We start from the raw sequence: 112,459 nt of genomic DNA, 5'->3' as shown, positions 1-112,459 counted from the left end.
ATACTCCTAAACCCATCCTCATTTACACACAACTACACATCTATTCTTCATATCATCTAAATTTTCTCTCAAATTTTCGCTGAAATTTTCATAACCCAACTCAAGATGTCCGGCGATCCAACCAAGCTGCTCTAGTGGCTTGGGAGTTGATATCAGGGAGCTTTCACTTCCTAGGAGGTCGCAGGTTCGAATCCTAGGAAGTGCAGATTTGGGGATTAATTTCTCCTTGGGCCTGTGGGCCCAGAATGACAACGAAGCGCACCTACGGGGTAAGACGCTTCACCTCCAACTGTTAGGTCGGGGGTCCGAGTCACATCGGAGGGTAGATGGGGAACCATCGTCGATCCTCCTAAAAAAAAAGAAAAAAAAGAAAAAAAAAACTCAAGATGTCCGGCGACGGCGAGGGCAACTATGGCGGCTCCGGCTCCGGCGGGTGGGATCTCAACTCATTCGGCGATTGGGAGAACATGATCAACACATTGGGCGGTGGAGGTTCGTCAACACCGGGGACCCAGGGTTCGGCGACGCCGGGGGGGTACCAACCACCCAATTTTGACCTTGATGCATATGTTCGTCCCAACGTCCCGCGGTTTTCGCAGGGATTATCCCAGATCCGGGAGGATTTTCCAGTTGATCCCACGGCCGCAAGGGACGAAGGCGGCGAAAGCGGCTAGAGCAAGGAAGGGCCGAGGCGAATCAAGCCAGCCGGCCTCAGGATCGGGCTCGCGAGGAGGCTCTGACACAGTTATGGTGGCGTACATGACCGCCACAATGGCGGACACTTCCCGCTTCTCGCACTCCCAATACGCGGCCTGGTGGAACGGAATTGTGCATATGGCAGCACAACTTGGCCTTCCGACTCCCCCTCAACCTCGACCGCCTCCGGAGGATGATTAGCCCTTCCGATTAATTTTTTTTTTATTTTGTGTGTTTTTTTATTTTGTGTGTTTTTTTTATTTTGTGTGTTTTTTTTATTTTGTGTGTTTTTTTATTTTGTTTTAATTTTAATAAAGTGTGTTTGTTTAAATTGAATTGGGTTTTAAAAAAAATTATAAATTAAATTGAATGAATAGTAATTAAGATACGGTATAGAGACGGTTAAGAGACGGAGCGTTGCAGGTTCCGTCTCTTAGTTAAGAGATGGAGGCAAAAAGGACAGTGGGGCCCTCAAATAGTGCTCAAATAGTAGTTAAGAGACGGTTTAAGAGACGGTATAGAGACAGCGTTGTGGATGGCCTTACGTGTGTAACTACAAGGATGTTTTTCATAATCTACTTATGAATCATACTGTGGAAAATATGTCTTGCATATTAGGTAAGGATTCATAATGAGCCAACATGCTATAGGTTCGTAAACTTGGGTACATTACGGTACTTGTATTTTTTTACCAAAAAAAATATCGTACTTCTGTTTTTATAGGCTCCATTCCAAATTTATTTCAAGTTTTATGGTATCTCCATAGAATTTATTAATAATGCTTTTTTAAAAAAAATACGTAAATAAAATTAAGCAAAATCCACACAAAAGTGTGGGCAACATTAGCGTTGATGGAATCATAGAAATATATCATTATATATTCACGTTATGAAACAAAGAAAAAGAAAAAGAAATCCATATTTATGTTTATAATTACTACTCCATGAGATATAGTATGAGAGAAGAACTGAAGAATATCAAATCCATATTTATGTTTATAATTAAATTAATGTCAATAAAAATTTAAATATACATTTAAAGGAAGAAAAGATAAAAAAAAAAGTAAAAAAGAAAATGTAATTTTTTTTTATCATTGTTAGAAAATAGAATGCGGAAAATAAAAGACTAATGCAGAAATTAAAAGATGGAATAATTATAAAGACTACATTGTATTGGTTTGAATGATTTCTCACAATGGTTACACAACCATTTATAGGCTCTAGTTCTACCTATATATGGAAAATATATTATAATTCCACAAGTATTTTCTTAATTTGATTTTTCATAATTTTTAATTGATTTCCCTCAATTATTTTTGCCATAACTTCATCTTTTGATTTCTTGTGTTTCCAATTAATTGATTTCTCCATTCCAACAATCATATTTATGAATTGTTATCATTAAAAATACACTACTTTCTTGTGTGGTTAAAATCAGAATATCTATTTTGCATATATTTATATTGATTTTCTTGTTCTAACTGTTACCGAATTCCTTTGTCTTTACCAAATTATTAAATAATTTGGCTTAGTAGATCCCATATTGAATTAGGTAAATGAAGTATTTTTTTGTGTGTGTTTATTTATGCTAATCTGCAGTCCCCACACGTATAAAACCCTTTTCCCCAAATTCAAAACCCTCAATTCGCGTGTCCATATTGAGAATCTGAGATCTAGGAGAACATATAACGAAATCGAATATGGATGCGCTTGATTCAGTCTTCGATCCACTGAGAGATTTCGCCAAGGACAGCGTTCGTCTCGTTAAGCGATGCCACAAGCCTGATCGCAAAGGTAATTGACATACCTTTTTTTTAATTATGGTTTGGTGCGACGATTTAAAAATTGTTTTGGTGTATGAAAAAACGAGAATTGTTATCCGATCTTTTGAAATTTTATTATCGTGTAGAGTTCACGAAGGTAGCCACACGGACAGCCATCGGGTTCGTCGTGATGGGATTCGTTGGTTTCTTCGTCAAGTTGATTTTTATCCCGATCAACAATATTATTGTGGGCGCTGCTTGATTTATTTCGTAGGTACATTCCCTGTCTTCAATTGCGGGTTTTTTTACTTTGGTTTATGTTTTGAATTTGATATGTTTGCTGTTTCTGTTGCTGCTGATTGTGTTAAACCGTGAACTAACTAGGAGCTAAGTGTGATTATTCGGAATACATTGTTCTCCAAATTTGTATGCTGAATGAGTTACTATATAAAATGGATCAATCAATCCCCATCTTTTTGATATATGTGCTGAAGTTTGTCTAGTTCTAGACTTCTAGTGCTTGCTGTGGAACACAAAAAAATCATGCGAGCTACAGAGCTTGAAGATTTACAATGCCCGGGATTTAGGAACTGTCAACTTAGATCAAAATAATGAAGTGCGAAATATTACTACAATTTATTGGTTAAAAGAAATTCCATTTGTGGTTTAGCATTGGTATATGGTGTATACACAGTATTCATATATCCACGGCGAACCTGTTTTGACAATTTGATTTGGGGAGATATCGCATTGTTTGCATACTGGAATGTCCCTTTTGGGCCTTTTGGATGTATATTCATAATCAATGATTAAAAGGAAAATGGAATTGCAGTGTTTATGAGGGAATTCAAAGATCATAGCTTTCTGTTTATTATTTATTACAATTACTATTAATTCCTACATTATGTACATGAGATTATGATATCAATGACAAATTGAAGAGTGAATTTCTATTCTTTATTATAACAATAATTTTCTTGAAGAGAAGGGTTACCCCACACACACCTTTATATTGATATAGACTACTTCGAGTGGGGTGAAGTATCTTGCTTGATATGAATGGCGTGAGATGAGGTTTGGTTAGTATATTGACAATATCAATAAGCCAGAGAGTAAACTTCAAATATCGAGTTAGCAAAATTAAATTAGTCCGTAGCAAATTTCTCATGTTTTTTTGGTTTGCTCTAAAGCTGCACTTGAATTAAAGAAACAGCTAGAAGATTGTATCTTCCAGTGAGGAAAATTGTAACGTATGTTAGCTAGAACGTTGATTATTTTCGCATTCATCTTTTCTTCAGCCCATAATACATAGAACTCATATCATTGATGATTATGCTGTAACAGCACTTTAATGAGATAAAATCATAAAATGTGTGTCTCAGGAATTATATGGACTTTTTGGTTCCTTACTTATCACACACCAAATATGCTCACTTGAAACAGTACTTTAATGAGATAAAATCATAATTTGCGCGTCTCCGAAATTATATGGTGTTTTTTGCTTCCTTGCCTCACTTGAAACAGTTAGAGTGGTGTTAGCACATCCTACTTCGAAAATTCAACTTAAGTTAGCATTGCAGTTGTGATACTATTAGGCTGTGTATAAGATTAGTTTCACTAATGAAAACTATTATTTGAAGTGCAGGTTTCCAGCTATAGAATGAGAACCCCGGTGAAGCAGATTGGTTGCTCGGATTTTATTTGTCTGATTTCATTATATTGTAGAACTTCTTCTAATCTTATGCACGATGTCTTTTTCTCCATTGTAAACACTTCCAATACATGATCTTACTGTTTTTATGTTTATGTTTCGCTTCTACATTCTGTTCACTGTTCGATAAGTTAAGTTGAGTTAACTTTGAACTAAGTATATGAGTTTTTGCTATTTGGTGTTCAATTCCTAAAAAGTACTATGAAATTTTGCTTCATTAGTTTGGTGAGCGAGTTCGTGACTTATACGGTCGGGTACTTTGTTGTTTGGATGATTAATTAAATTGAAATATGAAAAACAAATTTTTATTACTTTATTCAATTTAAGCATTATTTGTGAATTATATATTCACTATCAAAATTTAATATTTAGTAGGAGTATGTTTTAAAAATCAAGGTTTCTGTAGATACAATCGCTGATTCCGTGCGACAATTATTGATATTGTGTGCGTTTCTTACGAAATTCTGTAGTATATAACTTTTCAAGACTATATAGTCTTTTCTCTATAAATAGTGCATTTTTCAGATGTCTTTGTCTGAGTAGGATATTCTTCATAATCTACTTATGAATCATATTGTGAAAAATATGCCCTGCATATTAAATAAGAATTCATCAAGAAGATCCACAGCTTTTCAGGCAGTACCGCACCTGAGATCCGGCTCGGGCCTACAAGCGTTGCGTGGGGGTAGGGGTGTCAAATCGTGCGTGTTGTGTCGTTATCGTGTCGACACGATAACGACAATTAAGAACACGATAACAACAAACACGAACACGACCCGTTAAGAAAACTCCAAATACGAACACGACACGAACCACTTCAGGTCAACACGACACGATAACAACACATATATGACACGACACTATAATAATAATATTATAACATATTAATATGATTTCTAATATTAAATTTTAAAATAAATAAAAAAATATTAATATTATAATATATTAATATTATTTCTTAACGTGTAACACGAACACGACATGAAGTTTTCGTGTCGTTATCGTGTCGACACGATAAGGACACGAACCCATTAAGCTTTGACACATACCCATTAATTTCGTGCGGGTTCGTTCGTGCCAAAAATTGTCAGCTCTACGTGAGGGTGAGACCGGGTTTGGCCGTGACTGGGGCCAGTCCAACTGCGGTCCAGCCTAGCGTTGTGAGATCACAGGCTGCACCCAATTGCGGTCCGGCCCGGCGTTGTGAGCGCTCGGGCCGAACCCGAACCCCATTTTTTTATAATAATTTTTTTTACCTATTTAAACTCCACAACATTTTCATTCTTTCTACATTATTCCTATGATTTTTTCAAAATATAATTGCTCAACGTTTTTAATTTTTAGAAATTGTAATTTTTTATTTTTTCAAAATATAATTGTTCAACATTTTCAATTTTGAGAGTAAAATAGTTTGAAATTGTGAATATTGCAATTTAATAATTGTAGCATGAAAGGGGCCAGGGTTGTGTGTGGCGGTGCTTAAACGGTTCTCCGGTTTTCGGTAAATCGGAACCAGCCGGTTAATTGAGGAACCGATTCGGTTCCTATACCGATTCCATTTTTTAAAACACAACTTGTTCCGATTACCAGTTCCTAAACGGGAACTGGAGTACTATTCAATTTTATTTTTTTACGTATAATTTAATATACTAATAAATCTTACTTGATTGGATTAATATTAAATTGAAATAAAATAATTTGAAATATTAAGTGATTTTTAGATTTAAACCGTGTTAATTATGCAAACTCTATTTTGTGAAATATTTAAAATGTTTTAACCGTGATGCTTTGAATCTACTATTATTTCCCCAATCCACTTTTGATGAACTAAGTATAATGAGTAGGACATCATAATTTTGTTTTTCATCTCCAAAAGAGCTTATACAAATACAATAATATTTCATATGATAGAAATTTAACTTTATGACAAATTTTATGTAACAATTGATTTAACATACTATTTAACCTGTCTGTGGAGAATTTATTAATCGTTTCATTTTAAACGAAAAAGTTACAATAAGATCAATTCGCATGGAGTATTTGAAATTCAATTGAATATTTGTTTCGCCAAAAAAAAATTGAAATTCAATTTTAAAACTCCTTTTTAAAATAAAAAATGCTAAATTTTATTTTTTAAAAAAGAAGTGTCAACATAAACTAGTCTGACCTATTATTTGTTAATTCGTTTGATGATTCTTTACAAAATAGTAGTACAACACTTGGCATTACTCTTACCCATCAATTAACGATATGAAATATTATTGTATTGTTGATTTGTATTTTATGTATGTTTATTTGAATTTTTAGATACTCCCTACATCCTACTGAAAATGATCCGCTTTCCTTTTTAGTTTGTCACACTCAAGATGACCCATTATTAATAATGGAAACCTCTTTATCTCTACTTTATTCCATCTTTCTTACTTTACTCTCTCCACCTAACACATAAAATAAAACTGCATAAAATCTCGTGTCGCCCAAGGAAGGGGTCATCTTCTTTGGGACGGAGGGAGTATTATTTGTTGTCTTTCTAGATGTTGGATTATTATTTTTTTAGTATTGAATTATTTAAAATTATAAATAAATTAAGTCAAAATTAGACATCGGTTCTGGTTCTGAACCGAAACCAACCTGATCTTAACCAGTAGGTTCCGGTTTTGAGATTTATGAAAAAAATTGAAACCGGTTAACCGGTGAACTGGTGCGGTTATAACCGGAACTGGCCGAATAAACAGGCCTGATTGTGGAAGTTGTGGCTTGGCGCAAAAAATGATTAAAATGATGACGTAGAGGGGACTTGGGAATTGAATCCGGGGCGGGGTTGTGGATGCCCTAATGGGCCAATATGACATATAGGTTCGTAAATTGTGTATATTCCAACTAATTAATACAATACTTGTTTTTTTTTGTGTATCTATGTTATACTCCCTCCGTCCACTATTTAAAGAATCCTTTTTCAATTTTGGTTTATCCACGATTTATAGAACCATTTACTTTATTCCACTTTTAGTATGCGAACCCCATATCCCACCAACTTTTTACACTCACAATCTAATACTCCATTCGTCCCATAAAAATATGAGCAATAGATATGACACAAGAATTAAGATAAAAATGGTAAAGTAAGAGAGATGGGAAAATGGTAGTTAAAGTAGTGTTAATGGATAGTGGGACCTACATTATTAAATTAATATAACTTTCCAAAAATGAAATACACATATTTTTGTGGGACGGACGAAAATGGAAAGTATACATATTTTTGTGGGACAGAAGGAGTATAAAACTAATACTTTAAATGGGTCCCACATTCCACTAACTTTTTCCCTTTACTCTTCTTAATAAAGTCAGATAATTTCTTAAAACCCATGCCGAGTCAAAATGGCTCTTTAAATGGTGGACGGATAGAGTACTAGTATTTATGAATATATGTGTTTAGAGGGTTATACTAAAATGACAGCCCAAATTAAAATGACAGCCTACCACTAATGAGGACCCTTAGATTTAGGAGCAGATTCAACCTTAGTCTGTCACGTGGCAGGCTTGTTTGCCTGTGTATCACAGATAGCTTGATTATCTGTGATTTCATATAGCAGATTGTTTGGAATCATATGAGTTGTTTTCCTATGTATTGCAGATTGATTGCCTATGTTTCGCATATTACTTGCTTCCATTGTCATTTTAACTATGATGTCACCATAGTGCTCTGATTTCGTATTATTGTTGCTTGGAACTCTATGCTGAGTTGCTTGTTTATGTATCGCATACTACATTGTTGTCACGTTGTCACTCAAAGAGTGTGTCATCAACGCATATCGTAAGCATCATCAACGCATATCGTAAGCATCACGTTGTCATTGTTGTCACGTTGTCACTGGCAGCCAGTGGGTTAAGGCCTCCCCCTTAACGGGCTACTGCGTATCCTGATTAAACCTCTTCACATGATGTGAGGCCGGAGTGTGGGGGCCGCAAAGACGACGGAATTGCCTTTTTGCTGCAATGAAAAATTAGTTACTATAAAAACAAAAAAAGAGCGATATTAACAGGCGGTAAAAGTTAACGAGCAGCTCGTGCATTACCATTTTTCACCATTTCCTTCAACTCCCAAAACCCTCTCTATCTATCTATATATCTATCTATCTCTATCTATCTATAGATGAATACATACAATCACGCACGCTTCTCGGAACTGATTGTTCACATTCGTCTCTCTCCGAAAAACTCCAAAATCAAAGGTAAAATGGCAGACACCAGAGCTGCTGAATCGCAATTTTCTGCTTCTCCATCTCTGTCTCACTCTATTTCGTGCTTCCGTTCTGTCGCAATCCTCATATATATGCACAGTGTATGTGTGTTTTTTATTTCACGCATTTGGTAGGAATTGGGGATTTTTGTTGCTTTATCATCGCTTTTATGAAAGATATTTTACTTTCTCAGCCCCTATTTTGTTTTTAATCGGGAATCGGAGCCTCAAAAATTCGGCTGTGGGGCTCTTTTCCCGGGATTATCATAAAAGCTGTGTCGCGAAACTTTCCTTTATTGAGCTTCAATTTTTGAGAAATTTCAATCGATTTCGTTCAGATTTCCCGTTCTTCTTCATGCTACGTGATGTTTCAAAGTCAAAACTCTAGCTAGACTATGCTTTTCCAGTAAGTACACTGATTATTAATTGAAGCTTTGAGCGCACAAAAAATCTCATTCATCTTTTCGTTTTGGATTTATTCGTGTGCATGAGAGATTTCTGGCTTGTGAAATCGTTTTATTAGTTGTGAAATCAAGTCATATCACACCTTTCTTCTGCTTTTTTTTTTCCGGTCAAAGATTAATCTAAGCATATCTGTAAAGCTGAAGTCGGTTTCCGTCCGTGCATATTTTGCAGTTTCTCTTTGGCGGTGATTTGCTAGCTCCCTGCTCCTGTTAAGCTATAGCCTATTTAGGTTCTAGCTAGCTCCGAGTCGACTCGCCCTAACTCGGCCGACTCATTGCGATCATAGAAAAAATGAATCGCGAATCGTTATCGAAATTGTTTGCCGTCACATCGTTGCTTCTAATCATTTGTATTTTCACCACAGGTACGTGTCTGTGTGCGTGATTTACTGATTTGCCATTTTATTTCAAGATAAGCGTGTTGATATTTGGATTTGTATCAGAGAAGAAGAATAGCTCAAACTCAACCATAATGAATGGCGAAAACACGATTATATCTCCGATCACTCATCGCAAGCTGCTGAATACTGGTAAAATTTCAGATTAATCTCACTAAAATGGAAGCATTGAAAGTGTAAATTGTTGATTCTCATTTGTATATTTCTTTGCAGGAGAGGAGAGAGAAAATGGCGTGGAGCCAAACAGGATATGGAGCGACAAATGCTCGAAATCGGACATAATGATAATCCAAGGCGCGACGCCGCCGCTGCCGAACGGGATTCCGACGTACACGGTGGAGATCAGCAACACCTGCGTCTCCGGTTGCGACATCTCCGCCATCCACGTCAGCTGCGGCTGGTTCAGCTCCGCCCGCCTCGTCAACCCGCACATCTTCAAACGGCTCCGTTTCGACGACTGCTTACTTAACGACGGGAAGCCGCTCCGTAACGGCAGAACCCTCTCTTTTCAGTACGCCAACACCTTCCGTTACGCCCTCTCCGTCTCCTCCGTTAGCTGCTGATATATATTGAGAAACTGGGTTTTTTTTGGTGAGAATTGTAAATGGGATTTTGTTTAGTTCAAGAAGGATTAGTTTTTTTTTGAGATATTGAGGATTTTTAGCTGATTTTGTGAGAGGTGACAGTTGGGGACTAATTTCCTGTTTTTTGGATGTAAATGGAATATCTAAAGAATACTGCACAAAAGTTGTACCTCCTCTTTGTTTTTATTTATTGAGAGATCATACTTTCAATTATTGAGATTATTGTTAAATTAGTGAACATGTTGATGACTGAAAAGAAGCATGCAGTTTAAAGATTAAATTACAATGCATTTTATGTACTATTAATGAAAGAATGAAGAATCATAGTCATTTGGGTGTTATTGAATGTGAAAATATGTCTAGCTAAAATGCTAAATAGGGCCATTGGTTGATTGCAGACAATTAATTGCATGCCAAACTATTGTTTAATTTAGGTAAAGTAGCCATTTTAATTACCAAATTTGGTCATATGTAACATGTTCAGTCCCATGAGGGGTTCTGTCTATCCCTTATATGAGTAATGGAGAAAAAAAATAAAACTTTGTGATTTAATATTTTATTTTCAATCTTAATAGAAATATACTAAGTTTAAGCAAATTTGACGATTTAAATACTTACTAGTGCATTTCTTTAATTTATACTTCTATAGGAATTATATTCATAGCCCCATTTAACAATTTCACTTACTATAGTCTCTTATTAAAACATTAATGAAAAAAAAATAATGAATTCATTCTTGAACTCTACCACCCATGGCCCCAATTGAAATGTATACAATATAATAAATGAGTTAGTTTATATATAATCCATTTTTTTCTCACTTTAGTGTTTTTTAAAATTATTATGCGTCTTCTAAGTTTGGCATCTATCCAGTTCTATTGTTAGTTAAACATCATTATTGTACTCTCAATTAATTTGTTGGCCTGTGCTTCAACATTAATTAGATTATTATTATTATAATGAATTCGAATTGGAATTCGGAAATTTTTAGTATTTGAGAAAATTGGCATCGCTGTTTAGTTTAAATTTTCTTTTCTGAAATTGTGTTTTGTCAATTTATAATAAATGCCTTTAATTATTGGATAGCTTTGTTGGTTCTTCTTGCTCAATGTTTTTTCAGACATATAAATTTGGATTGTTTTACATGTGTATAAAACAAATTTTGCAAAGATGATATATGTAGTGTTTGTTGCATGAAAAAACATTTACACAATTAGAAAAGGATTAGAGCATAAGAATAAAAGTCTTAAATATGAACTAGCCGTTAAAATATATGAATTCGAAAATTAAAATTTGTTACCAATTTATTAAACGAGGTGACGAATTTATTGCAAATAAATTCCAAATTTATTTAAGATTGTGTTTTTATTAGAGCATCTCCAATGGCGGCGAGCGGGCCGGCTAGCCGATTTCCGGCGCTCGCTGGTCCACTCGCCGAACCATTGGAACCGGCGAGCGCCATTTCGGTGAAAAAATCGGCTAGCGCTGGCCGATTCGCGAGCGCTCGCCGATATGCTCGCCGGTCCGCTCGCCGCCATTGTAGGCTCAGGACCGGCGAGCGTTCGGCGAGCAAATTTTATTTTTTTTTTAATTTTCGAAACACTATATATACGCGACGGAGACGAGGAGTGAGGCGGATGTCGTGTTTTTTTAAATAATGTAATTTTTTTTAATTAATGTAATTTTTTTTAAAATTAATATATTTTTTTATTATATTTTTTTAATTTAAATAATATTATTGAATTTTCTCGTATCTGTGTTGTACATTTAATTCCGTATTTTGGGTGATTATCAATTATTTGTTTTATATAATTAGGGGTGATGTGGCTAGGCTATTGCTGGACTATTTGCTTGTCATGATGATGTGACAGGAAGATTTTTAATGCTTATGATGTGACTGGAGGAGTTTGTGACTGAGCTATTGCTGGGCGATTGGTGGGCTTTGGCACTGGAGATGGCCTTATATAGATTACAACACAATTAATATGGAATTTATGCCTGAGAACAACTCCGTGGCCTCTTGCTATATCAAAATTTAACTAAATGACGCCTCTGACCCTATTAGCTTTCCAAAACCACAACCTAGCAATAATTTTTCATTAACAAAATAGTAAACTCACATAAAATAAAATAAAATAATAATTATAAAAATAATATACTTCCACACGCTTTTTTTTCATCTTCTTTACAGACTCTCTCTGTCTCTCTCACATACACACAACCACACATGTATGGTGATTATATAACTATACAGTCACGCACGATTCTCGGAACTGATTGTTGAAACTCGTCGCTCTCTCTTTCTATATATCTCTCCTCCAAAAACTCCAAATTCAAAGGTGAAATGGCAAAAATATCAGAGTTTCATACAGAGTGACCTTCTGATTCACAATTTCTGCTTCCACTCGCGAGCTGCCGATTCACAATTGCTGCTTCGTCTTTTCCGTCTCAGATCTGCAATCACTATTTTGTGCTTCCGTTCTGCTCTCGATTCTCTGTCGCCATGCTTATATATCTGAGTGTGTTTTTGTCTCATACATTTGGTACGAATTGGGGATTTTTGCTACTTTATCATTTGTTCGTGAAAAAAATGATTTACTTTCTAAACCATTAGTGTTTCTCTTTGGTAATCGTAGAAAAATGAATCGCGAATCATCATCGCCATTATTGTGGCGCCGGAGGCTTTCTTCATTTGCGGCGGTGTTTGCCGTTACATCCGTGTTGCTACTCACTGGAATCTACACTACAGGTCTGTTTACTGTGTATTTCCGCGTTTCCGATTCGAGTTTAATATTTGAAATATCAATAATTTGAGTTGGTGGAATTTGTGATTTGTTAATTTCGCCGATAACGCTCTCTCAAACTTCATTGATTATCTCGGTGTCGTATTTTAATTTATCAGCGATCGATTTCGGTCGATTTTCTTGTAACTGTAACACTATTCAAACCAAAGAAATTCTGAGCGAGCAAGGACATGTCTGAGTGTTTTGTTTTTGCTAAATGTAGTAGTATAGCCATATATGGTCCCCAAACGTGTAATCTTCTACTGTTTTGAGCTTATTTTTGTTTTTGTCTGCATTTGCATTTGCATTTGCATTTAAAATTCGAAATTAATAGTTCCAGATTACTTTGTTCAGATAAAAAATTCATGAAGTTAGGGCCAGTTTTATCGGAGACGAACATCAAGAGCTCAACCTCAATCACCGGGAATAACCACCAGATTATCTCTCTCTCTTATCGCAAGCTGCTAAATAATGGTAATTCGAATTATTCTTCCCTAATTGTATTTACGAGAAAGTCGTACTGTAGTGGGAGCTCCTGCAATAAATAGAACTTGGATTATGCATGAAGAGGGAGAAAGGGGGAAAGTAAAAAAAGTTGGAAAGGGGTTGAGGATCTGGTATAATCAGTGGGTATATTGGCTGGTGCTGCTCTGCGCTTTGTGAATATTATTGTGATATGATAACACACACAATATGCTCGGCATATGTGCATGTATGCATACTCTGCCATGGTTTCTGCTTTTATGCATTACTAGCCTTGAATATTTATGTTTACATGCAAAAACACACACTGAGAGTTCTGCCCCCACTGTGCGACAGCCTTAGCCACCTCTTTCTCTCTCAGTGGTCGCGTACGGTTTTGTCCCCTTTTCCCCTACGTGTCGTTTTTCCCAACCCAATTCCCCTTTAATCAGCCTACCACCCTAGTTGTAGGGTACAGCTACTAGCTGGTTTCTACTTAACATAATTCTTGTGCAATAATACCATCTTGTAATTATGTTAGTCAATTAATTATTTAGGGTTGGTGTGATTATGAATGTGTGATAGAGAATTTACTTGCTCTTGCACGTGTGCACCTGTGCTTGAATTTAATGGGGGAGTGTAAAGTTTGGGTCTTGAAATAGCATAGAGATTCATTTACATAGAATTAAGGAGAGAGACCTTTTCTCTATGCACATCTTTATTGATTGAAAAGTCCCTTTCTCATTCCCACTGGCATGTCTTCCCAAGAAATCATTTTGGCCTTTTTCTCCACCATCAACAGCGACATTTCAGTGAAGACTCACAACACAATCTCTCTTCGCGTAGACACCAAGTTAGAAGATTTGGTAGGTTGGGAAAAGGGTGTGTTCTGTGGTTTGAGTTTTGTCATATTCATATTCATATTCATATAGAAACTAAAAAAGAAACATTTAATGAGTCAAAATGTGGCTTTACAGTGATTCTTGTTTGTGTTTGTTTGCACAGGAAAGGGACATGAGAGAGAAAAGGGTGTGGTGGAGCCAAACAGGATATGGAGCGACAAGTGCTCGAAATCGGACATAATGATCATCCAAGGCGCGACGGAGGCGCTGCCAAACGGGATTCCGGTGTACACGGTGGAGATCAGCAACACCTGCGTCTCCGGCTGCGACATCTCGGCCATCCACGTCAGCTGCGGCTGGTTCAGCTCCGCCCGCGTCGTGAACCCTCATGTCTTCAAGCGGCTACGCTTCGACGACTGCTTGCTTAACGACGGGAAGGCGCTCCGTAACGGCAGGACACTCTCTTTCCAGTATGCTAACACGTTCCGTTACGCCCTTTCCGTCTCCTCCGTTAGGTGCTCGTGAACACACTACGGATATAGTATGAGATATGTATATACTATATACAGAGTAGAGGCAGATCAAATAGTACTAGTTCAGTTATGATTTTGGTTTAACAAAAAACTCTTTTTTCCGTGAAACAAAATGTAAATGGGATTTTGATTGATTCGAGATGGATTAGTGTTTTTGGAAGATGGAATAGTTTTGAAAATTTGGATGGGAGTGACAGTTGTTGATTAATCTCCAATAATGATAATATTGTAAATTTGTAACATGATCACAATAATGATAATGTTATAATTTTGCATTTATGTAAAAAATGAGAGACTTTAAAATAGGTATATTATTTGTAGTATATGAATATGTAACTGTGATTTCTAAATTAATTTAGTAAATCAGTAAGAAATAATTCAAAATCAAATAATGCAAGCGATAAGACGTGGTAATGTGGTATGGATAGAGCTCTGGATTCATTGATCTTTGTATTATTTGCAAGTAATAATTTTTCCATCAAATAACAAATTTATACTAGCCCATATTGAAATTATCTATAACAAATTTATGTGCTTACAATTAATGGTGCTTTATTTTCTTCCATTTATAAAAAATAATACTATAATATGAATTTTAATGTATAGTTGATAAAATAAAATCTAAAAGGTGAAAAAATGGTTATAAGGTTTTCATCAATAGAAATGTACAGTACGTTATTAAAAATAAGATTATACGTATTTTTCGTTGAAGAATTGAGTATAAAAATACTCCATAAAAATGTGTCAGTCACATGAAATGTATGGAAGACTGATGATTAATTTCAGGTTAGTGAATAGTGGAGAAGACATGGAAGAATTTGAGGTTTTCACTTTAAATCGAAATTTGCAGCCGAAATTTCGGTGATTCAAGGGAACAGTTTGTACAGTTTTGAGGATTTTATAAGAGAGAACTAATTTGACTGATGTGACCACAAAATATACCGAATGATATATAATTTGAATACTCAATTTATTTAATTCTCGGTGGGAAATGAGTTAACTTAAAAAACAGTCCATAAACTATGCGTTTAACTCGCTCTTAGTCCTTGAACTTTCAAAATATCCTCAGACAACCCTGGACTAAGCGTTTATCTCGCTCTTAGTCCTTGGACTTTTAAAATATCCTCAGACAACCTTGGACTAAACGTTTATCTTGAAAATGGTACTTTTGCCCTTTTTTTAGTCGAAAATACTCTTTTGAGGATTTAAGCAATTTGGTCATTTCCAAAATTTTACCTTTCAGATTGTGCAGCTCAATAAAGATTTGTGTCATGGTTGTGTGACTTTTTATATTTCTTTCTATCACCTTCTCTCCTCTATTAAATACACCTTCTCTCCTCTATCTCTCTTTCCATCTTCTTCCTCTCCTCTATCTCTCTTCCGTTCTTCTTCCTCTTTATCAAAAAGCTGGAGGGAATGCGTATGTTTGTTGCAGGTGAGAGGGAAAATGAGGAGTTGATGTGAGGTGAGAGGGAAGATGAAGGGTTGAAAATGGTAGGAAGATGGAAGGGTTTTCTCAAATTCCACTCAAATTTTACTCTCTATCTCAACAGGTCATCACAACATTGACTCCCTTGGAAAATATTGTACATGCAAATCCGGCTTAGGCTGGCACGTTGAAAAAGTTAAAATTTTGAAAAGACAAATTGCCCAATTTGCTGCATGTACTAAATCTGATATTAGTTCTAGTACCCGATTTAATATAATTTTCTATATGACATCTGATATTATTATTAGCACCGAACATGATATTATTTTCAGGATTACATTTGAAATCACTATCAATAGCCAATGTGATATTATTTTGTGTAGCACAATTTTGCCGTATACTACGTTCAATCGGGGGAGTCTTACTCCCCCTAATCTAGGTGTTAAATCTCACTCCTCATCATCCTCATCTCCATCACCACCGGAGGCCTTCTTTGCTGCTGAACCCTCCATAGCTCTCTCTTACACCTAAGACCGTATTCTCCAACAAGTTTCAACTCAGCATCCAAACGCTCCTTTTCATAGGGACGACGGGGCTTCTTAAAAGTCTTTCCATAGTTGCGGTAAAAGGAAACGTGCACCATCATTTCCCGCTGCGGACGCCCTCTCTGCGATCTGCTGATCGAAATTTCAATTGTAAGTCTGGAGCCACCTACAACCATTCACACCTCCATCACCCGAGTTTTTAACGGACAATGAAGACATGAGCACAAATAGAGGAGAAGTAGAGGAAGAAGAAGAAGAAGAAGAATGTGAAGAACGAACCTACGGTTGTGATGATCGAAATGCAAATTAATGAAATGACAACATGCAAGGAAGAACACAAGCGAATTACGTGGTTCGGCGTAAGCCTACATCCACGGGCAGAATCTGGTGTGTTTCTTTATTGATCACTCGAGAAATTACAAACATAAGAGCACTCAAAACTCTCAAGAATTTACAAGATGGAAAACCCTCAACTCGCCCGAAAACTTCTTGCTTCGAGAGCTAAAAACGCACAGCTGAAAGATAACACTTCCTCTCTTGAATTCTCTCTCTATCACTTTTGATTTCTGTTGTTGTTGGTTCTGGAATGAATCGCAACTCCCTTAAGAAGTATCGATCAAGAAAACCGCCGAACAGCTTCCTTTGCCGAACAGTTTCCAATTGCCGAATAGCTTCCAATTGCTGAACAGCTTCCTTTTGCCGAACAGCTTCCAATTGCCGAACAGCTTCCAATTGCTGAACAGCTTCCTTTTGCCGAACACGGTTATAACCGTTTCCAACGGCTAGTTCCTGTTTTGGTTCCCAACGGCTATTTCCTGACTTGATTCTTCCACCAGCTCAATCCGATCTTGATGAGCTCAAACACTAACAAATCCTCCACCTTTGAGCAATCTAAGATCCATCACCACCAGTTCCACCTTCCTTCCCATACTTACAAATTTTGGACCACCCCAACCAAATCCAAGCAATGTCGGAACTTGGATCTTGGTAGGGCTTTAGTAAGTGCATCAGCCGCATTGTGCTCGGTGCTGACCTTCTCAATCTTCACCGCACCCTTCTCAACCTCATCTCGAATGAAATGCAGCCTCACGTCTATATGTTTGCTGCGTTCATGATATGTCTGATGTTTCGAGAGACAAATCGCGCTATTGCTGTCGCACTTGATCACAACATTCTCTTGCTTCACCCCAAAATCACCAACTATACCCCTAAGCCAGAAGCTTTCCTTTACTGCCTCAGCAAGAGCTATATACTCTGCCTCCGTCGTCGATAGAGCCACCACGGATTGGAGATTAGACTTCCAGCTCACCGCGGAGCCGAACAAGGTAAATATGTACCCAGATTGTGAGCGCCTATTATCAAGGTTAGCTGCATAATCTGAATCGCAAAACCCAATAATGCTATCCTTATCTCCTTCATTCTCTGATTTGAACATTATTCCCAGATCACTACTTCCTTTGAGATACTTGAGAATCCCTTTCAAAGCCAACCAGTGCTCTCTTCCCGGACAGGACATGTATCTGCTCACCACGCTTACCGCATGAGAAATATCAGGCCTTGTGCATATCATCATATACATCACACTCCCAACTATGTTGGAATAAGGTATCTGGCTCATCTCTCTTTCTTCTTGCTGATTTCTGGGACATTGTGATTTGGACAGCTTAGTCTGTTGTGATAGTGGCACTGAGGTTGTTCTACTCTTGTCAATCTGATATTTGCGCAGTACTTTCTGAATGTAGCCTTCTTGGGACAACCACAACACCCTCTTATCTGCATTTCTGAATATATCCATTCCCAAAATCTTGCTAGCACTCCCCAGATCCTTGATTTCAAATCCCTTTTTCAATAAGGCTTTCACCCTATCTAGCTCCTGTCTATCTGGTCCAGCAAGCAAGATGTCGTCTACATATAATAGCAAATACACAGCAGGTCCCTCAGCCTTTGATTTGAAGTAGACACAACTATCATATCTGGAATTTGTAAATCCCATACTCTGCATATGTTCATCAAACTTGATATGCCATTGTCTACTTGCTTGCTTCAAACCGTATAGACTTTTCTTTAGTAGACAAACCTTATCTTCACTCCCATGTATCACAAATCCCTCTGGCTGATTCATGTATATAGTTTCCTCAAGTTCTCCATGAAGAAAGGCTGTCTTCACATCAAGTTGGTCCAAAAACCAACTTCTTTGAGCAACTATAGCTAGCAAAATTCTTATTGAGGCATGCTTTACCACTGGAGAAAATACTTCATTATAGTCTATTCCCTCCTCTTGTGTGAACCCCCGAGCTACAAGCCTAGCCTTGAACCTAATCTTGTTCCCAACCTCCAACTTTTTCTTGTATATCCACTTACAACTCACTGGTTTTTGTGTGGAAGGTCTCTTCACAAGCACCCATGTCTTGTTCTTGATCAGGGACTGTATTTCATCTATCATAGCCTCCATCCACTGCTTGCTCTCCTTAGAACTCATAGCTTCCTTGAAGCTTGAAGGCTCTGCATACTCTATGTTTTCTGCAACACATAGTGCATATAGCAAGTATTCTTCTTCACTGTATCTTGTAGATGGTTTAGGGATTCTTCTGACCCTATCTCTGGCTAGAACATAGTCACCCAAATCCTGCTGCTCTTCTTCAGGGTTCAAGACATCAGCATCTGCTTCTTCTTGTTCACTATGATTTCCCATCTGCTGTTCAGGCTCAGCAATTCTATCTGCTCCAGAAACCTCCACCTGAACTGATTCCTCAGCCTCCTCAGGTTCTGGAACACCCATCTCCACCATCCTCTCAGGCTCTGGTTCTTTCTCAGAATGAGATGGCCTCTGGCTCTCTTGAGCCTTTTCTAGAAATGGCATCCTACTTTCTTCAAATTGCACATCTCTAGAGATAATAACTTTCTGATTTCCTGGCTCTATGCACCACAGTCTGTAGCCCTTCACTCCCTTTTGGTATCCAATCATCACACATCTCAAGGCCCTTGGCTCCAACTTACTTTGCTTGATGTGTGCATAAGCCATACAACCAAAAATCTTCATATTCGAATAATCCATGGCCTTTCCATACCATCTCTGATCAGGAGTGTCAAAAGCTATAGCTGAAGAAGGACTTCTATTGATGAGAACTGCTGCCATACTCACAGCCTCACCCCAGAATCTCTTAGCCATTCCAGAGCCAAAGAGCATACATCTAACTCGCTCTAGGATGGTTCTATTCATGCGCTCAGCAACTCCATTCTGTTGGGGATTAGATGGAGATGTCCTATGCCTCTTCATACCTTTCTGCTTGCAGAAAGAATCAAACTCCCCACTCAGAAATTCCAGCCCATTATCAGTTCTTAAACACTTCAAAGAACACCCTTTCTCCACCTCCACTTCCCTACACCACTCCTTGAATTTCATGAATGTCTCTGATTTTTCCTTCAAGATAAACACCCATAATTTTCTAGAAAAATCATCAATAATGGATAGAAAGTATCTACCTCCACCCAATGAAGCTGGTGTAGCTGGGCCCCACAAGTCACTGTGGGCATAGTCTAGTGGTGACTTTGAGCTGTGAATTCCTCTTCCATAGGGCAGTTTCTTACTCTTTCCGAGCACACATTGCTCACACAAACCCAACTGCTCATTGGGATTTTCCAGCTTAATCAGCTCCTTCTTGGCCAATTCTTTAATTCCAGTTTCTCCCAAGTGTCCGAGTCTGAGATGCCACATTCTTAAGTCTAATACCTGCACCAGATTCACAGATCCAGTAACCACACTTGCCTTTAGATAGTATAGGCTTCTCTTTCTCTCAGCCATCATAACAACATCACCATTCTTGACGATGTTCATAATCCCATCAGATAATATGCAATTATATCCTGCTGCATCCAACACTCCAATAGAGATCAAATTCCTCTTAATCTCTGGAATAAACCTCACACCAGTGAGTAACCTGATGGAGCCATTATGAAGTCTAAGCCTGATGGACCCAATTCCTCTGATTCTGCATATCTGGTCATTTCCTAACAAAACTGATCCAGCTGCATTCTTGATTTCCTCAAAATGACTTCTAGTTGGACACATGTGGAAGCTACATCCAGAATCCATGATCCATGGAAGTTCTTCCATGTCCTCAGTCACACACAGAGCCTCCGGGACCACCAACTCTTCTGCAATATCAGCATTGTTCTTGCCATTCTCTTCCTCGGCCTGCTTCTTCTTCCAAATCCAACAATTCTTCTTTATGTGGCCTGGTTTCTTGCAGTGATGGCATGATCTGGTCTCTTTCCAGTCAGCTGTCTTGTTTTTCCAAGGCTTCTTCTGTGACTTTCTTTTCACATTCTTCTTGTGATCAGCAACATTCAGACTCTCAGACACCATTTCAGTGGACTTTGGATTAGATTTCTGGATTTCCTTGAGCTTTAGAGCAGAGTACACCTCTTCATATCCAATCTTGGACTCTCTACCAAGAAGTATAGCATCCTTGAAATGCTCATAACTTGGTGGCAAGGAATTCAACAACATCAGAGCCTTGTCCTCATCTTTAATCTCTTCATCAATGTTCTCAAGATCATCGATGCATTTCCCAAATTCTTCGAGCTGTTCCAACACACCTTTTCCATCAGCAATCTTGAAAGTGAGAAGTTTCTGCTTCAGGTGCAGCCGATTTGCCAAGGATTTGGCCATGTATAATGACTCCAACTTGGACCAAACTCCAGCCGCTGTCTCCTCCTTTGAAACTTCTCTGAGGACTCTGTCATTGAGGTTGAGTATCAAGGTACTATATGCCTTGTACTCTCTGTCTTGAGCCTTTGCCTTCTCCTTTTCATCAGGCTCGGGCTTCTCCTCCTCATTACTGCCTCCACCATTTAGGGTTTCCCATAAACCCTGTTGCATCAAGATTGCTTTCATCTTCAGCCTCCATAGGCCAAAATCATTTCGGCCTGTGAACTTTTCAACATCAAACCTTGCTGCAGCCATTATTCAAACAGGTTGAGCGCCTTCTTGAGGAAACAAAGAAAGAACTCCCAAAACTTTATGCCTTCTCGATCAATTCAGTGGACGAATTTCCCACAGACGGCGCCACGTTGTGAAGAACGAACCTACGGTTGTGATGATCGAAATGCAAATTAATGAAATGACAACATGCAAGGAAGAACACAAGCGAATTACGTGGTTCGGCGTAAGCCTACATCCACGGGCAGAATCTGGTGTGTTTCTTTATTGATCACTCGAGAAATTACAAACATAAGAGCACTCAAAACTCTCAAGAATTTACAAGATGGAAAACCCTCAACTCGCCCGAAAACTTCTTGCTTCGAGAGCTAAAAACGCACAGCTAAAAGATAACACTTCCTCTCTTGAATTCTCTCTCTATCACTTTTGATTTCTGTTGTTGTTGGTTCTGGAATGAATCGCAACTCCCTTAAGAAGTATCGATCAAGAAAACCGCCGAACAGCTTCCTTTGCCGAACAGTTTCCAATTGCCGAATAGCTTCCAATTGCTGAACAGCTTCCTTTTGCCGAACAGCTTCCAATTGCCGAACAGCTTCCAATTGCTGAACAGCTTCCTTTTGCCGAACACGGTTATAACCGTTTCCAACGGCTAGTTCCTGTTTTGGTTCCCAACGGCTATTTCCTGACTTGATTCTTCCACCAGCTCAATCCGATCTTGATGAGCTCAAACACTAACAAAGAAGAAGAAGAAGAGAAGAGAGATGGAGGAGAGAAGGTGTATTTAATAGATGAGAGAAGGTCAGAGAGAGAAATTTAAAAAGTGAGACAACCATGACTAAGGGCGAGATAAACGCATAGTCCAATGACTGTTTTTGAAGTTCACTCATATGAAATAATGGCGGAAAACTTTTTTTTTGAAAATGTTTATAAAAAAACATTTGCAATTTAGTGGAATTACTTATTACTCGATATACATGCATGTTAATGAAGTAATTTGAAATTGTTTTTTAAGTACATTGCATTTTTATCACTTTTCTAATATTAAAATTAAAATATAAATTGAATTGTGGTTAAAAATGAGAATGACCTTATTGTGAGCAGTGTGGCTAAATAAAGTTTGCTAATGTGACAAGAAAAAATGAGGTTGCGATGAGACAGAAAATAGCGTCATTTTGTGGATGCTGTAGATATAATACTGAATGAGTGCAATGATTCAATAGCACCCTGAACTTTGGAACCATAATTTTATTTCGATCTAAAATATTTTAATGGAATCAAGAGTGGAAACTAGTAAAGAGTGTGTTTGAACGAGGGGGGGAAGACATAACTACATAGTAGTAGTATTTTTTTCCTTCATAAAAAACATTCATTTTTTTTATTAATATTTCATTCCACCTTTTCTATGTGCAACTAATAAGGACTTTGTGACAATTAATATCATACAATTATTATTATTATTATTAAACTAATAATAAATACAATATAAGTAGTTGGTACTGCTATAATTAATCAGATGAGCATATAATTGGGCTTATACTATATTGTAAACTGGGTTTCGAGTCCAATAAATTTATTTTTTTGGCATTATTTTGAGCGCTGCTTATGGATTTTGGGACCAAGTGCCTAGTTGGATTTTGATCGACTCCATTTCACTATTGGGCTGTTCACAACTTGATTTACATAGTAAATTAAACCTATTTATGTGGATTAATTTGGTTCACAATTTGTAAAATAAGTTTCGGTTTATATTTTTTTTAAAAATATGGTTTATTATTCTTAGTGAATTCCGATTTTTTACTTTTATTTTTAATTTAATTCTACTTTTTATACTGCTTTTTTGAAGATCTACTATATTTGATTTTTTTTTAAAATTTGGTTTTGTTTTAATACTAATACAACTAATTAGTTTACTCAGGTTTCAAAAAATAATGATGAAAAACTGATTTAATTCGATGATTCCAATGAGGTAAATGAAGCCAAATGTTGATCTGTAAAAGTTGCCTCTTCTCAAAGGAAATATTCAACTGAAAAAAGAAGAGCTGCAGCTGCCTCAAACATATAGATATGGTGGGCCCATGATCAAGTTGAATTATTTCTACTTTCTTGTCATTCAACACTAAACAGAATCTTCATCTTCATCTTCAGATTCAGATTCTGATGGAGTATGCTGTTTTATCTGACCTTGCATTCAAATTTGCTCACTCAAGACAAGAATTGGGGCAAGTGGATAACCTACATGTATAACTAGTAAGTGATACAGCCACTATATTTTTCATTTCATTTTTATGTTGCTTACTTATCTTGCCCTTTTTAGCAATAAATCCTATAGCTAAAATAGTACATTTTATTAAATCAATTAAGACATAGCTACACAAGGACATAACTCCTAGACAATAAGCATGAAGAAAGATGATGTCTAAACAACAAGGATCTATGCAACCAACATTTATATCGTTATTTTTGTGGGTTACAAATGAGATCTTCCGTACTCTTGACATCATTGTGGAACAAATCCGAGGTTACAAAGATTTTATATGAGACCACTGACTATGAGAAAGACACATTAACAACTCCTACGTACGAATTCAAACAAGAACCTCAATTCCACGTGTCAAAGTTTGATAAGTGCTCCTCTAACGTTAACTATTTCAGTGTGATAACTATAAACAGAAGAACTTTTCAACCTTCGAATATTAACTACGAAAACTTAAATAACGCTCAAGAACTTAAATTAGAAGTTGTAGAGACAAAGTGACCAAAAATAGAAATCAGTGTCAAGTGTCCATCAAGCTCTTACTCGAGTTCACACATATTTTCTCTTTCAACCAAGCTTTCATTGTAAACATTCTAAGCTTAGATCGAACAAGATTGGAACTTAAACACCATGCATTGCCCGTGGATAGTACTCTCGAATTTTCACTCTTATAGCAAGACTCAAGAACACACATTAAATATTCATATATACTTACTAAAATAAGGTGCATAATAGATGTTGAAACTATTAATAACACACATATATGATATGTTACACTTGAAGTCAATTAAAAATGATACAACCCAAACTGACCATGAAGGTAGTTAGTTCTAGGGGCAACAGAAAATTAAACTAATTTAGGAAGAAGATGTAACATAGTTGAATACTACTATAAGTTAATTAATTCCAAGAAAGGATTTGATGAAAATGTATGTAATTTTCAGGTAGAAGTGGCGATGTTGATCTCATTTTGAAGGTCGAAATTGTCCCGGCGAACGAGTTGTGGAAGAGCCGGAACAATTTCTGGGCAAACTAGTGCACTCAAAGTCACAGCATCGATGATTTGCTCTCTAATTTCGGAATTCTTCTGCGCATCCACTTGAATTTCCGGAAGCCTCTCTTCCATGGCCTTCTTCGCGCCTTTGTATATCACATACAACACCATCTGAATCACTCCAAAGGTGAATCCTACCACATTTGGAATCTGTACAACATAAATAGTTGAAAATCATCTTCACGAGAACTAATACCAAAAGACTATTCTATTATCATAGACAAAGGCAATTGTGGGGTCCATGACCCCAAATTGTAATAAAAATAAGATTTTTCGAAGTTTGTGTTTTGATGTGAGAGCAACATTATCAAGGAAATTGTAAATTTGTCATCTTGGGTTCGGTGTAAAGTTTCTGCCTCCGCCACTAAGTAGAGATAGCATTTTTTATAGATAAACTCGATATATTAATGTTTATTTAATACTGAAAAACATAATCCTCTGTCTCTATATATACTTACAGCAATATTGTAGTCCTTGCGTAGTAAGCCGTAGAAGAACCACATGACTGCGCTTATGGTGAGGAAAAGCGAGAGGAGAAACGGCATGTATTCCACGCTCTTCGTTCGGATCACTTGTCTCTGAGGGTCGACCATGAAAAATAAATTAAATGTAACTACAATTGATTAAAAAATTCATGATATTTCCTATTGATTTCGAAATAAATACTTACCAGGATAAATAAAGGCGCAACAAAGACGCACAAGGAGAAAATGAGGCAGATCCATCCTACAATGTTGCCACGTGTGGAGCCGTCCGCGAGAAAGTAAGTCAGCACAACGATTAGACTCATCCCAATGATGTTCAGTAGAAGGATTAGCATCCCAGTTTGCAACTGCACCAACAGTGAATTAGTGGAATGTGAGACTTATTTACTAAATATAGTAAATCAAGAATATTAAGTTGGGAGAGGAAGGGTGGGGAGTATTGCATATTTACCCTAGCGGATTTGGGGGCGTAGCAAAGATAGAAAGAGATGTAAGCCGTGTGAACGAAACAGCCAACGGAGTTGATGGTGATGAGGAGAGTGGTGTCTGTTTTGAGCAGAGCATAATATATCCACAACATTGCACTGAACAACCCAACTACATATGGCACTGATTGGAATCCTTCTGTTGATTTTTTCTTGTATATTTGAATAAATGTTGGTCTACATCAAAATATTTACTATATCATTTGATCTTGAAAATTTATTTTACTAGTCACAAATAATACTATTATCTATAGCTAGTCAAGACTTACACTGGTGCGAGGAACACCATTAAGGAGACGAAGTTGCCTGCAAAAAATAAATTAATTTTTTATTGTAATGAATAATGAAGTATAAAAATAAATTGTGAATGCTTAAATGGGTATTTTACATTGAAAATTTGTTATGTAACAAGTAACAACTTCCTTTTTTTGCTACGTCTATAATCTTTTGTGTCATACTTGAGATATCAATATAGCATGATATGGAAGACATGCATTTGACATGAAAACATTGCATGAATTTAATAATAATAATAATAATAATAATAATAATAATAATAATAATAATAATAATAATAATAATAATAATAATAATAACAAAAAAATGAGATGTGGTACCAAGAAGGCCGAAAATGAGATCCAAGTAACTCATCATGAATCTGAAAGAATTAATATACACAAATTAATCTCTTGCTCTTAACTTAAAAGAAAAGACTAATGAAGTTGAGAATATGTATGTTTTACTAACATCGAGTTGTTTATATAGAGATTAGCAAGTGGGAAATGCATACTCTATTTCATTAATTAGAAATGCAAATTAAAATGAGCGGTGAAAACCAACTCAATTGTAGTACTCCTATTATTCTTTACAGTTGTTCAAGACTCAAATTAAAGAGTGGTGATAACTTATTTGAACACAACACATAATATTGCTTCTTCCTTTTTTCTTACCACATTTAACCTAATTTGGGTTTTTCCCACGATCAAATTTGGTTGTGTTTTTTTGGTAGATCACCCTAAGTCGATGGGACCCACGCATGCTCAATCCGATGTGTCACCCACCAATCCATTTGGGTTTAAGGCTTTACACTCATGCTTAACAGTTGTCGTGACTCAAACTCTTGATCAATTTATAGATGAAAGAACAATCTCTTATCCACTAGCTAGGTTGTGATTCATCATTAATACGCAAGGTCAAATTTGGCTCGGTGCATTATGTGTTGTCCTTTTTCGACGAACAAGTGATCCTAAAAGTACAAAAATCAAATTCAATGGATAAGACAATTTCCCTTCTATCGAGATTCATCGTCAAATTAACTTATATTTCTCTCGATTCGTTAATTTTCAGCGCACAAATTTATTTTCACCAACTGATTAATTAAGATGTGATGAATTAACTAGCAAAAGTATTTATCGATCATCATGTGATCTCTTTGAGTTTTAAATTTTTAATGTCTAAACCAATACTACATAGTAAAAATCATTAATGAGGTTTTTCTTTATTCATTTCTTTGTAACTTCAATATTTCATTAAGTGACTAGAATCAAATCAATTGAAAGCAAATAAAAATAGTCTTTTTCATCCTTGAATATGTAATACTAATATAAAAGATGATTTTATCTCATCTAATGAAGAGTAAAATTAATTAATGTGTAGGTAAATTGGGGTTTTCTCCACGTCAAGAATTATGCCAGCATAAGACCAAACCTGCTTGCCCGACGCACTATATATTGTGTTAAATAATAGCCTCTAATTTGTTCTTTTACATCTACTAACTAAATAGTACCACTCATAAATAATTAAATTAGTCAAAAATTACATTTACACTTTATAACAAATTTTACATCCATACGTATGACTATCTAGCTGGAATTTGTCACCAACAAATCAATTTACATTTTTACTTTCTAACATACTACTCATTCCGTCCCAAGGATGACGATCCCTTCCTTGGTCGGCATGGGATTTTATGCAGCTTTATTTTGTGTGTTGAGTGGAGAGAATAAAGTAGAGATAAAGATGTGGAATTATGGACTAACCATTTGGGCCAGAGATTATTTCGGCTGGACCGTGTTAACTGATAGCCCATTCTCCGATGTAATGAGTCCATCTTGACTTGGCCCATTACTTAATGAAGAGTTACCCCGATGGCTGCCACGTGTCACCCTCACTCGGATCTTGGCGCTGAGCCGTTGGATTTGAGGTGTGTTTCTCTTGAGTCTATTTGTGACTCTTTGACTCTTCACTCTCTGATTCGAATCACTACTCTCTCTCTCTCTTCGAGCTCTTGCTCCAGCTTCTCTCTAGAAATCTCTCTCTTTCTCTGAAACTCTGGCCGATTTTCATCTCCGATGACTCCTTTCTTGGTCTTATAGTGAGGATCGAGTGATATCTCTCAACTGCTGAGTTGATCTGGAGATTTGTGTGAGTTGAATGGTTGAGTTCTTCTCCTTGTTGTTTCTGGGAAGATTATCGGTTGGTCTCTCAGATCCGTGAGTTCTGAGGGTTCTTGAGGCCGTGCGATTGTGTTTCTGAGTGTTCTTGAGGCCGTGCGATTGTGTTTCTGAGTGGTTGGTCGTGTGGGGTGGCTTTTGTGTGGTAGCAGTCGGGTAACCCTAGCTCGGGGTTAGGTTCTGTCCACGGTGTCCCCTTGTGACTTGTTGGATAAGACGGAGGAGGTCTTTGGCCCTTGTGAAGTCGTTGTTGCGACCTGAGCCATCCTCTGTTCTTGGTGTTCCAAGTTTCATTGTTTACAGTGTATTCTTGCTTAGATCCGTTTAGGATCCGTTTCTTTTGTTACTAACAAGTTTAGTGAGTGTGCAGGTGTATTACTGGGTGGAATCCGGTGCTATTGCAAGCGGTCAAGACATTGCAATTGATTAGGGTTTCTGTAATACTTGTATCTAGTCACTAGTCAATTCTTGTGTGTAATACTTGGTACTGTAATTGGCGTGTACCTTCTGAGATTAGCCACCTCAGACATTGCCTTATAAAAAAGAGGTCCCGGTAATTAGTGAACCTAAGTGATCTGATCCCTACAAAAGAGGTTTTCATTGTGGGTATCTTTAGTAGGACGGAAGGGGGAAGGAGTACTTAATTAGGAGTATCTTAATTAATTACACCACATTCCAAAAAACTTATCTAGCTTTAAATTTTATTTGCGAGTTTCAAATTATTTCCAGTTCTGGATGTTTTCTCCAGCAAAGAAAATGCAGAAATCATACTTGTGCTTACCCATATTAGCATTTCGCAAGAAAATGGTAATAAATAAGAACTTTTCTTTCATCCCTTTAAAATAAAGACCTCGGAGATGGTACAAGTTTTAAGGTGAAAGTATATAAGTATAAGGAGAAAAAAGATGAAAATGAGATTAAAATAATATTAATGGATAGTGAGATCCACATTATTGTAGTAATGCGTAATGAACAAGTTTTCAAAAATAAAAGTATACTAACTTTGATGGACAAACAAAAATAGCGAAAGAATAATAGTACTTCCTCCGTTCCAAAAAAGTATATGAACATTTGGTTTGACACGAATTTTAATATATAATTGGTAACCTAAGAGAAAAGAAGATACTTAGTGTAAATAGTGTTAGTAGAGAGTGGGCTCCACATCATTAGTAGTGTAGAGTTATAGTATAATTTGTAAATAAAGTGATGTATATGAGTAATGTATTGTTTAACTATTCCCTAATTAAAAATTTCATACTTTGCCGGAACATACTAATAAGGAAATAATTTAGACTTTTCGGGAGGAAGGAAGTAAAATTTTTGAGACAATGAATATGAAAAGATATGTGGTCATGAGAATATGGAGAAAAAAGGAGTGGCATGAAAGAGAAGAGGCGGTGATGTAAGAGCACCCGCAACGCGTCCCGCGGGTGTCTCTTATCTCGTCCCTCCGAGACGGCTAGCGTGCCAGCTCGCCACGGGCCCGCGCGACGTGGCTCGCCCTGGTGCCACACGTGACGCCCACTCGCCGGCCTGCGAGTGGGCTTCGTCACGCTGATGCAATAAATCATTTTTTTAAAAAAATTCGAATTTAATAAAAAAAAATAAAATTAAAAATGTCACGACCACATCTTCCTAGTCAAAGAAAGCACAGCTATTTCGCGACTAACAATACTAAACTGTCTCAACACATCATCATAATTACTGAAATTAAGGAAATACTGTCTAAAAGTCATCAAGATAGCAAGTTATTACATCAGAGTGAAATGTGGGACATTGTCTTTACTGAGACAAAGCTAGGTCTATGCAGCGGAAGAGTTCCAAGACAAGTATAACATGTATGGAGACATACTACACTAGCTACCCTTCTTTTATTTTATCTTCAGTCCCAACACCTCCTCTGCCTCGATCGATCAACCTGCACATTAAGGAAAACAATATGCAGGGCTGAGTACTTGATATACTCAGTGGCTTGTGCCGAAAACTGTTTTTCTTTTAATTGTCTGCCAAGCTGAGTGAACGCGGGTTTTTTTTCTGAAAACAAGTCCCGGTCACTAAAATCTGTTATTTCTTTCTGAAATAGACTGCAGTCTTTTAACTTTCTGATGATATACCATGTCAAGCTGTGTGAATCGGGAATGTGGCCACATTCCACGATCACTGGGTCGGCCAACCTGGCGCTAGCTCACGACCCCTAGACCGGCCAACCTTGCGCTAGCTCACGGTCCGTAAGTGTACACTAGTCCGAGTAGGATTTACTGACCTACTGGGACCCGAATTCGTTTTAACCATGAATGGCAATCACAAAATAAAACATGGCATGACAACTCATTCAAAAGTTCACACTTATTCTCATAGAGTTCTGTAAATAAAAAGGAAAGAAGCCCACACCTCAATTGCTTAACTCTTGCAAAATAGGTGCTTCCCTGTTCTGAGATTATGCGTCGAGCGACGACGTTCCTTTACAAAAATTCGTATATTTGAATTAGGCTTAAAAAATTACTGATTTTGCATGAATGCATGCCTAAGCGTGCTCCTTTATTATTTTATTTCCTTTCTTCTAAAATTAGGAAATCTTAATTCTTAATTAAATCTGCGATTTAATTTATTCGGAAACTGGTCGAAAACTATTTCCCGCATTAATTTAAATATCTTAAAATACTTTCCGGGCTAAGAGTTCGCTTAATTATTTATTGGCTTTTATTTTATCACGACGAACATTCTTTTCATTTTCTTCCGTAGCTTAGGAATTTAATACCATAAATTCTTGGAATTAACTAAAGATTTCAACAAAAGAATCCGGGTCCAAGTAATTAAATTCTCGGGCTCGGTTGGAACTAATTATTCTGGCCCAGCCTTAACTTTCGGCCCGCTCATTTAATCTCGGCCCAAAATGCATTTTCCTTATCTTCTTTTCTATTAAACAATCAAGCCCAAACTAAAACTAAAGAGGAGGCCCATTTCCAATTAATTAATTAGAAGCCCAATAAGAGGAAAAGTGGAAATGGCCCAAGGAGAGGTACTCCTTTCCATCCGTCGGCCACCACCCCCTTCCCCTTTCTCATTTCATTCTCAATTCTAATCCCCAATCTCCTTCTTCTTCTTCCCCCAAAATTCTCCAAAAGAAATCCTTAATTCACAAACAAGGAAGAAGAAGCTGGAAACGGGAACCCTAGTTCTCTCCGCCATCGACGAATTCATGGAGCCGCCGCTCTCATCGCGTCTCCCGGAGGTGTCCGCCGTCGCCTACTCCAGGCTGCTGTCTCCGTCGCGAAGTAGCCACAACACGAACCGGAGCTCGCGCTTGCTCCCTCCACCGAACGCCCTCCGGCGAGTGTTTCCCCCTTTCGGCGAAGTCGGCGGTGGAGAGGAGGCGTCGCCTCCTTCTCTTTCTCAGCCGCGGCCCGTAGCTGCCTCGCGCCGCCTCGGTTACTGCCGAAATCGGGCAAGCTCCGAGACACGCCACTGCTACCTCGTGCCTCTGCTCCCGCGTCGTCGTCGGCTCCCCACGGTCAAGCTAAGTCTCACTCCCCTTCCCCTTTTATTTATTCAGATTTGTGATGTTCTACTTGAAGGCAGTAGCTATGTGGTATTGGGATTTTTGGTGATTGAGCTCGATTACAGCAGTGTGTATGCTAAGGCTTCGTGGAAAAATCTAGTTTCCTATGTCCTTGAGCTTCTGTCCCTAAATTCCTCAACTTGGCTATCTACTGTGTTCGCCTAAACGTGATGCATAAAGGGTGTTGTGGAGTTTACCTCTACTGCAGTGTTTCGGTTCTTGTCTCTGCTTCGGCTCTCCCTCCCTTTAGCTTGCTCCTCTGCTATTGAGTAGTGGTGTTGTGGTGTGGTATTGCTTGTGGTGTTGAGGGAGAGTGAAGCTGGGATTATTTATGCCCATTTGTCTAACTGAAAGCCTGTTAAGGCTGATGTGTTGTGCAGCGAGGGAGTCCTTGCTTGGTTGTGTTTTGGCTGTTTTCTCTGCAATCATGCAGGGGTGTACTCGTGGGATTAAATGTGGTTGTTATACCATTTTGTTTCCTTCTTGCAGAACTCCCTTTTTCCCTTGAAGCTGCATCCCTTAACCTGAACTTTGTGTGGTGAAAAGCAGGTGCAACAACAAGGATTGTAGGGTTGTTACGTGACAACCGCAGAGCTGCTGCTCTACACGGAGCAGGCTTTGCACGGTCGAAAGGTCCATGGTTGGGGCTGCTGTGAGCCGTGGAGTGCAGGAGACATTGCAGCCTCTTGCTTTTCCTTCTTTTTTTTGGTAAGTTTTGGTCTCCAATGCTTAAAGTAGGCTTGTTCCTTATCCTTACTTATTTTGCCAACTAGCCACTTTAGTGTCTTATGCATCTTCTTGTTTATCTTGTTGTTTCTGGCAGGGACAAGAGGCTGACTCCTTCTCGGCTTTTGTCTCGTCGACTCGGCCCAACAGGCCGTCGTGATGGGGCCGCGGTCCGTGCCGGAGAGGCCCAACGCTAGTTTTCCTATTTTCATATTGTAATAACGTAGTTCGACTTTTATCTTTGTCGTCAAGAGTTGTAAATTAGTTCGGGATTTCTGTAATTAGCAATTTCATTAGCTTTGTATTAACTTGAAATTTGTACTTAAAAATTCTTATTCAAGAAATAAAATCACTCCTTCATCAATTGTACAAAGAAAATTCCAATATTTACTATTTTTCGAAAAATCTCGAGATAATTACGTCTCGGCTATTACATTCTACCCTCCTTAACAAAAATTTCGTCCCGAAATTTTGTCTCGGCTAGGCAAAAAGCTGTGGGTGCTTCTCCTTCATCTGATCCTCGAGTTCCCACGTCGCTTCCTCGCGGCCGTGGTGCTTCCACAGGACTTTCACTGTTACAATATTTTTATTTCTCAATTCTTTAACTTTTCTGTCCAGAATTGCTTCTGGCTTTTCTTCATAGCTCAAATCTGGTTCTATCACCATCTCTTCTTGGTGTACTATGTGTTTGGGGGTCAAACACGTACTTTCTCAACTGTGATACATGAAATACATTGTGAACATTCCCGAAGCTTGGCAGGAGCGCTAATCAATACGCCACATGGCCGACTGTTTCTAGGATCTCGTAAGGTCCGATAATACGCGGTTTTAGCTTGCCCTTGACGCTAAGTCTGGTTATCCCTTTCGATGGGGATACTTTCAGAAAGACTATGTCTCCTACTTTGAACTGTAAATCCGTTCTGCGAGCATCTGCATAGGATTTCTGTCTATCTTGAGCTTCTTTGATTCTCCCTCGGATCTGTCGGACAATTCCTATCATTTCCTCCACCGAGTCTGGTCCGAGTATCCTTCTCTCACCAACTTCATCCCAGTAAAGTGGTGATCTACACTTTTTCCCATAGCGTGCCTCATATGGGGCCATATCAAAAATTTCCTGGTAACTGTCGTTGTAGGCGAACTCTATAAGTGGAAGTACTGGCTCCCAGCTTACTCCACGGTCGAGCACTACAGCTCTTAACATATCTTCCAATGTCTGGATCGTCCTTTCGGACTGTCCGTCCGTCTGTGGATGGAACGCTGTGCTGAAATTTAGCTGAGTGCCTAACTCTCGCTGTAGGCTTATCCAAAATCTAGAAGTAAATTTTGAATCTCGATCTGAGGTGATCGTTACTGGGACACCATGTAAGCGTACGATCTCTCGCACGTAAATCTGTGCTAACTTGTCCGAACCGTGTGTGATACGAATTGGTATGAAGTGAGCACTTTTGGTGAGGCGATCGATAACTACCCAGATGGCTGTGTTTCCTCGCTGTGATTTTGGCAATCCTGTCACAAAATCCATTGCTATGTGCTCCCATTTCCATTCTGGAATCTCGAGAGGTTGTAGCTTTCCATAGGGTCGTTGATGCAAAGCCTTCACTTGCTGGCAAGCCAGGCATCTTTCTACAAACGACGCTATGCCTCTTTTCATGCCGTCCCACCAAAATTGCTTCTTCAAATCCTGATACATCTTCGTACCTCCAGGATGGGCAGTATATGGTGTCTCATGAGCTTCACTCATGATCTCATTTCTGAGTGCCTCCTCGTCGGGTACGCATAATCTCCCTTTGAAAGTGAGAGCATTATCCGCCTCTTCGCGGTAGTATTCCCCTTTTCCCGTCCTTACTCTGAGACGGATCTTTTCTAGAGCGTCATCGTCTCTCTGGGCTTCAACGATTCTGGCTCTTAAATCTGGTTCTATGACCAAGGTGGAAATTCTGCTGTCCACTGTCTCCGGGGCTCTTACTATTTCCAGTCGCATCTTGGCGAATTCCCGGATAAGCTCTTCCTCTTGTGTGAGGAAAGCAGCCACTTGAGGCGCAGTCTTTCTGCTCAAGGCATCTGCTACCACATTGGCTTTTCCTGGGTGGTAGTTTATACCACAGTCGTAGTCTTTGACTAGTTCCAGCCATCTGCGCTGTCTCATATTCAGATCCTTCTGCTCGAAAAGGTATTTGAGACTCTTATGATCTGTGAAGATCTCACATCGAACTCCATAGAGGTGATGTCTCCAAATCTTCAACGCGTGGACCACTGCTGCTAATTCCAGGTCGTGCGTCGGATAGTTCAACTCGTGCGGCCTCAATTGGCGTGAAGCGTACGCTATCACCTTACCCTTCTGCATCAGCACGCACCCGAGTCCGACCTTCGATGCATCTGTATACACCACATAGTCGACTCCCGCTTCTGGCACAACTAAAACTGGCGCTGTGGTCAACTTTTTCTTTAGCAACTGGAAACTTGCTTCACATTCTGGGGTCCAATTGACCTTAACTCCTTTCTTGAGCTGTTGAGTCATCGGCCTCGCTATTTTAGAAAACCCCTCAATGAATCTTCGATAGTATCCTGCCAGACCTAGGAAACTTCGAATTTCATTGGGCGTCGCTGGTGACTGCCAACGTTGCACGGCCTCAACCTTAGCGGGGTCTACTCGGATCCCTTCTGCTGTCACTATGTGTCCAAGAAAGTTCACTTCATTAAGCCAGAACTCACACTTGCTGAACTTAGCATGGAGTTTCTCGCCTCTTAACGTTTCTAAAGTGGCCCTCAAATGCATCCTCGGGCTCCTTCTCGTTCCTCGAGTAAATGGACACGTCATCTACAAAACTAGGACAACTTGTCCATCTGTGGGTGGGACACACAGTTCATTAGGTTCATGAACACGGCTGGGGCATTTGTAAGCCCAAAAGGCATTACTGTAAACTCGTACTGGTCATATCTGGTGCGAAATGCAGTCTTAGGTATACCGTTCTGTCGAACTCCCAGCTGGTGATAAATCAATCTCAAGTCCATCTTCGAGAACACACCACCTCCTCGCAGCTGGTCGAAGAGGTCGTCGATCCTCGGTAAAGGTACTTGTTCTTGAGGGTTAACTTGTTCAGCTCTCGATAGTCGATATACATTCGCAAAGTTTCATCCTTCATCTTCACGAAGAGTACTGGTGCGCCCAACAGCGATACACTGGGTCGGATGAAACCTAGGTCTACTTATTCTTGTAACTGGATCTTAAGTTTATCTTATTTCTTAAGCGCCGTTCTATATGGTGACTGAGATCTTATGACTGATTCGAGTCATCCATTAGACGTTTCATCTCGTCTGGCTGTTGAAACCATTCCTCGTTTTAGATTTCATCGTCAGTTGAGCTGCATATTAACCTCGTAACCTCTTGCTTAGCTGAGGTAGTCTACTCTCACTTCTTCCAAGATACTTTTGTGCCTACCGCGACTCTTTCGTCTTGATCTAGCGCACACTCTGTTCTACTCGTGTTAATTCTTGAACACTGGGCCGGTGCATGTGGATGTGTTGGCTTCTTTCTCCCAACGCTATTGTCTCCATGCCCTTTTGGTTCGACTAAGCGATTCTTGGTGAGATAATCTAGCATGACTTTCCAACATGGTCTAGATCTCGTGTCTATAAAACTCTATCGACAGCTCCTTTCTGAGCCGCTTAACTAAGGTGTGGCAAATCGTAGAATACTTCTTCCCGTTTTACTGCTAACGTTTGCCCTTGCTCTGTATTATAGGGCTCCCAATCGGTTCTTCTCCGATAACTCTTTAAAGGAGAATTTTGGTTCTTCCTTTCACAGTAGGGATTGTGAGGGTAGCGATGCTATCAAGCTTTCCTCTTTCCCGAATGTCTCTCCAGTTTTAGCTTTTCCTGGCCACCTCTTAGACGAATCCCTTTTGCTGATGGGATTTGTTCCGTCAAACATAAACTACGAATACACTCGTACTTTCTCCATGGCTTTCGTTACATGCCCATAATTGAGTCTTTGTTCTTGTGGCTTACTTATCTTACTCGGAGTAAGCATTTTGATCGTTCAAACTACCATATAGGTCTTTTACGTCTTCGGACATCATTTAATCCACAAATATTCCTTGATATTTCTCTACCCAAGGCTAGTTGCTTCTCTATACAACAAAATATTCGATCTTCCACCTGCTTGTCACAAGCGGTACGTAGATTCGAAGTATTTAACGCTTTGCTGTCGGTTATGCGACGCTTCTGGTTGGTGCATCATTTCCTGCACGTGTCTCCATGGGGACGTATTTATTATGCGTATCTGAAAGAAATTGAGACCATGCCTTTTTCTGCTAGCCTCGTATCAATAACTCGATGATTAATCTAATAGTCTTAACTTGGATTATTATTCACACAAGAGAGTATGACTGAAAATTTGAAGGGCTACTGAATACCCAACTGGACTAGAATAACATCTCTTGTTCAACTTATATGAATTTTCGTCGATAATCGACCTTGAAGGTAAGTATTGAGTTCATTCAAAGAACTACGTAGCTCAACTGGTTCCAGGCAAACTCATAGAAGCTGAGGCTCACCCCTGGTGGGAGATAGAAATAATCATGAGATAGGTCATGAAAACTGGATGGAAATGAATTAACTGTAAATTCCCATAGTAAGCTGCAAAATAGGACAATATAGTTGTCCAATTAAACTGAAAGGATCTTAACATCAAGGATAGTGGTTCAACATGTCACCGTCTAAGATGATCAATCGCGAAAATTTATAAACGTAGGCGATTGCCATGAAGGAAACATTGATCATGCTTCAAAGGCATCTTGATATGGAATAACAAAATCACATCAATGATTTCATAGGTTCATTAAGGCAACGCACTGAAATGAACTATTCAGAAAAATCAGCTAGGGCAAGCTCATTAGGGAAAGGTGCAATATGCTTGCCTTAACTTCGAGCTGCAGAAAAATTCCGAGACTAGGAATAATACATGTACTGGAATCGAGGTCGAAAAATTTCACCTTTGTAGGATTTCAAAATAGGGAGGTAAAAAGTTCCAGCACCACATGAAATTCCCTGAGGAAAATGTTTAACTGTCTTGATCACTCTGGGGATCACAACGTAAGCATCGTAAGAATGAAATTTCATTGCATAAGTCCAAGAAATCGAGATATAAATCTCCAATATTGTGGCTCAAAGGAGGCAACAACAAATAACGATGCTTGGAACATAAGAGTATCCCAAATTTGGGAACTGAAGCTGAGTCACCGCTTTCCTGAAGAGAATGAAAGTGGCGTACTACTTGCAGAACGTGAGTCAATCAAAGGTCTTAATAGCCGACAGGACATCGTTGTCCCGGAGGTTCAAAGAATGTCTGAGGAATACGCTCATTCCGAAGATCATAGATATGAACAACTGTAGAATTTAGGGTTTACGACTGGAGCTTAAACAGTCAAAACTTTACTCTTTATGTACGATGAGTCAAAAGGACTGCAGTCCATAAGCTGGAAATGAGTCAAACCTCGCACAGAAAAAGGAACACTGACATGGTACTTGCGAGTCAAAACTAGAGTCTGAATAGACGAGGGTATCGTCCTTGGAAGGACTCTTAGAAGGGATTTCATTGGGAATCCAAGTAAGTACTATTGATTATAATCATCGGTTCTAGTTATGTGACACTCCCTTGTTTTTCTTGTGGAGCTCGCACATGATAAACGCGTTCTGGGAAACCATTCATTCCAAGATGGGGTTCCTCGTGCTGTTAAACTGATAACCGCAGCTGGAGGTCTTACTTTCATATCGTTCTCGATAACTTAGAACGCTGATTCTGGTAAAACATTACCTTCTCCATCGTGCTTCGTAGCACGCTATAAGTATCGCTTCTGGATCACGTAGCCACTTGGGCTTGTTACGCCACATTAGATCACTTTACTAGGTCGCGGGTACGATCTCTTTCCGTGTAGGGATGTATCTCCCGAACAGGCTTGAAAGTAAACTATTTTTGTTAAAACTTGGTCTTTGTAAAGACATTGGGAACTTCTTGGTTCATCGTCTAGTATACATATGTATACTATCTGTGTGCTTAAAAGAATGGACTTCCTTTAATTGCTGTCTATAAGTAGTACAATAGTACTTTTTGGCTCGTCTTTTCTTTCTCATAATTCCTTGGAATTTGAAGCTTGCCCAAACTGATGGGTTTTAGTTGGTCTCGTCGCCCTGGAAGGCGGTAACAAATTCTCGTTCTGCTAGTACTTGGTCCTATATGTCCCACCTAAGGTACTTCTCTAAAGCACTCTAGGTTCGCATATATAGTCCACATGACACTTATACATTCATGTCAAGCTCATAAGTCATAGATACTTTAAGCATATCTCATGCGAAGTATCAACTATCACGTTGCATCTTGCAAGCATTTCAAATAAACATTTCCGTTCCCATAAGGGCTGTGAAAATTATTTTCTTTTTCTGAAAAAAAAACTTAGAAAATTTCATTTTCTTTCTCAAAATGGAAAAATATTTTCTTTCTTTAAAATTCTCTTTTCTGGACGAGCGGGCGTCGACCCCTGTTTCTGGTGCAGTTGATCGTGTCGAGCTGAGGTGTTGGGATCTTGTACTGATCATTCTGTTCACTTTCTAGCCTAGTGCTACTGTTCTGGACTGAGGCTTAGAAAGAAGGTTCTTGGGTCAGAGCGAAAGAAAGGTGCTCTGATACCACTCTGTCACGACCACATCTTCCTAGTCAAAGAAAGCACAGCTATTTCGCGACTAACAATACTAAACTGTCTCAACACATCATCATAATTACTGAAATTAAGGAAATACTGTCTAAAAGTCATCAAGATAGCAAGTTATTACATCAGAGTGAAATGTGGGACATTGTCTTTACTGAGACAAAGCTAGGTCTATGCAGCGGAAGAGTTCCAAGACAAGTATAACATGTATGGAGACATACTACACTAGCTACCCTTCTTTTATTTTATCTTCAGTCCCAACACCTCCTCTGCCTCGATCGATCAACCTGCACATTAAGGAAAACAATATGCAGGGCTGAGTACTTGATATACTCAGTGGATTGTGCCGAAAACTGTTTTTCTTTTAATTGTCTGCCAAGCTGAGTGAACGCGGGGTTTTTTTCTGAAAACAAGTCCCGGTCACTAAAATCTGTTATTTCTTTCTGAAATAGACTGCAGTCTTTTAACTTTCTGATGATATACCATGTCAAGCTGTGTGAATCGGGAATGTGGCCACATTCCACGATCACTGGGTCGGCCAACCTGGCGCTAGCTCACGACCCCTAGACCGGCCAACCTTGCGCTAGCTCACGGTCCGTAAGTGTACACTAGTCCGAGTAGGATTTACTGACCTACTGGGACCCGAATTCGTTTTAACCATGAATGGCAATCACAAAATAAAACATGGCATGACAACTCATTCAAAAGTTCACACTTATTCTCATAGAGTTCTGTAAATAAAAAGGAAAGAAGCCCACACCTCAATTGCTTAACTCTTGCAAAATAGGTGCTTCCCTGTTCTGAGATTATGCGTCGAGCGACGACGTTCCTTTACAAAAATTCGTATATTTGAATTAGGCTTAAAAAAATTACTGATTTTGCATGAATGCATGCCTAAGCGTGCTCCTTTATTATTTTATTTCCTTTCTTCTAAAATTAGGAAATCTTAATTCTTAATTAAATCTGCGATTTAATTTATTCGGAAACTGGTCGAAAACTATTTCCCGCATTAATTTAAATATCTTAAAATACTTTCCGGGCTAAGAGTTCGCTTAATTATTTATTGGCTTTTATTTTATCACGGCGAACATTCTTTTCATTTTCTTCCGTAGCTTAGGAATTTAATACCATAAATTCTTGGAATTAACTAAAGATTTCAACAAAAGAATCCGGGTCCAAGTAATTAAATTCTCGGGCTCGGTTGGAACTAATTATTCTGGCCCAGCCTTAACTTTCGGCCCGCTCATTTAATCTCGGCCCAAAATGCATTTTCCTTATCTTCTTTTCTATTAAACAATCAAGCCCAAACTAAAACTAAAGAGGAGGCCCATTTCCAATTAATTAATTAGAAGCCCAATAAGAGGAAAAGTGGAAATGGCCCAAGGAGAGGTACTCCTTTCCATCCGTCGGCCCCCACCCCCTTCCCCTTTCTCATTTCATTCTCAATTCTAATCCCCAATCTCCTTCTTCTTCTTCCCCCAAAATTCTCCAAAAGAAATCCTTAATTCACAAACAAGGAAGAAGAAGCTGGAAACGGGAACCCTAGTTCTCTCCGCCATCGACGAATTCATGGAGCCGCCGCTCTCATCGCGTCTCCCGGAGGTGTCCGCCGTCGCCTACTCCAGGCTGCTGTCTCCGTCGCGAAGTAGCCACAACACGAACCGGAGCTCGCGCTTGCTCCCTCCACCGAACGCCCTCCGGCGAGTGTTTCCCCCTTTCGGCGAAGTCGGCGGTGGAGAGGAGGCGTCGCCTCCTTCTCTTTCTCAGCCGCGGCCCGTAGCTGCCTCGCGCCGCCTCGGTTACTGCCGAAATCGGGCAAGCTCCGAGACACGCCACTGCTACCTCGTGCCTCTGCTCCCGCGTCGTCGTCGGCTCCCCACGGTCAAGCTAAGTCTCACTCCCCTTCCCCTTTTATTTATTCAGATTTGTGATGTTCTACTTGAAGGCAGTAGCTATGTGGTATTGGGATTTTTGGTGATTGAGCTCGATTACAGCAGTGTGTATGCTAAGGCTTCATGGAAAAATCTAGTTTCCTATGTCCTTGAGCTTCTGTCCCTAAATTCCTCAACTTGGCTATCTACTGTGTTCGCCTAAACGTGATGCATAAAGGGTGTTGTGGAGTTTACCTCTACTGCAGTGTTTCGGTTCTTGTCTCTGCTTCGGCTCTCCCTCCCTTTAGCTTGCTCCTCTGCTATTGAGTAGTGGTGTTGTGGTGTGGTATTGCTTGTGGTGTTGAGGGAGAGTGAAGCTGGGATTATTTATGCCCATTTGTCTAACTGAAAGCCTGTTAAGGCTGATGTGTTGTGCAGCGAGGGAGTCCTTGCTTGGTTGTGTTTTGGCTGTTTTCTCTGCAATCATGCAGGGGTGTACTCGTGGGATTAAATGTGGTTGTTATACCATTTTGTTTCCTTCTTGCAGAACTCCCTTTTTCCCTTGAAGCTGCATCCCTTAACCTGAACTTTGTGTGGTGAAAAGCAGGTGCAACAACAAGGATTGTAGGGTTGTTACGTGACAACCGCAGAGCTGCTGCTCTACACGGAGCAGGCTTTGCACGGTCGAAAGGTCCATGGTTGGGGCTGCTGTGAGCCGTGGAGTGCAGGAGACATTGCAGCCTCTTGCTTTTCCTTCTTTTTTTTGGTAAGTTTTGGTCTCCAATGCTTAAAGTAGGCTTGTTCCTTATCCTTACTTATTTTGCCAACTAGCCACTTTAGTGTCTTATGCATCTTCTTGTTTATCTTGTTGTTTCTGGCAGGGACAAGAGGCTGACTCCTTCTCGGCTTTTGTCTCGTCGACTCGGCCCAACAGGCCGTCGTGATGGGGCCGCGGTCCGTGCCGGAGAGGCCCAACGCTAGTTTTCCTATTTTCATATTGTAATAACGTAGTTCGACTTTTATCTTTGTCGTCAAGAGTTGTAAATTAGTTCGGGATTTCTGTAATTAGCAATTTCATTAGCTTTGTATTAACTTGAAATTTGTACTTAAAAATTCTTATTCAAGAAATAAAATCACTCCTTCATCAATTGTACAAAGAAAATTCCAATATTTACTATTTTTCGAAAAATCTCGAGATAATTACGTCTCGGCTATTACAAAAAAACGGTAATATTACCGTTCAACGGTCATTTTTAAAAAAATTCTTTTTTTATTTTATAAATACTCATCTTTCACACACACAAACACACGTCTATTCTTCTCAAATCATCTCTCTTTCCTCTCCAATTTTCATCTCAAATCATCTCTTTTATTTTTCTCCCAAATTTAATCCATTCATGGATCCATTTGAGCAAATGCGTCGAATAATGGAAGAATCACTTGAGGAAGATCGACGTAGGGAGGCGGAGGAAGCCGCGCCGCCCCAACGACGATCCCGGACTTACATCCATTGTAACCGGGAGGAAGCCGCCGCAAGGTTAGTACGCGACTACTTCTGTGATAACCCGGTATGGGGAGAGACCTACTTCCGTCGCCGTTTCCGCATGCGGAAACTGCTATTTCTGCACATCGCAAATATATTGGCAGCCCGGGAAGAGTTCTTCCAAGAAGGGTTCGACGCCGTTGGCCGTCCCAGCCACACGACGCTGCAGAAATGTACCGCAGCAATCCGTCAGCTTGCTACTGGACAAACGACGGATCTGTTCGACGAATACCTCCACATTGGAGAAAGCATTGGGAGAATGTGCTTGATTAACTTCTACAAAGTCGTCCGGGCAGCCTTCACGGTCGAATTTCTCCGGAAGCCAAGCACGACAGATTGTCAGCTTCTGCTCCACCTTCATGAAGAAGTGTACCGATTCCTCGGGATGCTTGGCAGCGTCGATTGCATGCATTGGCAATGGAAGAATTGCCATGTGGCGTGGATGGGGTCATACACGAGAGGCCACAAAGGCACCCACCCCACCGTTATACTCGAGGTCATTGCCGACTACCGGCTATGGATTTGGCATGCGTACTTCGGGGTCCCCGGATCGAACAACGACGTCAATGTGCTCAACCAATCCGACCTCTTCTCCGAAGTTTTGGATGGTAAAGCGCCGACAATCAACTTCATCGCTAACAACCGGCGGTATAAAATGGGGTACTATCTTGCCGGCGGCATCTACCCGAAGTGGTCAACCTTCGTTAAGACGTTCAACAGGCCGGTGAACGAAAAACATGCTCTTTTTGCGCAGAAGCAAGAGGCTGCTCGCAAGGATGTGGAGATTGCGTTGGGGGTTCTCCAAGCGCGCTTCAACATTATCAAAGTCGCGGCTCGTACGTGGTTTATAGAGAATATGGTCGACATCATGTATACGTGCATAATCTTGCACAACATGATTGTCGCCGACGAAGGACCTGAGGCGGGAAATTGGTTCGACCCTGAAACCCCGAGAATCTCTACCACAAGTAGTCCGCCTCGCAGTGGAGTGTATCCGTCTATGCAAGATCGGTTGTCTATTCGGGCAAGGACACGTGATTCTACCACCCACGCCCAACTCTAAGATGATCTAATGGAGCACATTCGGGCAAACTTTGGCAACCAGTAGAGTGCGCGGAAGAAATTAAATTATGTATTTTTAATATTTTTTTAGTATTTTAATTATGTGTTTTTTAAATTTTTTTAGAATTTGAAGTTGTAATTTTATTTTATTTTATTTAATGAAATGCGTTTTTATTAATTGAATTTGTTGGAAATAAAAATAAAAAATGAAATTGAATGAATAGTTAAGGGATAAGATGATTAAGAGACGGATAACAGATTGAGGGCTACAGGTATTGTCTCTTAGTTAAGAGATGGAGTGAAAAGTACAGTGAGACCCATAAATAGTTAAGAGATGAGACGGTTAAGAGACAGCGTTGCGGATGGCCTAACAAGAAGATAAGCCCGAAAATATAAGGTTCTAGGCAAATCATTCTTGGCTACTAAACCATCGAAACCCTCTCTCTCTTCATGCGACCCCTCTCCTCTCTTCTCTACCTCGATCTTCATATGTACATTTCTATGTCCAATTTTCACCTCTTTTTATACACCAAAATTTGCTCGAATTTATTCTCTATTGCATCAGGATGGATTGTCAACCTTCAATTTAATTTCATAATTACAACTTTTTCCACCATTTGTTGAGCTGGAACAAATAGGATCCAGTCCAGTAGGGAGGGAGAATACCACATTCCTTTTTAGTTTTTTCTTTTCGAGATTTTATATCGTTATATTAATGTGCATCATTCGATTTATAAACATAGAAAATATGTATTAGTATTAAAATACTTTAGTTTATAAATTGAAAAATTGTTTAAAGGTAGCCATTTGTTTATCCCTTTAAATTTCTGTAGGTTGATGGATTGAACCCATTTAAGATTTTAAGAAAATTTACTTATATTGGACTATAATTGTAGAAAAAACTCTAGATTAATATTGTCATTATTTAAAGAAAATTAAAAATATAGATTGATATTATTTAGGTTGGTTCCCTTTATTCATAAGTTTTTATAGTCAATGGCAATAACTTTTTGCATCCTCTTCTTTTTTTGTCAACTAATTTATACTAATCTAAAGTGACAGTTTATTGAAAAGTCAAAAATGCCTTTTTGGCGGGAAACTGTGAAGCCTAATTTTTTACCTTTTAGTCATTTTGTATGCATGTTATTAATTGCAGAATTTGTGTTCACACTATATATGTATATGAGTTGTGTATGTGGTAGCGTGTATCTATAATAAAAGGTAGCATCTATTGGACAAAAAAAATGGTGAAATGAATTGCTTTAATTTAATGTGTTGAAATTATTTATAAATATATATTCAAGGTGGGAGAGTAGATGTGGGGGCGTGGATTTAGTCTATTAGGGTTTAGTTTGGGCTTTTTTGTGTATTTAATAGTATGGGCTTTTAATAATATAGTAGAATTTTAAATTGAACACATTTTTAAAATTACATTTGGATTGTTATTGTATATAATAGTATATATTTTTAAAATTATTTAAATATATTAATTTAATTTAATGTGTTGAAATTACTTTATAAATATATATTTACATTCAAGATATATATATATATATATATATATATATATATATATATATATATATATATATATATGGATGTATTTATTTCCTTTTTGTATGTTTTGTTCTTTGTTCTTTTTAATCTCAGCCCCACGATTTTGTCATCCAACGGTTAGATTGGTGCCACGTGTCATTTAATAATGCAGATTTTCAGTTGAATAATGCACACCGACTAATAATGCAGCATTATAGTGTAATAATGCAGATCATCTGGACCGTTGATGCATGAGATCTAACGACCCATATTAAGAAGAATAAATGATCTAAGGGATGAATAGGAGAACAACGCTCCCCTATATATATATATATATATACATATATTTATATTTAAATTACTATAAGTAGTATACATAGTTATAATTGAGTTGATTTTGATTTATTCCACTAGCTAAGATATTGTTATTTATGACTGAGTTCTATTTCTTTTTTTATGATTCTCAAAATATTATGTTTATGAATATTATCATACATTATTGAAATTAGTATTGATAAAAGTGAATTTATTATTTGTGAAAAATATGATTTTTGTATTTGTTTGCTCATGTCTTCTTAATTCTAAAAAACATGTTTTAAATCATGAACTATGTAATCAGGTTTGATGGTACTAATAATATGGAAAAGAAAATATTTAAAAAGTTTGAACTTCATATCTTTAATTTATTTATTATTTCTAATTAGCTCTAAAATTATTTTTGGTAGTAAACCGCTCACCAAACATGACTTATAATATCACTTCACCGTTGAACTTTAATACGTTAATTAATGCCAACTTTGGAGCAGTTAGATGGATACTCACAATTTATTTTTCTTTTTAAGTATTAAAAATTAAATCATTAAATAAAATTAAAATTAATAATGGTTTAGTATTTTTATTAATAATACATTTCTTTAGTTTGAATTGTTAATAGTATATATAAGTTAAATGTACATATTCCAACAATATCTAAATTGATATCAAGAAATAATGCATTTAAATGACAACATAAGCGTAATATTAAGTTTATAATTTAAAAATAAATATTTTGATGCGGAAAAATTATAATATGATGTCATGTGAGACTAATGATTAAAAAAATAATATTATTAATGAGATATTTATAAATAATTTTGGTATGAATTTGATTATAAAAATAAAAAAAAATAAATTAACCTATGGGATGGGATGGGATGAGAACCTTCCACACCAAGTATCTCTATGGGACGGGACACCCGCAATGGGGTCTCGCCGGATTGTCCCGACGGGATGGGTCCGAGCTCCCATGCTGCCATTGGGTGCGCTCTAATAAGATACATTGCAAATATACAAATTTATAATTGTATATTATTCTAAAAAAATTTATTAATAAAAAAAATAAAAAATAAATTAACCTATGGGATGGGATGGGATGAGAACCTTCCGCACCAAGTATCTCTATGGGACGGGACACCCGCAATGGGGTCTCGACGGATTGTCCCGACGGGATGGTCCGATCTCCCATGCTACCATTGGGGGTGCTCTAATAAGACACATTGCAAATATACAAATTTATAATTGTATATTATTCTAAAAAATTCTATTAATTCTATATATCTTCCTAAACCATGAATTCTATTAATTTGTTGTACTTTAAAATGTTGATTTTTTTTGTAGTATATTTAATTTAACTTGAAAGGTGGTAATAGTCTATAAATCATGCATATACCTGTTAGATTTTAATATAGATGTTAGATTTCAATTTTTGAGAGATTTCAAATTGGGTTCTCCAACAGAGAAGAAATAGAAAAAAAGATATTATACTGATAATAATTCAACATACTATGGTGGAACAATGGAAATTGTGATGATTTTTTTCCTTTTAATAAATTGGGGTGTTAAATTAATCGAGAGGAGATAACACATGACATTTTAATAGCCTTCTCATTTACTTCTATTTTTTTCCTTTTTTTCTTTTTTCTTTTGGACCACTTTTTTTAATTAGTACTCCCTTTGTCCCATTAGAAATGAAACGTTTTCCTTTTTGGGTTGTCCCATTAAAAATGAAAAGTTTCTAAAAATGGAAACAACACTCTCTCTACTTTTTATTCTCTCTTACTTTACTCTCTCTTTATTAACTCACAAAACAACACTACATAAAATCTCGTGCCGGAAACCAAATGTTTCATATTTAATGGGACAGAGGGAGTATTTGGGTTAGCTTGGATAAAATGATGTGCGCTCGAATTAACTCACATAATTTTGTGGACGTGAGCAGCTGGCCGGCGTCGCCCGCGACGCCTCGGGCGGCCACAGAGAATGGAAAGAAGGATAGAAGAGGCAATTAAAAAAAATCAAGGGAGAGAAACATGGATTAACTTAATTGTTTTTATTTAAATAACTAGGTATAATATATTTTTCTGATTAAAACTATTGAGCTATTTATTTTTTCAAATTATATAATTTCTTCCTCTTTAATTCGTAGTCGCTAGGGGTGGCAACTCGTGCGTGTCGGGTCGTTATCGTGTCGACACGATAACGACACGAACACGATAACAGCAAACACGAACACGACCCGTTAAGAAAACCTCAAACACGAACACGAACACGACATGAAATCCTCAGACACGAACACGACACGAACACGACACGAACCCATTAACGACACGAACCAATTCGGGTCAACACGACACGATAACAACACGTACACGAGATGACACGATAACGACTCGATAACAACACGACCTGATAACGGTTAAACCTATTAAAAATGAAAATAATAAGAATTAATAATATTAAAATATTATTTGTTAACGGATAACACGAACACGACACGAACACGACACGAACACGTATTGTTAACGGATAACACGAACACGACACGAACACGACACGAAATTTTCGTGTCCTTAACGGGTCGACCCGATAAGGACACGAACCCAATAAGCTCTGACCCAAACCCATTATTTTCGTGCCGGTTCGTGTCGTGTCAAAAATTGACAGCCCTAGTAGTCGCACATTTTCCTTTACTTGCATATCTTATTCTAACTAACACGTACTATTTTATCTTTAGTCGCACATCTTCTATTTATCGTTTATTTTATTTTATTTTATTTTGCTCCACTCATATCAAATTAAAATTGTGTAGCATCATTTGTCGAATATGAAATATTTCATTTAGAAGGGGTTTAGAGAAGTAGATTTTTCTTTTTGTTATTGTTTATAGTGTTATGAATACTTAGTGTAATTAACACATATTCTTAATTATAAACATCATTATATTTTTTATGATCTTTTTTTTAATCTACTTACCTTAGAATTTATCTTTAGGAGTCGTTTGGTTCACTAGATGGTTAACATTTTCCTATCATACTAGATGGGAACTTGGGCCAAGATGGGGGTAACATAACTAATGTTTGGTTTTATATTGGCATGTAGATAAAAAGCCCATCTGATGTTTGGTAGGAGTTGTGTACGTGAGTTTACACCAATCTAATTGACTCATATATAAACAATTGCAGCCTTTTTTTAGACCTAACCCAAATAATTTCATTTCGTTCCCTCTCCAAGCTGAAATTTGGGCGGGAGTGCTTTCACACTTTGGCACCGTCGGAGACCTCAACGCTCGGTGGCGATTGGCCATCAATAAATCACTGCAAGTATTACCGATCCTAAACTACAGATAGATAAGGTATGTGGTAGATTTTAGATTTTGAAGATGGTCGTCGCCTTTAATTACACGAATGAGGTGCTTTAGATATTTTGTGAATCATCATCTGTGCATCTCGTGTTGCAAGATGTTATCTACATTTTGTTGTTGTGTTGGATTTGTTTGCATCGTATATTATTTTGCCGTGCCATTGGGTAGTCGAAAATAGACCCTATTATGCGAGAGGAATATGAACGAAATGCTCTTATGTTACTGTCAATATTGTACTGCCAAATATTGCTAACAGTTTTACTATGTATCTATGTATCTGATTTGCTTTGGTCCTTTCGTAGACAATGGCAGACCATCGACAATTTTCACCTTCAGTTCCTTCAGCTAATTTAAGCCAAGGCACTCAAGGTTAGTCCGTTGTCATCCATCCCCGCTCACCTCCACATTCCCCACTAATTTTTGTGCCAGTTTGGTTAACAAATTTACTCGAACAAGTGTTATATATTTATTCTCCTATTATAGGAAGCAACCAATATCGAAGAACCAGCTACCGCAAGTGTGACAGAGCAAGACGGAGTTGGTCAGACCGTGAAGATGTTGCTCTTATTGGTGCACTGAAGGAGTTGGTGGCTCAAGGATGGAAATCTGATAATGGATTCCGTTCAGGGTATCAGAAGAAGCTCGAGCATTGGTTGAAGACGGACTTCCCCAACACTGATCTAAAGGTTAGCCCGCACATCACTTCTAAGATATCGGCATGGAAGAAGAACTACTACTCACTTGCCCAGATCCTCGAGAGGAGCGGTGTTGGTTTTAACGAACAGGGTGATTTCAGAATTCATTGTGATGATGACCAATGGGATCAGATTGTTAGAGTAAGGACATCCTCTACCTATCTTTGTTAATCTAATTTGTCGATGCAATCCACTTATGGCTCTAATTATACCATATTGTACTAATACCTGCTCACTGAAACTTCGATGTAGCAAGATAAGAATGCAAGGTGCATGCGATGGAAGTCTTGGCCATATTGGTATGATTGGAAATACATCTTCGGGAAGGACAGGGCTTCAGGTGGAGGTGCTGAAGGTGTGTCTGAGGCTGACAAGAACTTTGTGCAAGAAGAACTCGCTGGTGATGCAGAGGGGTATGGTGATTATCATGTGTTTTTTGATGAGATACTATCTGATGAACCATTCCACCCGACAGTAGCAGCTGAGCCTGGAGAAGGAAGTACTTCCCGAAGCCAACAGGAAAATCCTCCACCAAAAAAATGCAGCCGTAAGCGCAAGGGAAGTGATGAGGGTGATGTATTGCTGAAACTTCTAAGTAAGCTCCATGCCGAGACTAATTCTCGTCTGGATACACTGTCCTCACGCATTGGATATGACATGGACCTAGGCAAAGCAAGAAAGGAAATCTTTCGTCACCTTGACAACATGCCGGAGCTGTCAGATGCACAAAAATATGATGTATCTGACATCATCGGGAAGGAAAACTCACGCTTGGAGATCTTTATGGGTTTGTCCGATGCCAAAAAACCTGGCTATGTGATACGAGTCATGGAGAAGGAACACCTCATCTGATGTCTAGTCTGATCTTTTTTGGCGATGCATTGCGTTATTTGGATATCGTTTTAGCTTCATCTCGACAGTCATGGAGACATTTTGGCTATGGCTTTTTTGACAGCAATGCTTCTATATATAGTTGAACTTAAAACTCTATGTAGCTACAGTATTTGATATGTCTATTAAGATGGATAATGGCTGACTATGTGCTTATACATACGCACAACTATTTTGTTGTTGGTGAATTGCTTGTTAATATAATAGATGTTGCATTTTGAATTGATGACAGCAACTAGATTTCTAATACATATTAGTTCATTAGCTATTTTACATCACCTTACACAATATAGTGATAATATTCACTTCATAGCTAATCTATCTTGGATGGTTGAGTAAATACTACAACTACCTCTGTCCAAATATGAAAAAAATGCTACTCCTTTTTATGTTCATGAATAAATGCTACTCCAACCTCCTACTATGTCCAAATATGAAAAAAATGGATTTATTGAATATTGAATAAATGATACGCCAACCTCCTACCATTTAGACGGAGGGAGTACTACAAAAGCATAGATTAGGAAGAGTTATTTGAATGTCCAAAAAAATGGATGTATTGAATAAATGCTACGCCAACCTCCTACCATTTGGGTGGCATGTGATTTTAGGAAGAGTTATAAGGTGTAATAAGTAGAGAAAAAAATATAAGTGAATATTGTAATGAGGCAAGAGTAGAGATGGATTTATTTTCAAATATAGAAAGTTAAATGTCTTAAATGGGACAAACTAAAAAGAAATATGGACATCTTGAATTGGGCGGAGGGAGTACTACAAAAGCATATACTGTCTATATTTTCAGCCATTTTCAAATTACTTACTTCAATATTCTTCTTTCTTTGGTATATATAAATACCGCAATATTCATTACATTTTCATACCATAAAGAGAATGTGTACAAATTGAGTAAAAGAAGACGTTGAAATAATGAATACACTTCAAAATTAGAACCATGGACTATTAATTGTATTGATTAATGATTAATGACCAATTGATTCTCATTCTTTTGTGTTCTTTTTTTTTATCCTATTCACTATCCAGTTCCTTTTTTTTATCCTATTCACTATCCACTGTACAAACATTACATGAAAAATTTCAAGAAAAGCATACAAATACAACCAATCAAATTGGGTCTACAAAAGTGTTTACAAAAGATACCTGTTTGACAGCAAATACATAGATAGATAGGTTCGTCAGTAACGCTCTAGCCGAACCAACAACCTATCGACACAATAACCTAAAGCAAGTTCCCAATAATAACCCCAAGAATAAACAGCATTACTCCAATGAAAGCTAAAACCATGTTCATCTTTGCCTCAGCCCGGCAACGACCGCATGATCTACAACCTACTTCACTTGGAGTCACACTTGTATTTTTGGAAGTCACCATGTTGCTAACAGGTTTCTCTGGACGATATCCCTGATTCAAGACAAAATCTGGTATACGGCCCCCATCTTGTTGGCTATGGAAGTCATCACACCACAAAAACGATCTATGATGCTTCAGGCCTGCCGGACATTTGTAAAAAAATCGGCCACTGTGTTTTGCCTCTTTCCCTGCACATAATAACCTCATTTTCCCACGCCCACAAGTGCATTCTGGTATTAGTTCACCATTTTCAGTTGATGTCGACATTGCCTCGCTGCATAACAAAATCAAATTGTTAGAAACACACACAATCGAATACCAAAAAACAGTACCAAATGAAACAAGCAAAATATGACATGCTTAACTATCTGTATGAAACTAGATTTATAACTATCTAATGTCAAAATACACACATTCAACCACATGGATTGTGACATGTCTTCCCGCATTCGAGTCCAATCAGTGCTTGGTTCAACTTGTTCGACAAATTCCATGTGATCGTAGTCATTGTTATCTGTCTCCTCATTTGTCTCAATCTCAAGTGCATCTTCAACTGGATCGTGTGTCATTTCACCTCGTATAAAGTTATGCAAGAGAAAACATGCCATGATCATCCTAATCTGAGTTTTTATAGGGTAAAAACTAGCACTCCGAAGCACACCCCATCGCATTTTGAGAATAGCGAAAGCACGTTCGATAATGTTACGTGCTTTACTGTGCCTTAAGTTGAACAACTCGCGTGCGTTCTGTGGTCTTTGTGTGCCTTCACCCCATTCCTTTAAATGGTAACGAATGCATTTAAAGGGAGTCAGAAAACCTTCCGCGTTTGCATATCCATTGTCACATAGAAAGTAATTTCCTAGATCAAAACGTACAACCATATTCTCATTAGTATACAACAACATAATATTATTAAAAGGCATAACCTATATACATAATTTCTAAGAATTTATATGTATAACAACCTTTTGGCACCTTTAAACCATCTTCCCTAGTCACTACATCTCGAAGCACCCTAGCATCACCGGTTGAGCCCTCCCAACCAGGTAAAAAATACATAAACCTCATTTTGCGGTCACAGGCTGCAAGGGTATTAGTTGCGATTTGACCTTTTCTATTGCGATAACGTGGCTTATCAGTGTTACTGACAAGAACGTTGATATATGTTCCGTCTAAAGCTCCAATACATCCCTATGAATCATTATAAGACAGGAAACCAAGGGTTTGGAAGGAGAGAAATAATTAAGTCTAACTCGGAAGCAATCTGACATAAACAAAGTGTTCTTAAAATGAACAAAGTACCTTAAAATGTTTCCACCTTGGGTCGCCAATGTCATCCGTGACAGGTTCCAGTTTAGGTAAGAGAATTATGTGTAGCCTTATAACAGCTCTTAAAACTAGGTGCACATAGTGTGATATAGTTTCACCAGACCGCTTGAAGTTGAAACCTATTATACGATTTTTTTTGTGATGTGCAATTTTCCCTAGGAACATGGCAACCTGTTCCTCCACATATACATATCTACCATTTCGCAACCCCCCAACTTCCTTTAGAAGAAGACACAATCTCCCGAAGGTATTCCTATCCATTTGAAGGTTGACTAAGCAGTCAATGTCGCTAACAGATACAAGTCTGTTCATATGCCGGACTTGTGGTGGAATCCGGTCTATAAGAGAGTAATGCCTAATCAAGTGCCGCCTATGACGTCTACGCATACGTCTACCTTGCCTCAAATAAAAATACAAGATTATGGTAGTTTGCATATGGAAAAGATTCATTATGTCTTCTACCATAAGGTAAATGGATGTAGAGGTAGATAACGGAGGTGCCATGAATGATAAACATACAAAGTCGATGAGTGATATTTTCTGCACAGAAAAAATGAAATAAAATTCATTATTCTAAACACAGTTGAGCTGAATCTGAACATCACAATCAGAGAAGCATGTCCACCATATATCTGACTGAACGAATTTGCAACATTTATCTATTCAAACACCAAAGACTCAGATAGCAAGGCAAACTAATCAACTCGGAGGACTGACTTTGAGTTCATTATCACCTCAACACCTCACTACTTCATTTGATTTGAGAATTATCAGACAATTCATCCAATAAAAGTATAGAAAAAGGGAAAATGATACATAAATCATAGCACTATTCAAACCTATGGTAAGTACCTGAAGAACAACGAACTATGTACATTGCCGTGCCATTTACAAATGCGATAACGCAAGTGTTCCAACCATTGTATAAAACAACAACATAAACACAAAGCAACAGCATCACACTACAAATAACAGATTTGCTTCGTACACACACATCAGGCATCGCAAATACCAACATCAGAACTGGAAAGTGTTCTATGCATATGTGAATTTATTCAATTTTAACCTTGTTTTCATCCCACTTCTGTAACGAAGTGTATCATTCATGCAGGCGAAAAAAAACAAAAAAAAAAAAAAACAACGAAATGTAGAAACTGGCAGCACTCACTTTATTTTGGATGGAGAGAGTAATGAAGTTAGAAGCTACAAAATCAAAGGGAGAAGCAAAACATTCACCCAAGAGAAAAAAATGAAAACTAACCGTAGATTTCTCCGTCGCACCTCGACCGTCGTTGTCACCTGTTGCTGGTCAATTCTTCTTTCTCCGATTCAGGGAAGCTTGTGGTGTAGGGGTCTTCTTCATTGAAGTCAATTCAGCTTTGCTTTAATTTGAAATGAGAAGGAAGAAGGGGAAAGCTGAATTTGAAATGAGAAGGAAGAAGGGGAAAAGAGAAGAAATTGAATTATTGGTCGCAGAAATCGAGGTTAGATGGACTCAATCTGAGGGTATGGAGTGAGTTCCGGATCTTGACTAAACCAACTGAACAGTGCAGGCCTCGCTTGGAAACACGGGCTTTGAACTAAACTCATTTAGCAACCAAACACAGGATTCACCATGGTTTCGAATCCTAATCTGTGCGAAACATAGTAACCAAACGACTCCTTAATGTTTAAAAATTTTATGTCCAGTGCATAGCACTGGTGATAACACTAGTTGATTCTAAAGGGATACATTCGTTCAAAATCTGCTACTTGGATTTTGGAATGTCAACAACTCAGCATTGAACTGAAACAAATTAAATTCAGAACAAATAATTTCCATCTATCTACAAGAATCGGGACTCATCTAACCATAAATCGAAGATTGATAAAATAAGAAAATCGTGAATATTGAATGATTTGTGGTGAGCCACATGCTAGCAACTGAATTTGCTTTTTATAATGTAAAATCATAAACATACAAATTGTCGATGACAAAAAAGAACCTAATAAGAAGCATGCTCGCTCCTAAAAGAGACGATCACGAAGTACCATTGTTGACATGTATGTGCCATCGAGATCAGAAACAAAAAGGGCTTCTTCAAATCAAAATGAAAGCTTAGACTAAATCTCACTGCTGAAGACGCTTCATGATTATGAGACTCATATCCATGTAACGTTGAGCGCAGTTGGTGAGGCAATTAGCTTCGCTGGAACTGAACTTGCTTCCGGGAGAGCCTGTGATGCATTTGTCCCAGCAAGCAGATGTAAGCTTTGAGATCATTTCACTAATCATGGCCTTTTGTTTTTCTTGCTGAAAATATTCAATAACAGAGGTTAGATACCTGAAAGAAACAAAATTGCTCAAATCAAGCAGGATTGCCCCTATGCTAGTTCTGGGATGCTTACTAAATAAATCCTCGATTGCCTATATATTGGACATAACTGTGAAAATAATTACAGAAGTGGGTGTTTTGCAATAGTTCGTATAAATGCTAATGCAAACAAGTGTTGCCACAATAAGGCTAATTGACCAAATACTTTAGAATAAGGATTTGCTCTACAAGTGGCTTTAGTCCACCCAAATGGGATGAAGTTTCAAAGAGAAGTCGCTCGAAATTCATGAAACAAATGAATAAGCAGTAACACAATCTTCAGTTATTGTTATGCCTGCAGTTCGAATTATAATACAAACAGAGAAGTACTTATCTTGAAGGAGATTACAACTGAAAATTGTGTCTTGGTACTAATAAAACTATAGGCCCTGATTGGCATAACTTGGTACTTCAACAACAGAAGTGAGTTTTATTATTCTCAGAAAATAGAAAGATTGATATTTTGACCATATGCATTATCAGGATAGAGCTGTGATTGAGAAGCAACTGAAGAAACAAAAACAGGGGAAATAAAAAGGCAGGGTAGATACCAGATTTTACATAAAGTCTCTAATGTTATTGTTTCCATGAGATAGTCTTGAATGAATAACAAAGCAAGGCCTAGCTTGTATGTACAAGCAATAAAATTTACACACAGCTTTACGGATGTTGCAACCTTCCCCCCAGCATCAAGAAGCTTGCCTAGAATCCAAGAATCATAAGGCTGAAATGATTTTCAGGCTGCAAAGGCTAGAACAATTTTGGTAGTGAAGTAGGTTTAATTTTGATCAAAGGCAAGCTGGGGATGAGGAACCCTTTGAGAGAGACTGAGAATCTACTCTACACAATAGTATACTACTACAACATTATTTTCAACACTACACTAGAAGAAAAGGAGAGGAAAAACTCTGCATTCTACATTAAAACACAGGTAATAATTCAACTAAAATTAACAGAGACTGTAAACTCAAACATTCAAAATCATTAAAATCTAATCTAGCCTTCGAAAATTAAATTCTTCTCGCATCAAGGCGGCAGCCAATTATTCCCTAAAATTCATTACTGATGAAGTGGAACAGCCTCACCGAATTTAAAATTTAACCAAAATATTGTCGTCGTTACGAATAAGATATTCCAAAAACAAACGATCCTGATATTACTCCTAAGAGCGGCCAAATCTACAACATTGAATTTTACCATTTGCGATACAAAAAGCGCATAATATAGATCTGAAATTATTCGGTAAAATTAAGGACTTACGGCTAGAAGGTTTTGTAGCTCTGGGGAGTTCATTGACGAAGGATCCATCGAAGAATGGCTGGAGATTTGCTGTGGTAGAAGGTGTTATCGTTGATAATCAAAACCCTAGCAGGGGACAAAACCCTTCTTCAACAACAAGAAAACTAAAAATTGGAATAAGTAATATGGGCTTGGGCCCATATGATGATGAGGAATGGTTAGAGACTCGGCCCTTAGGCCATCCACAATAGGAATAGCCCAGCAATAGCTCAGCCATAGCATAGCCACTGCCACATCATCAGCACTAAAAATCCTCCTGCCACATCATAAATAGCCTAGTCATAGCCTAGCCACATCATAAATAGTCCAGCCACATCAATAGCCACATCACTAATAACAATTATATAAAATGACATAATTAACAATCACACAATATACGGAATTTAATTTACGAGACATATACGGGAAAAGTTTAATAATACTATTAAAATTTAAAAAAGTACAATAATTTAAAAAAAGTACATTAATTTAAAAAAAATACATTAATAAAAAAAATGACAATTCACTCCTCGGGCAATTTTAAAAAAAATACATTAATCTTGAACAGAAATTAAGATAGAGAGTACTCGTTAAAACAAGTGGTGCGAATGAAAATGACGAGCAAAGCGCGTATATATAGTGTTTCGGAAAAAAAAAAAAATTTTCGCGCTAGGCGGTGCGCTGGGCGATCTGGGCGCTGCAATAGCGCCGAACGGACCGCCCAGCCGACCGCCCAGCGCTGCGCGGTTTCTCTCTCCACTCAGCCGCTGGGCGGCTGCAATAGACCGCCCAGCGAACCGCCCAGCGCCGGCGCTCGGCTGGGCGGTCGCTGGGCGCCTATTGTGGATGGTCTTACTGTTCAATTTTTTTAGGGGGGGGAACTCAAAGTGTTGGACATAGCTTATCATGAATCGATTGAGGCGCCCGCAGAGGCGTAGCGCAGTTGACAACGGAGGAGCAGATCTTGTTGCAATGAATCGATTGAGGTCCGAAAACAAGATTTAAGACAAGTGCAAAGGTGGCATGAAGATGGAACGACAGATCAAGTCGAGGAGGGGCGTCAGTCAAGCATAAAGAGAATCCACTCAGTCGGGCCATTCGAGCTGCCCATGGCATCTGACCGTGTGCCTTCTGCTAGATGACCGAGAGAAAAAACCCAAGGATCCTGGCCAAGAGCATCAACCAGTGGGGTGCCATTGTACACTTTGGCCTACCCGTCCGAGTGAAACACGACTGAAGTTAGAAACTTTGACTCTATCAGGTGGTTTAAGACTCAATAATCATTCGACCGGGTAGCATTCTATAAAATGCATTTTTGTCTATTTTTAGCATTTTTTTCTTATTATTTGGATCTCCAAGTATAAATAGTCACTTAGATACTCATTTGTAATAAGTATTAAATTAAATTTTCAAATCTTGTACAATTACATTTAAGGCTGTTTATTCAATTTTCAATTTATTAGATATGTTATCTACAATGTACGTGGCCTAGTACTATAGTAAGCATGTGGTATATATCTATATATGCTATCTCAATCTTTCACCGTGGTAGCTTTAATTTCGAATCATTGGATGAAAAGTATAGTATAGTATAGTATACATAAAGCATAGATAGCCCTTAAAAACAGCACAATCGGTTAATCGGCTTCCATTTTGTGGGTGTTTTCTGTGAGAGTTAATTTGACACCCCATCATTTGAAGATATGAAACAAGCTCGTAACGTAGCGACGATGGTGGGGTGCAAAATTTCCAAGATTAGCACCGACAGAGCCATGTTCCGACGAACTAGGCTCCGTCCGCTTGTCCTCCAACAAATAGCTGCAGTGAGGACATGGCGGCTTCCCGCCCGCTCCCCCAAGGACACCTCTTCCAAAAAGAGCCTCCTTTTGGAAGAAAAGCCTTTGGAAAACAATAGCGTTATTGTGGCCACCGTCATCGGCAACACCTACGGCCTTAAAGTCTCCACCAAACCCAAACTCCATCCGCAACTTGAAGATGGACACGACGACGATCAATGCAGAATGATCACTCAGGGATCGCCTAGTTTTCGAATTTTTTTCGAGGATGCTGCACGAGATGCCCATCTACAACAATTTGGTATGTACTCTTTTTTATCCCAAATTACTTGAATCATATTTCATTTCGGATTGTTGACTGATCGTTGCCCTCGAAAGTGTAGATCAATATGAGGGTTCGAAAGATACATATTCCAAGGTAAACAATATATCTGTCTACAATTAATAATCTGTTGGTAGTGGACGAAAAGAGTATATAATAAGATTGTCTATGAATGTGAAAAATAAATTATAAAATGAATCTTTTGTGTGATTTGTATAGGAGGAAGAGGGAAGGGTGCAAAAGAAAGTGAAGAGGGAGAGAAATATGAAGAGACGCATTAAAAATGTGATATTGAGAAAAGAGTTTTGTGAAGAATCTAAACGTGAAAGGCCGTACGTATAAATTATAATCACCCATCTCAATGATAATTATAATTGCATTAACCATGAAATTTTCCTATTCCACCTTTTTTTCTCTATTACTATGTATATACACTGTACAATTTTCAATTTTATTAAGCTCTTAAATATGTAAGTGTACTATGTTGGATAGGGGAAATTCTCTTCAAAAATTAATATTCAGACGATTTTTTTGTCACATACATAAAAAATATTTCCATTGAATTATATGACTAGCAATTAGAAGTCACCAATTAGTTTTCTTTTAGTTAATCTTCAATCATAAACAATTGACTTTACAAATTTTGATTTGCCAATGAGTCAGTGACCATACACAAGGAAATCGGCGAACATAATTAAACAATGTTAAAATTCTTGTAAAAGCGATTGTTAAGCCACAATAAATGTTTATACATTTAGAAACTATTTTTGAGATGCAAAAGTGGTTTTTTTGATATGCCAAGCTAGACATGCCATCTTTCTGGCTCAAAAACTATTTTTGGGATATACAAACTTGGCTTTTTTGAGATACTGAAATGTAGTACTCCACTTGTTATTTTGCTCAAATGTTATGACAAGAATGATAATTAAGACTTCCACATAAGATTTACTACAATAGCTATACTTAAATTATTTTTACATCAACTGTGATTTAACATCATCTCCCTCCCTTATTTTAACTAACTCGCAACATCTAAACGTATACACAACCAAATTTACATATACAAAATTTGAAACTACTATAATTTTTTTAACGTGAAATGTTAAAATCTCTTAATCTATCTCATATCGATTTGGTAACTATTCTGTTATTATCACTATTTCACAGATCAAGCACGGAGTAATATTCAACAGTGTTGCTACTTTTAATTAAAATTCAAAAAATCAGAAAATAAGAAAAAAATTCAACTTGATTTAATAATTGGTAAATTCTCAACCACGAAATACAACCATTTCAAAGCGATAGGGCCATATAAAAATTATGCGTATTTAATTTTAAAAAGAAAATGGTCCCACGGGCCTACCAAAGCAGCCAATTTAGATAATTTATTAATGGATTAATATTTTCCCACTAGCAAGATTCCTCTACAGTTCCAACGCATACATTTCATACAGTATTTCATCTCCATTACACTGTTCCAGCGAGGTAAGGATAGTATCGTCACTAGCGTACAACCTACTAAAGCATCACCAACTTCTACCGTACAGAATCCTACGCTTCAGAGGGTTGTACTCTGACGTTTGACCTTGGACGGCCAAAACGGGAATTAACAAAAAGGTGTAATAGATAATTCTTCCGCCACTAATCCCACCATTAAAGGCAGCTCACCAATCGGGATTATCTCTCTCCCTCTTTCTCTCGTTTTTTTTATTTAGGTAAGTATTGTTTTCATTTCGGTTGGTACAGATTTTTCAGCATATTCGTTCAATTTTCTTATTTGCACTTGTTTTTGTGCGTTCAGATACTGAATTTTGGTAGGTGGTGGTAGCATATCTGTGTTAGTTTGTTGGATTCAAGTTACTGTCAACGATTTCTGTGTCGCCAGATTTGATCTGAGTAACGAGATTGTGGATTTGAATGTGTTGTTTGATGCTTTTTCAGGGAGCTATAGAGTGAAGGCGATATGTTGGGAGTTTTGAGGAGCAAAGTTGCCTGCCGAGCCAATCATGCTTGGGTAATTAATCCCTTTAATTTCACCTTAATTTACTTTTACGCTTCTTGGTGGTTCATCCATTTGATTGCTCACTACTCTTGACCTGATTCCGGATTTGATTTTGGGTTGGAAGGGTTTGGAGCAAGGACTTCGAGCGATTGCATCTAGGGCTTTTTCCTCTTCAGCAAAGGAGGTAATAACTGATGAAATGACTAGTAACTAATTGAAGAACCTTTTTTGTGTAAAGAATCTATAAGGTTATTGATTTTTAAGGCTTCTCATGTTGGGTCGCTATAGGAAATTATGTTTCCATCCAATTTTCTTATGTTTTTTGTTACACTTTAGATTGCTGTGCCATTTCATGTGGCCTGTGATTATGGTTTATCTGATTCTGTATTGACTCTTCCCCAGCATATTCACTTGGTGATCAGTCAGCTGTTGAGATATTTGACGTTTATAAGACGTATTACTTGTGTCTAATGATGTTATTGTGTTTTTTAGACGATCACAGTTCGTGATGCTTTAAACTCGGCCCTTGATGAAGAGATGTCAGCTGATCCGAAAGTCTATGTTATGGGTGAAGAGGTATCACTGTCCACGAAACATTAAATCACTTCATATGTGAATGGTGTTCTACTTTAAATTTGACATTTGCTGGTTTTGTCACATTGTTAACTAAGCTATTGTTGTATAGGTTGGCGAGTATCAGGGTGCATATAAGGTGAGCTTTGGTTCACTGGTGAATTGTTCAAATGGAAATTGCTATGTATCTCTAATTAGCTATCCATTTATTATTAGATTACAAAAGGGCTTCTTGACAAGTATGGTCCTGAGAGGGTGGTGGATACACCCATCACTGAGGTTGGCTCTTTTCCTGTGCACATGAGTTTTTAAATTTGATTAATGTCAAAATAATTCTCACTTCAATACTTTGTGTAGGCTGGGTTCGCTGGAATTGGAGTTGGTTCAGCATATTACGGTCTAAAGCCTGTAATTGAGTTTATGACATTCAACTTCTCAATGCAGGTTAGGTTTCTCCTATCACAATGCTTTAGCTTCACAAAATTTGTATATTTAGAATCTATGTCAGTTTTCCCAATTCCATTTTCAAAATTGCAACTGCTTATAGTTGCAGTTTCTTTTACCAACATTCGCATGTATTGTACGATTTCGTAGTTGCAGTTTCTTCTACCTTTCTTTCTCTTTCTCTTGTGTGGTGATGAGAGCATATGTAAATTCTTAAGTATTGATATGTTTTAAGCTACACCTCAACATGAATCTCCCTAAAAAAGCATATGTAAAATCTTAAGCCTACTTCTTGCAACAAAATGTGTTAGGCTGAGCGGTGGAGGTAACTGACAAGTTCTTGCTGCAGGCCATTGATCACATTATTAATTCTGCTGCAAAATCAAATTACATGTCCGCTGGTCAAATATCAGTGCCCATAGTTTTCAGAGGCCCAAATGGTGCTGCTGCTGGTGTAGGGGCTCAACATTCTCAGGTATTGGAATAAAAAAATAAAATTAAACCTTATACTGTCACTTCAAACAATACCTTTTTTGTCTATTGCAACTTAGTTATATTGAAATTTAATTATTTTGAATTCTACATGCTACATCATTTCAACAATATGAATTATTCATAGTCACATGCTTACCTCCCTAATATAAAGACCATTTTATCTGGAGTTTGAGCTTCAATTGGGATTCCAAATTAACAAATTCAAATATAGATAATTAAACTTGAGCTTCTGAGGTGTTCATTTAAATAATTTTGAATGGTGGTTTTTCTCTTGTATTTCACATTTGTGAGCATATTAAATGTAGAACCACGTCCATGTATTTAACTCAAAGAAACAGATATGAATTTATAGTAGCTGTTCTCATCCATGATTTGGTTTTACAAAAACTAACAGATGTTACTCACTAGCTCCATATATCCAAATCTCTGACATGTTGAATTAATGATTATGATCTGTGTCATCCAGAATGTCACAGAAGGTGTTCCCGTAACCAATTAGTCATGGAGTGGCTAAGTAGCTTTTTGTCTTTTACAATGGAAGGGTATTTGATGCAAGATAGATCATTGTGGCATCGGAATTTTTACATGATTAATAGTAATTAGTTGCTGAATAGATTTCTTGTAATATCTGGTGAAGGAAATTGTTACACTTGGTCACTTACACAACATATGCATTTAGAATTAGATATGAGTATGTCTATCAGCGCAAAACTAAAATGTATCCTTTGCAGTGCTATGCAGCTTGGTTTGGTGCAATCCCAGGTCTAAAGGTACTAACTCCTTATTCATCAGAAGATGCTCGTGGTCTGCTTAAGGCTGCAATAAGGGATCCAGATCCCATTGTTTTCCTGGAAAATGAGTTGCTGTGAGTACTAGTACTACTTTGGTACTAATGCTTTTAGTGTGCTCCTGAACTATTGCTTATTTTCTGGGGATTAACTATTAATGTACAGGTATGGTGAATCATTTCCTGTTTCAGCTGAAGTCCTCGACTCCAGTTTCTGCCTTCCTATTGGGAAAGCCAAGGTACAGTATGCCTCTCTAAAATATCATGTGCTTACGGTTTGCAGCTTAGTGATTATTTATTCAAAGTTTGTTAACTTTTTGGCAGATAGAACGAGAAGGAAAGGATGTAACTATCACTGCTTTCTCGAAGATGGTTGGCTATGCACTTCAGGTCTGTCATTATTTGTTAAATGCATCTTGGATGTTTAATTCCTAGGAGTGTAAAGTCTGGTCCAACTAAATAGATCAGTGTATAAATTCTTAACCCATTTGTATTCCTCTTAATCAAATATGCACAGGCTGCTGACATTCTTGCAAAAGATGGAATCAGTGCTGAGGTAACTAAAATGTTTCAATAGATCATTTATACCTTCTTACGGAGAGTGAAGTTGGAATTACAACTATGTTGGGGCTCCTTTTGCATGTGCAGGTGATAAATCTTCGCTCAATCCGCCCTCTTGATAGAGCCGCGATAAATGCTTCGGTTAGGAAAACAAACAGGCTGGTGACTGTTGAGGAAGGATTCCCTCAACATGGTGTTGGTGCTGAGATCTGGTATTTAAATGACTCTCTCCCTCTCTTTTAACTCAGTCCTATCCCTTCAAGCCTTAATACTTATTTTATGATTCCTTTTGGCTCTTCAGCGCATCTGTTCTTGAAGATAGTTTTGAGTATCTCGATGCAGCTGTTGAGAGGATTTCAGGGGCTGATGTTCCTATGCCATATGCTGCAAATCTTGAGAGGATGGCTCTCCCACAGGTATACATACCTATAGGCTCTCTTCTTGGACTTTTGATTTTTTTTATTGCTTAGCTTTATTTGAGTAAATTAATTGCTGTCACAGAGACAAAGAACTGACCAAATATTTTCCTGTGTAATTGATCAACATCCCTAGTCCCGTCAACTAGTATGTGCACTAAAGTTGCCACAAAAAATGTGCTTGTTTCTACTCGAGTCAAGATTATTTGGGTTGTAGGAGTATCTGATGTTGGCCGTATTTGTCAGGTCGAGGACATTGTCCGTGCAGCAAAGAGGGCTTGTTACAGATCAACTGCTTTGGCCGCAACGGCTTAGAGCTAACAAGGATGGGATCACCGGAGCACTTCACTCTACATTACATTTTTTTACATACGTCTTCCCTCCCTTGCCTGGAATAAGTTCATGTAATCCACAATACCATAGAGGCTTAACAAGTCTACGTTGAAAGCCTCGTTGTTGAGGAGCTTCGTATCCCTTATTTTGTGACAATTTCTTGATACTCAGCCAAACAGGGAAAGTAAATGAGCAAATTCTGTCTTCTGCTAAATTATCCACATTTATGAACTTTGACAGTATGATTTATGTCAAAGTATCAAAATCTCAGTAGTAAAAACACTGCAACCAACAAAAGGCATAACATTAAAGTAGAGCAAATCAAGATGTTTGAAGTTCTCCTTCCAGAAACAGCAACAATTATTGATTTAGCTCATACTGAAGCATGTGAGGCCTTTCGCACTAAAGTTACACGAAAAAAACACAAACTCAAAACAGCAAGACTTTCCGAAACTTCAGTTTCACATCGTTCATGTTCTGCATTCTTTGCATCGATTTGCTTGGCTAAGCTTTTGCAGGCGTACATTGTCTGGAAACTATCGGAGACCTTTTTCACAACATGATCTTGCTACATATATCCAACAAATTGAGTGACGATGATGCTTCGACTGCGCTGTAAAGAGCCTAAACTCCAACAGAAAACTTAGCAACTCAACAAACTTAGGAAACTAACAAAAAACAACAAAAATAAACAGTTTTGCCTTATCCTTGGACCTTCAGTATAAGCATATAGTAGTTTGTAGAGTATAATATCCCACATCGGAGGTGAGAGACAAAAGAGTAGCCAAGCGTTGTTACTATATAAACAAGGAGGCGAATGATTTTGTAAAATCACGCAGCCTTGCATTGAGCCCATAGTGAACTATTCTTTCGCCTTTTACAAAAGAATACTGTGTGCTCGTTGCTTATAAGTGGCATACGCCTTTTTTTGGAGGGGTCTTTCTGAAAAGGAATCCCCAGCAAAACTATTTTAAATGTGTTTTAGTTATTGTAATCATTATTGTTATTTAGGGAGTGTATTTCCTCCTTACCCCAACAAATACTATCATCTATGCAAGTTTCTAGTCATTAAAATGACGAGAAATCTTACCATATGAATAAATCATCCAATAAAACATTAATATCTATGCTTAACACCGTATACAAATTCATACAATGTTCTTTTCTTCAAGAAACACCATATAAGAACACAATTGTTTTAGCTCATCACTTACACAAAAATATACAAACTCGAAAAAAGAATACTTTCGGAAACTTCAGTTTCACTCACGTTGTTCATGTTCTGATTTCTTTGCATCGATTTGCTTCGGCTAGCTTCTTCAGTTCTTCATTGTCTGGAGACTGTTGAAGACCTTTTTCATCATTTCCCTTTTCCTGAAACAAAATACACTGTTTTTGCCTTTAATGCTTGTACCTTTCTTGAGTATAAACATAAATATTCTCAAAACTTTTGTTAATGGTTCTTAAATCCCCATACATCATCATCACTACCAACCATTTACCATCTCCTCTTCTCGTTGGACTGAAGAGCGAGCGAACGCCGGTTGTGAATTGGTTTGGAGACTGTAATGTCCCACACTGGAAGCGAGAGACACAAGAGTAACCAAGTGCTACTATAAAATAAGGAGGAGAATGGTCTAACAAAATCACGCAGCCACGCGTTGAGCACATAGCGAACTATTCTTTCGCCTTTTACTAAAGAATACCGTGTGCTCGTCGCTTACAAGTGGCATACGCCATTTTTTGGAGGGGTCTTCTTTTATAAGGAAGCCCCCAAACAAAATTAGTTTGAATTATTGGTTAAATATGGAGGGTGGATTCGAGGCTTTTTGATGTTCCAACTCTTCTTCAAAATGTTGTAATTCAAATATATCTGAAATTTCATTGCAAATATGGATGGTTTTTTATAATCTGTGACAAAAGAAATGTATCCAAATCCCAGTAATAAAAAGAAGGAATACGCGATTAATCTGCAAAACAGAGACGACACTCAAGAATTATTGCAATCAGAACAGCATCAACAGCCTTGATTCCGCCACCGCAACCAAGAATCTCGGAGATGTTGGCCGACGATCAGGCAGATAGGAGGGTTTGGGTGAAATATTATCCCACATCGGAAGCGAGAGACACAAGAGTTGCCAAGCGCTACTATAAAATATGGAGGCGAATGACTTTGTTAAATTACGCAGCCGCGCGTTGAGCACATAGCGAACTATTCTTTCGCCTTTTACTAAAGAATACCGTGTGTTCGTCGCTGATAAGTGGCATACGCCTTTTTTTGGAGGGGTCTTTCTGAAAAGGAATCCCCCATCAATACTAGTTTAAATTTTGATTATGTCATTGTTTTTGTTATTTTTTCAATCCCTTTGTTTACATTTTTTACAAAAATAAAATTACCAGCAGAAATTACATTTATATTCAGCTTCATAAATTGCATTAGTTGCAGCATCTGCGCCTTTCCTAATTCAACTTGTAATTTGGGTTTATGGCAATGTTGATTTTGGACAGACGTTATTTTGTTGGAGTAATTTTGGGCCTGTTTTGTTCGGCCCATATGTGGAATAGTTAAAGGCCCAATTCCAGCTTCGCATTAGGCCCAACCAGTTTTTTAAAGAAAATACTCCTTATTCCATTTGTTACTCTACTAGATTTTCAATATACATGTGCCTCTTACACATTAATAATACTCCTCCGTCCCACAATAATTGTCACACTTCATTTTACTGCAAATGGTAAGTAGGTCCCACATTCCACTAACTCAATTCACTCACATTTTATTATAAAATCAATATAAAAAAGTAGGTTACATGTTCCACTAACTTTTCCAATCAACTTTTCCTTACATTTTTTTAAAACCCGTGCTCACAATAAGAATGACAATTATTGTGGGACGGAGGGAGTATAATTGAATGAATATAATTATTAGAAGCTAAACATAAAGGAAGTGACGAACTTCGAAAACATGTAATATAATTACTCCCTCCGTCCCACATGAATATGCACTATTTTCTATTTAGTTCATCCCACAAGAATATGCACTATTTAATTCATATATAATATTAGTTGATGTTGTAATGTGAATATCGAAGTGAAAAGTAATTAACAAAATATTAAAGAATAAAGCGAATCATAATCATATTGTTTTGCTATTCCAATACTCCACTTTAATGGGGGAATAGTAGTAGGAATCTTAACTGTGAAGTCTGTTATGAATCTATTATAGTAGTACTATATTTTAATGGGGGAAAAGTATTATATACTACAATCTTTCCAATCCTACAAGTTGTATACGAAATCTTCACAGCCTGTTTTAATTTTATAAGTATTAAGTATTATTTCTTTAAGCTATTTAAAAAATATCATAACACTCCTTTGATAGCTTGTCTAGTTATACCTTTTGAAAGAGTCAAAATCCCATTTAATTACTACTCTCACCTTGCCTTCCATGTATCGACCAATTTGAAATTAACATGAGTTTTAAGAAAAAGTGAATAAATATAAGTAAAATTATTATATTTTTATATATTAATTTAATAATAAAATATAAATAAAATAAATTATTAGTAGGTGAGATTCCCTTATTTAAATATAGTAAAAATCAAATGCATATAAAACTACGTTGTATGGGGATGTAATCAAATGCAAGTTCTAAATATTTTATAAATTCTAAATTATGATCTGGACCGTTAGAAAATGTCAACAGATGACAAAATAACAGCAACGAAAAATGTCAATACAGTGTCAACGGTTGATGTGTTGACAATATGTTGACATTTTTTATTATTATTTTATCATATGTTGACATTTTTATCATAGTTTGAAAGTTTGTAAAGTTTTGTTATTTTTTTTATCACTTACCATGTTGCATATATGTCACCTTTATAAAAAGCAGTCAAACCTACATTTTTTTAAAAAATCACCCAAACTGCACCAAATTTATTGCGTTTACCAGAGTTATTGCGTTTATTAATTGATGAAGAAAAGATTTAATGGTCAGTCAAACTTACAAAATTATACAAAGAAAGTATCATATTTTTGGACACCTTCAGGCATTCTTGATTTGTAGTTTAGGTGGTACGTACGATAATATAATAAAAAAAATTCAAAATAATTTATTATTTACTTTAAATGAATGAATTAATTTCGAGCATGTTTGATTGTTTTATTTTCTAATTTTTATATGTTATCAATTTATTATATAATTTAAAAGGGATTAATTGTCTACCCACCATCAAAATAACATAATAAGTGAGCGAAAATCGAATTGAAATTGACAAGCCTATTGTCTAAATATAGATACAACGTGGAGGCTCAGCCTGTAATAATTTAGAATAGTGAATTGACGAATAACACTAATACATCATTCCCTGCGCCACATATCATTCATCCCATCTTACACCAAATATTGTCCTTCTTTATTTGATTTTAGTAGTATATTTTATGGTTGAGGGCATAACATATGTCCCTCACTAACTATGTTGAGTAGCAAATCTTGAATTTTTGGATCAATTTTCTTATTTTTCATTTCAAGATACAAAATCAGTATGAGAAATAATTATTTGGTCTGCTGGTAAATAATAATAATAATAATAATAATAATAATAATAATAATAATAATAATAATAATAATAATAATAATAATAATAATAATAACCTAGTGTCTTGCTAGATTCCACAACAAGCGCAAACATACAAAATACGGGCAAATTGGGAAAGAGATTTTGCAAAATCGGATAGCACCAATTTATATCTATTCAAACATCTCCATGGTCAAAGATCGAATCAATGAATCTATCTAAGCTTTAATAATTTATTTTCAATTTTGAAGCGCATTAGTAATTTATTTCTAATTTTAGCAATTGTATCAATTATATTCCATATTTTTAATTACTTACTAATTTATTATTTAATCAACCATTTAAGATAATCATTTTTAAAAATAAAAGCAAAACATTAGTAATAACTTTTGTTTTTGGGAAGAAGTCGTCATGTCACGCTTCCATTGTTTGAAGTTAATTTTCGCTAATATATTGATACAAGTGGAAAAAGTGAAATAGAAATAGCACGTTAAAAATTTGAGACACAACTGATATAAATTATTAAAACTACAGATGAATTTGATATACTTTAAATATTTGATTATAGTAATTTATAAAACCATTAAAAATCAGGAATTGGCATCTTTACAAGTAAAAAAAGAAAAGAAAAGAAAAGCATTGATGTAAGTCGTTTAATAAAAACAACTTAAAATAAATACATATAAGAAGAGTATTTAATAGAAGATGGTATAAATAAAATAACCGGCTATTATATTGTTCTTTACAAAAATGTTATTTGTAGGCACAAATTGTAAATATATACTGTCAAGGCATGATTGAGATATTATTAGATTATAATGCAATTATGTTGCAGATGCAGTACTATAAATTATTGAATATATATATATACACAGCACACACAAGGGAAGCTACCAACCAATAAAATACAAAATTCGCCGCAAAAGAGAATACATCCAATTTATACAATATCTAGCTCAAGAAAATAAGACAGATTACAAATTTAATCTCTCTAACTAAAACAAAACTTAGTAGTAGATGATAGAGATACAAAACCAAAGTAAAACTTAATTTATAAGTAGCTTAGCTAGTCACATTTCTAAACACATACTAGTATATTCCATAATAACCTTCGAAAAGTTTAGCTATTCTCGACATTAAATTATCGATCCGAAATTAGAGCTCATTTAATTGTGAAAATTCAAGTAGTAATAATTAATTATGAAACAAACCAATCCTAGATAAGCTATATCATCCCCTCTTTTCTTTTTTATTTTTAAAAAATGATTTTTCCCTAATTTTGGAGCATTTCTACTACACTAGGTGATCATTCAAGAGCAAAACGACATCTCCCTTTTGAGAGTTTTATTTTTATTTCATAGAGATTGGATATTAATTGCTGAGACAGATGAGACAAATTATTAATTCACTTTTTTCTGATTGCACCAGAAAAAAATTCTATAAATTATTGCAAAGGTTAATTAATTGCAGCCCAAATGACTAATAAACCCCTAACACATAGAAAATTATACTAATATCTCAAGGAATTTGGTTGTCATTATCACTTAATCGCTTCACTTTACAATTATATATAAAAATAATCCCATTTGGCTAAGCTTCAAGAATTTGGGAACTTGTGTCTTGTGTATAATTTCTAGGCTTATGAATAGGTGTTGAAATAATTCATATGTATGTATAAGATAGCTACAAAAAATTTCTTTTTTAGATTTGCATCATAATTTTCAAGACAGATATATATGATGGCAGGTTTCTCTTGGCAATGGGCTTTAGCATTTGGACTACTTGGTATATATATATATATATATATATATATAACTGTGTTTTATCTCTTTGATTATATAATACTCCCTACAATTTAGGGTAATGAACCAAGAAAGTTATAAGAATGGAAAGCCAAGAAAATCATCCATGGTTCATTAAGTGGATATTGATTAATTACTTCGATCAATCCCTTTTTGTCATTTTCAGGTAATATTGTGTCGTTCATGGTGTTTCTTTCTCCAATGTAAGTTTATTATAGTAAGTTGATTTTTATTATTTTGTAATTGTTAGTTGATAGATATATGTTGAATTAATATTAAGCAATGGTGAATTGCAGAACAACATTCTATTCAATTTACAAGAAGAAAACAAGTGAAGGATATCAATCACTCCCTTATGTGGTGGCATTGTTTAGCTCAATGCTTTGGATTTTCTATGCACTTCTCAAGTCATCCAATGCCACTCTTATCCTTACCATAAATGCATTTGGCTGTTTCATTGAGACAATTTATGTTTGCTTCTATCTCTTCTACGCCCCGAACAAGGCCAGGGTAATTTTTCCATTTGTTTCAATTCTCCAATAATGATATATATCGTGGGAAAATTGTCGGAAAAATCATCAAATTTGGCCACATTCTGCTTTTCCTGGCAACTTTAATAATCGGCCGGAAAAAAATCATGAAGTTTAACATCATTCGCAGTTATCCTATATTGAGATATTTAGGTCTCTTGCATGTATTGATGTCGCTCATAAGTGACTCCAATTGATGACGTGGTTGAGTGTTGTTAAACCGATGAAGATTCTAAACATAGAAATTCTTCAGTTGGAGATAAAAACCCAAATTTCGTCTATCGCATCAGATATGATTTTCATCAAAATCAAATCTTGTGGGACAATTGCGAACAATGTTAAACTTCATATTTTTTTTTCTAGTCGAATGGATCAGAATTGGCTGAATTTTATGATTTTTCTGACAATTTGCCCTATTATGTAGAGTCATATTTACAATTGAAATGCAGGTACAAACCCTAAAGATGCTGGTGCTCCTTATACTTTGTGGATTCGGATTCATCGTCGCGTTGACTATTTACCTGGTGAAGCCGCCGCAGCGTGCGCCGGTGGTTGGGTGGATTTGCCTGGTCTTCTCCCTTTGTGTGTTCGTTGCCCCATTGTGTATTCTGGTCAGCATATTTACATAAATAGTCTGAATATATTTAATTAATTAATTTGATGTATAAATAATTAATGTTTGCAATTGCAGAAAAAGGTGATACAAAGCAAGAGTGTTGAATACATGCCATTTCTTCTCTCACTATTCCTTACACTTAGCGCCGTCATGTGGTTTTTTTATGGGCTTCTAATCAATGATTACAACGTTGCAGTAAGCTCATATGCATACCTATTTATAGTAATGTTTATATTTGCAAATATATTAATGTTTATATATGTATAGGTTCCAAATGTGGTAGGGTTCAGTTTTGGAGTGGTTCAAATGGGAGTGTATGTAAAGTGCAAATATGCGGAGAAAATGAGCAGTAAGCAGAAGATTCCAGAAGCTGCAGTTGTAGTAACCCAAGTTGTAATATTAGATCATGAGCCAATAATTAGAGTGGTTCAAATGGAAGTCTAAATTAGGGTTTTCATTAATCTACCTATATATATAGGTGATCTGTATGTATATATGTTGTTTGTAAATTATATCATCTAGTATTAATTTTCATGTCTATGTATAGTTTAATAATCTACTAATGGTAACGTTACTGCTTCAATATTCTAATCTAGAACTATTAATGTAGGGATCAGATCACTTAAGATTCACTAATTACCAGGACCTCTTTTTGTTTTGTATCACCACTGAGATGGCTAACCTCAATAAGAACAACTTGAACTCAAGTTAGTAATACAAGAGATTGGATCCTTTCAGATCTAAGCAACAAAATCAGACAAGAAACGAAATATTGGAACTCAAAGATTAGAGAATGGCTCAGGTCGCACACACGACTTCACAGGGCCAAGGACCTCCTCTATCTTATCCAACAAGTCACAAAGGAGCATCGTGAACCAATCGGACCCCGAGCTAGGGTTACCCGATTACTACAACACGAAAGTCACCCCACACGTTCACTGACTCACAATCACAACCTAACGCCTCAAGAACACTCAAAACCCACGGATCTATGAAATCAACCAAAGATCTCTCCAGAAAGAACCAGAAACGAACTCAACCGTTCGAATCTCACACAACTTTCCAGATCAACACAGATGTTGAGAGATGACACTCGATCCTCACTAAAACAGAGAAAGGAGTCACCGGAGAAGAAGATCGGAGGAGATTTCAGAGAGAGAGAGAATGGTTTAGAGAGAGGGCGGAGAGAATATCACATAGAGAAATAGAGTAAAATGAAAGGGCTGAGTAACCGAGGAGGCGTAGGGAGTGTATAAGGCACCAAAGAAACACACCCTAAATCCAATGGCTCAGCGCCATGATCCGCGTGGGTTGGCTTACGTTGCAGCCATCGTCGGGCCGTTCAATAAATAATATGGCCAGACCCTGATTGGGCCATCAATTAATATAAACGGGCCACCAATAATAAACCTGCCCAGCTGATTTAATTAGCTAAGCCCAAATGGGCAGTCCATTTTCTCACAGTTAACTTACTATATATAGTATTAATTAATTCGACCATTGGTTAATTAGTATTATTATAATTATGCGAATTCACAAACCATTATCTTCGCTCCATATTAAATAGGTAAGTCTACCTCGAAAGCAAATTATTTTGGCATATTAATATCTAAGGTTTATTTTTTTATTTTGTTTTGAAATTATAAATGTACACTGCGAAATGGAAGTCAAGTAATAAACCCAAAAAAAACCCTAACTACCAAAATTTGCTTATTTCTCTTAATAAAATTGATTATAAATTCCTGTATAAACCTCATCGTCTATAACTGTACACAAAAATATGACCTTTACATTTGATAAGCAGCATTGATTCTTGAAGATATGGTTACAGTTATACCTATGTCGAAAGCGTTCATCTGCGACCGAACCTGAAGTCCACGGAGCAAACAATAGTGGACTGACATAAGGCGTTGATGAAGCAACGAGGAGGTGCACTGTGAGGCTCTTTGTCACCATTCCTCCTCCTCCTCATCGAGGAAGCGAACGAAGCATCATCAGCAAACGACATTGTGTGGCCAACTGCGCCATCTTGGTGTGGTGGTGGGAACTTCTCGCTCCTCCCTCTCCCGACTCTTAGCCTCTGCACGATATAGACAAGCATCGTTTGATCATCTAATCATTCATATACTCAATCACGTGTAAGGAGATGGTTCAGTTCAAAACTTTTCTTTAAGTCAGAACACAGAACTATATCAGTTATTATGATATGAGAGAAAAATGCGATTTTCAATTCTCAAAGTTCTCATTTTAAAAAAGTTATCAGTAGAATCGTCCCCACATGTGTAATGTCTAGTTACTGGTAAAATTGAAAGAAGAAACTGGTGACATACGCTTAAATTTGTTTGGAGTTGTGTGTTGGCTTCTAGAACCGGATTTGCACGGATGGCCTTGTTGTGCGCACGAGCTCTTCTAAGTCCATCGGTGATGTTCGATTTTCTGCGTATACCGCGTTTCCTTCTGGCTGCTTCATCTCGCAGTTTCAAATCCATTTCTTTGGTAGGAGGAAATTTAGGTAAACTTGATGGCTCACAAGCAAATGGTTCAGTAGTAAAAAACTGGCCAAAAACAGCACATCAAGGTCACGTAAAAACACTCAAAATCATCACCAGAAGCAACGGTTATTCATTGGACCGTGCACGGCTGCTTACCTTACTCTTCAACGCTGCAGCAGCAGTGCCTCGTGTACGAGGATCGACTGCAAGAAGAGTTTCTATCAGAGCAAGAGACGACAGCGGGAAATCCTTAAACGTCTCCCTTATGCAACATTTATACGGATGCTGTGGTTTATAGAGAGTCGTATCAGGCAGACTCGATTTCTTCCAGAATTCCTCAGGAGGAGAGCCACATAGCTTGAATATCTTGTGGAGCTGCTCGACCTAATGTACGAGAAAGCATCCACAAATCGACGTTATAAAGCTATCCATTTCGTTAAACAAGTAAGACTATTCACCAATTACCTCTGTTCGCCCGCGCAGTATTGGCCTTCCAGCGAGAAGCTCTGCCAGAACACAGCCGACACTCCATAAATCGACACCAGCGCCATAGTGAGTGGCGCCTAGCAGCAGTTCGGGAGGGCGATACCATAGGGTGACTACTCGACTCGTCATAGGTTTCTTGCTCTCGGGATTGAAAAAAGAAGCAAGACCAAAATCGGCTATTTTAAGTATTCCTTGGTTGTCAATCAGCAGATTCGAGCACTTCATGTCACGGTGCAAGACACCATTGCTGTGGCAATGCTCCAAACCCGAGATCAGCTGTTTCATATAGCACTTGACCTGCATATCGAGAAGCATATGACGACTATAAGAACACGGAGCAGTACACGAATCCATCCAACGCAACAGAACAGATCATGACGAAAACAGATGATCAATAAGCTTAAGCTTCATTAGAAATGTATCATCAGTTGCCTACAAACAGCAACCTCCAAAAAAATTGCATAATTCGAGAAAGATAACGCGAAAGAGCCACATGTACCACATCAAAAGCCTTTAACACTCTAAGCAATGATCAAACACACACATCAAGTAGATAAAACTGCTCGAATACAAAAGTGAAAACCGATATGATTTCGTTCTATATGACATACTTACTTACCCGGTCCTCGGTGAAGTTAGCAGATTGAGCAGCAGAAAGGCCAGCAAGATCATGCTCCATGTACTCAAACACGAGGTAAAGGCTGCTAGACATCCGCGAAATAACAAGACCTTCGAGCTTGATAACGTTCGGATGGTTTAGCCGTCTCAACACGAGTATCTCCCTTGCCATGAACCTCAGAGCCTCCGGGTCAAAGTTATCGAACCTCACTTTCTTCAGCGCCACCACCTTCCCCGTCACCAAATCCCTAGCTTTATACACATTGCTATACGCTCCTTGCCCAATCTGTGCAACATTATTCCCCAATCCCACAATTTGCTCAAAATTCAACTCTAGTTAAAAACACAATGACTAGTACAGCCTAAAAAATAGTATCGTCCACCAAAATTAGTCTCTATCTATTTATAATTAATTTTCTCATTTTCCATTAACAACGCTTCAACCATGCCTAGAATCTCTGTATTGGTTGTACCTAACGTATAGAAAGTGGTACCTTTACAATGAGCAAAAGGTGACTTCAAAAACAGAGGAATACAACAATACAGAGAAGTAGTAACTGATCAAAACTAACAAATTAATACCTTAGCAATTTTGTCGAAGGTGTTAGCCAGCCGCGGTTTCCAACCCTTGATCTCGTCTCCGGCGACGGCGACGAGCCACGGCGGCCATGCTTCCGTTGCGGCGGCGTCCGCGCCTATTCTCAGCCTGAATTCCGGCACCACCACCGGTCTGTCAGCGGCAGCGGGAGCCTCTTCAATCGTCAGCTCCTCCCGCCGTTTATTGCTTTTCCGATTCTGGCGAGTGTTACTACTATGGCTGGCGGCTCCTTTTCCGTGAACACACCCCATAATCGACCTCTCTCAACCTCCCATTGCGTCTGAAAAGAAATTCAAAATTGTGAAGAAAAAAAAAAGTGATCGTTTTTGATGGAATGAATTAATTAGCACTGCATTTATATGATTCGGACCGAAAAACTCCATTAAATTCAGATTCCGTTGACCCCTGCACACAAAGAATATGTCACTGAATTATGAAATTTTTATGTATAAATGTTGTCTATTTGAATTGTGACTGGTTGAAATGTGGTAATGCATTTAATGAAACAGAATTCGGTATGTTTGGGGAAGGCTAGTTAATGTGTTTTGATAACTAGTGTTTGTTGTGTATGTGACAATTTTTTAAATATTATATTTATTTTTAATTTATCAAAAAATACACTAATCAATTTCTGGAACCGTCATTTATATAAGTACAAGAGTGAAGAATGAGTGTGTGTGGTCCTATTAAAGCATCCTAAGTCATATAATATCATACGAATATTATTGAGAAGGCTAATCATTTTAGCAACTAAAGTTTCGATTGCTTTCAACTTTCATGTACTACTATTAATCATGTCACAAGGGTTGGTCAAATATAAGTATATATACAATTATTGAAAATTTGGGATAAAATTTTTGATGATTTGTAAAATTTATAGGACTACTAATGTATTTCAAAGACAATCAAGAATATCGCTTTCTTTTTGGTAATGATGATACTGAAGTTTTTTATGCATATTGAAGATTTTTATTGTCCTTTATCATGCATTTTCTACATAAATGTACACATCATGATTAGCAAGCGTCAAAATGAATAATTTTCTATTAAAGAGAAGTTTCTTATTGTAATTAACTAATCATATATAGACTTGGAAGTTCGACTTACGTTGACGATAGTGAGAAAAATCAAAACCCATTATTGTAATTTATACTGTATTTCCCAAACTTAATTAGTTCAACATTCACATTGATATCGACATGTTTTTAAACTGAGATAAATACTACTATCATAAATCTACTAAGATCAACATTAAAAAATTAAACTGAATCTGAAAATATTAGTAGAAAATATCCGCCAATTGTTCCAACTTTTTTAGTATTATAGCTACGCTTTTGAATATTTTCTTGATTAATAAATAAAAAAAGCTCACAATACTCAGATATTCATTGAAATAGTCAAAGATTTGTCCATGCGCAGAAAAACGAAGAATTCAAATGTGGATTTGTTTGAATATTGGAGGACTTAGACTGGAATGGATGAATGAGTAATTCCAATTGACTGCAGAGAGATTTCATTAATGTAAGTACGATTTTAATTAGGTTGAAATAATTATATTCTGAAGCATAATATTCTACTTCAGAATATACTTTACAGTGTAATTTAAATATTGTAGTATGAGATTGAACTCAAGGACCATTAGTAGACGTGAGAGTTGAAAATTTGAAATTTGACCAAGTCAATCATGTGAATTATTTGAGAGTACTGTATATTCGTAGTTGTTGGCTCCAAATATTATGTTAATAGACGATTAATTGTGGTGAAAATAAAAATTCTCTCTTTCTATATTCCTAAGGGCTAAGAATAAGAATCTACAAGAGATTAATTATACATAAAAATTGAATTAGTGAATTCATTAAAATATTACATCAGTACCAATATGTACTACTCCATAATTATCTTGTTAATGATTAGTTTTTTCTAGAAGTGAATATCGGCACTGAAATATGAAGTGATAGTTCTGTTTTACTCCAATTTTCATCTGATAATAATTGTTAAACACATCAGGGAAAAAAACCCCAATTTTCTTTTGAAAATTTGATTACATATCTTGATTATTAGTACTACATTAGTTTGACTCGTCGAAATATTTTTTGTTTTTTTCAATGATTACATTACATATGCAAGAGACCCAGGCCGCTACTACATAAAAAATGCTGTTTGGTATTCAACATACATCATTTTCCTATAGTCAATGAAAAATAAAATTAAAAATACCTAATATCTCAACCCCATATCTTACATAATTGGGTAAGAAAAATATAGTAATAGTGATGTTGATGTGAGAGTATAATGAATATTATAGTCTATAGATTAAAATTAAAATTCAACGCTTGTTACATATTCTTGGCAAAATACTTCTTCGAAATTGGGCTATTTGTTTAATTGGGTTTTAGATTACTTTCTCTAAACAGTATTACGGTTGGATAGTATTTGGGCCATATTTTGGGCCTCAAAAATTTTGAATCTTGAGAGTGAGAAAGCCAATAAAAAGCCCACTATTTATACAATTGCAACTGTTTGAGACCCAAGCAAATGATGTAGGGCCCGCATAAAAGGCCTACTATCTATATGTTCTGGATTCCTACTTTTGTAGTGGGATTTATATTTTATTTAGTTTTAGTAATTCACGGAAAATGGACAAATTATGCAAAATCCATATAATTTAGGAGATAAATATGCTTATTTTATGATTCCCACTTCGATGTAGAAGATTCAGAACTACACCTCAATCCTAGCTAGCTAGGTCATCAATTGTTGGGTCGAAGCTGACCTTATTATGTACCACAAAAAAAGATTAAAAATAAAATAAATCTTTATTTTTGAATTACCAAATCTAGTTTTCTCAATTGACAAGGCAACAAAATGAGGTTCCTAGCTCTGAACTTGCATTTAGAGCCTACCACAAGTGTCTTAATTAAATACTTCAGACCCTACATAATTGCTCATTTAAATTGCAACAAATGGGTATTAAATTGATTAATTCTGTTGAGTTGACCTCCATATGATATTTAGGCTTAATTATCCATGAAATTAATCAATAATGTAGAATGCACCATTTGTTCCTTTAAAATTCAACGATCACAAATTAGAGTCATATTTTTAAGGCACTTCATACCAATGATATAGAATAGAAGGTGTTGTGTACAGTTGATACATAGTAAACAAAATTTGAATTGAAATTGATATGTGTATATATTTTACTCACGCATACATAAATTTTGGAAACCTAGTGGTTAATTTATTGCATCAAAAATTGATGGTGTCGACGCAGGACTCTACTCCGAAGCCGTTAGACACTTCACGAAAATCCTTGATGGGCGCCGAGGCGCGCTGGAGGGGTTTCTGTCAGAGTGCTAAGCCCACCGCGCCTCGGCCTTCCGATCGGACGGACGAATCGCAGAGGCCATCGCCGATTGCAACAGAGCCCTAGCGCTGGACACGTCTTGCATCGAGGCGCTGGCCATTAGAGCAGCATTGTCGAATCGATAAGGTGCTTGCCGGATAGCCTCCACGATCTGGAGCATTTGAAATTATTGTACAATTCTATTTTGCGTGACCGAAAATTGCTAGGGCCTGCTTGGAAGCGGCATAAGGTTCAGTACATATAAATTCAGAGGAAATTGTGCTCGTTGGCGGCTAAAATCCAGCAGCTGAAGCAGAGGCTCGTCGGAGGAGAGAACGGAAATGCGGATTATTACGCGTTGATAGGATTGAGGAGAGGTTGCTGGAGATCAGAATTGGAAAGAACGGCAAATAGGGGAAGCGGAGGTGGTAAAGGGTGGATGCAGAGACGGTGAAGAGGCGCCAGGAAGAGGTGGCGGCGAGTGGAGGGTGGAGGTGGAGGCGGCGTGAATATGAGAATTTGAGAGAGAAGATTGACTTTTAAGAGTGGAGCGCAAATAGTTTGGATGGAATAGAATGAAATTTTTGAGAAATTGGATTAAAAGATAGTTTAGTCAATCTATAATTATTGGAAGAAAAATAATAAGAAAAATGAAGAGAATAAATATAAAAAGGTGAAAAACCCATATTCTGAAAAATTCGCATGCCTCAGACCCATATTTCGAAAGGTCAGTGAATTTAATCCCTCATCTCGAAATGTCAGCGAATTGAGACTCATATTCCGAAATTTCTCGAAGCGTCGATATGAGATGGGATTATTTTGGTCTATAAATTGAGTGTGATGCATGCGATGCTTGTGTGATAAATGATGATAAATTTATGTTGTGAGATTGATAATTAGATCATGATAGAAGTTATGTATCCGTTTAAATGATAAAAAAAGATGGGAAATTCTTAAATAGGTCTTATATAATGAAGTCATGACCTCAAAATCAAATGACTTCATTGATTATTTTGTAGTCACGTGGTTTAACCGATTTATATATGGACTTTTATATCATGATTTTATTACTGTTATAATATATGGAGTAATATTTTTTATATACTCCATGAACATATAAGTTGAATAAAAATTCAGTGCTTTATGGTTCGGGTACATTGTCATCCAGTGTATCCAGCCAATCATAATTGCAGGAAAATAGATAAAAGGAAAAAGAGGGGATAGAAGATTTCTATAATGATGGTTGGTTGAACATACCATGCAACTTAAGACATGCCACTTGAATTCCAACGTGACGCATCATTGTGCAAGCGCCAAAATATTTTTGTTGGGACACAAACATAGATTATGGTTTTTTTTGTGCAACTATACTTACTTTAGGACTAGTGATATGTATATATCTTAATTTTAATACGGAGTAATAAAAATACAATGTAACGAACCAAATAAGGGAGTAAGGCACTACGATTATGGGCCTTTAAAATAATGCAATACCCCATAACTCCAAAAGTAATGTGGGCTTTAAAGAAAAAACAGGTACTAGCAGCAAGAAGAATTATGATTCTGTTTCTATTCATACGGCCTCTCCTATGACGCCGTATCGATAAAAATGATGTCGTTTCATTCCCAGCAAACATTTAAAAAATAAAAATAATATCCACATCATCACAAACTCAACCTCTTACCTCTCCTCTCTCACTTTGCTTCTTTTTAGCTTCAATTACCATATATTATTTGAAGTAATAAAATACCACCATATCTCCTATAATAAAATCTCAGTAGATGAGCAATCATCATAGAATTATTGCAATGCAACATATAGCAACATATAAAATCCACAGCCTGCCCTGGTCCACATCACACAACTAATCTCTATTAACATTGTCACAGCCAACACCACCCCATACTGAAACTGACATCACATAACCAATTCATTTTATAAAATCCATTCATAAACTAATGCTTCAACAAACATCCCAATTATTTCCATCACAGAATAACAACACATGATGGAATTTCCAGACTGGGAATGAGAAAGAAAACCCACCTCCCAACTCAAGAAATGCACAGATGCAACTACTGCTTACAAGAGCAAGTTCCCGAGTAAAACAAAGGCGAAGCAAACGAACCCGAATGGCAAAGGGATTGCAGAACACTATTGCTTCATGTCAATTTAGTTTATTGCATTTCATTGTGATGAACACAAATAACTAATCATGTCAGTTATACACCACAAACTTTCATCAGCTAACTGCTAACCACATTTACTTACTTTCCTACCACAAACTTTAACCACAGTTTATACACAACGTGTAACAAAACAACCAAAAAAATCAGAGAGCAAAAACAACAGATAAATTATGTTACACAGAGACTGACACACAATCACCTCGTGTGGGTGGTGGCGTTGTCAAGAGCGGGCAAAGAGGCCCCACAGCTTCCCCCGTCCAAGGCTGTCGAGGAGCTTCTTAGCACCCTCAACCTCAGCCCCCACGAGCTTCTGCAAGTGAGCAGAGGGGCCAGCTGCAACTATCTGTTTCTGGCATTTCTTGCTCTGCAGCAGCGATCCTAATATCGACATGGCATGCTTCTTATTATCCAAGGTGTCTAGTGAAGGATTCAATAGCTGAACTGCACACACAATCCCCTTGTCTTCCTTGCTGAAAATCCTCCTATTTCTGGGATAATTCATGAGATTCGACAGCAATTCAGCTGCGGCTTCCTTCTCCTCGACCGCTTTACCATCCAACATGCTCACAAGGTGAGGAATGCACCCCATTTCCCCCAATTCCTTCCGTATTTTGGTGTTGTAAGCCAAATGAGACAGAGCTTTGGCAGCTGCGATCCTAACGCCTAAAATGCCACAGCTTAGTACACTAACTACACGGCTTAGGAAGCCGTTTGCAACGAGGAATTCAGCGATGTTTGGGCAGGAAGCCATTGCTCTCACCATCTCCACTACCACCTCCAGAGTTTGAGCAGTTGGAGAAGAGCTCCAGATATCATTGAGCGTTTGAATTCCACCTTCCCTTGCAACTAGCAGCTTCAAACCATCGTCTTCAGCCACCAAATTGCACAAGCATCCAATCGCATTCTCCTGCGCCAACGCTGTACCTGAATCGCACAATGCTAGCAGTATCAATACTGTGTTTTCCTCGATGAAATTCTCCCTCACATCTTCGAAAACGGCGAGATTCCGCAAAACCCCAGCCGCCAGCGCCTGCGAATTGGGGGAGCCTTCTCGGCAAATGTCCAGCAGTGACGAGATTCCTCCTCTCGATCCAATCGCCCTCGCGTTTTCCTTCGAATTGCTCAAAACCCTAAGTGCGATGCACGACTTCTCCTTGGCGAATACGCTTCCGGATTCGAGCACACGCATCAAATTGTTCAGCAATACTAAACCCTCCGCCATCAAAACGTGCTTGCTCGAATCCTCTGTCGAGATTTTTGCGATCGCGCGGACCGATTTCTCCTTCAATTCGGGTGAATTGCTGCAGTCGAGAAGGTGCACCAGCACCGGAACTATCCCCTGCGCCACCGCAATCAGTAAATTCTTCCCGTCCTCCTGCAATAAACCGTTGAGAGATTCTAGGGCGGAGCTCTTCGATTCGGTCGAACCGATCTGCAGCCGAGTAATCAAGTACCGGATTTCTCCCCGGGCGGATTCTCTCCTGCTGATAACCGCGTCGGCGTTCTCCGCGAGCACGCCGCTTCGGACGATGACCTCGAGATCGCTGGTGTGCGCGTCGAGCTTCGCCGACAAGGAGTCGATGTCGTTCTGCGTTTTGAGCTTTCCCGCGGGTGGAGTAGGGGAGTGGCAGAGCGCGGAGAGGGAGGCGGCGGATGAGCACGTGGAGAAGACGGAGCGGAGGAGGTCGGAGGAGAGGGGGTTATTGGCGGAGGTGGATAGATTGGAAAGGCGGTTGTTTAATGTAGTGAGCTTCGTGGCTATGAGCGACCATTTGCCCTTGAGGATTTGAACGCGGGAGACGGAGTCTAAGAGAGAGTGGAGCTGCTGCTGGACGTCGGCGACGGCGGAATTGATCGGCTCTTCCTTCATGGCGTCGGTAGTGTGAATACACGGGAAATGCAAACGCTCGATTTCCAATTACGGTAATATTCTAAATCATTATATAATCAATGTACATTATTTTAATTTAGTGATTTATTGATTAATCATAGAAAGAGCTAATCCATCCTAGTTTAATTAAATAAATGACGCAACAAGGCAACTGTTTCTACTTTAATAACATTACATTGTGATCAAGTCAAAAAATTATTACTCTACTATTGTTATATTAAAATGCTCTGCTCTTGATTAAGACGTACACTTAACGAAAGAAAAAGTCTCCCCTTAACAGCAATAAACCAATAGAAAAAAGTCAGAATGGACAATAACATCTTGGGCATATTTATTTTGTTTGGGTATGCAATAGTATAGTATATAGCATGCCATAAGTAGACAAGTAGCTACAAACGAAATCATAGTATCATACTGGTATATAAATTATTTCAATTTCCAAACACCGAAACCCAATACTAAATTGACAGGGAGGAAAAGAGGATTTGGAATATCTTGATCAGAATAAGACTTGTACAAAAGGGTCTACTATAAAAGATATTGGCGTGTGTACATGTAATACTAGGGGTGGCAAATCGTGCGTGTCGGGTCATTATCGTGTCGACACGATAACGACACGAACACGATAACCACAAACACGAACACGACCCGTTAAGAAAACCTCAAACACGAACACGAACACGACCCGCTACCCTCAGACACGAACACGACACGAACCCATTAACGACACGAACCACTTCGGGTCAACACGACACGATAACAACACGTACATGAGATGATACGATAACAACACGATAACAACACGACCTGATAACGGTTAAACATATTAAAAACATCCAACTGCTGATTATAAAATCTGATACAAACATAAAAACATCAATAATTTCATAGTAACAAAATCCAACAAAAATTCCACAAAATTCAACAAAAAATACTTCATTCTTTCTTCCAAATTCTTGGTCAATGCAGCAAGCAACAAACTCCACCAGGATCTTCCTATCTGCAAACACATAATTTAAGGAAGTAACAATTAGATTGATGTATTGTATATTGTACAAATTAAGCAAGTATGAAGTCTAACCTATGAAGCTTTCAATAAGTAGCAAAAGTGGTGGATGTGGAGGCTGTTGAACTTCCAGTTTGAGCTTCGTCATCGACATTTAAATAGTCTTCGGCTAAGTCATTTGTTGGTATTTCATTGTTGATGGCTTCGAAAGAAAAAAAAATAGAATTAATGAACTAATTTTAATAATAAGTTTAGAATGAACTAAACAAATAACCAATACCTTTTTTTCCAAACAACCAATCTCGGGTGCATATAATCGCTTGTACTGTGTCCGGCTTGAGTGAACTACGGTATTGATCAAGAACTCTTCCACCAACACTAAACACAGATTCAGATGCAACTGTAGTTATCTGAATGCTCAAAATATCACGAGCCATGCAAGCAACTTGTGGATACTTGAATTGAGTTCCTTTCCAATAATTAAGAATATCAAGATTGGATTTGACATCTAATCTTTTTTCCTCCATGTACAGCTCCAACTGTGATTGTTGTTGGCTCAATCCAAACTCAACATCCAAAGAGTTAAACTCCTGCAATTAAGATGCAAATAAAATAAAAATGAATATATCATAAAATCTAATAAAATTGATAAAACTTTATCTGAAGTTAATAACTTACCTCCACCATTGCCAATGAGTCTGCATTTGTGAAGTCACAATTCACATTGTTACCGGTAGCACTTCCACTTCTAGCTTGATTACCGTTATCCACGTAAGAATTGGAATATTCATCCAACAAGGCAAACAACTTCCCTTTCACTAGTTCAAACTGAGGGGAATCGGGTCCATATAACTTCTTATAAAAGAAATCCACAAACTGAAGCTTGTAACGTGGATCAAACACTACAGCAATAGTCAAGATCATGCTGAAATCCGACCAATATTTCTCAAATTTTGGTAGCATCTTTTCTGCCATTGTCCTGATCTACTCATCTGGACTATTTATACTCTGCCTCAACGAATTATAACACACGACAACCGGGCGAAAATATAAATTTGCTGTAGGATACTTGCTTCCAGAAAACAAGTTGGAGACATCATAAAACAAGCTCAAGAAGACACGAATCTTCTCAATTTGAATCCATTCTGTTGAAGAAGGACAAAACTTGTAGCTAGGATCACAAAGTACCAGATTCATGAAAGCTTTCCTATAATATAATGCGTTATCAAGCATCAAAAATGTTGAATTCCACCTAGTAATCACGTCTTGCCTCAAACCTCTCTTACTCTCCAAACCAACTTTGCTCACACATTCCAAAAACTTTTGTTTTCTCGTTTGTGAACTTCGCACATACTTGACACTTTCACGAATCTTAATCACAGACTGCGAAATGCCTTCTAAACCAACTAGGACAACCAAATTGATTATACGTGCACAACAACGAATATGAAAGAATTCACCCTTACTAAAAAGTGAATTATTCAAATTCATTTGAGTGATCAAGTAGTCAATTGAGCAATCATTCGCCGCAGCATTGTCCAATGTCAAAGAAAATACTTTGTTCTCAATCCCCCAATCACATAGCATAGAAAATAACTTGTTACACAATGATATGCCAGTATGTGGTGATGGCATCAAACTGAAATTCAACACCAACTTTTGTAAGACCCAATCATCATCAATGAAGTGACATGTTAGAGAAATATAACCATCACTAGTAATAGAGCTCCAACAATCAGAAGTCAAACAGAGCCTACCGGGTATTGCACTTAATCTAGACTTAATCACGTCCTTTTCTCTTTCATACGTCTTTAAGACATCAGCCTTCAACGTGTTTCTAGTAAACAATTTAATATCCCATTTAAGGTACTGAAAACAAGCCACGATGTGTTCATACTCCACAAATCGAAATGGCAAATCGTGAACAATAATGGCATTACACAACAACTGACGGAAATGCATAGGGTCAAACTTTGATATTCTATCGGACAAAATCATGCCAACATCCTTTGTTCTCTTTCTAGGACAATTATCCAAATGACGATGCAAGTTTCCTGTTCCAAATTTACTTGTAACTCTCTGATATTTATGGTCACAATATAAACACTGACATGTCTTTGTACCAAAACCATCCAATTCAACTTTAAAATGATTCCATACATCTGACCTTTGTTTTCTTTTTTTTGTTGACTTTGGTGGCTTAGGGGCATTCAAATCAGAGCTTTCTATAATCTCCACCTCATCCTCGTCTGAGTCTTGTGGAGCATGATTTGCCGTTGTTGGAGAGCTCCCAGATCCAAATTTTGTTGACATAATTATCAATTTATACCTGCAATGAATCAAGAAACATAGTATTAATTAATAAAGCTTAATACAGTTGCATACAAAAGGAATGTCAGTTACGTATTACTCATAATAAAGCTTAATACAGTTCCATAAACTTCTTTGAGTATCTGCTGCCCTCATTCCTAAAGGTGAACCGGAGCATCGCCTAATCGGGTATTTCCATTTCACAACACATGCATAAATCTAGAAAGAAGGTGATTTCCTAGTTCCTTACTCGAAATAATCTTGACTCCAATATTCATAGTTACTTCGCTAAATCAACAACCAACAATCAAAATGCATCAATAATTCCACAGACTATCAGTAACGGTAGCAATTAAATTTATATTTTTTCGTCTCAGACAAACTATCAGAAGCTAACAAGTCATTCAAAACACACAAAAACTAGAATACCTAATGAATTCCCAATACTCAAGAAACCTAACCAATAAAAGCAAGAATTCAATCCAACGCCTCTAGTCAAACAGCACAACATAGCGCAGCAAAGACTCATTCAATACCAGTAGCAAGACAATAACAGAATTCAAACACTAAAAACCAATTCAATTTTGCACTAATGGATCAACTAAACCTACTATATTTGCAGTGACTATTCCGCCGCAACAATAACAGAATATAAACAATATCAATCCCGAACACGAAATTTTCCTATACCAGAGTCCAGAATGGTTTAGAGATGAGAGTGAGAGGCGCAGCGGCAGTGAGTGTATATTGTGTAACCCTAATTGGAAAGTGATTAAATTAAAATTGATATGGCCGTATGACTTTGGCTGGGAGAGTCAATTAAATTTAATGAGTATTGAAAAATGAAAATAATAAGAATTAATAATATTATAATATTATTTCTTAACGGATGACACGAACACGACACGAACACGACACGAAATTTTTGTGTTCTTAATGGGTCGACCCGATAAGGACACGAACACGATAAGCTCTGACCCAAACCCATTAATTTCGTGCCGGTTCGTGTCGTGTTGTCGTGTCGTGTCTAAAATTGCCAGCCCTATGTAATACCCCCTTCTTCCCTTATAATTTGTTACTATTTGATACTACAAAGAAATATAACAGAAAGTGAATTGAAAAAGTTAGTGACACATAAATCATACTTTTATATATTAGTTTTATAATAAAATATGAGTAAGAATAAATTAGTGGAACGTGTGGTCCATTACTAAAAATGGTAAAAATGAAAGGTAATAAATTTTTAAGGACTGGCGAAAATAAAAAAACAGTAAGTGACAAATTTTCGGGAATAATAGAGTATAAAATATGAAATTTTATTAATGGGATCATTATTTTATTTAATCGGAGTTACCTACTATGTACTCCTATATTTGGTAAATCAAAACTTAATTGAAGATTAAAAAATAAAAGTGAAAAAAGGAGGGAAAATATGGAGGGAAAGGGGTGCTAAACCAAAAAGGTGGGGAGAAAAGTGCAAAAGGACAAAGTATTATAGGGCGAAAAGCTGGAGGTGCAGTGGCATGAGAACAAAGATTTCTATACCCAACCAACCCTGGTTCAACCCTCGCTCATTCGGTGTATATTGCTTTTTACTTTTGAACCTTCCCTCCGTCTCATTAAAGATAATCAACTTTTTTTTTTACTAAAATGACCTATTACTAAACATAAAAAAAATCTTTTATTTCTATTTTATCCACTCTTTCTTACTTTACACACAAAATAAAATTGTATAAATTCTCGTGCTGCCCAAGCCCAAGTAGGTCATCTTTCTTGAGCCTTGAGACACGGAGGGAGTAGTAATCCTAGTCTTCTACAACTATTTTTTTATTAAACTTTATTCTATCTATTTTTATTCTCTTTCTATTTCATATTTTACTTTTTATATTTTAATTTTTGGAGAAAATATTTTTTTTCCACTAACCTTATCAAAGTTATCAATTTTTCATCTGTAACAGTTGAAAATATCCTTTAAGATTTATTAATTTCAATGTAATATTATTTGAGTTACTTCTTCACTATTTCAAAAAAAATTTGTGAAAATGTTTGTATATTTATGAGGAATGCACCTCACTAGCCACAAATGGCAGCGATTGATTATTTTAATATTTATGATAGTCACACCTCACTACTATTTCTACGCATTTATTTATTTTATTAATCACTAATCGGACAGTCTAGAGCAAGAACTGGACCGTGCTGATAGCCACTTCATCGAGAAAACAGCCTTATTTAACTAATTTCACAAAAAATTTGGTAATTTTCTATTGTATCATTATTATATTTATACTATCATTTTAGTATGGGTAAAGGTGCACCGCACGGTCCGCACCATTATTAATTTCTTATTATATATATTTATTACGGTAGTAAAAGTGCATCATTTTATAAATCCTGAGTTTGTATGTGATAAAAAAATGTGCAAATGGGTTTTGATTGTCATGGAAACTAGAGATATGGCAAGAAGTAAGAGACACACTATAATTGTATAGGGGTAAAAAAAGAAAAGAATCACTGATTGCGATATATTTCTCCTAAAAATTGCACTCTTAATTGGCAGCAGTTGGATTTTGGAATCAAAGCTCTTTCCTTTTCTCGTGAGGTGTCATAATCTTGATTTGAAATTAATTAAAAAACTGAAGGGGTTATTATAGAGAGGAATTTCTGATCGGCAAAGAGATATAGAGAATGTGAGATGCGATAATTTCACATACTAAAAAGAGAGAAGTGAGGAGAGGTGGTGTGGAAGAGAGGCGCTCAATTGCCGCTCACAAAATCAAAATGTTCGCTCAGTATATCAAATCTCTTTATATATAAACGTTTTATACAACTATTCAATATAGTAGTATGGAAAATTCTTTGAAAGATATGATAACATTTATTTATTTTTTACATGTATAATTTATGATTTCAATCCAATACCGTTATAATTTTGCGAAAATAGCAACCATCATCATGTGTTTCTTATATCTAAGTAGACCATACAACCATGCATATATATGCAATTTTCAATGGTCAACACATCACTTAATTAAGCGACCTAATATTTATTGGGTTAAAAGCATCCACATCCGTGCTCTTGCCAACGAGTACGGATGTGGGCCCGGCCCCATTTTTTCTGTCTGCTCTTAGGCAAGAGCACAACACCCACATCCGTGCTCTTCCGCAAGGACGAGCACAAGGGTCTCACCATTCCATTATTCAATTTAAATAAAAACATTTCCACAAAATTAAAATACATTAAAAATACCCGAAATAATATTACAAATTACAAAAAAATTAAAAATTACATAATTAAATTCCTAAAAATAAAAATTGCATAATTAAAATACTAAAAAAATAAAAATTACATACTTAAAATCCTAAAAAATAAAAATTACATAATTAAACTCCTAAAAATAAAAATTACGTAATTTAAGCGTAAATGAGAGAATTTAGATGAGAATTGTGTAGTGTGGTGTGAATTTTTGGTGTGGAAGTGGGGGTATTTATATATGAAAATGTGTATTTTTGTTGAAAAAAATACAAAAAAAAATTAAAAGTGGGTAGAAAATGGATATAATTTTTTGGAAAGTGGGAAAATATTTTTTTAATCGGATTTTTTAATTAAAATTCGATTTTTTTAAAAAAAATTAAATTGCCAACGGCTATGCCGTTGGCCAATAGGAAGTTGCCACGTCGCCTGCTCGCTAGCACGGACGTGCTCGATGCATCGAGCAGCGCCGTGCCAGCGGCAAGAGCGCAGCGGTGGACAGCTCATCAGCGCCGCTGGCACGGACGAATGGACGAGCTTGTGTTCGCCGATGTGTATTCTCTAATCATTGATTCGTTCACATTTCAATTGGCAAGTTAGAATTAGTTTCTTCTTGGTGGTCCATTTGCAGGGTCAAGACAAGATCCTCTCTCAAAGGCGAAATTTGTGTGACTATTTGTGAGTCTTGGCGTGATGGACCAATTATGAAGACTTGAATAATGAGAAGTTAAGTCGTTGACGTATTAATCAATAATTAATATTACTTTTATTATTAAATAAAGTTCTCATTTCTACTTATTATGATCATTAGGGAAGATTGAAATAATTAAACATACTTTCCTTGATAATGTAGACGAATACCATATGTTTTTAATATTTTTTAACCGTGCTCCATTATATTATAAAATTGGAAAAATTATAATTTTGTATTTGGATGAAAGGAAAAGAGTTTAATTTATCAATACTAGATGTAAGTAAAGTAGTGGGTCTGTTGACAACCCTAATTTTTTCATTGGAATAGTCATAGTTAAAATAATAATAAAAATGAGTTAAATTCTTTTTTGATATTAAAAAATACAAGTAGTATTATTCTAATGACTACTATGCTTGGGACTATAAACTAGGCTGAAAATTATGGGCTTAAAGTATTTGGGATAAGAAGTGAATTTCAAAACTTATAGTTTGTTCAGACTACTTACACTGAAAACTAAATAAAACTGGGCTTGCATATAAAAATATGTATATATGTGTCGCGACTAGTGATTGAAAAGTAACTAAATTTTAATGTACTATTATAATTAGCGAATAAATGTCAACCACAAAATAAAAAATGGACAGGTAAGATTAAAATACAAAGGTTTCATTTTTATACATCAATTAAGTCATTGTAAGGCGTTTTAGTTATATGAACTAAAATGATTTAATAATGATCTCCGTCTAATGAACTAAATCAATCTAAAAGTGACTTATGTATTTGATTATGTATTAAGATTGGAAAAATATAAATGTAGTATTTTATGAAAGGGTTGTGTTAGTGTGCTAACTAATTTACAGTAATAACTAATAACTTTCAATTCTGTGTATTAAAATTATCAATACAAAGACATAATTATATCAATACAACATGTAAATTTAAATATCAACACAAAGACATAAGTTTATCAACACAATAATATTGATAAATTTATGTCTTTGTGTTGATATTTAACATACAAAATTGATATTAGTTAATATTAGTTATTACTATAACTTAGTTAATATTTAATCACACGCCTTTTTTGGAATATTTATCCTAAAAGCCAATAAATATGTGTCGCACTATAACGTTTACAACTTTAATATATGCGCAAATCATACGATTAACAAGTAATTGGCTTTAATTCAATTTCAAAAAAGAATAATTCTTAAACTAAAGTAATAAAAGAATAAAATATAATTGAGTCATTCAGAGTTGACAATTGACATTGTTTTCTAATGAGTGGAAATAAGGATTGATTTGGGTATATATACTGCAGGAATATATTAATACGTAAATAGGTCAAATGAAAATGATTTAAATGGTTTGTGGAATTTATAAATGAGATTGGCTAGACTTTTGAATCAATTCCTTTGCATGCATTGACATTTACAATAATTCATGCACGACACCTGGTGATGTTGATGGAGAAAATCAATATAGTCAACATTCATACATTGCTGTTTAATTTATATACTGATGGAGTACGTACTAAACAAGCCCAACAGCAGTAAAGCCCATCAGCCTAAAGCCCAAGAAAGAGTATCAGTTCGGCATGACTAAAGAGTATTAGTCCGGTATGACTAAAGAGTTCAGTTCGGCACAACCAAAGAGTTCGGCCCCAGCCTACAGCTCGGTAAAAGCCAACCAATCAAACTCTGCTCTCAGGTCGGCATCAAGCTCTACTCTCAGATCGGCAAAAGCTGCTCGGCAATAATTCAGCAGTTCGGTCTCAGTATTCGACCGAACTAGGAGACAGTGGACTCATGCAGGATTTCCACCTCCACTACACCCACGATCTATTTAGTGGTGTCAAGCAGTCTTTAACTCATGCAGGATAGTGGACCCATGCAAGATCGCCACGATCTCCACGACATCCACTACCTAGTAAATAGCTGCATGCCACGATCTTGGTTCAAGGTATAAATAGAACCTAGATCAGATAGATAGGGTTAGACTCTCTCGCTCTCTAGAGATCAAATATAAAATAGCAAGTCTGTATTGTAAGCTGTAAAAAACAGATCAAGCAATACAACTCTGCCCTCTTTTCTTCCCGTGGACGTAGATTTACTTCAGTAAATCGAACCACGTAAATTCTTTGTGTCGTGATCTGTATTTTCCAGCATTTACAAACATCAGAAATTCGCGGAAACATCACTGGCGCCGTCTGTGGGAAACGAAGAACAAAATTTGTGATAAAGCGAATTTTTGACCCTTTTCCACCCCAAAAATGCATACCAGATCACACACTACCCGTAATACCGTTCGTGAAAACCATGAGGAAGCTAGTCCAGCCCGCAGGTCCGGAAAACAGCCTCGGGAGACATCTACTTCCAGTTTTCACGATGAAGGAACAAGCCGCTCAAAAGGTCCACACACCGAGTCTTCCCAGCAGCCTGATTTGAATGAGGCTGTCAAGCTGTTCTTGGCTGAGAAGCAGGATGAGTTCTTAGCCTTCCTGCAAAAGAGCCAGCAGCCGGAGAAGACAACGGCGGATTCTCCCTCCTCATCCAGACATGAAAGTCACTACCGCAGTAGTGACGTGTCTTCCAGGAGAAAGAATCCTCAACCCCGACATGTTCCTGTTCTTCCTCGGTACCGGAACCACAGGAGAACTCCATCTCCTCCGTACCGAAGAGATGTCGGATTCGCCATGTATGGAGCATTAAAGACTCCGTTCTCGGACGATATCACCCGAACTCCTTTGCCGCGGAACTACTGGACACCGTCAATGACTTATGACGGGCTAGTGGATCCTCATGACTTCTTGGGACGCTATCAGTATAATATGGCGAACCAGGGTCTCAATGAGGTCCATATGTGCAAGCTGTTCCCCGAGCTGCTCATCGGGAACGCCAGAAGGTGGTTCGACAGCCTTCCTCAAGGCAGCATTAGATCCTACCGAGATCTAATGGATGCTTTCCACAGGAGGTTCTTTCAGAAAGCGGAAGCCCGAATTACTTCGGCTCAGCTGCTTTCTATACGTCAAGGTCACGACGAAAAGATCAGCGACTTCCTGACGAGATTCCATAAGGAATGCCTACAAGTAGATAATCTCAATGATCTACTTGTCATTTCGGCATTCCAAAATGGAATCCTGCCCGGAGCTCTCTACAGAAAGCTCGTGGAATGCAGTCCGCAAACAGCTCAAGAGATGTGGGACATTGCGGATCAGTTCTCCCGTGCCGATGAGGCAGACCGTCGAAAATGGTCTTTTGACAGCTCATCTAGAGGAGACGAAAAGAAGCCCGATCATAGCGATCAGAGGTTTCCTCGCCGAACTCCTTTTGAAAGAATTCAAAGGGCACCGGTACAAGGCAGATTGGGGCCACGTCTCAATCCTGAGAAGCCGCCCGCTCAGTTCGTACCCTTAAACAAGTCAAGAGCGGAAATTTTCGAACTACATTCCGATATGTTCGAAAAACCAAGGCGGATGACGAAATCGGCCGCGCGCCGACCTCCGGATCAATATTGCTCCTTCCATCAAGACTACGGTCACGATACCGAGGAGTGCCGACATTTGGCTGCAGGTATTGATGCCCTTGTGAAAGCAGGGACGTTAAAAAAATACCAAAGCAAGCAGCCGAAAAGGAACAAAAAGCAGGGAAGTGCGAACTGCGCTCCTCAGGATCCGAAAGGGCAACAGGATCCCGAAGACGATAACGAGCCGCAATATGATGGAGTAATCCTAACTATTGACGCTCTCCCTGCCGAGAAGACTAAATCGTCTCTGAAGTCATAGAGCAGAAAAAGGCTTTTGACGAGCTCAAGAGTTATTTAACCGAGCTTCCAATTCTCTCTGCTCCAACAGATGCCGAAGTGATTTTCTTATACTTAGCGGCATCCGATCAAACCATTTGCGCGGTGCTTGTACGAGAAGAAGGCCTAAAGCAGTTTCCCATCTACTTTACAAGCCGAGCATTAAGAGGTCCAGAAACAAGGTATCAACCTCTGGAGAAAATTGCTCTGGCGTTAGTAAATGCAGCAAGGAAACTGCGGCCATACTTCTATGCTCACAAGGTATGCGTCTTAACCGATCTGCCTCTTCGGCAAGTTTTGACCAAGCCAGAAGCATCAGGCAGAATCGCCAAATGGGCCATAGAGCTGGGAGAACACTCAATCGAGTACCTACCTCGGAAAGCCATCAAGGGACAAGCCTTGGCAGATTTTCTTGCAGAGGCCAAGTTCGATCAAGCAATCCCTGTCATTGCCGAACAGAAAAATTCTGCCAATGCCGAACTAGCACAGCCCTTGGAATCCGAAGTAGAGCCGCCAGACTGCTGGAGCGGATTCGTAGATGGAGCTTCAAACAAGATGGGAAGTGGAGCTGGTATTTTACTCGTCGCTCCCGACGGACACGAGGTAATCTACTCACTTCGGTTCCTATTCCCCACTACTAATAATGAAGCCGAGTACGAAGCCCTCCTGGCCGGACTCCAGTTAGCGCAAAGTCTGCTCGTCAAATCTCTCAAAGTCCATTGTGATTCACAAGTCATAGTAAATCACATGTTGGGTACAAGTGAAGCTCGTGACGAGAGAATGAAGAAGTATTTGGACAAAGCGCAAAGCATCAGCCGAAGTTTCTCCTATTTTCGGATAATCCGCATTCCCAGAGCGGAAAATAGCCGAGCAGATACCTTAAGTAAGTTGGCCTCAGATCCGAGCTCAAAGGCGGAAGAATTAATGCATCGAAGCATTGATGAAGCCGAGGTACGTTCAGTATCCAGCTCGCCGAACTGGATGACGCCAATCTTGCAGTATCTGGATCAAGGACAATTGCCCGAGGATAAGAGAGAAGCTCGGAAGATCACGTGCCGAGCACTTCGGTACGAACTTCATGAAGGAGTCCTCTTTAGAAAGTCTTACCTCCAGCCGTTATTGCGGTGCGTAGGACCAGAAGAGACGGACTACATCCTCAGAGAAGTTCATGAAGGATCGTGCGGTAGCCACGTCGGAGCTAGAGCTTTAGCTAAAAAAGGCATTGGACTTCGTCTGGAAGAACATAGTGTGCCGATTTGGCATCCCCCACATCCTCATCTCGGATAACGGGACTCAGTTCACCGACAAGACGTTCAAGAATTGATGCCAAGAGCTGAACATTCAACAGCGGTTCACTTCGGTCTCTCATCCACAAGCAAACGGACAAACGGAGGTAACAAATCGTATCCTGGTGAAAGGGTTAAAAGCTCGGTTAGAACAAGCCAAAGGACAATGGGTAGAAAATCTCCCTCAAGTCCTATGGTCCTACCGAACTACACCCACAACCTCCAACGGTGAAACTCCGTACAGTCTTGCGTACGGCACTGAAGCCGTGATTCCGGTGGAGATCGGCATACCCAGTCCCCGAACTCTAAATTTCTCAGCAGAAATGAATGACGACGGACTGAGAGCCGAGCTAGATCTTGCCGAGGAAAGAAGAGAATTGGCATGCATAAAAGCAGCCAAGTACAAGGAGCAAGTAGCCCGGTATTACAACCAAAGGGTGAAGAAGCTGCAATTTCAAGTGGGAGATCTCGTCTTGAGAAACAACGAAGTAAGCCGAGCAGAAAAGCTGGGCAAGCTCGAACCCACATGGGAAGGTCCGTATCGGGTGTCAGAAGTACTCGGCAAAGGGTCTTACAAATTGGCTCACATGTCGGGAGAACAGGTACCCCGAACATGGCACATTTCCAACCTCAAGAAGTTCCATTTGTAAGAGACAGTCCGGTCAGACAGTCCTGGTGCGTAGGACCAGAAGAGACGGACTACATCCTCAGAGAAGTTCATGAAGGATCGTGCGGTAGCCACGTCGGAGCTAGAGCTTTAGCTAAAAAAGGCATTGGACTTCGTCTGGAAGAACATAGTGTGCCGATTTGGCATCCCCCACATCCTCATCTCGGATAACGGGACTCAGTTCACCGACAAGACGTTCAAGAATTGATGCCAAGAGCTGAACATTCAACAGCGGTTCACTTCGGTCTCTCATCCACAAGCAAACGGACAAACGGAGGTAACAAATCGTATCCTGGTGAAAGGGTTAAAAGCTCGGTTAGAACAAGCCAAAGGACAATGGGTAGAAAATCTCCCTCAAGTCCTATGGTCCTACCGAACTACACCCACAACCTCCAACGGTGAAACTCCGTACAGTCTTGCGTACGGCACTGAAGCCGTGATTCCGGTGGAGATCGGCATACCCAGTCCCCGAACTCTAAATTTCTCAGCAGAAATGAATGACGACGGACTGAGAGCCGAGCTAGATCTTGCCGAGGAAAGAAGAGAATTGGCATGCATAAAAGCAGCCAAGTACAAGGAGCAAGTAGCCCGGTATTACAACCAAAGGGTGAAGAAGCTGCAATTTCAAGTGGGAGATCTCGTCTTGAGAAACAACGAAGTAAGCCGAGCAGAAAAGCTGGGCAAGCTCGAACCCACATGGGAAGGTCCGTATCGGGTGTCAGAAGTACTCGGCAAAGGGTCTTACAAATTGGCTCACATGTCGGGAGAACATGTACCCCGAACATGGCACATTTCCAACCTCAAGAAGTTCCATTTGTAAGAGACAGTCCGGTCAGTCAGTCTTGAGTCCTGTTCGGTCAATGTGCTTTATTTGGTTTGCTTGGTCTTTGTTTGTCTCTGTGCGTTTTGTCTATGTGTTTTGTCTCTCTGTGCGTGTCGTCTCTTACAAATGTTACTGAGGTATCTTATTCTTCGAAGGCTGATCCCCTTCTTAGAACATATACAAGCCCACGATTGTGAGTCAAAGCTTCTGAAGAGGATACAAGACCACAATTCAGCTTAAACAAGCAGTTCGTCTGAAACGAGCTGCAACAAGCCAACGATTGTGAGTCAAAGCTTCTACAGGAGATACAAGACCACAATTCAGCTTAAACAAGCAGTTCGTCTGAAACGAGCTGCAACAAGCCAACGATTGTGAGTCAAAGCTTCTACAGGAGATACAAGACCACAATTCAGCTTAAACAAGCAGTTCGTCTGAAACGAACTGCAATAAGCCAACGATTGTGAAGTCCAAGCTTCTAAAGAGGATACAAGACCACAATTCAGCTTAAGAATCAAGCACTTCGTCTGAAACGAACTGCAACAAAAGTCCTGTTCTCGCGATAAAACTTGCCTGAATTAGGACAAGGGAAAGTCCGATCCACGCGATAAAACTCGCCGAATTAGGACAAGGGAAAGTCCGATCCCCAAATTAGGACAACGGAAAGTCCGATCCGAGCGATAAAACTCGCCAAATTAGGACACAAGCTTAGTCCGGTCAAAGATGTTTATTTCATCAGACCAAAGACGAGTCCGGCCAAAGATGTTTATTTCATCAGACCAAAGACGAGTCCGGCCAAAGATGTTTATTTCATCAGACCAAAGACGAGTCCGGCCAAAGATGTTTATTTCATCAGACCAAAGACGAGTCCGGCCAAAGATGTTTATTTCATCAGACCAAAGACGAGTCCGGTCAAAGATGTTTATTTCATCAGACCAAAGACGAGTCCGGCCAAAGATGTTTATTTCATCAACCCAAAGACGAGTCCGATCAAAGATGTTTATTTCATCAACCCAAAGACGAGTCCGGTCAAAGATGTTTATTTCATCAGACCAAAGACGAGTCCGGTCAAAGATGTTTATTTCATCAGACCAAAGACGAGTCCGGTCAAAGATGTTTATTTCATCAGACCAAAGACGAGTCCGGTCAAAGATGTTTATTTCATCAGACCAAAGATGAGTCCGGTCAAAGAAGAGTTCACTTCATAAGACCGAGGACAAACATCAACTTACCCCGTACCTTTATCCAGAATGCCGAAGTATTTCACTTCGCTTTTCGGGGGGGGTAGTGATGGAGTACGTACTAAACAAGCCCAACAGCAGTAAAGCCCATCAGCCTAAAGCCCAAGAAAGAGTATCAGTTCGGCATGACTAAAGAGTATTAGTCCGGTATGACTAAAGAGTTCAGTTCGGCACAACCAAAGAGTTCGGCCCCAGCCTACAGCTCGGTAAAAGCCAACCAATCAAACTCTGCTCTCAGGTCGGCATCAAGCTCTACTCTCAGATCGGCAAAAGCTGCTCGGCAATAATTCAGCAGTTCGGTCTCAGTATTCGACCGAACTAGGAGACAGTGGACTCATGCAGGATTTCCACCTCCACTACACCCACGATCTATTTAGTGGTGTCAAGCAGTCTTTAACTCATGCAGGATAGTGGACCCATGCAAGATCGCCACGATCTCCACGACATCCACTACCTAGTAAATAGCTGCATGCCACGATCTTGGTTCAAGGTATAAATAGAACCTAGATCAGATAGATAGGGTTAGACTCTCTCGCTCTCTAGAGATCAAATATAAAATAGCAAGTCTGTATTGTAAGCTGTAAAAAACAGATCAAGCAATACAACTCTGCCCTCTTTTCTTCCCGTGGACGTAGATTTACTTCAGTAAATCGAACCACGTAAATTCTTTGTGTCGTGATCTGTATTTTCCAGCATTTACAAACATCAGAAATTCGCGGAAACATCATATACCTAAGTCAGTAATTAATAATTTAATAGTGAATTTGTGTGTCTTGTCTAATAAGGACAGTAATTAGTATAATTCAAATTCATAATGCCAATTCCCAAATTAAGTGAGCCCATTTATGATTTTATGTTAAGTGAGTTTTGTTCTTGACTGAAAATATGCATCGGATTATATTATAATTAGAGTGTCCTAATTAACAATTATTTTTCTTGAAATGAATGAAATTGATGTGGAAATGGTAGAGGTCCCCTCACAGTGGGAATATCTTTATCAATTCGTTGTAAGGATGAGAATATTTGTGGTTTATGATTTAATCAAGATTGGGCTATGTAGTTTCATGCTATAGTTATTAATTAGTCTCAAATAATTAAAATAAGTGGAACAAATGTGTATCGATATTTGCTATCACATTCCTATGTTTGTGACTGAATAAAGTACTCCATCGCCCATATAATGATGTTGCACGTTGAAATTCACATATGTGTCGACAATATATGACATGGAATAATTTGTCAAGAAATGTCTAATTTTAAAATATTATTTACACTTTATAACCGAGATTATATATAAGATTTTGAATTGAAATGTCGCATTTGAACTCCGATTTAGTACTATAGTCTGGAGTCGACAACTGAGTAATACAAAATATGTATCAATAAGAAAATAATATTCCTCTGTCATAAAACTCAACGTTTAGGAATTTTATAATCCTTACACAAACACAAATTTCATTTAGAGCCCACAAAAATTAATATTGGAGTAATGGGGTGTTTTGACCTAATAATTCATTGCTATAATTCAATGCCTCAAACTCAATGGCATGGATTGATCGAGACACACGTGCGCATATATTAAGTGTCTTTAATATTTGTTGTTTTTATTTTTGTATGTGACATATTGTCATTAACTATTAATCATTAATGACTTATTTGATGATTAAACTCGAGATTTTAAATTGTGATAAAATTTAAGATACAATTAATATTGATTATATTATAAGCTATAAAATTGTATTTCATTTTTATTGAATATGTCCCACTCCCACTAAAGAATCGTCAAAGCCAAATCGTTTTGGAATGTCAAGAGCATGATTTCGAATTTCCCCTCGATTTATTTCATTACTAGTATTTATGCATTATTACAAGAATTGAATGCAAATCAAAGTTGATGGAAAAAAGGGTATGGTCCATTGGTCCCTCTCTGATGCTGCAAGATTCTATTCCCTCGAAAAGATGAAAATCCGATTGAAATCATGTCCAAGGATTACCTTCTATAAATACTTGTTGGTTTGCAATGAAATTCATCATCAGACCAAGGTGAATAGAACAGGGAAGAGCGGTGTTGCATGAAATAGTAGAGTGAAGTTTGGTAGCCAAGGATGACTTGCCTATATTCTTTATAGGTTTCATAATTTGTATGAAACTAATATGATTTTTAGGCATCATCCTGTGGCTATCCAAACTCCCTCTCTTTTATCATGCTTGGCCGTCTTCTTTCTTATCCTGTTAGCAATGGCGGATTTAGGAGAGATGTCATGACGTCAACGAAGAAGGTTGTTGAAAGGCAGGTGATGTAGTATCCATCTTAGTGATGAATTACGAAGTGAACTCCAACCTAGATGTAGTTGGGGTAAAATTGTTGCATTGTGGGTTGAAGCAACTTCATTGCCAACTTAAATAGAGTTTTTCAACCCTCACATGGCAGGTAGTGGGGACAATCAACTGCAATTAATGATTAATGAATCACAATTTATAGGTGATGTGAATATTTTATATGTTTATAGACCGGGAGAATCGATCCAATTACTAGCAAGTTCACAATCTCTCCCCGCCACCCCTCTGAACTAACAGTGTCAAATGCATTTATGCTATTTGTGTTTGATATGTGTCCTTGTGTGTAACTCGCTGGTAATTGGATTGGTCCTTTCGATCTGTCTTGCGAAGGAATAAGAGAAGATAAGATAAGAGATAGTTTGGTCAATTTATATATTTTGACAGAAAGAAAAAAGAGAAAAAAAGAAAAAATCCTCTAAAATGAAAAAATTGCATGTTTTGATCCCATATTTAAAAGAAATACGAATTATGTAAATCCCAAATGGCAAATACTGAGAAACCAATAAATTTAATTCCAAAAAATTAAAATTTTTCATAAAAATGAAAGCAAAAGTAGTGGAAGAATAAAATTAAACATTTACGAATAAAAAGCTTCAGGCCATCCCGCAACGCTGTCTCTTATCCGTCTCATCTCTTCACTATTCATGGGCCCCACTGTACTTTTCATCTCATCTCTTAACTAAGAAACAACACCTGCAACCCTGCATCTCTTAACCATCTCTTAACCATCTCATCCCTTAACTATTTATTCAATTTCATTTTTTATTTTTATTTCGAATAAATTCAATTAATAAAAACACACTTCATTAAATAAAATAAAATTACAATTTAAAATGCTAAAAAATAAAAAAGTGGAAAAAAAATTAAAATACATAATTTAAAAAACAATTTTATATAAATTATAAAAACTACTCCGCCGGCGAATCATCCCCCGAAGGCGGTGGCGGTGCACTCAAGCCACCTGTAGGTGGAATACTAATTTGTCTTGTCATATACTCAATTCCGGCAAGATGAGCTTGATATTGGGGAGGAGTCATGCGGGAAGTGTCAGCCATCGTGGCGGTCAAGTACATGAACAATAGGGTGTTCGAGCCCGAGACCGCGCCCGCATGGCTTGATTTGTTAGAAGTGGTTGCAGAAATGATCAAGTTAGGATTGGCTTGATCAACCAAGCCGATGACTTGATCAAGCACGATGACTTGATCAAGTCATCGGTAATCAAGCGCGATGACTTGATCAAGCCGGTAATCAAGCGCGATGACTTGATCAAGCGTGTTGAAGGAAATTGCTTGATCAACAAAGTCTTGTTGCTTGAAAAAAGTGGAGATGTTCGTACACGAGGAAAAACAAGCGACAGCTCCCAATAAGCTGTCATCGCACGAGTCAACACCTCACGAACTCAGCTCGTGACTGTACCCATGCTCACAGCTAAGATGTCGGGACCACGAACGTACTTGGAGAGACGTGTTGCTCAATGGAATGAAGAAAATAGAGAGTTTGCAGAGTTAGTTTTGATTAATGTTGATAAAGTATGATTAGTCTTGTACTATGGAGATTAAGGAGAGATTCTAGATCATTCCAATATGGAGTATATGTAATAGGTAGGGTATTGCTGTAAGTTTACAATCAATGAAAAATGCAGAATTGAAAACTTTCTCCAAATACATTTCTAGCATGTCTACTCTCCTCTTTTTCATAGCTTTCGCAGCTTATTTTCATGATTCGCCTCAGCCCCTCCTCCCTCTAGCCGCCTTCGCCGCCTTGGTCCCTTGCGGCCGAAGGCGCTCACTGGAGGAGCCCCCTGCATCGGTGGTCGTGCCCTCAACCTCTTGTGAGGCGTTGCCTGACCCGCCCTCACTAGACGAGTATTGACCATCCGTCGTGTGCTTCGTGCGTTTCGAGCTCGAGCCCGTGCTGGACTGGACACCGCCAACCCACCTTTCAACGTCTTTGACCGCCTCCCAAACATCGACATATTTGAATTCTTTGATGTTGTCATAAAAAAAGACTCGCAAAGCCGCTCTCAGAATGTCGGCTCCACTGGCTTCGCTTTGGTAATTCGCCGCTTTATTCTTGTAGATCCCGCAAAATTTTTTGACATCTCTGTCGACTCGATCAAAATGTCTGCGGAGCATCTTCATGGTGCGGCGGCGTGAGCCCTTTGGCTTGTTCTCGTTATAGGCGTCGGTGACCTTTTTCCAAAAATACTTGCGGGTTTGTTGATTCCCGACGATGGGATCGGACGCTGACCCAAGCGTTGAACAGAGTCATCGTGTCTTTGCGGCTGTATGGATGACGTCCTACATCCTCCTCCTCCTCCGCGGAGCTTCCACCGCCTCGTCCTCCTTCCGGAGTGGGTTCAGCCGGAAAATCCTCCCTAATTTGGGATAATCCCTGCGATTGACCATACCTCGGGGAGGGGGGGACGAGAGTATGCATCCCCGTCAAAATAGGGTGGTTGGTACGCACCGGCGTACCAACCGGAACCGGAAGCACCCAAGACATTGTACATGTCCCCAGTCGCCAAACGTGTTCAAGTCATAGCCGCCGGAGCCGTCAGAATTTCCGTTGCCGGACATTTTGAGATGAAAATTGGAGAGGTGAGATGAAAATTGGAGAGAAAAGAGAGATGAATTGAGAATAATAGATGTGTGTTTGTGTGTATAATGAGAATGAAAGAAGAGTATTTATATAATAAAAAAGAAAAAAAATAAAAAAATAAAAAATAGTAATATTACCGTTTTTAATTTTTATTAAAATCGAATTTTAAAAAAATGATTTATTGCTTCAGCATGACGATGCCCACTAGCGGGCCGGCGAGTGGGCGCCACGCCTAGCGCCAGCGCGCCACGTAGCGCTGGTGCGTGGCGAGCTTTCTCGTGAACCCACCCTCCGGGACGAGACAGGGACGAGACGGAGGGCTGCATCGGTGTCTCACTGCCGTCTCGTCTCTCTGAGACGAGACCGAGACGGGGGCGAGACGCATTGCGGATGGTCTCACTTTATTTCGCAATTTAGAGACGAAGAAAAAAAAAGTGAAAAAAAAGTGAGGAAGAGAGAGGGGAGCGAGTCAAACTCAATCTGCTTCCTTCCACCATTCTCTCTCTCACCATTGGGATCTCCTCTGTTCGAATTAGATCAAGATGATCATCCCCTATCTCACCGCCTTAACCACCTACTTCAGCTACGGCCTACTCTTCGCCTTCGGCCAGCTGCGTGATTTTTTCCGCAAGTCTGTCGATTGGTGGTCTGCTAGCACCCTTCAGGTACGAGCTGGACGATACGCATTTTTCTTCGATTTGTTTCTCCTGTAGGCGCTGAATCTGATTATCAATGCGTTTTTGTGCTATGGAAGGGCTATGCGCCGATCTGTTTGGGGCTTGAAGATTTCTACATTCGCCGCCTGTATTTGAGAATTCAGGTTCGTGTTTTGCATCCGCATTTCCTCCTTACTTTTGTTGGCTTCGTCGTCAATGTTTTAAGTATTTTGTGATTTATTATGATTTATGAACTGATTGCATTTTCCTTGTATTTTATGTCAATTGGTGTCATTTTCGTATGCTTAGTGAACTTCGTATTGAATTTGGGAATGACTTGTTTCTGCTAAAGTTGAATAGGTTGAATTTGGGAATAAGTTGAATTGATAGTAAGGAAAGAGGTAATGATGTCATTTCGTCTATGATAGTAGTATAATGTAATCAGTGTAAACACAATTGGTCATGAATCTTAAACAGACGAGCTAGATTGGATTCCGTTAATCGTAAATAGTGGTTGGATGGCCGTGATTTCACTATGTTGGATTCTATAGTAGTCTCTCTACATTGTCAGAGGAATGAACTTGCTTTGTAAATCATATGTGATTTTCAGGATTGCTTCAACAGACCAATATCAAGCCCTCCGGATGCTTGGTTTGATGTGGTGGAGCGTGTCTCCAATGATAACAACAAAACACTAAAGTAAGAATCTACCTCCTAATTTTATTTTATCTCACTAATCACAACCAAAGTCCCTAATCACTTAGTTATAAATTCTATTTTGATTATATACTTTAGCACTATAAGAGACCAATCACCATATATTCAGGTAGAATGGAAAATTCTAGCTTCCATATGAATTCAGGACCATGGTCCTTCAGCATGGAACTCACTTTGAATTCAACCCTTACTCAATTGGTATTTTTTCTGTAGGCGAACAACAAAAGTAAATAGGTGTCTGAACTTGGGATCTTATAACTATCTAGGATTTGCTGCAGCAGATGAATACTGCACACCTCGTGTAATTGAGTGCCTGAAGAAATATACCCCAAGCACCTGTAGTACTCGTGTTGATGGAGGTAAATGTGTTTCCTCATTATATTGCCCGTTGCCACACTGAAGCATGTATCTGCTTATGTGTATTTTGATGAATAAAACGCTTTGATCAGGCACAACAATATTGCATGCTGAAATGGAGGAGTGTGTTGCCAATTTTGTGGGAAAGCCAGCTGCTATTGTATTTGGGATGGGTTATGTAACAAATTCGGCCATTCTTCCCGTGCTAATTGGAAAGGTACAGAGAATTAGTTGGCTAACTCGACTTTGAAATATTTTGTTATTTTGTATAGTCCTCACTTTGGGAATTTTTCAGGGTGGCCTGATCATTAGTGACTCTCTGAACCATAACTCAATAGTCAATGGTGCCCGTGGATCTGGGGCTACTGTTCGAGTTTTCCAGCATAACAGTATGTTCTAATGTTTAGATAATTAATAATAATATTAATAATAATAAGAATAACAATAATAAGAACAATAATATCTTTATGCCATCATTTGATTCTCTGGATATCCTTTGCAGCACCATCCCATTTGGAGAGTGTTCTGAGGGAGCAAATTGCAGATGGTCAACCTAGAACACACAGGCCCTGGAAAAAGATAATTGTTGTGGTGGAGGGAATCTACAGTATGGAAGGTGAACTTTGCAAGCTCCCTGAAATTGTTTCCATCTGCAAGAAATACAAGGTATATATCAGTACAAGATATTGCTACCTCCATATTTGCTGATTGCTAGCATTCTCCACTCTTTTCTTTTATAAAGTTTGTGCATTAATCGGTTCAGAATCTTCAGATGAATTTTCAGTCTCTCTATGTCTAGCTTCTCTTTATAAAGAGTGTATATGACTAAATATACATGCCTATGTGGTGTAATTATTTCAAAACGAAACTCTGGGATCTGCTTTTCAAGCCCTCTAAATATTAATTTTTGGTACTTTTATTTTTGTTATTTTCCCCACGTGTTCTGGCTCTTTCATGAGATCCAATTTGATCCTTGTTACCTGTTCCCATTTTTTCCTTTTGAACAGGCATTTGTTTATCTTGATGAAGCTCACAGCATTGGGGCTGTTGGGAAAAGTGGAAGAGGTGTTTGTGAACTCCTAGGAGTTGATACTGCTGATGTGGACATAATGATGGGAACTTTCACTAAATCATTTGGATCTAGTGGTGGTTATATTGCAGGATCCAAGGTGCATCCCATAAGTACTCTGTCAAGATTTTAAATATTGTGTTAGAACAACTAAAAATATGGCAAAGCTTTAGGGCTCTATGCCCTCTTTTTCGACATCTAACTATGCTAGTGAGCAAAATTAGCTCCAAGAATGGCATGCCATCTCGTAAGTAGTATCAATTGATTGGCATGAATAATGCATTTGTTTGCCAAGGGTGATGTTCGTAAGGATGGTTTCTTTACTTTATTTTACATGTCATGCTGACATGGAGATGTCTGTTAATTTCTTTATCTTGCAATGGTGCATGCTGACATTTTCTTCCCCCAGGAACTTATTCAATACCTGAAATACACATGCCCTACTCATCTTTATGCCACGTCAATATCAGCACCGGCTGCTCAGCAAATTATTTCTTCCATCAAGGTTGTTCTTGGAGAAGATGGTTCTAGCAGAGGTCAGACTTTTCTGTCCCTCGTTGCGACTCAACTTTTCAGCTTCATGTCTCTTCCAATAGTTTTACAACTTCGGGCATTTTGTCAAAACAGGGGCTCAGAAACTAGCTAGGATTCGTGAGAACAGCAACTTTTTCAGGTCTGAATTGCAGAAAATGGGGTTTGAGGTTCTAGGTGATAATGATTCCCCTGTAATGCCTATAATGCTCTACAATCCGGCAAAAATTCCCGCCTTTTCACGAGAGTGCCTCAAACGGAATGTAAGCATTGTTTTCTTCTCATATGCTGTTTCTTCCATGTTTCTCATCATTAGCACAACCTAATTCGATCATGGAATTATAGGTTGCTGTGGTGACGGTTGCTTTCCCAGCCACCCCATTACTGCTGGCCCGTGCTCGCATTTGCATTTCCGCTTCTCATTCAAGAGAAGACCTTCTCAAAGCTTTAGAGGTTAGTCTTACTGTCGTTTGCAAGTGCTCTCATTGGCATTGCATGATTTGTTTGTAAGGGGAATGTTGGGGGATCAATATCTAACTGCATGAGACTGGCAGGTTATCGGCACAGTAGGGGATATGGTGGGTGTAAAATACTTTCCCGCCGAGCCGAATAAGCAACAAGTGGAGGTAGGACAGGTTAAGAAGGTAGATTGAAGAAACATAATTGTTGCGACAGTTTCTCAGCCAATTTAGAATGGTTATATAGGAATATCGTTGCCGCTGCTTTTATGAAAGTGGTATTGTAATTTATGCAAGTGGCGTAGTAAGTTGCATAACTTTAGTTGTTTGTTGTGATATTCACCCCCAATTCTGGGATTAATATCTTCTTGCAATTGTAAATGTTTTCAACTTTGGTATTCATCTCCTAATTGTGTTTGATCTGGGACTGCTTTTTTTGTCCAAAGTCTCATACACAGTTTGCTACTTTGTGTTAATATTTAGTTTTGCTGTCCATTTCGAACAATTCATATGCACATTTGATGAAAAAGCCAATGGCTCAATAGAACATAACCTCATATTTCATAGGCCCCAAAAATCTAGTAATCGAAACACATGAACAAAACGAAATGCCATAAAAGGATCTAAACTGAGAAGTGAGAGTTCCGATTTGAACAACAAGAAGACGTAGGGGCTAATATATAGTAGCATCACTGCATCACATTATGCTTCCTAATCTATCATGCCAAATTCACATCTAAATTGTCGAAAGAACAGTCCCAACAACAAAAACTTCAGTCATCGCACGTCCATTCTGGCATTTAGAGCCAGACAAGTATAAAAGTTATACTGATACTTATGATAGAAGACTAGATCACCTGCATAACTATTTTAAATTCAACGTACTCAATCCTAAAACTAAGATGATTCCCACAGTTAAATTAGCAGCAGCAGATCAGGGCAAATCGTTCCATCAGAAGATAGAACGTAAAACATAAATGTTCAACTGAGGAAGGAACCCAAAGCAATCAACAAGAGGACATAAAAAAACTACGATGGGAATCAGAAAAAAGATCGATTCTTCAAGAATTCTGTGCATCCTACAGATAAATAAAGGTGGTCACCAGGTTCACCTTTGTAATAAGGCTATAGAAAGAACCAATCTTGAAAATGATCACAATGGCACCTTGGTCTATGCTTAATGCTTTTCATCACTAGCTATCACTTCACCCCTATGTTTTATACCCTCAGGCCTCATGAATTTCCTAATAGCCAATTCCTACAACCTCAGACAAATGGCATAGAGTTCACCTAGATTATAATGAAAAGGATAACGAGGCAGATAGAATTTTCACAAGGCCGGGCACAAAGTATACCAACTAGACCAACATAAAAGAAGCCATATTCAAAAACTAATAAGACATAGAATAACAACAAACACCAAGCATTCTCAGTGACACCGAACTCATGTCATTTCAAAAAGAGATCCAAAAGTTGTTATTCACACTGTAACCACAGCTGCATCATACCGATAGTAACTGCCACAATCAGAGCAAAAGTGTACATCTAGTAGGTTATGATCAATCAGCAAGCTGACAGACCATCTATGCAAAGAGTACAAGTTTACCAAACTAAAAGCAGCAAGAAAACTAATCAACATATCCTAAACTACACATATAGACCGAGTTCGTATATGCACTACGATTTTCAGCAAAATGAGCATCCAAAAACTCCTCCAAACAAGTCTTTCCATCAACAAAGCTCACGGGAATGATCTATCGAGTTTCTGGATAGACGAATACAGTTTCCTTCGTATCCCAACCTCATTAATCCCCATATCCTTAAGATCTTCAAGTGTCAGCAAAGGCAGCACCTCATCGTCCACCCCATGAACCTCAAACAGTGTCACATACTTCCCTAACCCCAAATCATTAAGCCACATCCTCACACCACTACTATCCCCATCCTCTCCCATTTCATGGGAATGTCGACCATCCCTCAATCCCCTCTGCTTTCCACCTACATTGTCATGATCTCCACTCAATTTACGATTCTCGTTATCATCGTCATCAAACGAATGATTAGGGCTAGACGGATCAGAATCCTCGACTACTAAATCGCCACTAATCTGATTACCACCTAATTCCCCCTCTCCCTCGCCTACTATGTGTTGATTTTGATCGTGTTCCCCACTCTCAGCATCACTAGGCAATCCAAGATCCCCAATTTCCTGGTCCCCAATCCTCCGAGATTTCTCCATAACCCCACTCTTCAAATTGGATGACCTAACCCTCTTTCTCTGGAAATCCCTATCCCGATTAGCGGCACTGAAACTCCTCCAGCTCCCAATCGCCACATCTTCTTCCAAATCAGATTTCCCCACTCCTTCGCCCTTGCCACGCTCATCGGCGGCGGCGCTCTTGGTGAATTTGGAATTCGCGGTTTTGGCGGTTCGAGGCTTTCTGGGTGTGGGCGCGCCCTTCCCGGGCTTCCACTGCTGCTGTATCTTGCGGGGGGCGGGGTTTTCGTAGTAGGGCTGGTGCAATCTCACGCTTGGGCGGCGCATCCGCTTGCCGTTCTCCTGCGGCGCCTCGTCGCCGTTGAGCTGCATTGCTCTCCGCTACGCAGCAGCTGCTTTTCTGTGTGGAGAAAATTGAACAATTTAGTGGGTTTCAGCAACAAAGAAAGAGTAAGAATCGTGGATCAATTGAGATGGTGGAATGAATGAGAGAGAGAGTTCAGTGTGTATGATGAATGTGGAATGAGTGTGAACTCTATTTATAATTATATTTAATATAGGGGATATTTTTAGAGAAATAATAAATTGTGGAATGTTTATGAAACAGTATTAATTAGGAGAATTCAAAATATCATGTACTTCTATTTTTGCTAAAATCATCAAGTCAACTTATTTAAATTATATTCATGTATGGTTTAGGAAAAGGAAAAGAAGTTATAGTACAAAGTATATTAATTTAGGCAAACAAGTGAATCTAGGAAAAGGAAAAAAAGTTGAATTCATTGAATATTTAGGCAAACAAGTCAAATTATTTAAATTATATTCATGTCTGGTTTTGGAAAAGGATAAGAGTTACATTCATTATACGTTGATTTAGGGGCAAACAAAAGTATATATCTATTGCCATTAATATAATAGGAAAGTTATCATTAATATTATAACTTTTTGGCCATTATTTTTTTAAAATAGTGAACTAAATTTTTAACTTTTGCAAAATTTAGATTAAATTTATCACAACTTTTGTGCCTTTTGTTATTTTGATTTTTTTTTATCATAATGAAAAACTATACCAAATTTATATAGAAGTCAACTAAAGTGATTAGGAATAGTATGAGACAATTGTGAAATATACAAAAGTTATTGTTTAATATGCCACTTTTGAAATTTATAGTCAACTAAAAATTGTGATTTAGAGAACGATTTTTTTAATATAAATCTTGATTTTTGAATGATAGGATTATACGTAAGCAAAAAAAACACTGTAATGCCGTATATATATAAAAAGATTAAACTTTCAGCTATCCCAAGATATTTCATTTTATTCTAAAAGATAATGCTCCTTCATCGTATCCGAGAATTAAATTCATTTTCAGCTATCCCAAGATACTTCATTTTTGTACAAATAATATTATTCTCTTCTTAGTTAAACTTTCTTTCTATTTCTTAAACATCATAAAAAGAATGTTTCAACTTTCAATTGACTTAGGATGAAGAGAGTATATATTTTATATACTACTATTCTCTTCTTTGTTAAACTCTCTTTCTATTTCTTAATAATTTCTTAAATATCATAAGAATAATGTTTCAACTGACATTGGAGGAAGAGTGTATATTTTATCTATCTAGTGCATTAAAATTTATTTTTCTTACAACATTTCTGTTGAGATGAGTCGAACCTTCAAGGCTCGACAATTTAGTGGTTGAAAGAAAAATGTTTTATCGAAGGTTGTTTGTATTATACTCCATCTGTCCCATAAGAATATGCACTTTTTCCTTTTTAGTCCGTCTTATTATGCACTTTTCAATTCTAGAAACTTTTTTTTATCTTTAATGAGATGAGACTCATTCCACACTAATAATATTTTAATTACTTTTTTTATCTACTTCTCTTTTACTTTATTAATTTTACATTAAAAGCTGTGTCGAACTCAAAGTGCATATTTTTTAGAGAGATAATTTTACACTGAAACGCGTGTCGAACTCAAAGTGCATATTCTTTGGGGGCGGAGGGAGTAATAGTATTTGATAATTAACTTTGAATCATATAGTTGCATCGTTGTACACTGGTACATTCTTTTAACAATAGATCAAATTATAGGTATTTATGTTAAAATCGCGTATTATGCATTAATTTTGTAATCATAAATTTGATGATTATCATGATCGTGGATTAAGATTTGAATAGTAAATGTGGAGACATTATAAAATCGACAATAATAGCAAATGTGACACGTAGGAAAGGAGGAAAGATCACGAAGAGGAATCAGAAGCTTAATCGAATCGCTCGATCAATCTGTAATCGGCGGCAATGGCGACTCGTTACTGGGTAGCGTCTCTCCCCGTCGGCCAAGGCGGCTCCGCCTCCTCCGTATGGACTCGTCTTCAGGAATCCATCTCCAAACAAGCCTTCGACACCTCTCTCTACAGAGTATTTTCTTATTCGTCGCAGATCTCTTGCTCTCAATTTTTTTTGTCAATCCTGATTCGCCAATTGTGTTGTTTTTGTTTGAATTCCACAGTTCAACATTCCGAATCTGCGAGTAGGCACTCTGGATTTGCTCTTGTCTCTCAGCGACGACCTATCGAAGGCGAGTTCTTCACCAACCTTAGCTGATTTTGTTGAAATTGTTCTCCTGATCTTTAATTGGAGTGTGATTTATTGTTTTGGCAGGCAAGCAACTTTATCGAAGGAGTGTCGCACAAAATCCGGCGTCAGATTGAGGAGTTGGAGAGGGTGTCCGGTGTTGTTAGTAGCTCGCTTACTGTGGACGGGGTTCCCGTGGACTCTTATCTTACCAGGCAAAATTAGATGCTTATTATCGAGTCTTTGTTTATGAATTG

The 112,459-nt window shown here is 37.9% G+C and overlaps 12 protein-coding genes and 3 non-coding genes across 18 annotated transcripts in view; 10 read left to right on the top strand and 5 right to left on the bottom strand.

The window, feature by feature from the left end:
• The first annotated feature begins 8,337 nt into the window (after positions 1-8,337).
• On the top strand, positions 8,338-10,062 carry LOC121761498 (protein TAPETUM DETERMINANT 1-like). Of its 2 annotated transcripts, none has more exons than XM_042157139.1 (4): positions 8,338-8,401; positions 9,046-9,238; positions 9,317-9,403; positions 9,485-10,062. In XM_042157139.1, exons 2-4 carry the CDS (start codon positions 9,166-9,168, stop codon positions 9,832-9,834), a joined length of 510 nt encoding a protein of 169 aa, XP_042013073.1. In that variant the 5' UTR covers positions 8,338-8,401; positions 9,046-9,165; the 3' UTR covers positions 9,835-10,062. The 2 variants fall into 2 exon arrangements, with proteins under 2 accessions (XP_042013073.1, XP_042013074.1); XM_042157140.1 differs by lacking the exon at positions 8,338-8,401 and adding an exon at positions 8,408-8,815.
• A 1,995-nt stretch (positions 10,063-12,057) lies between these two features.
• On the top strand, positions 12,058-14,635 carry LOC121761169 (protein TAPETUM DETERMINANT 1-like). The gene is made up of 4 exons (XM_042156767.1): positions 12,058-12,398; positions 12,492-12,604; positions 12,993-13,112; positions 14,106-14,635. Exons 2-4 carry the CDS (start codon positions 12,496-12,498, stop codon positions 14,465-14,467), a joined length of 591 nt encoding a protein of 196 aa, XP_042012701.1. The 5' UTR covers positions 12,058-12,398; positions 12,492-12,495; the 3' UTR covers positions 14,468-14,635.
• A 9,759-nt stretch (positions 14,636-24,394) lies between these two features.
• LOC121761319 (bidirectional sugar transporter SWEET12-like) lies at positions 24,395-26,380 on the bottom strand. The gene is made up of 6 exons (XM_042156971.1): positions 26,287-26,380; positions 25,939-25,975; positions 25,636-25,846; positions 25,370-25,531; positions 25,158-25,277; positions 24,395-24,849 (listed from the first exon to the last, which is right to left on the bottom strand). Exons 1-6 carry the CDS (start codon positions 26,321-26,323, stop codon positions 24,586-24,588), a joined length of 831 nt encoding a protein of 276 aa, XP_042012905.1. The 5' UTR covers positions 26,324-26,380; the 3' UTR covers positions 24,395-24,585.
• Positions 26,381-55,003: 28,623 nt separating this feature from the next.
• Positions 55,004-56,846, bottom strand: LOC121760147 (mitochondrial import inner membrane translocase subunit TIM8-like). Its single transcript, XM_042155766.1, has 2 exons — positions 56,701-56,846; positions 55,004-55,379 (listed from the first exon to the last, which is right to left on the bottom strand). The coding sequence occupies exons 1-2, from the start codon at positions 56,746-56,748 to the stop codon at positions 55,197-55,199; spliced, it is 231 nt and encodes a 76-aa protein (XP_042011700.1). The 5' UTR covers positions 56,749-56,846; the 3' UTR covers positions 55,004-55,196.
• Positions 56,847-58,420: 1,574 nt separating this feature from the next.
• LOC121761797 lies at positions 58,421-59,363 on the top strand. The gene is made up of 3 exons (XM_042157467.1): positions 58,421-58,815; positions 58,898-58,932; positions 59,056-59,363. Exons 1-3 carry the CDS (start codon positions 58,422-58,424, stop codon positions 59,176-59,178), a joined length of 552 nt encoding a protein of 183 aa, XP_042013401.1. The 5' UTR covers position 58,421; the 3' UTR covers positions 59,179-59,363.
• A 1,053-nt stretch (positions 59,364-60,416) lies between these two features.
• LOC121760342 (pyruvate dehydrogenase E1 component subunit beta-1, mitochondrial-like) lies at positions 60,417-64,661 on the top strand. Its single transcript, XM_042156026.1, has 15 exons — positions 60,417-60,551; positions 60,778-60,850; positions 60,963-61,022; positions 61,331-61,414; positions 61,524-61,550; positions 61,628-61,690; positions 61,769-61,855; positions 62,205-62,330; positions 63,082-63,215; positions 63,304-63,376; positions 63,462-63,527; positions 63,655-63,693; positions 63,786-63,910; positions 64,000-64,114; positions 64,361-64,661. Exons 2-15 carry the CDS (start codon positions 60,800-60,802, stop codon positions 64,427-64,429), a joined length of 1,119 nt encoding a protein of 372 aa, XP_042011960.1. The 5' UTR covers positions 60,417-60,551; positions 60,778-60,799; the 3' UTR covers positions 64,430-64,661.
• A 623-nt stretch (positions 64,662-65,284) lies between these two features.
• Positions 65,285-65,401, top strand: LOC121763126. The gene has a single exon (XR_006042370.1). It is a non-coding gene; the product is annotated as a U5 spliceosomal RNA (small nuclear RNA).
• A 698-nt stretch (positions 65,402-66,099) lies between these two features.
• LOC121763105 lies at positions 66,100-66,218 on the top strand. Its single transcript, XR_006042353.1, has one exon. It is a non-coding gene; the product is annotated as a U5 spliceosomal RNA (small nuclear RNA).
• Positions 66,219-66,634: 416 nt separating this feature from the next.
• LOC121763122 lies at positions 66,635-66,751 on the top strand. The gene has a single exon (XR_006042365.1). It is a non-coding gene; the product is annotated as a U5 spliceosomal RNA (small nuclear RNA).
• A 4,012-nt stretch (positions 66,752-70,763) lies between these two features.
• On the top strand, positions 70,764-72,416 carry LOC121760840 (bidirectional sugar transporter SWEET13-like). The gene is made up of 6 exons (XM_042156442.1): positions 70,764-70,809; positions 70,993-71,029; positions 71,123-71,336; positions 71,806-71,967; positions 72,048-72,167; positions 72,240-72,416. Exons 1-6 carry the CDS (start codon positions 70,764-70,766, stop codon positions 72,414-72,416), a joined length of 756 nt encoding a protein of 251 aa, XP_042012376.1.
• A 1,306-nt stretch (positions 72,417-73,722) lies between these two features.
• Positions 73,723-76,631, bottom strand: LOC121761079 (probable serine/threonine-protein kinase At1g54610). The gene is made up of 7 exons (XM_042156672.1): positions 76,537-76,631; positions 76,151-76,446; positions 75,570-75,854; positions 74,930-75,247; positions 74,621-74,848; positions 74,303-74,527; positions 73,723-74,052 (listed from the first exon to the last, which is right to left on the bottom strand). Exons 2-7 carry the CDS (start codon positions 76,415-76,417, stop codon positions 73,825-73,827), a joined length of 1,551 nt encoding a protein of 516 aa, XP_042012606.1. The 5' UTR covers positions 76,418-76,446; positions 76,537-76,631; the 3' UTR covers positions 73,723-73,824.
• Positions 76,632-81,674: 5,043 nt separating this feature from the next.
• LOC121762508 lies at positions 81,675-83,688 on the bottom strand. The gene has a single exon (XM_042158401.1). The coding sequence runs from the start codon at positions 83,570-83,572 to the stop codon at positions 81,923-81,925; it is 1,650 nt and encodes a 549-aa protein (XP_042014335.1). The 5' UTR covers positions 83,573-83,688; the 3' UTR covers positions 81,675-81,922.
• Positions 83,689-104,057: 20,369 nt separating this feature from the next.
• On the top strand, positions 104,058-107,822 carry LOC121762552 (long chain base biosynthesis protein 2a-like). The gene is made up of 12 exons (XM_042158453.1): positions 104,058-104,277; positions 104,367-104,432; positions 104,879-104,967; positions 105,199-105,344; positions 105,435-105,559; positions 105,638-105,731; positions 105,845-106,008; positions 106,350-106,511; positions 106,821-106,947; positions 107,039-107,205; positions 107,288-107,395; positions 107,497-107,822. Exons 1-12 carry the CDS (start codon positions 104,155-104,157, stop codon positions 107,593-107,595), a joined length of 1,470 nt encoding a protein of 489 aa, XP_042014387.1. The 5' UTR covers positions 104,058-104,154; the 3' UTR covers positions 107,596-107,822.
• A 1,319-nt stretch (positions 107,823-109,141) lies between these two features.
• Positions 109,142-109,990, bottom strand: LOC121760839. The gene has a single exon (XM_042156441.1). It carries the CDS (start codon positions 109,988-109,990, stop codon positions 109,142-109,144), a length of 849 nt encoding a protein of 282 aa, XP_042012375.1.
• Positions 109,991-111,818: 1,828 nt separating this feature from the next.
• LOC121761095 (V-type proton ATPase subunit C-like) overlaps positions 111,819-112,459 on the top strand; it is a 5,960-nt gene continuing 5,319 nt past the window's right edge. For 2 of the 3 annotated variants that reach the window (XM_042156688.1, XM_042156687.1), the window contains exons 1-3: positions 111,820-112,046; positions 112,138-112,206; positions 112,290-112,417. In XM_042156688.1, the coding sequence (XP_042012622.1) occupies positions 111,927-112,046; positions 112,138-112,206; positions 112,290-112,417 (317 nt within the window). In that variant the 5' untranslated portion in view covers positions 111,820-111,926. Of the gene's footprint in view, positions 112,047-112,137; positions 112,207-112,289; positions 112,418-112,459 lie in introns of all 3 variants that reach the window. The other variant, XM_042156689.1, reaches the window with a different exon arrangement.

This window comes from Salvia splendens, chromosome 13 (genome assembly GCF_004379255.2).
Source record: "Salvia splendens isolate huo1 chromosome 13, SspV2, whole genome shotgun sequence".
NCBI lineage: Eukaryota > Viridiplantae > Streptophyta > Magnoliopsida > Lamiales > Lamiaceae > Salvia > Salvia splendens.
The sequence above is the reverse complement of the archived record's forward strand: the minus strand, read 5'-3'. Positions and strand labels throughout refer to the sequence as shown.

What these genes read in the sequence shown, in the direction of transcription:
- LOC121761498 (XM_042157139.1), top strand. Translation starts at nt 9,166, where the DNA reads ATGAATCGCGAATCGTTATCGAAATTGTTTGCCGTCACATCGTTGCTT. An exon ending in CATTTGTATTTTCACCACAG is followed by an intron (nt 9,239 to 9,316) that starts GTACGTGTCTGT and finishes GATTTGTATCAG; the next exon opens with AGAAGAAGAATAGCTCAAAC. An exon ending in TCGCAAGCTGCTGAATACTG is followed by an intron (nt 9,404 to 9,484) that starts GTAAAATTTCAG and finishes ATTTCTTTGCAG; the next exon opens with GAGAGGAGAGAGAAAATGGC.
- LOC121761169 (XM_042156767.1), top strand. Translation starts at nt 12,496, where the DNA reads ATGAATCGCGAATCATCATCGCCATTATTGTGGCGCCGGAGGCTTTCT. An exon ending in CACTGGAATCTACACTACAG is followed by an intron (nt 12,605 to 12,992) that starts GTCTGTTTACTG and finishes TACTTTGTTCAG; the next exon opens with ATAAAAAATTCATGAAGTTA. An exon ending in TCGCAAGCTGCTAAATAATG is followed by an intron (nt 13,113 to 14,105) that starts GTAATTCGAATT and finishes TTGTTTGCACAG; the next exon opens with GAAAGGGACATGAGAGAGAA.
- LOC121761319 (XM_042156971.1), bottom strand. Translation starts at nt 26,323, where the DNA reads ATGATGAGTTACTTGGATCTCATTTTCGGCCTTCTTG. An exon ending in TCTCATTTTCGGCCTTCTTG is followed by an intron (nt 25,976 to 26,286) that starts GTACCACATCTC and finishes TATTTTTTGCAG; the next exon opens with GCAACTTCGTCTCCTTAATG. An exon ending in ATGGTGTTCCTCGCACCAGT is followed by an intron (nt 25,847 to 25,938) that starts GTAAGTCTTGAC and finishes ATTTTGATGTAG; the next exon opens with ACCAACATTTATTCAAATAT.
- LOC121760147 (XM_042155766.1), bottom strand. Translation starts at nt 56,748, where the DNA reads ATGGATCCTTCGTCAATGAACTCCCCAGAGCTACAAAACCTTCTAGCC. An exon ending in AGCTACAAAACCTTCTAGCC is followed by an intron (nt 55,380 to 56,700) that starts GTAAGTCCTTAA and finishes GAATATTTTCAG; the next exon opens with CAAGAAAAACAAAAGGCCAT.
- LOC121761797 (XM_042157467.1), top strand. Translation starts at nt 58,422, where the DNA reads ATGAAACAAGCTCGTAACGTAGCGACGATGGTGGGGTGCAAAATTTCC. An exon ending in TGCCCATCTACAACAATTTG is followed by an intron (nt 58,816 to 58,897) that starts GTATGTACTCTT and finishes TCGAAAGTGTAG; the next exon opens with ATCAATATGAGGGTTCGAAA. An exon ending in CGAAAGATACATATTCCAAG is followed by an intron (nt 58,933 to 59,055) that starts GTAAACAATATA and finishes TGATTTGTATAG; the next exon opens with GAGGAAGAGGGAAGGGTGCA.
- LOC121760342 (XM_042156026.1), top strand. Translation starts at nt 60,800, where the DNA reads ATGTTGGGAGTTTTGAGGAGCAAAGTTGCCTGCCGAGCCAATCATGCT. An exon ending in TGGATACACCCATCACTGAG is followed by an intron (nt 61,691 to 61,768) that starts GTTGGCTCTTTT and finishes TACTTTGTGTAG; the next exon opens with GCTGGGTTCGCTGGAATTGG. An exon ending in TTCCTGGAAAATGAGTTGCT is followed by an intron (nt 63,216 to 63,303) that starts GTGAGTACTAGT and finishes ATTAATGTACAG; the next exon opens with GTATGGTGAATCATTTCCTG.
- LOC121760840 (XM_042156442.1), top strand. Translation starts at nt 70,764, where the DNA reads ATGGCAGGTTTCTCTTGGCAATGGGCTTTAGCATTTGGACTACTTG. An exon ending in TTTAGCATTTGGACTACTTG is followed by an intron (nt 70,810 to 70,992) that starts GTATATATATAT and finishes TGTCATTTTCAG; the next exon opens with GTAATATTGTGTCGTTCATG. An exon ending in TTGCCCCATTGTGTATTCTG is followed by an intron (nt 71,968 to 72,047) that starts GTCAGCATATTT and finishes TTGCAATTGCAG; the next exon opens with AAAAAGGTGATACAAAGCAA.
- LOC121761079 (XM_042156672.1), bottom strand. Translation starts at nt 76,417, where the DNA reads ATGGGGTGTGTTCACGGAAAAGGAGCCGCCAGCCATAGTAGTAACACT. An exon ending in CCTTCGACAAAATTGCTAAG is followed by an intron (nt 75,855 to 76,150) that starts GTATTAATTTGT and finishes AATGTTGCACAG; the next exon opens with ATTGGGCAAGGAGCGTATAG. An exon ending in TACTGCGCGGGCGAACAGAG is followed by an intron (nt 74,849 to 74,929) that starts GTAATTGGTGAA and finishes CTCGTACATTAG; the next exon opens with GTCGAGCAGCTCCACAAGAT.
- LOC121762508 (XM_042158401.1), bottom strand. Translation starts at nt 83,572, where the DNA reads ATGAAGGAAGAGCCGATCAATTCCGCCGTCGCCGACGTCCAGCAGCAG.
- LOC121762552 (XM_042158453.1), top strand. Translation starts at nt 104,155, where the DNA reads ATGATCATCCCCTATCTCACCGCCTTAACCACCTACTTCAGCTACGGC. An exon ending in GATAACAACAAAACACTAAA is followed by an intron (nt 104,968 to 105,198) that starts GTAAGAATCTAC and finishes TTTTTTCTGTAG; the next exon opens with GCGAACAACAAAAGTAAATA. An exon ending in CCATCTGCAAGAAATACAAG is followed by an intron (nt 106,009 to 106,349) that starts GTATATATCAGT and finishes CCTTTTGAACAG; the next exon opens with GCATTTGTTTATCTTGATGA.
- LOC121760839 (XM_042156441.1), bottom strand. Translation starts at nt 109,990, where the DNA reads ATGCAGCTCAACGGCGACGAGGCGCCGCAGGAGAACGGCAAGCGGATG.